The 123117-nt window shown below is 39.7% G+C and overlaps 11 protein-coding genes across 48 annotated transcripts in view; 3 read left to right on the top strand and 8 right to left on the bottom strand.

The window, feature by feature from the left end:
• Nucleotides 1–11327: 11327 nt before the first annotated feature.
• LOC4347155 (dormancy-associated protein homolog 3) lies at nt 11328–13248 on the bottom strand. Of its 2 annotated transcripts, none has more exons than XM_015756983.3 (4): nt 13119–13248; nt 12568–12907; nt 12335–12452; nt 11328–11984 (listed from the first exon to the last, which is right to left on the bottom strand). In XM_015756983.3, exons 2-4 carry the CDS (start codon nt 12860–12862, stop codon nt 11957–11959), a joined length of 441 nt encoding a protein of 146 aa, XP_015612469.1. In that variant the 5' UTR covers nt 12863–12907; nt 13119–13248; the 3' UTR covers nt 11328–11956. The 2 variants fall into 2 exon arrangements, with proteins under 2 accessions (XP_015612469.1, XP_066160104.1); XM_066304007.1 differs by having other exon boundaries at nt 12981–13173.
• An 8291-nt stretch (nt 13249–21539) lies between these two features.
• Nucleotides 21540–22648, top strand: LOC4347154 (uncharacterized). Its single transcript, XM_026020214.2, has 2 exons — nt 21540–21695; nt 21804–22648. The coding sequence occupies exon 2, from the start codon at nt 21832–21834 to the stop codon at nt 22402–22404; it is 573 nt and encodes a 190-aa protein (XP_025875999.1). The 5' UTR covers nt 21540–21695; nt 21804–21831; the 3' UTR covers nt 22405–22648.
• Nucleotides 22649–40403: 17755 nt separating this feature from the next.
• On the bottom strand, nt 40404–41471 carry LOC9266483 (cold shock protein 2). Its single transcript, XM_015755848.3, has one exon. The coding sequence runs from the start codon at nt 41381–41383 to the stop codon at nt 40886–40888; it is 498 nt and encodes a 165-aa protein (XP_015611334.1). The 5' UTR covers nt 41384–41471; the 3' UTR covers nt 40404–40885.
• Nucleotides 41472–64448: 22977 nt separating this feature from the next.
• On the bottom strand, nt 64449–69165 carry LOC4347153 (uncharacterized). Of its 2 annotated transcripts, XM_015795779.3 has the most exons (10): nt 68772–69165; nt 68488–68691; nt 68292–68349; nt 68111–68173; nt 66818–66893; nt 66613–66728; nt 66427–66516; nt 66210–66341; nt 65706–65884; nt 64449–64904 (listed from the first exon to the last, which is right to left on the bottom strand). In XM_015795779.3, the coding sequence occupies exons 1-9, from the start codon at nt 69107–69109 to the stop codon at nt 65756–65758; spliced, it is 1206 nt and encodes a 401-aa protein (XP_015651265.1). In that variant the 5' UTR covers nt 69110–69165; the 3' UTR covers nt 64449–64904; nt 65706–65755. The 2 variants fall into 2 exon arrangements, with proteins under 2 accessions (XP_015651265.1, XP_066160232.1); XM_066304135.1 differs by lacking the exon at nt 68111–68173.
• A 383-nt stretch (nt 69166–69548) lies between these two features.
• LOC4347152 (uncharacterized) lies at nt 69549–81542 on the bottom strand. 2 transcript variants are annotated; one of them, XM_066304134.1, is made up of 13 exons: nt 80655–81542; nt 78891–79167; nt 78420–78605; nt 78113–78265; nt 77277–77702; nt 74974–76057; nt 73796–74880; nt 73270–73433; nt 73038–73193; nt 71668–71902; nt 71256–71563; nt 70084–70700; nt 69549–70004 (listed from the first exon to the last, which is right to left on the bottom strand). In XM_066304134.1, exons 1-12 carry the CDS (start codon nt 81434–81436, stop codon nt 70406–70408), a joined length of 5151 nt encoding a protein of 1716 aa, XP_066160231.1. In that variant the 5' UTR covers nt 81437–81542; the 3' UTR covers nt 69549–70004; nt 70084–70405. The 2 variants fall into 2 exon arrangements, with proteins under 2 accessions (XP_066160231.1, XP_015612126.1); XM_015756640.3 differs by having other exon boundaries at nt 73796–76057.
• A 933-nt stretch (nt 81543–82475) lies between these two features.
• LOC4347151 (uncharacterized) lies at nt 82476–87825 on the top strand. Its single transcript, XM_015756648.3, has 12 exons — nt 82476–82583; nt 83077–83380; nt 83492–83527; nt 83645–83770; nt 83855–83979; nt 84070–84360; nt 84997–85127; nt 85750–85867; nt 86544–86630; nt 87085–87174; nt 87259–87344; nt 87450–87825. Exons 2-12 carry the CDS (start codon nt 83077–83079, stop codon nt 87523–87525), a joined length of 1470 nt encoding a protein of 489 aa, XP_015612134.1. The 5' UTR covers nt 82476–82583; the 3' UTR covers nt 87526–87825.
• A 367-nt stretch (nt 87826–88192) lies between these two features.
• Nucleotides 88193–91719, bottom strand: LOC4347150 (uncharacterized). 3 transcript variants are annotated; one of them, XM_015756651.3, is made up of 7 exons: nt 91561–91719; nt 90275–90410; nt 89948–90017; nt 89205–89635; nt 88869–89127; nt 88687–88787; nt 88193–88602 (listed from the first exon to the last, which is right to left on the bottom strand). In XM_015756651.3, the coding sequence occupies exons 3-6, from the start codon at nt 89963–89965 to the stop codon at nt 88722–88724; spliced, it is 774 nt and encodes a 257-aa protein (XP_015612137.1). In that variant the 5' UTR covers nt 89966–90017; nt 90275–90410; nt 91561–91719; the 3' UTR covers nt 88193–88602; nt 88687–88721. The 3 variants fall into 3 exon arrangements, with proteins under 3 accessions (XP_015612137.1, XP_015612135.1, XP_015612136.1); XM_015756649.3 differs by having other exon boundaries at nt 90279–90410; XM_015756650.3 differs by having other exon boundaries at nt 90286–90410.
• Nucleotides 91720–92642: 923 nt separating this feature from the next.
• LOC4347149 (phospholipase SGR2) lies at nt 92643–101671 on the bottom strand. 33 transcript variants are annotated; one of them, XR_010735250.1, is made up of 18 exons: nt 101521–101671; nt 101361–101425; nt 100793–100908; nt 97658–97729; nt 97512–97583; nt 97340–97418; nt 97181–97267; nt 97021–97092; nt 96400–96442; nt 95974–96075; nt 95754–95847; nt 95576–95646; nt 95382–95495; nt 95195–95295; nt 94227–94313; nt 93859–94004; nt 93607–93722; nt 92643–92980 (listed from the first exon to the last, which is right to left on the bottom strand). XR_010735250.1 is itself a non-coding variant. In XM_066304408.1 (12 exons), the coding sequence occupies exons 6-10, from the start codon at nt 97357–97359 to the stop codon at nt 95578–95580; spliced, it is 357 nt and encodes a 118-aa protein (XP_066160505.1). In that variant the 5' UTR covers nt 97360–97418; nt 97512–97583; nt 97658–97729; nt 100793–100908; nt 101361–101425; nt 101521–101671; the 3' UTR covers nt 95194–95295; nt 95382–95395; nt 95576–95577. The 33 variants fall into 33 exon arrangements, 2 of the variants coding, with proteins under 2 accessions (XP_066160505.1, XP_066160506.1); XR_010735245.1 differs by lacking the exons at nt 95382–95495; nt 96400–96442 and adding an exon at nt 94559–94605 and having other exon boundaries at nt 94227–94484; XR_010735251.1 differs by lacking the exon at nt 96400–96442 and having other exon boundaries at nt 95974–96071.
• A 1082-nt stretch (nt 101672–102753) lies between these two features.
• Nucleotides 102754–107304, bottom strand: LOC136351939 (uncharacterized). The gene is made up of 6 exons (XM_066304406.1): nt 106569–107304; nt 106336–106410; nt 105819–105895; nt 105465–105553; nt 104477–104615; nt 102754–102975 (listed from the first exon to the last, which is right to left on the bottom strand). Exons 1-5 carry the CDS (start codon nt 106824–106826, stop codon nt 104518–104520), a joined length of 597 nt encoding a protein of 198 aa, XP_066160503.1. The 5' UTR covers nt 106827–107304; the 3' UTR covers nt 102754–102975; nt 104477–104517.
• Nucleotides 107305–107401: 97 nt separating this feature from the next.
• LOC136351090 (putative protease Do-like 14) lies at nt 107402–117417 on the bottom strand. The gene is made up of 15 exons (XM_026020471.2): nt 117131–117417; nt 116673–116736; nt 115904–116000; nt 115794–115814; nt 115640–115705; nt 115406–115537; nt 115145–115272; nt 114776–115060; nt 114458–114588; nt 112162–112279; nt 109120–109212; nt 108289–108354; nt 108112–108194; nt 107925–108037; nt 107402–107673 (listed from the first exon to the last, which is right to left on the bottom strand). The coding sequence occupies exons 2-15, from the start codon at nt 116682–116684 to the stop codon at nt 107627–107629; spliced, it is 1392 nt and encodes a 463-aa protein (XP_025876256.1). The 5' UTR covers nt 116685–116736; nt 117131–117417; the 3' UTR covers nt 107402–107626.
• Nucleotides 117418–121162: 3745 nt separating this feature from the next.
• LOC4347147 (uncharacterized) overlaps nt 121163–123117 on the top strand; it is a 6634-nt gene continuing 4679 nt past the window's right edge. The window contains exons 1-5 of the mRNA XM_015757195.3: nt 121163–121297; nt 121481–121523; nt 121687–121896; nt 121994–122127; nt 122213–122494. Coding sequence (XP_015612681.1) covers nt 121493–121523; nt 121687–121896; nt 121994–122127; nt 122213–122494 — 657 coding nt within the window. The 5' untranslated portion in view covers nt 121163–121297; nt 121481–121492. The remainder of the gene's footprint in view (nt 121298–121480; nt 121524–121686; nt 121897–121993; nt 122128–122212; nt 122495–123117) is intronic.

Below are 123117 nucleotides of genomic sequence, written 5' to 3'. Positions count from 1 at the left end.
TAAAAAATATTTCAAGATGAGCAATATGTTCTTTGTAAGTCCTTGAGAAGACTAACAGGTCATCTATGTAGACTAATATGAATTCTTGGTTTTCGTTAAATATATTCTGCATTTTCCTTTGGAAAATTGCTGGTGCATTTTTTAATCCTAATGGCATAACAAGCCATTCATAATGTCCTTGAGGACATGTAAATGCAGTCCATTCTATAGATTCTTCTGCCATCTTTACTTGCCAAAATCCAGCTTTCAAGTTAAATTTTGAGAAATATTTACTACCTTGTATTCTATTAATCCATTCTTGCTTATTTGGGATATTATAGGCATCTTCTATAGTATTATCATTTAGTCTTTTATAATTTATGACCATCCTAGATTTACCTCGAACTTCTTCTGCATGATTTCTTACTATGAATGCTGCAGACCTGTGTGGACTTCTGCTCTCTCTTATGGCTCCTAGTTTCAACAGTTCTTCTATATGCATCTTAAATTCTTCTATGTCTTTCGGAGTTGCCTCTATTGGGCTAGTCTTAATGATATATTCTGGGTTGATTATATTAATTTTACACTCAATAGCATTTTTCTCCCAATATTTCATAGGAATTTCTCCTATAATTTGGATATCTTCTAATCTTTGAATAATTTTTTCTATATCCCTTTTAGACTTAATATCTCTATACCAATTTGGTGCAAATGCTTGTAGTCCTATGCACTCTATGTTGGAATTTGATATATAATAGTTGTCTATATTCTCACTAAGCTCATATTCATTAATTCTTTCTTCAGGCTCAAGATTGGGTACTTCTAAGTTGTCGAGTTTGGGGGAGACTCCACCATGCTTTCGTACCTCTGAGATATATGGAACATTATTTTGATATGGGATAAAAGTAATTCCTTGCTCATGTATTACTGTGGTTTGTACTGATTGTTGAAGGAACCTTAGGCCAATTATCATGTTATCATTAATCATTGACAAATCTCTTATTGTAATCTCATCTATTATATATTTAGTTGCATTAATGTAAACCTCCATATTATAAGCTAACTGATTATGAATTTTCTTTATTCCGGACATGTCTGTGGAAACTTCTGCCTTATTGTCGTCAATTGTGTGAACTATTTTAGGACATCTTGTGAAATATTTGTCATGAATAATATTCTTTGTACACCCAGTGTCAATATTTTATAAGATACTTTGGGTGTCAATTTTACTTTAACAGGGATTCTTATACCTAATATTTCTTTGAAAGGCAATCTTACTATATATTTATTTCCAAAATTAGTTATGGCATCTCTTAGTTGAATTATTTTAGCAGTATTACTGTCTTTTAATGTTATCAATTGCTCTTTAAATTCGGTGTTTTGTATGTCCTTATTCTCTGGTAATGCCTTAATATCGCAATTATTTTTTAGGTTCTCTAATTCTACTTCTAGTTTATTTAGTCTATTTTCTAACACTCGTACTCTACTAGATAATGTCTTTTCATCTGATTCTAATTCTATTTCTTTTCTCCATTTTTGTTTATTTGCTTTTATACATTCAGCACAAGCTTGTTTTAGACATATACTACAAGTCACTCTATTTTCTTGACTAGGGTAATATATGCAAAAAGCACATTTGATATTATAGTCACCCTTTCCTCTAATCCAATCATGTTCACAATTTAATTGATCCATCATTTCAACCTTTAAACCTGCTAATTCGTCAATTAAATCTAACTCTTCATCGGATGATTCATATTCTTCGTTGATGGTTTCAACTTCGTCTGTTTCTATGATAGAATATATTGACTCGTCATCTTTTATTTCATCATCACATACTAATATGTTTTCATTTACGCTATCTATAATTAGAACCCTCTCTTGTTCTTCATATTTACTAGAATATCTCTTTTGATCTTTATTTGGGCATGTTCTACTTAAATGATCTGGCGAGTTGCATATAAAACATCTGCATGTTTTGTCATAGGTTTTCTTTGGATTATATCTTCTTACATTTCTTTTATGTAAGAAGGGTGCTCTATTATCTGATCTTCTTAAGAAATACCTTTTCTTTGTTCTAATATTATTATGGTTTCTATTTTGATGTTTATAAATCCTTTTACTTCTAGGCTTGTCTTCTCCATATGACAAGGGTATTTGAACTATTTTATTGCAGAAATTGTAATCCGAGTGTTTCATAGATCTTTGGGCTTGGATACCCGTGCATATTTTTCTTAGTTGCTTAAACACAAAAGTTATAGCTTGAGAGATATTGATTTCAGCTCCTTCAGTTTCCTTTTTATATTCTTCAAATATCATACTTCCTAGTGGGTCAGGTAATTTATTGAAGTAACGTTCAACTATTCCCCTGTTATATCCTTGTTTTGCAGTTGTAGCATTATATAAATAATGTTGGGAGAATTCTTTTATGCCTTTCCAACTTGTTAACGTTAATTTTTCTATTTCTTCTAACCTTTCATTTTGCAAAGTTGTATAACCTAATTCCGGATCTTCAGCTATAATAATGTTAGATATAACATTTGCAAAATTATGCGGATTGCTACCAGCTCTTTTCAATTCTTCATAATTATTAGGATTCTTTTCAACCCATTGTTCCCATAGAACCTTAGCAGATTCACCTAAAAATGTTTCTAAGTAGGTTATCATATCTTCAACTTTACTTCCTATATTGTGCTGGTTTTGTATATATTTTTGAACTATTAAACCTTTCCAAATACTAATAATATTAGGCCAATCAATAGGGTCATGTGCGGCTAAATTTAATATAGCACCATCACTCCTCTGGTTTTGAAATTTAACAGGCTTCTCAAAGTCTCTTCTCTTTGTACCCATATGCCTATAGTTATATGAAAATTCTTCTCTATCAGGGGGCCATTTTCCTGCTGCCCTAGCTGGTCTTTCTCTTTCTCCTTCGTTTTTCACAGTACCTTCTCCATATCTTTTTCTCTTTCCTGTTCCTAAGTCCACTTCCATAGCTTCCATTGCATTATCAAGATTATGTAACCCTACTTCATCTAATGTGTTTATAAAATCATTATATTGTTCTGCATTGTCTATTTCATTTATTAGATTAATTTCTTCTTCATAACTTTCAAGAAATAATCTTTCATTCTCTGCCCATTGCTCTTCTTCACTTAAAATTTTACCAAGATTTTGCTCTTCTTTGTCATGCTTATCTTGCTCTTTCCTCTTTATCTGTTCTATCTTGGTTTCTTGGTTTTTAAAAATTTCTACTGCCATATCTTCGTTCTTCTTTACTTTCTTTACTCTAGCTAATTCTCTATAGAAATAAAGTTCTTTATCTCTTATTTTAGGCCAGTCACACTTCATAGAGTTATTATATTCTTCATTTATTTCCTTTAATTTATTTTCGTAATATTTTATCTCACTTTCTTGATCTAATTTTTCCATAAACTCTGAAACACTATGTCTTCTATTATCTATTATATTTCTATCAGATGCTTCTGTTTCTAAGTCATCTGTGGTTCTGGGTTTGTAATTTATAAATCTAATGCTGGTATTTCCTTTACTATTTTGATAACTTATATAATTTTCAGGCTGACTCAAAGTTTTGCTTTCAATTAAATCACTAATTTTCCATTCTTCTCATGCCCTTTCTTCAGAACTTATTTTTAAAGGGCTCATGAAAGTTATTCCCTTAGAGTGCATATTTTCAATCACGTCATTTACATTTATTTTGTATTTGGAGGCACTTCTATTAGTTAATCTTCCTATAAATTCTATGCTTACTAGCAAATTTGTTCCTTTAAATTCCTCGTATCCCTTTGTTTGAAAACCAAAACTCATTTTATCTATAAATTCTTTTATAGGCATCATTAGATCTGGGGCTATATATGTTATCAACATATTCTCATTCATGTCACCTTCTAAAAATCCTAATGCTGCTTTATCTATTGTGTCCCACCTTTTATCTAACAGAGTTATTAGAACTTTAGCTCCTAATTTCTTTCTTGTCATACCTTTGATTCCTATTATATACATACCTTGGTGAATATATTTATACCCTGAATACTTTAATCCATTTTCAAATTCCTTGGCTACAATTTTTAGCTCAACTGGCTTTGTTAAAACGCTTAACTCTACTTCTCTAGATATTCTGTATAACCCATTTTTATTCTCAAAAAATCCCATGCAATATATTTGTTGAGGTCTTATTGCCCTCAGAGTATCTCTTTGATATCTTTCGAGCTGTTTGTCTACTTCTGCAATATCTTCAAGCTCATCTATGTCTTCATTTTTACCTTTTTGTTTATCAATACAACTTAAAGATTTATCGTCTCTGCTTGCTATTCTTCTAAACAAACTCCTAGATAGGTCCATTTTTCTGAATTAATAGCTTGAGACGAGGTAATTATGCCTGTTGGAGCCAAAACTATCTCTTTTCCTTTACTAGAATTTATTATTTCTAATAATTCTTTGATATAGTCACTGTTTTGTAATATCTTATTCTGCCTTGTCTTATATTCCTCTAGCTCTTTTAGCACTGAATTTAATTTATTACTGACAAGCAAATATTGTTCTTCAGATTGCTTTCGTTCTTTAAACAAATCTTCAATCCTTCGCTCTAAATCTTCCTGCTTTTTATCCCAATTTATATAAAAATTATATATCAGATCAACAATTAAATTTAATTGACTATTGTTAGAGTGCCAACTATGGTCTTCAATGTGATTTAATCTACACCTTATATTCAGATTATCTTTGGTAGTAATTATCTTTCCAATATTAGCTTCTGAATTTGATTTCTCTATGATGACTGGCTCTGATACCACACTTGTGATACCACACTTGATATATATATATATATATATATATATATATATATATATATATATATATATATATATAGAGAGAGAGAGAGAGAGAGAGAGAGAGTTGGTTGGTGTGGTTCGTGCCCGTCGCCCATGGAGAAAAAGGAAGTGTATGCCATGCATATGGAGACATGAAGAAGTTATAGTACAGAGATGAAATAAGTACTCCATCTGATGATCTGATCAAACGTATTGTTGCACTAGTATTACTGTAGTAATAAATTATATTTAAGTTTTGTTTATAAATCAAACTCCTCTAACTACGACCGATCTTATAGGAAATAAACTAACATTTACAATAATGAATTTTACCATCAAGACATTTCACGGTGGATTTTATGAAACGAATTTGATGTTACCACTTGTGGAGAAACCGTTTATACTACCGGTTGGTAACCCCCTCTAGTTCCGGTTTTCCAACCGGGACTAAAGATGGCATCTTTAGTCCCGGTTGAAATAACACCAACCAGGACTAAAGAGAAGATATCTTTACTCCCGGTTAGTAACACCAACTAGGACTAAAGAGAGGGCAATGGCACTGTCAATAGGTCTCATTTTCTCTTTTTTTTTTATTGTTTCTTTAGCCAGAGTTTAATCCCTATATTTTCTCCCAAATCGAGTGAGATGCATATCCCCAAATCCCAAATCAAAGTAACATCCCAAAACATTCACATCACAGATCTTAATTTACTTATACACACAAATCAAATACATCACAAATCTTAAAAAAATACACACAAATAATATACATCACATATTATGTACCTCAGATCCATGCAACGAATCACAAAATTATACATCTAAGTGAATCATAAATTGAAAAAAAAAAGAGAAAGGATGTCGACAGTGGCTGCCGCCTGCCGCCGCTCGCCACTCGCCACGGGCACGGCCCCGCCGGCCGCCGCCGGGCACGACCCCGCCGGCCGCTGGTCGCCGGATGGGAAGGGAGGAGGGGGAGGAGAGGGCCGGGGATGGGAGGTGGAAGGGGAGGAGGGGGGAGGAGGAGAGGGGAGGGGAGGAGAGGAGGAAGGGATCGATCTGAGGAGAGGGTTGGTTGTGGAGGAGAGGGATTATATACTACACGTGAATTTTAGTCCTAATTGGTATTACCAACCGGGACTAAAGATCGTAGAATAGCTGTGGGGTTTTAAACCGATCTTTAGCCTCGGTTCTTTTTTGGAACCGGGACTATTGTGGTTTTAAATTAACCCATCAAAGATCAGTTTTCCAGTAGTGTATATAGTACTCTTTCATAAACTATGGCAAATTTGGAAAGCTTGACTCATAAAACTAAAATAACTTGCAATGTGAGAAATGAAGGGAGCATCTGTCAAGAAAAACAAGCTGTAAAACACGACTAAATTATAAAACTTATAAAATCCTACCTAATTAAGACGACGAACCAGGGCCATTTGATCATCAGCATGTGTGAGTTGGCCGCCATACAGTGTACGGGTTTACTAAAACTATTGGCGTTACTTTTTTTTACTTAAATCCGATCATTTTTTATCTATATGATTGCTCTCACTAGAACGGATACCCTCATCTCAATCGGGCGGTAAGCCCCATCTCAATCGGGCACAGCGTCCGTTACAGGCTAGAAGTCACTGATGTGAAGAGTTATCTCAATCGGGCAAACGGCCGTCATGAATGAATATATCTCAATCGGGCCCTAAGTAAAGCCCGTCACCGATAGCTTTGACCCAGACGACCAGTCAAACTATAGCCCGTCACAGATGATCTATCTCTATCGGGTCACAACTAGCGCCCGTCACATATGACTACTAACCTTTATCGGGCCTAAACTAGAGCCCGTCACAGATGATACTCATCTCAATCGGGCCTAAACTATAGCCCGTCATAGATGACTGATGACCTCAATCGGGCCTAAACTAGAGCCCGTCACAGATGATTGCTGACCTCAATCGGGCCTAAACTAGAGCCCGTCACAGATGACTGCTGACCTCAATCGGGCCTAAACTAGAGCCCGTCACAGATGACTAGTGACCTCAATCGGGCCTAAGCTAGAGCCCGTCACAGATGACCTCATCTCAATCGGGCATTTAGTTATGGCCCGTCACAGATGACTATAATCTACAAAAAAAATAATTTTTGTTTTTTGGCTAGCCTCAGGCCTTTGCTAGCCATGCCCGCTGCAAAAATGACAGAAACAAACACAGATATCCAATATCCCCAACTCCCCAGCATCACCCATTCATACATATGCATTCACATACACAGACATCAACATATTTCACACAACCACACATTCACAGCCATCTCATATTTCACATCCATTCACATATTTCACATGTCCTGTAGATCAAGGCGCGCGTTCAACCCGTCCTTTGTCTTCCCGGGAATATTCAACATCAGACCAACCAAACTCTCACACACATTCTTTTCTACATGCATGAGATCAATGCAATGATGGACATCAAGATCTTTCCAGTAAGGTAGCCGCCAAAATATGGATTTTTTTCTTCCACATACCCTTCTCCTTTGTCTTGCTACGTTTTCTTTTCTTCCCAAACTCATTGCTTATGTCCTTTACCATATTGTGGACCTCATCTCCGGACAAATCTTTGGGAGCAGGCTGAAGTTCTCTCTTACCATTAAAAATTTTCTTCTTTCTTCTAAATGTGTAACGTAGCGGGAGCCACCTCCGGTGACCCATGTATACCATCTTTCGTGATTTCTTCAGCCACCGGCTTCGTGTATGTTCCTTGCAATCGGAGCATGCCTTCTTTCCTTTTATAGTTTGTCCGGAAAGATTACCGAGTGCAGGGTAGTCATTAATGGTGCAGAACAATAGAACTCTTAGCTTGAAGTTCTCCTGACCATATGCATCCCAAGTTTCCACACCTTCTTTCCAAAGAATCTCCAGATCGTCGATAACAGGCTCCAGGAATACATCGATATCATTGCCGGGTTGCCTTAGACCTTGGATTAACAAGCACAACATAATATATTTCTGTTTAAAGCATAACTATGGCGGCAGGTTATAGTTCGCAATAAGAACTGGCAAAGTGCTGTGAGTACTACTCATGTCACCGAAAGGATTCATGCCATCCGTACAAAGACATATCCTCATGTTTCTAGGGTCGGCAGCAAAGTCTTTGTGTTTTTGATCTATATTCCTCCATTCAATCGAATCCGCTGGGTGTCTAAGCATACCATCATTCCTTCTTTCCATGGCGTGCCAACGTACTAACTTCGCTTTGTTCGGGTTGGCAAAGATTCTCTTGAAACGATCAATGATAGGTAGATACCACACAACCTTTGCTGGACCACCCCTCTTTGACTTATTTCCTTCGTCAGCACTTTTCTTTCGCTTGTATCGAGAAGCCTTGCAAACAGGACAAGCATCCAAGTCCGCATATTGCTTGTGGTACAATATGCAGTCGTTGGGACAAGCGTGAATTCTACGGACCTCTAACCCCAGTGGACACAGAACCTGCTTTGCTTCGTATGTCGTCTCGGGCAATGTGTTCTCAACAGGAAGCATAGCCTTCAAAATTCCTAAAAGATCTGTGAAACTCTTGTCTGTCCATCCACTACTTGCCTTCAGCTTCATTAGGTCCAAGGTAACTGACAATTTAGTGTGTTTTGCTTTGCATCCAGCGTACAAAGGCGTCTCGGAATCACTTACCAACCTGCTGAATTTCATTCCATCTCTCTCATTCTGGGCTGGGTCCTCAACGTCACGTAACATGTCTTGCAGCAGATCGTGATCCACATCAACCATTTCACCGCCCAATGGAGAAGGTATAAACATGTCATGCTCATTTTCATCTTCCTGATTATGCGCACCACTTCTGTCTGCTGCTGCTCCACTTCCTGATTCTTGCTCTCCATGCTTCACCCAACATGTATAGCCCTCCATGAATCCTCATTGTATCAGATGACCGTGTACGTCCTCTCCGCTATCAAACATATTCTCGTTCTTGCAATCTGCACATGGACAACATATGTAATCACTGTTTCTTCTTATCCGATCCTCCTCCGCGGCGTTCATAAAATTTATTATGCCCTTTCGGTACTCCATAGAATGACGTTTCAATTTTTTGGCATATATCCAACTTCGATCAATTGCTACAAAAAAAATAAATTAGAGGAACATATTATAAAATCAGTATTGCAAAAGTAAGACGTGATGAAATTGCTCAATTAATGATTTATATTACTCACTTGATTGATCCATTTTGATCACTTTTGGGAATTTAATTTCTGTTTTCCTTGGAAAAAGGACAAAAAATCGCCCCCTACAGCCTCCCACCAAAATAGTGAATAGTGGGATACAGTTACACTAGGTGGTGGGGGGTATTTATACTATGCAACAAATATCTGTAACGGCCCTAAAACAATCAACCGTGACGGGCATACAAGTAATCTCTATCGGGCCTTAATAAAAGGCCGTCAAAAAAGAGTGTCATCTGTGAAGGGCAATAAACTTATCTCAATGGGGCCTCTAGTTGTAGCCCGTCACAGATGACCCTCATCTGTGACGGGCTTCTTTTAGGGCCCGATTGAGATATGGAACCCTCATCTCAATCGGGCCTCAACTATAGCCTGTCACAGATAAGTGTCATCTGTGATAGGCTTTAGTTTTATGCCGATATATCATGGCTGTGCGACCATATCTCAATCGGGCGAAACTTCGGCCCGATTGAAATTACTTCCTTGTGACGGCCCGCAAATTCCAGTCTTGTTATGGGCCGTCACAAATGGAAGGATCTGTACTAGTGTCTCTCTCGTGTGTAAGTGCGCTTCATATCAACCTCACCTCTCTTCTCTTCTAAGTAGATAATAAATTGTTTTTAACATAATTCTCTTAATCCAAGAAATTACAATGTAAATATTAAAACTTGCAATATATAACTATAGTGTAACTATAATAATTTACCGTGTAAAACTAATTTAACTAAAAAATAGCGTAAAAAATATAGCTACTCCTAATTTTAATCCACTTACTTAAGCACTATACTAAAAGACGTGAATATTAGGGAATGACCTAATATCAAATAATTAGAAAAGGTACGATTCCGAACCCAAGTTGTCTAGTGCACCATTTTTTGGAGCTAGCTGAAAGACCCATGTACGTTTCTCACTTAAGCACTACACTAAATCATAAAGAAAATAGGCCCACATATCAACCCAATAATCTCCACCCAATACATGGACATGAAAATAGCACTTAAAATGATGTGATGAAGAAGATTAAGTATGAAGAATATGCGGTTGAAGATTTTTATTTCAAGAATTACTAAAACGATTATTACTTTAACAGAACATAAGGTCAGTTTATTGGTTGAGTATTACATTTATTTTACTCTTAGCTTCGATAGAAAATAACATACACTGAAGTTGTATAATTAAGTGAGAGTATGTTTTGATTATATGTGTTGTGACCTTAGGTCACGAACAAGATTGGGAATAGAACGGGAAGAAGTGTTTTCCCGCCTATCCTTAGAAATGAGCTCAAATTAACATCAAACACAACTTTTGATGATTACTTTTGTATTAAGAATGTCTTGTTCTGCTACAGGGATTTGGCCGGCTTTTTATAGCCCATGGTCTTACATGTTATATTACATTTCTACCCTTGTAAATGTACAGTGAAAATACTATAACACCCTTGCCATATCATGAGTGCTAGGGGCATTAAGGTACATTTTCTGGGCTAATAAGGTCTTTCGGCTCCAGCTGGCAGGAGTGGTTGAGAAGTGGTCCCCACAGAATCTTCCATTTGACTCTCCCTTTGTCCAAATGAATTTTCCCTTCCAAGACACCCGGTTGGATGCCTCCTGTGTTCTTTGGGACTTGCTTATTCTTCTCCACCGTCGACTCCCGAAGCGAATCTGCCTCAGTTCCTGAGCAAAACAAGTTACAAGTGACAAACCATCTTGGTCACGTTCTCTTTACTCGAAAACATTTTTCCAGCTCGAGAAGAACTTTCCTACTTGAGAAGAACTTCCCAACTCGAGAGGAACTTTAATTTCCGACTTGAGAGCATGTTTCCAGTTCGAGAGGAACTTTCTAGCACAGGAAGAACTTTCCATACTTAAGTATTACGATTGAATAGGAAGGATGGCGATGACCCCCTGTTACAACAACATGGATTTCTTATTTTAGAGCCTCGTTTTGTATTTCACACAGGACTCAAATTCCAAGTGGACGCTTAAGTTATTGACAAAAAAATATATATGAGTATATTTTAGGGCCTTGGGGGTGTAAAGCACGTAATTGTGAATTTAGTGAGATGGCATGGCAGCATGGTTCATACTTTCTGTCATTCATGATACATCAGCCTCATCCTCTTGACCTTTAACAGTCCAAAGAGCACGGTAACATTCAATTTTCTGATAAACTTCCCCATCGTCTTGACATCAGGAACACGACTGCTGTGAAAAAACAATCAAGTATTGTCAATTATCAACCACCATGATAATTGACAGATACCATCTACTTACTACTAATAAACAGTCTTAAGTATAGGTTCATAACATTATTTGGCCATGCATTATTGCCCACTTCTTTTCACACTTTTACACTGCTGCATGCACTGCAGCCATCTTTTACATATTCCACAAAAACAGGGGAAAAACTTCTCTCCTCTCCCTCTTTTCTGGAGACAAAGAAAGCAGAGGAGAAGCAAACAGATCAGTCGTAGTACTAGTACAACATTAGCACACTCTCCCTCCAGCTAGCGCATGTAATATAATACACCAGCTGCGCCATATACATATACTATCAGTTCATCATCGATCGCATCGTGTACGTACACTACAGGTTGTGTACGTACAAGGATCCCCTCTTCTGCTAAGACTTTTTGTCTGCATCGATCTACTACGTACACGTACGTATATTATACGGTGGTAGTACAAGCATGCATACGTTTATACATCCTTGGCTACAAAATCGGCAGTCTGTAGTAGTGCAGATAGCTGAACACTGAACATTTCATGCTCTGGATCGACGAGCTGAAACTTAACTGAAAAAGAGCAGAATTTAGTGTTTTTTTTCTTCTTTGCTCGCCTTCAGTTTCTAGCTGCTTCATATTGTGCAGGTGCAGTTTCTCGCCGGATGCAGAGCTTAGCTGCTCGATTAGATAGATCACGCCTTCACCTGTCGAGTGAGCTGATCACCACCCTGCAGGTTAAGGATTAATTAGAGCAAAAATAGGTTGCTTATTTAAGTTAGAGAGTTATTAAGATTTTAATATACATCTCACCGACTAGCGAGAATCTGGAGAAGCTACGAAACCCAACTATTAACTTCTAGTCCATTTTATAAATTCTATGACTACAATATCTTAGAATCTAAGTAAATCTGAACTATTTAATAGAGCTTCTGACGACTGCAGTTTCTAGAAAAATATTCAGTGATCATATGCTCCCCAAACAGATCATTAGTGATTAATTAGTCTTTTCCGTCTCTCCATGTTCTTCGTTTATTAGTTTGGAGCTAGCTTAGCTTAGTAGCTAGCTAGGCAATCTTACCAGTCGTATACGGTGGGGCTTCTCGGCTGGCCGCCGGCGCTGGCGTCCACGCCGTCGGCCATCCTCGCCGCCCCACGGCGCAGCTTCTTCCAGCCCTCCGATCCCTTCGGCGTCGGTGCTGCATGCCATGCACAAGTCGACGATGCATAGATATAATTAAGATCGAGATTACGATATATGCGTGTGCAAAAAGATCAAGATTCAAGAAGAGATTATGGTGGCCTGGTCACCACCTGAGCCGAAGGGGGAGTCCGGGACGCTGGCCGGCGACGACGGCGTGGAGGGGCCCGACTCGCTGCCGCGCGGCGACGTCACGGACAGCGCCGGCGGGCGGAGGATGGTGATGCTGCGCGTCACGGCCGGCGCGTCGGCCGCCGCCGCCGCCGCCGAGATGGGCGACGGCGACGCCGCCATCGTCGAGGAGGAGGAGGAAGGGGAGAAGGAGGCGTACTTGCGGAGCTTGCCGAGGCCGGAGTCCGGCCGCGGCCCGGCCACCGTGTCGTCCCAGAGCTGGTCGAGGAGCCCCATGCTGCACGCAGCTTAATTTAGCTAGCTAAGCTAACCCAAGATCACCTGCAACGTTTTTTATACGTAGCAAATTAATTAAATGTGTATTTAGCTTAGAGCTAGCAAGCTAGCTAGCTACCTTGAAGCTTAATTTGATTGATCATGCATGCATCCTCTCCTCTGCGTTTTTTTTGTTGTTGTTCTTGCTGTTCATTAATTCACTCTTGTTGTTCTTGATGAGAGAGAGAAGATCTAGAGAGAGAAGGGGATGGCTTACCCGGTCTCGGGGGAGAAGATGATGATGTGTGCAGTGTCTGGTTGCTTCTCTTTTTTCCTTCCTTGTTGGAAGGAGGTAGAGGGGAGTGGATTTATAGAGGAGTCTTGGGGGTGGAGAGAGCATTTCGGCGAGATATTTGGGAGGCATGTGTAATTTTGGCTTGTCACTTTCCTTTTTTTTTTTTTGTCTTTTTGGTTTTTCCATGCCTCGATCCGCGCCTTAACGGCTTAGCTCGGCTCATGAACAATTCGAGTCTGCGTCCATGTACATGATAAGAGCAGCTTCGAAATGCATTAATTGTTAAAAATACATTAATTGAAAAAAATACATAGTAATAAAATATTATGCTCATTGGGTTCTACAATTTTAAGACACATAAAAGTTACAAATTAAATATAATCATTTGATTGGCACGTATGAAAACACAAGAACTCAGAAGAAAATATGAGGTGAAACCTCGTACTTATTTGCCTCCAAAGTTTATCTAAAATAGCATATTTTATGGGAATTTTAAAGGACTTGTTTAAAATAGCTCTATTGGATTAATTTATATGTTGTTTTCTTTATATAGGACCCTTAAGCTGATAAATTGGTAGGATTATGAAAGGATAAATGCATAAAATTTCTGAAGTTTAGTAAAATTTGAAGATCCATATTTTCCTAGTCTATATACATACATGATGGGACACTAGCAAATACTCTCTCCGTCCTAAAAAAACCAACATGTGACCCCTCCTAGTACAACTAATAACTTTGTCCAGATTTGTTGTACTATGAGGGGATGTGATCCTTCATAGGTTGGTTTTTTTGGGGGGGACGGAGGGAGTACATGTCATCTAAAGTTTTGGAGCTCACAGTCAATCCATGGCGGCTGTCCAAGATCACGCTAAGCCTTTAGTCCGTCCGTGACAACATGCATACAACTGTCAACCATTTTATCTCAAAATCACTTCCGTCATTTCCTACAAATTAAATAAATTATTACGATAATATGGTTTTACTTTTACTTTAAATACAATCTACGATCATAGTACCGCACCACTCTATATTTCTCCCCTCGATCCCCTGCATCTGCATGCCACTCAATCTATAACTCTATGCACATGCCAGGTCACGAAAAGCACCTCACCTCCTACATTGTCAAAAAGAGAACTCTTGAAAGCGTGTGATCCCTATCACCTAGTACACAAATCAGCATTTTGTGTGAGAGTATTTCTCCGAGTGCACACACTGCAGGTCTGCAATTTCGCTAAGGTGAATCACAGTTGGCAGTTGGCACTGTATGGCCACCGAGCCGACACTCGAGCTTACGGCGTGGCTCGAGCCCAGCTAGCGAGCCACCCACAGCCACAGGTGAGCCGAGCCGCATCTTATTACGGTAAAAATTTTAAAAAAAATTAACACGAAGATTAGTTCTCCAGGTGGGTCCCACGTCGCCACCAGTTTCCACGAAGCCGATAAGATCCACCCGTGCTCGCCAAACTCTAGCACGCCACGTAGCGGGGCCCACGTGTCGCTATCCGGGCCGCAGCTAACATAAACTAAGGGCGCTTTTAATCCGTCGGATGTGGATCGATGGACGAGTTGAGGGTAGGATTAGGAATCTATTATTACTCTATATAGGCCCTGTTCACTTTAATGTCAAATTTTGGTATAATTACTAAAATTTTGGTAAACTTGCTAAAATTTTGGCAGGATTTTTTATATAGTTATCAAAATTTGGTAGCAAATTAAATGTAGCTTTTTTTTGACAACTTTATCAAAATTTGGTAAGGTTGAAAATGGCATCAAAGCGAACAGGCCCATAATGTTCGTGCTAATGCTCCCGAGATCTCCTATATAGTTTCATGCAGAAACGGCGGTTTTAGAGAATTCTGGAGCTTGGCACCATGCGTTGTACTGTGGTGGCTAACAGCGTATACACTTCATCCTAAATACGTGCACGTCCAGTCCTAAGATATTTAAGGTTTAATTAATTATTGGTTTCGGTCAATTATTAGAGTCTGTTCAACATACTATGATTGGTAGTACACCTCACTGTGAATGATATCATAGTAGCTTAGAAATCCCGGGTAGAAATTCAATTAATCCGGTCTCATGTCATTGCAATCATCAAAATCTTATTTGTAGTTACTTTTGAGGAAAACATATTGGTTTTGGGGTTGGACTTAACTACAAGATATAATAATGATATCAAGTTAGTAAATGATCCATGTCGTACACTTGAGTTGATGATTATGCACCTTTTTTTCAACTTTCGGATGGAGATTCTTGAATAGAATTCAGTAATTCAGGGTTCTTTTATCTTGTGTTGGTATGTTTTAGTTTGTGTTTTATTTATATCATATCAGTGTACTGAGTTTGTTTATGTGTGGATTTTATAATAATTGGTTGTACGTAACTCGTTGAGCAAAGTCTCGGATATTATCATATTATCTAAAAAATTGTGTGGACTTTGGGTTATCTTAATAATGAGCTTCACTGATATAATGACAGGCCCTGATACTTCACCATTCTTCAGATCCATCTCTGCTAGAGTGCTAGTAGTACGCCACTGAACTTGTTTGTGGATCAAAGAACCTACCTCATGTTAGCTAGTCTTCACCAAACTCAATTCGCATTGGACGAGGGACACCCATATTTCTCGATCAGGCCGTATAAAGCTTCGAGAAATGAAAACGAAGTATTCCTACTAGGATGAATAAGAAAAAGAGAGAAAAGAAAAAGTGCAAAGCAACAGTAAAAGACACTACTTGCATAAGAGAAGAAAAAGGGTTGGTCACTGTTCACCGGTCAGTATCAACGACTCTCATAGAGCAGTAAGACAACAGCTAGAAATAAAATCACCGTAATACTGCCTATCTTGCTACTTCCTCTATCCATAATAAACGCAGTTGTGGATTTCAGTGTCCAACTTTAACCATCCGTTTTATTTAAAATATTTTTATGATTAGTATTTTATTGTTATTAGATGATAAAATATAAATAATACTTTATGCGCAACTTAACTTTTAATTTTTTTATAAATTTTTTCAAATAAGATGAACGATCAAACGTTGGGCACGAAAATTTATATTTGTACATGTAATGGAACGAGGGAGTAGTTAGCAGCTTGTTCCCCTGACGATCGGGCATTTTTATCCAAGATCTGGATGATCAGCAGCTTGGTCGTGGTCGACGATGAGCGATGGAGATCGATCGATCGATCAAAGCACGGCACTTTTTTGTGCTGGCATATGCACTTTTTTTTCTCTTCCCCTTCTTTACTCCGAGATTGGAGTAGTAGATGATCATGGTGTCACCTCATGTACGGTTTAGTTCGTGCAGTGAGTCACTGACTGTGACTTGTGCGATGGAGAGATATTTCGGCACATATCCGTGCGCGTGTGCCCACAGTGGGTTGGATCCTCTTCAGACATTGCTTTCTTTCTCAAATTATGGGAGATGTAGTAATTATAGTACTTGGCTTCAAAGAAGAATTCGTCGGAGAAAAGTACTAGTGCTGGATAAGAAGTGTTCCATTTCTCATAGCCATGTTCTTTTTTACTTAATAAAATGATGAATAAATGGAACATTTCCTAAACTTATGATTTTTTTTTTGCAAAAACAAAGTATATATAAATTTCTTAAAATATTTTAAAAATATATCTTTTAAATTTATGATAGTTAATTCATTTATCCGTATCCTCAAATAATTGTCACCAACCATCCATTTATTCAGCCACTCAGCACAAAAGAACACTCCCAAGAAATATATACAAGAATTTTGCATGAACTTTACTAAATTTAGCTCAATTCCGCTATATATGAACCTTTTAAGATTTTTCTACTTGAAAGAAGATATTGCCTGTCTGATGTTCGATCAATTCGGTCTTTAAGAGCAAGTTTAATAGTATAGCCCACTACTAGTTCTAATTCATCTATAGCCAATCTAATAGCCAATTCATAAAATAATTGTTTACTATACTATTAATATATGGTCCCACCTGTCATACACACATTGCGTCTTGGAGTCCGTGCTGCAACTGGCTACAGATATGTAGCCCGCTGCTCTTCTCTTATCTTTTATCCCATTAAAATATGTTTGTAGCTGGCTAATAATCTGCTATTGTACCTGCTATCTGTAGCCAGCTGTTCTTCTCTTATCTTTTATCTCATATATTTGTAGCTAGCTAATAATCTGCTATTGTACCTGCTCTAACGACGCTCTTAAATTTTGCTATCGGATCTGTACGAGAGAGGAGTGAATCTTCTCCACTCTCGTCCCATGCTTCGACAACCCTTTTTACATGGTGATGGTCGAGAGCCCATGGGTGATCAACTGGTCATGGTTGGAGTCTGTGCTAGACAGGATGTTTGTGACCTACTTGTAGCACTAACGACGTACAGTCACGCATAGTGGAAGTGGGCTTGGTGCTAGTTCCTTTTTGCGGAGTGTGTGCGGAGCTGTTGGTACGTGCCGTGATTGTATTTTTTCCTACCTTATCCTAATTATTATTTCCCATGATAATAATCTTATATTTTTTTCTACCATATCAATAATATGAAACACCGTCTCGTCTGATGCTATTCGTTTGGAACGAAGGTTTTAATATCCTACAATAAATTAACGGAGTCGCTAGAAATATGGTGTCATATGCTACAGTCGATTTTTTTTCAGCCACTTACACTGTAGTTACACCTCATTTATACCCCACTTACATATGCAATTAGTATGTAATTTTTGAATTTACATATGTAATTTTAGTACTTACATATGTAATTTTGAGACTTACGTTATAAATACACTAAAATTACATATGTAATTTAGGGACTTACAAGGTAAATACATGCCGATTATTTTTTGATGAAAAATATGGCGCAATAAATATAGCTACACCCATAAATTAATACTTGTAACAGACTTAACAGTGCAAACTGGAAACCGGCAGTAGTGCCGCGCTGCTCAGTTTTGGTCCAGGCCTAAAAGGTTCATAGGCTAAGTTAACGACGGCCTGATGGGCTACGAATTCTACAGCTTGGGCCGGGTTAGCTGTAAAAGTTCTCTGATGCACTGATAAACTCTTTTAATTCAGCCAGCAAGACGTACATCATCACTGATTGTTAAAATAACACTAAAATTTATCATTTCTTCTGAGTAGCACCAAATTAAGTTTGTTAATAAAATCACATGTACAGCTGTATAGGTATGGACCTGTACTGTATGGCACTGTGGCTGCATGCAGGACTAAAGGCAACAAACATTATTCCCATCTACATTCTCCAACTGAGTCATTGAAATTAGCTGCATCTCGCAGCTACGATAGGAGCTGATATGCGCTAAGCTTTAGCTCGTCTCGTGGGTGGTCGTTTTTTCGACGCACTTGTTTGGGAGCTTCCAGCTGCTGCAATTTCTCGTAGAATCTAAAGTTTTTTCAAATAATTTAGCTTTTAGTTCATATTTTGAGAAATTATAATTGTATAATCCAGAAAATAAACTAGAAGTCAGAAACTGAAAATTAAATCTAGCTTTTCTAACTACCTACCAGCTGTTTCTTAGAATTTTAAGCTCCTCCAAATATACTCGTAGATTGAGTTCATATACCAAAACCAAAAGAAAAGAATCCATAGCCATAGCTGGAAAACCCTACCTAAAGCCGTGTACGTACACCAGCGATGGCACAAACACAGTAGGAAAGCATCAGGAAAAGGCTATAATAGCAACAAGTCTGGCCATTCACGTAGGAATATAATTTTAGTACTACCTGACACGTAAACACGTACCGATCATGCAGCTAGCGGGCACCGACGGCAAAGAGATCGAATAATCAAGAGGTGCAGTTAAAGCTAAGACAAGATTAATTGCAAAGTAATCTTATCTTATTATAGAGTTATCCACCACTAACTCCTTAAACTTAACATACAAAGATACCATGTCATCGTCCACTAACAATCATCACATTTAAATATCATGCAAACATGCTATATCTTTATAGTTTTTATAATTTAAGAGTTTTTCAAATACAAACATATTAAATTATCATCCAATATAATTCACATAATGTTTCAATATATATCTTTATTATGTTTTATGATATCCTATATACTTTTATAGTTCGTTCTCACTTAGTTAGTGCTTAAATGATTAATCTATGGTCCAAATTATCTTTCTCCTTTTTTCCTCTAATTAAGTCATATTACATCAACTGTTTTTAGCCTTTAGATGATTAATCTACGGTCCAAACTATCTCCCTGCTTTTCTTTTTCCATAAAGTCATACCACCTTATTTTTTTACGTTTGAATCACCATTCTACATACTATTTAAATTTAAATTATCATAAACCACATTAACTTACTTAATTTGATGTTATCTAGCTATCTTACATGTTAATTTTTTATTGTTATCATAATAAATTCCCGCAGCAATGCGCGGGGTTTTACCTAGTATAAACAAAACTTATAACTGGTTAAGTCTCTCTCACGGTAAAACATGTCTATTCGAAATCAAATCCTAAACTTGATAGCTAAACTTGATAGGAGAGCGTTTGTATTTATGGTTAATTAAATTTCCAGTAGAGTATATGTGTGCACGTTTATAGAATGATTGTCTATGCGTTATGTAAGCGTCTTATGCGCGGTTGTACGGTGGGTTGTACATATTGTTTTTTTTCTAAAAAAAACTAAGACAGGATTAGAGAGGTACTAATCGTGCCACCGACCTCCTTATTCCTTCTTAGTTAAGTAGGTATCTACTCTCTCCGTCTCATAAAAAAGAATTTAGAACCGGATATGACATATTATAGTATAATAAATATGGACATATGTATGTCTAGATTCATAGTATTAGGATGTGTCACATCCAATACTAGCTTGTTTTTTTATGGGATGGAGGGAGTATAATCTATCAAGATCGACATATTCACATGGCTCGCTAATTTCATCTCTTTTGGCGATTAATTCTGTTGGCCCCATTGGGTCACTCGTAGCATCTATATTTCTATATGCCTATATATATATATATATATATATATATATATATATATATATATATATATATATATATTGTGTGTGTTACATGTCGAGTTCTCAAGTGTACACATTTCCAGACTCCAGTACTGTAGTAGTTGCCATATACTATCTCCGTCCTAAAATATAGCTATTTCTAGCACAGTACTTAGTCCTAAAATGAAGCTATTTTTCTACCTACCTTCTCCTCTCAACCAATCACAACCATTCTTTTTCATCTACCTTCTCTTTTCAACCAATCACACACCTTTTTCAATTATTCTCACCTATTTTCTTAATACCCATGCCAACCTCAAAAATACTTACATTTTAGAACGGAGGAAGTACTACGTAGGAGCAGTAGCTATAGCTCGTCGGTCATGTGCTTGCACGTTGCAGCAGCCACCTTTCCAAGCGATGCCAATGTCCTTATCTGAAGATCTAGCATAACACGCCGGCCACGTATGTGTCCTCCGTTTCTAGTTTATGATGAATAAGAAACGGTTTAATTTTGTGTGATGATGCTTTGTTAACGGCTGTTTGGTTCATCAAGTAATGTAAAGTTTGGGACATGCTTTAGCTAAATAGTACTTATCATTCTCCCTTTTAATTTACATCTGGGTGCATGCATGCTCAGCTCCCCAGGTCATTAGTTATTTGAGGGTGGTTTATTAAGAATTGTTTCAGGGATCAGAGCATAACTCAGTGGTCATCAGTCCATGCTTTGGGGGTTTCTGTCCTTGTCACGTCGGGCCAAAAATAAAATAAACTCAAGACTCAAATCATACAGGAATTAAAATGAAGAATTTTTTAATCTACGACCTTTAGATGGATTCATGTACATAGTACACCTCTAGCATACGTACTTCTTCCGTTCCAAAATATAAAAATTTTGGGTGAATGAGAGAAAATTGTAAATGTCTTAGAAATTGAACATAAGACCTTAGAGATAATTAAAACCACACACTTCTTACCACTGCACTATCAAGTGCATTTTAGAAAATCACAAGTAAGTATATGGCAATTTTACGCAGATGCACCGGCTTAATTCTGACTTGGTGATCCATCATGTTCTAACCTGGCATCCGATCAAACACAATCATGCAAGCATGTTCCTGTGCAGGCCATACATAAATTAAAGTCCGTACTTACCTGAAAAATTAATTAATTTCCAGCGCACACAGCCTGCCTCAGGCCCTCAGTTAGCTATTCCACTGCAGAAAAAGGAGTGTGAATTAAGCACAACTCCAGAGTCCAGACTTGGCGATTGCGCCAAGCTCATCACTAAAATCCGGAATTGATATGATATATTCCTGCTTCGCTTGCAAGGCAACGTACGTACAAAATATATTTATACTTTTTTTTTCTGAATCTTCTTTAATTTGAAGTCTAGCTATCTAAGCTAAGCTAGCTAAAGCTTAGCCCGGATGGATCAAACACAATGCATTCTTGAGCGACACGCCGCGCTAGTCTCGTCCAATCAAAACATTATCAAATCCCATTTTAAAAACCGGGAGAAAATTAATGGAATCTCTCCGGCTGATGCATATGCAGCTAGCTTGCCATGTTACCCCTCCATGGCCGCGTTGCGAGTACGAACTGATTATATAATCGCATGCCCACTCTCGCATGCCGTCCTCTCGATCCATTCATCATTCGCTCGCTCTCGCTCTCGCTGATCTCTCCATCTTCTTCTCCAGCTCAGTTCAGTGACAAGATCGATCCTAAATGGGCGACGATGGCGGCGGCGTGAAGGTGGCGGCGGCGGCGGCGACGACGGCGACGGGGATGAAGCAGATCACGCGGCTGAGGGAGCTGCTGCAGAAATGGCAGGCGATGGCGCTGGGGGCGAATAAGGGTGATGTTGCCACCGCCGGAGACGAGGAAGACGAGGAGGTGGTGGAGGTGGCTCCGGCGGCGGCGGCGGCGGCGGCGATACCGCCGTTCGTGATGAGGCGGCTGCAGAGGACGGTGACGGTGGACTCCGACGACGAGAGCTGCCAGAGCCCGGAGCCGCCGGCGGACGTGCCGAGGGGGTACTGCCCGGTGTACGTGGGGCCGGAGCAGCGGCGGTTCGTGATCCCGACGAGGTACCTCGGCCACCCGGTGTTCCGGCTGCTGCTGGAGAAGGCGGAGGAGGAGTTCGGCTTCTGCCACCAGGGCGCGCTCGCCATCCCCTGCGAGACCGAGGCCTTCAAGTACATCCTCCAGTGCGTCGAGCGCCACGACAACGGCCTCGCCGCCGGCGACGTCGTCGACGGCGTCGTCGACGTCAACGACCGTGCGCCGCCGCGCGACTAGTAGCAGTTTCTTCGATTGCTTTATTAATTAATTACTTAATTAATTAATTAGCTCGCGATCGAGACGGAGCTAGCCGTCAGAAATGATTAATCGTAATCCATGGGGGTTGTAAACTTGTAATGGAACTGCATTTTGTTGTACGCTGTTGTAACACAGTATTCCTAGATGAAAAATTAAAATGACATGTAATATTTGATTGTTACGATCTAGCCAATGCAATATCTGTCGAGCTCTTCGCGTGTTACTCCATCGGTCTCAAAATATAAAATTGAGTACGTTGTACTAGATTAGATATATCCAATTACAAATTTGGATAAACCATGTCCAAATTCATAATAAGTATGTATGTTTAATTTGATACGTATTTTCTTTGTTTCAAAATATAAAGGATTTTGGATAGATGTCAGGATGGAGGGAGAACTAGATTGCTATATTTATTTTGAGACGGAGATATTACCAATGAATTACAATGGGCCGTGTTTTGTGAGTTAAGCTGAATCTGAAAATAAACTAATCTCTTCCGTACTTTTGAATCATTCATGTGACGCGCGCGATGATCTGTGCGTCAAGTTTGTCCAGTTGGACGTACGGCATGCATGGAGCGCTCCCCGCTGTTGCCAGCGTTTTCAATTTTATTTTTGTTTTCAATTTTAATACCTGTGTGATTTTATCCGAAAACTAATCAGAAAGACAGAACGATACAGGCAAAAATCGCTCGCATAATTGAGTGTTATTACTTTGTCTATTACTTAATTAACTAGTACGTACGTACCATCAATCATTTTATCACACAAAACATAAAGTTAATTTTAGCTTAGCTCTGCCGATCTCATGCTATGTCGAAGCCAGCAGCATCATCGAGCCAAGATGTCAAAGACTATTTATTTATCACTAGCCAATAATCCTAAAAAAATAGGCACGATATTAAAGACTATTTATTTATCATTAGGAAGGAAGCCCGCGCATATGCGCGGGCAATTCACTTATTGTTTATAAAAAAAATACTAAAAGATATCTCACCATATTCACTATAAGAATCATTACCTAGAATAAAAAAAAAATATTTATTCCGTAAAATAGACCATAAACTTTAATATACTATATGATAATGTCTATTATATTCAAACAAAAATCACTTTATTATCACCATCCTTCACAAACATACGAGTTAATATGTGTTTTGTTTTTTTCTTTTATTATGCATCTAATCACTTATGCATTTTCATGGGTAATATACGAAAGAATAATTTATATTATCAAAATTGTTTATGCTAGTTATTAACATTATTAAGATGATATTGGCATAATTATAAAGAGTTATAATGTGGTTCCACGTGCTATTTTCGATCGTACGCATGTATGTACGTACGTATGTACGCACGCACATATGTATGTTTTTCATGGTGAATATATAGTAGTCTCTCGGATCTATATAATTTTTCTTGGCTTTTTTTTACAAATATTTTCCTCTTGTAGGAGATAATGTTTGTATGTGTATTCACAGGATGGTTATGCATAGGTGTTTATATGAGCAGCCAACTGGTTTTTACATCGTCGTTAGTAAAAAAATACATTCATGAAAATTGACGGGGTGGTGTCAAGTGGTGCCAGGATGACATGGCTTCCTCGATAACATCGCTAGGAGCTAACGCTGAAAAAAAACTACCATACAGGGCAAATGGTAGATACGCTCTTTTTTTTACATTTCTTGTGTATGTACGTATATAGGGTGGGATTAATTGTTTTTAAGAGCAACGGATTACTTCGATAGATCTAATATAATGGTTGAATATAATTGGTCCACCGGTTTAAGTGTAAATTGATGACAAGGTGTTTTACTTTTATTCTTAGATTTTGTGTTATTTATTAAAGAATTACGTGTCATCTTAGGATTGTTGGAACGCTATTAGTCTTACTTGCAATCTATTTGTAGTCAACTATTATTTGCTGTAGCTTGGTGGTAACCTCTACTTACGTATCATTTATTGATGGTTGCTCATTTAGTATTATTTCTTTTCTTAGATGCTTAATGACACACGTGCTCATTAAATTATTAGTTTGGTTTTCCATGTAATTTAAGTGAGAAAGGGAAAAAAAGAAAGATGTGGGCCTTGGTGTGCGTAAGTACATATGTACGTAGTACAATTTTTAGTACGTATGTAACTACTTAACTGATAAATTTAATTGGTGATTTTTTAGATAAATATAATGGGTAAAAATAATGGAACCACCTAATTTTTTTCCGTTGATGTGATATATGGTTACTTAAAAAGCGCTCTACATGAAGTTTGATCAATTTTGATCATGTGGATTGATTTAAGATAAAATGAAGCATATTGTCAAATTCTTTTTATAATGTCTTATTCTTGTTTGGTTTCCTTATAATGTCCAAATAATGTATTTCAATTTTATATAGTATAATATAGATAATATGGAACTTGAATTATTTATTGAATTGTAAATAAAAGAACAACTGAAAGAACTTAAAAATTATAATTGTTAAGCTATCTATTTTTCTAAATATATAACGTTGCCAGTTTTAGGGGAGAAAAGGAGAGGATGTGAGGGGAGGGAAGGAGAGATACGTACGTATTTACACGTGGAGGTTGATACAGTATGTGACGTGAAGGGATGGAAAGTGAGCTTTTTATGTTTTTACATTGTTAGATAAATCTAATGGTAAAATATAATGTGTCCACCGTGATTAAGTGGAAATTGTTGTTTGGATTTTTTTCCTTATAATTTATTAGAGAGCCACGTGGCGACTTAGGAATGTTTATAGGAATCCCACGTGATAGCTTGAGAGCATTTGTATAAAGTTTAATGGACTTTTAGTATATAATAGATATATAATAGATTTTCTTGGATTCTCTCTAATTAGAATGTCACATGACATCTTAGGAGCGTTTGTAGAAGTGTAGGAACGCTATTACTCGTAGTCGCAATTTAGTTGTAGTCAACTATTGTTTGTAGTGGATTGGTTGCATCCTCTACTCACCTATTTTTTGATGATCATTGCGCACTTAGTATTGTCATTTATCTTTTGTGCTTGATAACAAACATTCTCATTGGATATCAGTTGATCATTATATGCACTATGCACGGATACCGCGTAAGAAATATGACTTGGCGTTTAGTGGATAGTGGCTTATATATAAAACTTACATACATGGCGATCAATGAGGATATACGATTGATATTTTAGGCTAGGATTGACCAAGTATATTATATACTACATTTAAAGCTTTAGTACCTAAGTAATAAGTTTAACGTTGAGTTCTAAAATGCTTATAGAATTAGCTACTTCCTTACTTATAGCGAAATTTAAGGTCGAGTTCTAAAGTGCTTATAAGATTAGCTACTTTCTTATTTATATTTATAGAGAGCACGTTTCTTAAACTGCTAAATAGTGCATTACACGTTGCATGATTTAGAAATACTTTCTATATAAAAGTTTTTTTAAAAAAAATAAATAAATTCATTTTCCTTTTTAATATCTAATACTCAATTCCTATGTTAATGACCAGTATCATTTTGTATGCCCTAGATAAGCTCATCTAATGAGCTGGATCGCACAACCTAAGTAGGATATAAAAGACATCGACGCGATTGTCAAAAGAATACATTTGATCTTTAATTTCTAATAATATATAAATAAAGATAACTAATAATATATGAAAAATACATTCATGGTAAATTTAGTTATATTATTTCGATATATCAATATATATCTTTTATTGTAGGGAGGGAATAATTACTGGAGTTGTTTTTATTTTTGAAAATGTAAGTCTAATTTTACTTTGCATATTAGTATGTGATATACAATTATATATTGTATATTATTGATTTGTTTAGATTTTTTTTATGGATGTTTCGATGATGTACATATAGTAGAATAGAACTTAAAATAACATATATTTTTTACAATTACGGGCTATGTTTTTATTTTTGAAAATGTAAGTCTAATTTAACTATGTATATTAGTAAGTGATATACAATTATATATTGTATATTATTTATCTGTCCATGATTTTTTATGGATGTTTCGATGATGTATATATAGTAGAATAGAACTTAAAATAATATATATTTTTTACAATTATGGGCTGGATTTATTAATTTAGTTTTTATCTGATGTGAGGGAGTGGAGAGACGTGGGGCTGGCTTATGAAGTACGTACGTATATATTTTAGACCTATGGGATAGAATTATTAATTTCGTTTCATATGTTATTAATGAGAAAGAAAAAAAATAAAAGGAGGCGTGGGGCCTACGTACGTACGCGTACAGACGTACATGAGCGTCCTAGATATGCGGTTTCTAAAGATAAATCTAAAAGGTATTTTTTTATATGATAGATCTACGGTTAAAAATAATGGGTCCACCAGATTAAATGAAAATCAACGGTTAGATGTTAGGAGCGTTTGTAGGGTGCCATGTGACGATGTAGGAGCATTTATAGGAAGTTTAGTGGACGTTTAGTATATAATAGACTTAGTTAATAGTCCTAAAAAATATATTCGATAGGGAGCTGGTTCTGGCGTCCTGCTTGACCACAACTAGCAAACGCGTCGTAATTAATCCTGCCGTCCTCCCGTTGTCGGTCAGCCTGGCCGGGTACGTCGAATTCTCGTAGTTGACTTGGGTTTTTAAGCATAGCTTCCGCTGTAACCAACGGCAAGTCAAAGTTAAACAGGACGAGCTATAGCCTTGATGGACCCAGGTTTCGCCGGCGCAACCACCCAAACACTAATGGGCCTTCCGGGATTGTGATGGGCTGTGAGGCCCAAGGGGTTCTGGTACCGTCAGGTCCGAGATGAGATGAGGGAAAGATCGGCCCACAGTTACAAAGACCCAAAAGAAAGGATAAAGTACACCAAAGGTCCCTCAACTTGTCATCGAGTTACAAAATCGTCCCCCAACCATAAAACCAGATACCGGACGTCCCTCAACTAACAAAACCATTCACTTTAAATCCTTCGATGGTTTTTTACCCCGGTTTTGTTCTATGTGGCGGCTGAGTCAGCGTGGAACCCACATGGACCCCACATATCAGTGTGACCACATCATCCTCCTCTCTCTTTTCCTCTCTTCTCTTCCCTCCTCATCTCTCTCTCCATTCTTTGTGACACCGGCCGTGCGAGGCGGGAGAGGCGTCAGGCGTCGGCGGCCGACGACGGGCGATGCGGCGGCGGTGATGGCGGCGACGGACGACGCGGAAGCGGTGGGGGGAGGAGCTGCAGGAGGTGGTGCGGTGAGAGTGGTAGGCGGCGTCGGCCTCGGGGGCGCCACGGGATGCCCCCGGTTTTGGCAGTAGCGGCGCAGTGGCGGCGCGGTGGGGGTGTGGCTGGAGCGGGTGGCGAGGGTAGTGCAGCAGGGCGGTGACGATGGCGCGGATGTCGGTCGGACATGCAGTGCGTGGCGTTGGAGATGGAGGCGAAGTGGACCAGCACGTCGAACACCAGGAGCGGCAGCGCGTTGACGGAGCCGGAGCCGGAGCCGGAGGCCGCCGCTCCCGCTCCCGTGCCTGAGCTCGCCCACAGCCGCGCTCTCCTGCCGCTGCTCGCCCGCTGCACTCCCGCGCCCCCGCGCCTCCCGCACCTCTGTTCCCCACGTCCCCCGCCTCTCTCTCCGCTCACGCTCAAAGCCGCTGACGGCAATGAGGCCAAGCGGCGCGGAGTCGTCGGCGCCGCTGCTCCCTTTCTAGTGTGGTGGCGGCTCCTTCCCCAGTGGCAGCGGTTCCGCCTCGCCCCGCCGCTCTCCTCCCCATCCGTCGGCCACTCGGCCAGCCGCCAACCTATGTAGAGAACTGAGAAGTGAGAGAGAGAAGAGAGAGAAGAGGGGAAAAAGAGAAGGTGTTGACGTGGCATCCTGACATGTGGTGCCCGTATGGGTCCAACGCTGACTCAACCGCTACATCAGATAAAATTGGGTCAAAACCACCGAAGGAACAAAGGTAAACGGTTCTGTAAGTTAAGGGATGTCATATATCTGGTTTTACGGTTGAGGATGATTTCGTAACTCGACGACAAGTTGAGGGACCTTGGGTGTACTTTTTCCCAAAAGAAACCACCATACGAGCGGATGTGGCCCAAATGTGGCCCATATATGTCCTCTTCCAGATTTATCCGACGCAAAATCGATAGAACAATCATCCATGCCCACGGAGTCATGTACAATTCTTCAATGAAGCATATACATATATACAGTATTACTACAACTACTACTACTAGTAGTATTCAATGGTGTGTACTCGAGACAGTACATAGCTCCCAGTTGTATTCATGTAGATAGTACGTACTACACCAGAGAGGTAGTATAGTAGTGAGTACTACTCACTACTCAGTACTCACTCATGATAGCAACTACTAGTAGTAAAAACTAGAGAAAAAACGAAGATGAAACCAACGTGCCGCGGCGTACTACTCTCCGTCCTCTTGCTGCTGCCGCCGCCGCTGCCGCTGCTGCTACATGTCGTCGTTGCTGCCGTTTCCGCTGCGCAATCGTGGTGGGGGAACGCAGAATTGAATTCCGAGGGCAAAGGGTAGTTGTTGCAGGCACGGAGTGAAGGCACATGCGCCCCAGAGATTCGACAGTGTCGATCGTGTCGCTGCAGCTGCTATAGCTGTTGTACTAGCTCAAAAGCCCTCCTCTCCATTGCGTCATCCCATATACGTGACTGAATGCCTGATTGGTTCATGCACCTGCGAGTGAATTGATGATGTACCGACGACCACGTACTGGCAATTGTCGGTAGAGCTAGCCGGGAGGGAAAAAAAATTAAAAAGAAGAAGAAGAAGAAGAGTTGGGGCTAGAAATAACGGCTGATGTTGAGAGAGGAGTTAATGACGATCGTGGAGCGGGCAACGAACGAACAATGAATGCAGGTGTTCTCTTCATCGACAAAAAAAATTTAAAAGTGATACCCCAACAGTGTGTGCAGTGTCGTACTGGTAGTCGTGGTACTACCATCCCGACAAGCACACGCCGCGGCGCACAGGCCCGGAAAGCCAAGCGCGACCTAACCTACGCAGCGCACGTACGTACGCACGCAGCTGGCTGCCGGCTGCATGATGGTTTACGTCACCGGTTGACCACTAAATTGGTAGTATGGTTTTCGACTAATTTCAACCACTTTTCGATAAATTTCGATTGGACTTTAACCAAATTTACTATAAATTTTGATTGGATTTTAACCAAATTTACTGTATAACATTTGATTTTATCCGAAAGCATTTGAAATTTGGTTTTCGTTGGCTTTGTGCAACCTAGCTGTGAGCCTGTTTGGGGAGCTTCTGCTGCAGCCTCTCCTAGAATCAGAAGCTCACATAAATAGTGCAGCTTTTGGTCTAGATTCTGAAAATCCGTAGTCGTAGAATCTAGACAATAAACTAAGGCCAGAAGCTGAAAAACCCAGTTTTTCCACATTCTCAGAAGCTGACTTCCAACCAGCTGCTTCTCAGAATCTCAAGCTCCCCAAACAGCCCTGCATCAGCTTGGCCACCGGAGTAAATGCTAGAAACATTAGCCACGCGCGTCGCGGTGGCCGCCGGCGGAGCGGCCGCGCGCGCTAGGGAGAGACTTTTTTTTTTTTGGGAGATCGTCGTTGCTGTTGCGGCGCCCGTGAATTCCGCGGCCGCGGCCGCGGCGCACATGGGAGCGTGGCGTGCGGCGCGCGGGCGCGTGAAGGAGAGTTAGCGCATATATCGATCGATCCTGTGCACAGCGACGGTTCAACCGTACAGACCGGCCGGGGCGTTGCGTTGCTCTAGTCTACGGATTAATTAAGGATTATTAGTATTCGTTATTGTTGTTATTATAGGCACGTTTCTGAAACTAATAAAAACGAATAAGCAGTAGTAGTGTGAGTCTCACGTAAGCTTTCTCTATCCATTTTTCTTTGAAAACTTTTTAAGTATTTAATTCCGTAATTTATGCCCTTGGATAATTATCATAAAATCAATTTCATCTGTCATCATTTGTATAAGGCTACGTTTGGACCTATAAAATTTCATCTTCTACATTTTCGTTTTTTCACACATATGCTTCTCGAACTACTAAACGATATGTTTTTTTTTAAATTTTTTTTATAAAAGTTAATTCAAAAATTATATTAACTTATTTTTTAAAAAACAATTTAGCTAATATTTGGTTAATCTTACGCTAATAAGCTACCTCGTCTACCCTAGGTTCGAACACAACCTATTACTTCCTCCATTCCAAAATATAAGGTACAACCACCTTGACTCAAAGACCAAGAAACAATTATTATCACCTCTTTATTTGAATCAATCCAATTAATACAATACATGCAACCAATAGAATTAAACATCTTGTAAGTGTATGATTTAAAAAATAATAATTTAGGAGAGAAGAGATGCTAATTAATTGTCATGCATGCATGCACGTCTTATATTATGAAACACCTTTAAAAAGTAGTTGTGCCCTATATTTTAGAATAGAGGGAATATTTTAGTAAGACAGACAGACAGACGATGAACAGCTGCTCGTCAACAATAAGCAAGTGACGACGAAGTTGCATCAGTGACGGCGTCTTCTCCTACGAGGTGACCGTAGCTTGTTTCGATTTGTTGAAACGGGTACATTTAGAAGACACACAACACACATATAACTACACACATATACACTTGTAGGTTTAACACATGTTTTTAAATTAGAGGTTAATTTGGAGGACCTAAACTCTATGATGCACCGGAAATGTGTAGCGCCAATACGCCATTGAACACGCATGTTTGTATGTACAGCTTGCCTCGATTTTGGATTGGTCCCGTGGGAGTATGTGTGGTCGGTTTTCTCCGGCCTTTGTGGACAAAGAAAGAGCAGGAAAATTCCAATTGCGCCAAGAGACAATATGATCTCCTAGTTTGTCATTGGTTCTTGCTCTATGTAGATGACAGTTTGACATATATGGCTGGTTTGTGCATGTGACCGATCGACTCATCGAACATATATATATATATATATATATATATATATATATATATATATATATATATATATATATGAGCATGTCTTATCCGAAACTACTATAGTAAGTTAATTACTCCTTTTAATCATAAATATTTAATAAATTCAATTAAACTTTTAAAATTTTGACCTCATCAATTTGTATTAGAATAATGACTTTATAAAATCCAACAAAAAATTTACGATATTATGATAGTACTCCATGGCTCCATGCGCCCCAAAATATGTACAGTTCCGGAGTTTTTTTAACGTGAATTAAGAAGAGAGATGAAACTGAACAGGGAATGGTTATAATTGGTTGGGATGAGGAGGTAGGTAAAATTGAATAAGATATGATTGTGGGGGTTGAAATAAAAAAAATAGGTTGAGAAGTTGATATATTCTAGGACAAATTTTCAAAGATCGAAGTTAATATATATTAGTGACGAAGGAGTATTTTTAATGCAAATTTACACATAGTTTTTTTCAAACTAAGAATTTAAGAATTACTGAAGGTTAAAATTTCAAATCTAAATATCAAAAATTGTTACAAATAGGGGTGAATTAAAACTCTGATGGAAATTCCCGACCATACTAAGACCAGTTCCATAAAAATGATACTTTTTTATTACCGTTTCCTATTCTAGCTATACGAATTTATTTTTTAAAAAATTTCCAGCAACATCGTATTGAAGTTATCACTTAAAGTTAAATTGATAAATACGGATAATTCCTGACCTTCCCGAGACTTTTTTTTAAAAAGAAATAATATCATTTCCGACCTTTTTTTTATCACTAGTTACTACATAATAGTCCACATAAATAAAGCACATGCATATTACTATGCTCTATTAGGACCTGCTTCAATCTGATCCATGCATTCTTGAATGCAGTACGATGACAGAGATGAAGCCGATGTAATGCTGCGTCAGACTGCTCATCTATTCTATCTCGTATATCTCTCTCCCATTCTGTTTCACATATGTATCGATCCTCTTAGCTGTTCGAGAGAGAGGTAGAGGTTCGTACTGTCATGGGTAGGAAACAGCTACTGGCAACGTCGCAATCCAAGAGATCCGCATCAGAAAACCAAGCCATTATTCAATGGCTTTGCTCGTAGTAATAATTAAGAAGTAAATTAAAATTAATAAGCACTGTCGCATGCAGATGCTTGAAGAATTGAGAGGCACCCTGTTCATTATTAGCCGCCGAGCCAACGTGCAACATTTTTCGTTGTTATTAGCCGTGACCCCCGTGTTAAGGATGAAGCTATCAGTGACTGATTAATCAGTGTGATGATGATGGCGCTCGTTTAAAAGCGTTGTTGGCAGAGGCCAAATTCAGAAACAAGATCGGTTTCAAAAATTCAGAAAGAATGAAGCGCAGCAAATGCGTTGTAGTGATTCTTAATTGTATGACACTGTAGTTGGCCAAAACAAAAAAAAATCAGTTAACCGCCAAAAAAGTACTTGAGACATGCAAATCTATACGCCATGTTTTTTTAATTATTCATTAAATTATTAATGAATTATTTGTTCCACGCTTTAAGAATAGGTATTTTTAAAAAAACTTTCTTCTATCAAATTATCTTCACCACTTATTTTAAGCAATTTATTAATTTATCAAATTTATCTTTACAAGTAGATAAATAATATCTAACAATAACCCGTGTAATAATCTAAATCAAACGGAGCCAAACCAATGTGAAGTAGGTAGGTTGTTGTACTTAGCAAGAAGACAAAATCAAGGAAATTAAAAGAAGCAAAGTAAGTGCAACTTAACTGATTAGGTTTTCTACGGTGGAACCTATCACCTGTAGACTTGACATGAGTACTCGTATTTACGGCTAATTATTAATTTAGTGATAGGTGTCGTAACGACGTACCCATTGAAAACAAGACGTCATAATAACTTCGTGAATCTCAAGATATGTCGGAACTGTCTTTAGAGTTACTCATAGGAGGAGGGACTTATAGGGATATGCGTGTTTATAGGGGCGAGTCCGCATACGTTTATACGAGCGTCTGCGTCGTATTATGTTTTGAAAAAAAAATAATCAAGAATTAACAACACATTTTCTTTAGTCTTAAACTACAAGCAGGAGTGTATGTTGCGACTGCAGACAATGCTACGGATTCGAGTCGGTTTAGGAGATGGACAGGCAACCTACCTGGAGCAGCCAGCTAAACTTGATTGAGCCGGCCGGCTATATAACCCTCTGCAGTACGAGAGGCTACTGATTCTTGCTACAGATAGGTAGGAGTAGCAACTTGCTCCAGACCTGTCTACTACCAAAGTCCACAGTTTGTTGTACATCCAAACACTACTAACCAAACTGTCAAAACTACTTTCAGCCTCACATGAACAATCCACCAGTTCAAACAGTACATTCCCAAATTCCATACCTATGATCTGTAGTTATGTACTACATCAGCTAGTACTTAGCCAGGACCATCTCTTCCAATTTAATCGGCCATGCCATTTTCTGATGAAGCTACAGTGTAGTATACTACTGGTAATTAAAATGGATCACTAATTATAATAACTGCTCCTAGCTGGAGCTTTCTCTTTTCATTTTTATACTATATCACCTTGCATGTTTTTTCATGCCGTGCAACTCTTTAAAAGACAGCCCAGTTGTCATGAATTGCATGCAGAATCAAAAAGCTTCAATTGAAGTTTAATTGAGGCCTGTTCATACATGGAGATTAGTTATTAATTAAACATCATTATGCAAACAGGAGTTTAATAATTAATAAACCATTAATTAAATCATCATTAAATCCTTAAAGGGGATTAAACTAACCAGGAGTATATATTTAATGGGCTAGATGGATGAGGAGAGGGTCAATTAAAGGTTTTGTTAATTGGGTCTACCTCTGCCACTTAAGAACACTTCTTTTAAGTAACAGAGTACTCCCTCCGTCCCATAATAAGTGATGTTTTTGACTTTTTATTTGCAACGTTTGACCATTTGTTTTATTCGAAAAAATAGTGTAAATATAAAAAAAGATAAGTCATATGTAAAGTAATTTTGATAATAAAGCAAATGACAAACAAAATAAATAATAATTTCAAAATTTTTTGAATAAGACGAATGATCAAACATTGACAAATAAAAACTTAAAAAGATAAGTAATATGGTAGTAACAGAAACACCAACTACTAAAGGATTGGCCTACCAACTTTTAATCCAACAGTGAAGGCGTTCAGTCTGTCCCCGACACAGCATTTAGTGCTTAACAGTCCTGCCACATCAATCATAGGCATCGCAATTAACTATAGTACTCCCTGTATTTGATACTAATTATATTTGTTCGAGCCAACACGCAGAAACGAAAGAAAAAGTAACCATGTGTATCCTTTGCTAAAATGATACTCCATTCATCCTACAATATAAAGAAATTTGAGTTTTTACTTATAACATTTGACCACTTGTCTTATTCAATTTTTTTTGCAAATGTAAAAAACAAAAAGTTGTGTTTAAAATACTGTAGATAATAAAGTAAGTCACAAATAAAATAAATAATAATTTCAAAATTTTTTAAATAAGACGAGAAAAAGTAATGGAAAAATATTAATAATGTGAAGTCATATGCGTATAACTGTACTCACCATGGTTTAAATATACTTCTTTGAATGTGTATTAGAGAGCTCACTTGTCACTTACTTGTGTGCGTTTAGGTTTTCTGTATAATAAAAAGAGGAAAAATATTTGTTCCTTTTATTTTTCCACTACAAACAAATACTGTGAAACTCCATACTTCAAGATAATAGACAAACATTATGAAAAGCAGAGAACACCTCTTAATGAGTAAATTGCAACTTGACGAGTGGACCTATTGCATCGTGCAAGATTCGTGTCATATTAGCTTTTATGTTTGTAAAAACAAAATCTAAGAACATACTCACGAGGGATCAAACGAGTACAACATTCTAAGAACATTTTAATAACTATTTGTATGTTATTTAATTGAAGAAACAAGGTGACAATCTCACGAGGGATCAAAAGAGTTTTTCGTGTGAGGGGTATATGTGAGATGTGTATGATAAAACGTGATGTACTCCCTCTATTTTATATTATAAAATAATTTATTTTTTCCTAGTTAAATTTCTTTGAGTTGGATTAAATTTATAGAAAATCCAACAAATTAGTTTTATTAAATTTAAATGTTGAATAGTTTTTTTCATAGTATTCAGTTAAAAAAGTAGATTTTTGATAGTATTCAGTCAAAAAGATATATTTTGATACTATGTTTGTTTGTGTTAAAAACACTACTATGTTTTCATAAAAACTTGATCAAACTTAAATAAATTCAATTAAAAAACTAAAGCACCTTATAATATAAAACCGAAAGAGTATATAGGTTTGTAATCCCAAATCATGGGCTATTGTAGCAGGCTCACTTGAAACTGCTGCACTACCAAGATCATAATAATTAAGTTCTTGCTCTGAATCACATATTATTTAGTTAGAGATTCTTGTTTTAAAGTTCTATCCACTTACAAATTGTTGTGCCTGTATAATAATTTATTCATTTTTAACGTACCATAGGCTCGTAGATATAAGGCCTTTCACAGCGCTCCACGGTGGATCGGTGCTACACCCTGCCACGCATGAGTTTCGCTGAGGTGGAGGGGGAGACCGCGCCCACGCTTTGTCCCTCGTCCCCACACATAGCGACGCGGTACCTGCCCTTCGACGCGAGCACGCGCGGCTAGGAAAAGTGGCGACGCGTGCACTGTGGGCGTCGGTTCTTCCGCTCACCGTGCCCTCACGGGGCGAAATCCCCGATTCGCCCACGAAAATCCAATCCCGCCAACGATTTCTCCTCCCGCCAGATGCGCCATTCCTCTCGCGCCGGATTCACTAGCTACAATCAGCGGTTACTAACATATCACACAACCTGACCATTCACTTTAATCAAATGAGCAGAGCCATCCATTGCAATAGGTCAAATGACAACAAAATCATGCCACAGCTCAAATCAATCCCAAAATTGAAATGGTATTCGACTGAGATCCAAACCTTCTTGGCTGCTGGAGTAGATGGAGAAGCCACTGGCGCGGGTGTAGCTGGAGCCGGCTCCGCTTTGACCTTCTCAAAACCTGGCGGCACCTCCGGAAACCCTAAACCCCCCTGCGCTCCATCTGCTACCATATCCACAGCGTTGACTGCGGGATAGACCGACGAGCCGACGCTCTCCGCCCTCACCGGCGTCGGCGTAGATCGCGGGCGCGAGGTACCTGCCCCTGCCGCCGTTCCCCTCTTCTTCTTCCCGCCACCCCTAGCCACTCTGGACGGGGTATAGCCCGGCGGGAGCAGCACAAGCCCACTACGGAGCTCGATCTGCGTGAACTTGGGGCGGTCGTCCATGGTTCGGTCGGATCAAAGGAGCAGCGGAATGGGACGACGCGACGACGAGCGAGGGAAAGATGTGCAGCGAGAGGCGGGCGGGCGGACAGACGATATGAGATGGAGTGGACGAATCGATCTGGTCGGCAACAAGGGGAGGGCGACGGTGTGTGTGCCGGAGTGGGAGGAGGTGACGGCGTGTGCGGCGGAGTGGGAGGAAGCGCGGCGAGAGGAGGACGAGGCGGAGAGACGAGAGGAATTGCTGGAATCGCCGAATGGATAGGGTCGACCCTCGCTCCAGGAGGGGTAGGTGAGGAAAATTTCTTTGCCCCTCCCGTGACCTCGCGCATTGTTGGGTAACGCCCACTGTGGGCTTGGTACTCTTCATCAGTGTCTCTATCCACACATATATGGGTGCTTGCACTGTGGGGGGAGTATCTTTGAGCTGTGACTTTAGGCTATGGGTATGGGCCCCATAGCTTGCATTGCTATTGCACTAAATGTTCAGTTTAGGGTGCAAGCCACAAATAGGGCTTCTTGTTTGCTTGTCGGGGTCAGGTTCTACTTGGACTGTTGCCATGCAGTTCTGTCTTACGAATTGTCTCTCGCTCTGCTATGCTCTGTTAGGCTGTGTTTGCTAGGGGAGGATGGGAACATACACAGTGCACACGGAAAACGAAGTAGTCCATTAGCACGTGATTAATTAAGTATTAGCTATTTTTTTTCAAAAATGGATAAATATGATTTTTTTAAACAACTTTCATATATAAACTTTTTATAAAAAACACACCGTTTAGTAGTTTGAAAAGCGTGCGTACGGAAAACGAGAGGGAAATGTTGGGAACACCCCTTGCGAACAGAGTAACAGAGTAAAGATCAATGTGTCATCTACCGTATCTGTAACTCACAACATAAAGAAAGTCCGAAATTGTGAACTATTCTTGGCCCAAAAAACACTGAATTAGCCGGTTTCCTGCTCGATTTTGTGCAGACCTAGATTTTTTTATAGTAAATATTAAAAGTAAATTGTGATATACAACTCTTGTTTTCAATTTCATAAATACATTTGTACACAACTTTTGCTTCTACTGATCCCTCAGTTTTATATTATAAGTCGCTTTAACTTTTTTTTGTCAAATTTTTTATGTTTGACTAAGTTTGTAAAAAAAAATAATTAGCAACATCTACAAAATCAAATTAGTCTCATTAAATGTAAAACATTGAATAGATTTTGATAATATATTTGTTTTGTTAAAAATTTTATTATATTTTGCTCCAAACTTGATCAAACTTTAGAACATTGACTTAAAAAAAGTCAAAACAACTTATAATGTAAAATGGTTGGAGTATTTTTTTCATAAATATTATATATAACTAAATCGATCAAACCTACCTTTTTCTTTGACAATCTGAACCACTAGAATCTAACAGTGTAATTATTTATCTTTTTCTCCAATTAATGCAGAAGTTGCTATCCACAACAAACAAACATGGTGTCTTGTTCTTGAGTCATCTTAATAATATAAATGATGGATTATTCCGATGAAATTTAGAAGTAAACTTTAGCTTAATTCATCCCAACCAATCTGTACTACCTTCCTTTTTACCTATCATTTTGGACATCAACACAGTGTCTAATATACACTAGTCTCATCGGTACTTCTTTTAACTATATATTTACAAAAAAAAAAATATTAAAAGCATAGATATATGAAAGTGTTTTTCACAAAAAATCGACAAATAAAATTTCTCATATCAAACACTTATTTTTTGCATCAATTAATCATTTAAGGTTTGGAGGTTTGACTATACGCATTCTAGGACAACATCTATCTGAGAAAGATAATACTAGTAACCATACCTTTTTTTTTTAAAAAAAAAGGTGCTTACTTAGTATAATTTTCAGAGCATACATGGGTTCTTGGTTCAACCTAATTTATTCTAAGGCATATCATGTATACTATTTACTATACTAACATGGGTGATTAAGTGGTCCAAAACGATTCAGGGGACCAAAATGCTTTCCTTTACCTACCAACTTAAATGGCCCTAGTTAGTAGCACGTACTGTGTCCAAAATTCATCATGCATGTCTAAAAGGTTGTCATTATCCAGTCAATTGAGGGGATGATTAATTAATTAAGCGTGCGTTCATACAACCCATGCAACTAAGGGTAAGGTCGAAGAAAAGAATGGCCATGACAGCGAGGACCTTACACTCATCTAACTGTGCACCACACTCTTACTTAAACCCCCCTATTAAAATATGATCAGTTTGGTGATCATTGATCAAGTTATCATATATGATGCCTTTTGCCATGCATGTAATAATTGGTTAACCAAATCATGGAGTTTGATCAAAGTTGCTTTATAGTATATACATATAGCATTGCTTAGGAATCAAGCTGTGTGTTGTCTTTGTAAGACAAATCAAATGGGTGGAATCTATTATATAATTAAAGGAATAGAAAAAGGAGCCTCCACGTTCGCTCTCATGGCCTAGAAATTCTCACGTTAATCGGAGAAAAAGAAAAAGCAGAGTCCATATAGAAATACATTTAGAAATAGCTGAAATTTGGAATTAAAAATTAAGGAACATTAGAAGAGGAGACTAGAGTCCATATAGAAATACAATTTAGAAATAGTTGAAATTCGGAATTAAAAAATAAGGAATATTAGAAGAGGAGACTAGAGTCCATATAGAAATACAATTAGGAAATAACTGAAAGTCGGAATTAAAAATAAGGAATATTAGAAGTAGAGTATAGAGTTCATATAGAAATACAATTAGAAAATAGCTGAAATTCGGAATTAAAAAATAAGGAATATTAAAAGAGGATACTAGAGTCCATATAGAAATACAATTAGGAAATAGCTGTAATTCGGAATTAAAAAATAAGGAATATTAAAAGAGAAGACTAGAGTCCATATAGAAATACAATTAGAAAATAACTGAAATTCGGAATTAAAAAATAAGGAATATTAGAAGTAAAGTATAGAGTCCATATAGAAATACAATGAAGAAAAAAAGGAAATTTGGAATTAAAAAATAAGGAATATTAGAAGTAGAGTATAGAGTCCATACATGAATTTGAAACTAACTAAAATTCGGAATAAATGTGATAAAATTAAAAGTAGAGTTTAGAGTCCGTATAAAAATACAATTTACAAATAACTAAAATTCGAAATTAAGAAAAACATGGGAAGAAGAGTTTAAAGTCAATATAGGAATACAATTTAGAAGTAACTGAAATTTGAAATTAAAAATTAAAGAATATTGAAAGATGAGTTTAGAGTCCACATAGAAATACAATTAGAAATAATAAAAATTTAGAATTAAAAAAAAATAAAAGACGAGTCTAGAGTCCATAAAGGAATATATATAATTTATAGATAACTAAAATTTGATAGTAAAAATAATTAATAACTAACACGTATATAAAATACAATATGAATATTACACATTAGTAGTTTCGTAAAGTTATTGCAAAATTTAAAATTATGTTGTCATTGTAATATATTTTAATAATATAATGAGAAAACATATATGCTATTATATGAGAGAAAATATAATGATGCTAGCCGCGCAATCTGCGCGGGCCTCCATGCTAGTTAATATAATTAAGTGACATGCATTTTTTTTAGCATGGATCAATTAAGTGAATAACACCTCCAAATACCAAACCAAGAATTTCAAGTGAATTTAAGAGGAATCTCAGAAGAGATGATCATGAAGTTTATACAATGGTGGAGAGTACATGGATACATTGATCCCTAAAATCTTATTAAGATTAAGCAGGAAAAGAAGAAGAAGAAGAACAAAAAAGAAGCAAGCTATTATTACATCCAGCATTAGAGAATTAATTAACTGCTCCAAAAGAGCATTTACCTTGGGTGGACGGTAATTACACTGCTAATCTCCAGCTTACCACAAACACCCCAAGGTTAACTAAATCTCCAAACATTTCGCTACTCGCCCTCGTAGCTCGGCGTATATTACAACTCTACCCCTAACCTCAAAGAAAGAACCAAAAAAAAAAAGAACAAACCGAATTACCAAATTACCCCCTTCTAGAAGCCTCCGACGACTCCGGCGAGCTCGGCGACGCCGGCCATCGCCGCCGCCGCCGTCTTCTCGATCGCAGGTAGCTAGGCGCGGTCAGCACGCGTAGTACTCGACGAGCTCGTCGAGCGACTCCGGCTGCGGGTCGGCGTTCTCCAGCATCCAGAGGAGGTGCTCGAACAGCACGACCTCGCAGCCGACGACGGTGCCGCCGCCGCCGCCGCCCCCCACGCCGCCGCCGCCGGAGCGGTCGACGAGGTTCTGGAACATCGGGTGGCCGACGAGGTCGGCGGCGATGAGGTAGCGGCGGCGCGACTTGCCGACGTACACCGGGTGGAGCCCCGGGGGCACGCCGTCCGCGCCGTGGAACGACACCGACCCGCCGCGCCCTCCTCCTCCTCCTCCCCCTCCGCCGCCGCTCGCCACGACGCTGCGCCCCCATTCCTCCCCGCCGACGCGTCCGCCGCCGTGCGAGCTGCGCGCCGACGTCGACCCCGCCGACGCCGAGCACCCCGACGGCGTGCGGGAGATCCTGCTCGACGAGTGCCACCTCTTGATCATGCACTTGAGCTTGCTCAGCCCGCCCTTCGCCATTGCAACCACCACCACCGTACCCTAGCTAGAGAGAGAAGCTTATACAGTTTTAGAGAGAGAGAGAGAGGGTGGGAGGTAGACGACGGTGATGAGGGATGCGCGCGAGTGGGGGTGGCATATATAGGAGGGGGGATGGGGGCCACGTGGCAGGACGGGGGTGGGGTGGGGCCCAGGTGTCGGGGAGTGGGGAGGACCGTCAAGTGGGGCCCCGGGGGGAGTGTGGCCGCTTTGTCTCGGCGTGGTGAGTTGGACGGATGGGGGAGGAGAGGATGCATGTGTGGATCGCCGTTTGTCTCCGGTTGGCCGCAGGATCGGACAGCGCGAGGAGAAAGCGAGCGAGCCAGCGACGAAAAATGGTGGCCTTGTTTGGTGCATGGTGACCAGGAACAGAGTTAGAACAAAATAAGGAGGTGTCATCCGTTTTATTTTGGATCAAATTTAGGCTAATATCGATGTCTAAATTTACATTGAAGGTGGTATACATACTACATATGATGAAAATATATAAAGAATTAATAGTTGAAAAAAATTCTTGACCGGGTTCCTGGTACTCCCTCTCTTATATGTAGCTCTGTTCCTAGAGTTAACAACTAACAATAGCTGCAAGTATAAGGGGGTACAATCTCATTAATTAAAGGCACCATCGATTAATCCCTTTTCCATAAGAATTTGAGAAACTTTTTTTTTGGGAGCAATCTTGAGAAACTTTTACAATACACATGGGGGAAGAGAATGAGCGAAAAAAAGGGCTAAGTGATTTTTAATTTATTATCTTTGTCTGTAATGTTGTAAGCAACGAAAGCTTGACGGACTAAGCGAAAACGCTTGTACCTACTATAGCAAGTGTGTCGTAATCTTTCTTTCTTTTGTTGCTGTAGTTGGTATGATGTGTTGTCAAGCTGGTATCAATCCTCAGCAGAGAACCTTCGTATCAAACTTGTTATGTTTTCAGTAAAGCAGGGTCTTGTGTTTTTTTGCATGTCAAAGAAAAAAACCTAAAGGAGCCTACAACGGCGTTGATTTGATCAACAAAGAGTCTTGTCGATTCCCGACTAACATTTTCTAGCAACCAGCCATGTAGTATAAAATAGGCGGGTGAGATAAAATGGATGCGGGACTCATCGTCCACATAAGCTATTTTACATAGTAAAGATTAGTTATTATCACTATGCAATAACCTAAATAAACCGATAATCCTTCCATCGGCAAAGGCCACCTCTGACGTTTATCAGGAGAACTATTTCTGTACATAGAAATAAGAGCGAGCGACAACCATCAAGCCAGTCAATGAAGAACAATAGAGAGGAGCTAGCGACATCGTTGAGGGCAGTCAACAAATAGTCCTACTAGGGATCAATAGCTTTTCCGATGGTTTATGATAATCTACCATGATGCATTATTTATGCTGTTGACGAACTGGTGCCCACCAATAGCACTATTGGTGGGTATAACAAGAGCATTCAGAAACAAATTACCTCGTTCATTTCTATTTATACAAGAGGCAGCGATTCTTGTTAATTAGGAACGAAATGCAGCCCTCATATTTTTTTCCATCGTATGTTTGTATGCTAACGTCTCTTTTATATACATATGCTCTTATCATATACTACCTTCGTTTTTAATAGATGATGTTATTGAATTTTTAATCACACGTTTAACCATTTATCTTATTAAAAAATTACGTGATTATAATTTATTTTGTAAGTTATTTTATCACTTAAAATATTTTAAACATGATTTAAATCTTATACATTTATATAAAAGTTTCAAATAAAACAAATGATCAAAATGTGTTCAGAAGTCATCGGTGTTATCTGTTAAAAAGGGTAGGGAAGGGAGTATGCCAATTCTCTTTGCTGATTCAGACGTTTGTGGCATGTACTACCCATTAGCCATAGATTGCGTTATTTGGCCTTTGCAACCCAGCTGTCCAAAAGGTCGCAGCCCTATACGTGTCACACTTCCAACGCCCATCCCAATTCTTCAATTCGCAAAGGTCGTTAGTTACGTTAGTTCTGGTGTCTGAAAATTGTTTCTCGGTTCCCTTTACACGATCCAACCACCTTTTGCTTCGTCAGATCGCAAGAGCCAAGACTTCCAATAAAACAATAGGAGTAGAATATTAATATACTCTTAGTAATCTCATGATTATCGTGGATTATTAGTCCAAATTAAACATATTAAGGGAGTCAATTAATATTGCAATCTAAGTTTTGAGATAGTCCGACAGTGGCTGTGTGATAATCCAGTTAATTACCAAACTTAGAGGTAAAGAGAGCTCAGCCCTTTTACGAGAAATGTGTGAAATACCCTCACCTCGAAAGCTAGCTTTTAACGGTGAGAAAATTCCAATACGATCCCACACTTAAATTAGTTTGCATGCATCAATATTTCTCTTTGCTTTTTGGCTGTATATTTGTGAAGTACTTTTGGTTATCTGCCCTATATGGAAAGCATGTCACAAACAATCGTTTACTTGTCTTGTATATTTCCGGATTCATGTGTCAAAAATTAAAGAGTGCAATGTGACAATGGGAAATACATTTACTGCCGATGAACTTGTACCTATTACTCCCTCCGTTCCTAAAATACTATTTTATCTAGTCAAAGATAGATTAAGCTAAAGATTAAAAGAATACTATACCCTTCATTAATGTGAAGAGAAAATGAGGATGAAGAGAAAACGAGAAGGAGAAGGGTGTACTGTTGGTTTCATGACTAAAACAAGAAGAAAAAGATGAGGTAGTATTAAAGATGTCCAATGGATCCCAGTTTAAAACTAAACCTTCGCGAACCAAATTTTTAATCTAAAACAACAGCCTTCTAAGGAGTAATTACTCCCTCCATCCATAAGTATTAAATATAGACTAAAAAATAACTAATTGTACATGTTACGATTAATTTGCGAGATAAATCTTTTAAGCTTAATTGCTCCATGATTTGATAATGTGGTGCTACAGTAAATATTTGCTAATGACGGATTAATTATGCTTAATAAATTCATCTCGCGGTTTACTGACGGATTCTATAATTATTTTTTTATTAGTGCCCGAACACCTCATGCGACATCATATATAATAACCGATGTGACACGCCAAAACTTTACACCCTTGAATCTAAACACCCCCCTAAATACTTAATCTTTCTGCCCTGAGCATTAGCTACCTATATGCAGCTTGACCTCAGGTCAACTCTCACATTTGTGGTACAATTAAATGTGCAGATCATATGAGAAAAATGACTGTGGCCAATAAAATAAACATGCAATTAATTTTCTCCAACGAATCCAAGGGAGCCATTGACAATAGTCAAATCAAAGCGACAATATGATCGGAGCTACTTCTACTACTCTGTTTGCCCTATTATGTGCCAATTTATCTTCCTGTAACAAGCTAGCTATAGGTGATTTGACAAAGGCATCTAGGTCCTTTTAGATTCCTCCTAACCTCAAATAACTATTTTTTCCCACAAATACTTCATACCGCCATCATTATGTTGAAAAAAAAAAACTTCATGATCCTATAAACCATTTTTTCCCAATGATATGTACTTAAAAAATTATCGTTGAGTTCTACAACTTTCAAGCTCAAAGGTAGAAATAAAGAACACACCTACACAATAAATTTCTCTAATAAAATGCACAATATGCGACTGTGTGTAATAGTTATTGATGACATCAGGATTTAAATTCGGGTGGATATATAGAGCCATTTATTCACGACTCCACCATCATACTCTGTTTATGATTCTCTCTAGAGTCCACAATTATAGCACCAGGAGAGAGCGGTTGAAGGTGTGGTCGTCAAATCAAAGATAGTCCTGTGCCCTTTGTCACTTGTAGGATTTGATTCCCAGAAGATGACATTCATGAACGCTGCAATCATAGGAGAGAATACTAATGTCCTCCCCTGCTACATATATCTTTCTTTAATAAATGGAACTGCAAAATGTCCTTGAAAAAAAAAGGAACTACTAAATGGAACAATTAATTTCTGGGGTTTTAGTATACAATAATAAATTCATATGAATTATTCACCAAAAAAAATATTCCTGCGCCCTGTGCTTATATATTACGTACTATGAGTCCTGAATCCCTAATTCAGGACCTACTACGTGGCAAGAGCAAGATGAGGAGATCCAATATGCGCAGATCAAGCTATTAAATACCAATTAACCAACTAATCGGTGATTATTAAAATTAGGACCCTCAGTTGATTAGAAGTCAGGAAACTGTTCTAGCATACGACAAATATACATGCTTTCATGTCGTTAGTGCCTCCGTTTAAAAACTGAGGCACGAATATAGTGGTTGGCTAATCACAGTTTGTAGTAGAAAGGTAATAGACAGCAGAGTTCCAGGTTTTATGAACAGAAAAAAAAACTAAATTTCTAATTAAATCCTGAAGCGTGTGAAAGTTTGTCTAGCGATGACAGCAAACATCTATCTGAAATAGAAGAGTATGAATTTCTTATTATATTTTTGTTATGACATCAACAGAGTTATTATGAGATTTTCTATATGTAAGTCTTAAAACAAAATATTAAATAGCACAGAGAGGAGTAAATTAAATTGTAAATAGGTTAACCATATATGTATAGATATATGCAACGAATATTCAGGACCAACATGCATCTGCATGCACACATCCATGCATGTATGCACAGTAGTGGTGTAGTACTTTACCACTAAAAAAAACTACCGTTATGCCTTCCAAATTAGCAACGTTGGAACTTAAAAACAACACATAGTACAATTATGCTCTCAATTTGGAACCAGTTGTCTACGGTACATCCAATTAGTAGGAAGAACAACTTGTATATACTCCCTCCGTTCAAGTTTGATCGTCATATTTTGGCTTGACACACAGACCAAGGACAGAAAACGCACTTATCATCTTTCTAATCTACTCATTATTGCACTTACATCTTTCTAATCATAATGGCCCATGCATGCACGACGGAACCAATGATATGTAGCCAGCTGTGATTGCCATTAATTTTGCATGCATGCAACAAGCTTTTTTAGACTGCTCCCGAGGCGTCCGCGCGCAACCTGATTAATTTCGCACGCGAATAGGAACGGCCAGCGCATCGGACGAGATGGAACGGCTGCTGACTGCAAATGTGACGATCAAAATTGAAAATATAATTTTTTGAAATATGACGATCAAACTTGGACAGAGGGAGTATAAGTTTAGATTATTTTTGTTGCGCCATATTATGACCAAATATTGTTTTTTTACGCAAAATAACCAAATATTGTTGCCTTCAATTAAATCGTCGAATGTAAAACATTGGTTACTTTAGATATCAAAGTTAAAGTGTTGGACATCTCATACTACAAATCGATGATTACCACTCTCCTAAAGCCAAGACATGTATCAACCACTCCCCACCAAATTAAATAAGCTGTTACCGAAAACCGACATTCCCTTCACACTGCTAAAAAACCATTTTTTTTCCCGATGATAGCTTTTTTTTCCAGGTGGGCAGGCCTCTGAAAGCTAAATGACCACTTGCGAAAATAACAACCGTGGGGTGAGATGGTTGTCTGCCTGCAAAAATCTATTTTCGCAGGCGGACAACTTAAGCGGTGCGCCTGCAAAAATACTCTTTATTTTTGCAGGCGGAGCTTTTATATGGTCCGCCTGCAAAAATTGATGTGGCATATAAATAGGCGCCACATCGCTAATTTTTTTCCTAAGTCTTATCTCCTCAATTCTCCCTCACCTCTCATTTCCCTCAGTAGCCCTCAGCTCTCCTCTCCCTCTCTCCCTCAGCGGCTGTGGGTGTTCGGCGGCAGGGGTGGCGGGATCCGGCGACGGCGAGGCGCGGGGACGGCCACGGTGACAGCGGGGCCGGCGGCGGCAGTTCCCCTCCCTCCTAGATCCGGCCGAAGAGGGGAGGGGGGAGGGTGGTGGCGGCAGTTCCCCTCCCTCCCAGATCTAGCCAGATAGAGGACGAGCGAGGGCGGCGGCGGTTCCCCTCCCTCTCAGATCCGGCTGGAGGGACTGAGGGACGGAGAGGGCGGGTGGCGGCGGTGGCCTTGCAGTGGCCGTGCTTCCTCTCACCTCCCCTTCCTCCCTCTCCCTCTTCCTCCCAAAACCCTAACCCTAGATCGGCCGGAGGTGGGTAGGAGCACGGGTGGGGGTGGCGGTGATTTTTTTTTTGTTTGTCGAGAATATTTTCACAGGCGGTTGACTGGGCTGCCTCGCAGGCGTTTGTACGTCCGCCTGGAAAAAAATGATTTTTGGCTACCTAAAAAAACGATTTTTCTAGTAGTGTCAGTTGTTGTCGGAGATATGGGCCCGGGGGTATGCGAAGTGAGGGGAATCTACCTTCCCATCCTGCCACGTGTCCCTATAGCCTGGTCCTGTCCCCGCATTCCGCAAACCGCAGGAGCGGCCGGGGGGTCGGGGCCTCGGGGTGCCACGTCATGCCTCTCGGGCCCTTGCACTGCTTTGCCCCGAGGCCCTCGCCCAGCCGCCGTTTGGTGGGGGGAGCAAGCGAGGAGGGGGCCCAGGCTAAACTTCCTTTAAAGCGCGCAGCGCCCCAACTGCCCCATGTCGCATTTAATGCAGTGGGACAGACGTGCGGTGTGCTAAACTGACGCGCGATGGTCAAGAATGACTGGTCTCTGACGCCGGTCACGTCTGACTGGACGGACAACCGTGCTCCCACGTCGCATTTGCTTCCGGCGGAGTGGAGGTAGGTATGACCCGTCCCATCGGGGGGTCATTCGGACGGCGGCCACCACAAGTCTTCACCTATTAATGAGGGAATGACAGGGCTGTCCCCCGTGTCAGGCGTGGGACGGCGCTAGGCCCCGCTCAAGGACAAGCTGTGGTTTAGCTTCCATGCGAAGGCACGGGTCGAGTTCCAGTCAAGATAGGGTGGGTCCCCACCCGAAAGAAGAGTAGGTAGAGGCGGTACATGTGGTATCCCCTTGAGGTATAAAAGGAGGACCTTGCCCACCAAAAATGGGGACTCGGAGAAAACCGGAGCTTGGGGAGAAGGGAAGTAAGAGTGTTCTCCCGAGTTTAGGAACCCTTGTAACTCTCAGTCTAAATCCCATACACAGGAGTAGGGTATTACGCTTTATAGCGGCCTGAACCTGTATAATTTGGTTGTGTGCGAGCTAGTTAGGAGCCTTGGGGACGGATACGCGATTTCTAGAGGCGAGCTTCTTCCCCCGGCCGAACTAACGAAAGAGGGGTCTCACGATCTCCTGCTAGAGAGGATCACTCCTCGATAGTTGTAATTATATATATATATATATATATATATATATATATATATATATATATATATATATATATATATATATATATATATATATATATATATATATATATATATATATATATATATATATATATATATATATATATATATAACCAGCCAGCCTGATGAAAAATAATTTGGTCGTCATTGATTAATTCAATCACATATCCGGTATTAATTGGCCCATTCGGATTCGGACAATGCAACTAAAATTAACCCCCCCCCCCCCCCCGACGGTTAAATAACCGTTTTACCAAGTACCAAACGGCTGGTAGCAAACACTGAAACACAGACACACACACAGTGGGCGCAATTAAGTGGCCGCCTAATTCGTGTACGTTAACGCAGAGCTCGATCGGCCGGCCGGCAGGCAGCCCGCATTTACTCCCGAGTACGGCGTCGGTAGCTAGAGCCCCTCATCCGTGCATCGGCGTCGATCCCCTCATCAATGCCGGCCGGCGGCCGCCGGTAAACTCTCGGGGAAAAAAAAAAAGCTCAATGCGCGCGCTATAGCTCACGACAAATTAAAGCGAAATTGAAATCATTTCGCTTTTGCTGGGCGCGAGCATGGGCGGCGAGAACGACGACGACGACGACGACATGCGGCGCCCGGCGGACCAGCCGCCGGCGCGCGGCGCGCGCGTCGTCCTCTAGCTCAGCTGCGCGCACCGGCGCACCGGCCGCGGGCGCCCATGGTGTACTGACATGCATGCTGATCGATCAGCTAGCTAGCTGACAATGTAGCGCTATATACTCACGTAACTACTCCCTCCGTCGTCCATAAATATAATTATTTTTTTAAGATAGTATCACATGTACTCCCTTGTTCTAAAATATAAATAATTTTAGATAGATAAATCATAGTTTAACATGCGAATTTGTACTATGATTTATCATATCCATCGTCCAAAAACATTTATATTTTACAATGGATAGAGTAGCTACTTAAAACGGTAATCCCTACTCCTCCATTTTATATTATAAGTCGTTTGATTTTTTTCTTTGTCAAAATATTTTAGATTTGATTAAGTATGTAGAAAAATATAGTAACATTTTAAATACGAAACAAATATATTATCAAAATATATCCAATGTTAAATTTAATGAAACTAATCTAGTGTTGTAAATATTGCTATTTTTCTATAAATTAGGTCAAACCTAAAGAATTTTGACTGATAAAAAGTTAAACGACTTATAATATAAAACGAAGGGAGTATAAGATATATATTTTTTGAAATAGAAGAGTTGTATATTTCGATAGTTTGGTCTTGTTTGAGATGCTTAATATTCTAAGAAGATGGTTGGTAGTTAATGGCCATAAAAAATAGCAATCTATATATCGTAGATCACAAAAAATAATTTTTCTATATTTTTAAAAACTGACTGGTTGAGAGAGTTGAAGATTCTAAGACAACCTGCGGCTGATAAAAGCTCCCTAAATAAGACCTTAGTTCACAATAAGTCTAGTAAAATCATTCTTACACTGTTAACTGTTATGGTTTTTCTTTTTGTTATTGAAAATTAAAGTTAAAAAATTGTCTTAGCACTGTTAAGTTTCAAAAGTGCTTATATTTTTAAAATATAGAGAGAGAGAGAGAGAGTGTGTGTGTATGATATAGCGTTGTCGGTAAAATTTTGGCGTAGGACACTCGCAACTGCTATATGACGTACGCTCATGTCCTTTGTGATCCAGGAAAGATTGCTATGTTTGATGGCCATTAATTAGCTCGCAAGTCAGGATCAGGTTTTGCATGGACCGGCCTGCCGGTGATGAACTTCTTTTCTTAATTGTCCCAACTTGCATTGCATTGTCATCCCAGCAGCTGGGTGGTTTCCATTCAAGTCATGACTGTGAGACTGAACCCATCTACAGTTAACTGATTAGCTGCTGACGAACACTTGCATATACTCCCTCCGCTTCAGGTAAGACGTTTTAACTTTAGTCAAAATTAAATTATTTTAAGTTTAACTAAGTTTATAAACAAATATAATAATATTTTTAATACTAAATTAATGTCATCAAATCAATAATTAATTAAATATATTTTTATAATAAAATTTTCTTGGTTTGGAAATGTTACTACTTTTTTCTATAAACTTGATCAAACTTAAAACAATTTGACTTTGATAAAGTTAAAACGTCTTATAACCTGAAACAGATGGAGTACATATTAGCTGCTAGCTAGACCATATATAGAGCTGATATCAGCATTTTTTTTCTTTAACGAACTATGTCAGACGACGCGAGGTTTTATATTACACGTAATATTTTTGCAATGTTACAGTCTATAAGCATGATTAGGGAAAAAGAGAAGAAAGAAGAACACACCATCACCTATCGACGACTCGTACACACCAATTGAGGGAAGAACTGGTTTCGAACCGACCGTCATCATGCATGTGTACACAAATATCCATATACACACAACATGACGTTGAACCGACCGTCACCATAAATATGTACACAAACTGGCACCTATAATCGTTTAAAGGTATTGGATTTTTTATTTTCAGCCTATAAAAATAGGAAAAATAAATTTTAGTTGTTCCGACACCTATAGTATCAACCTATATGTATGTGTCTTTTGGTAGCAGTGCGATGTGCTAACGAATTGTTCGTTCCTGATCATAGATCAGTTGGTCGTTGTCGATCGATCAATCTATATAGTTCTATATATATCTGAACTACTGAAGCATACATGCATCAACTGCTAGTAACTAATAATTAACAACTGACAGATGACACATGACAAGTCGAGGAGATAATTATGCATCATCAGCAGCTAGCAGTAGGACGTGTCTTTGGCGCGATTGATCTACACACATGCTGTACAGTGAAGACGTCACTGCAGCACGTGCGGATGGTGATTAATTAGCAACAATCCAGGGCACAGAATTGTTTGGAGCAATGCGTCGGTTCGGCGGACAAAATTGGATGAGAAATTACTTCCGTTATTTTCTGATTAAGATACTGATTTTACCTCGGTTTCGTTAATATGTATTTTATACTACCAAATAGTGTATTTTGTGCGAAAATATTTTATATAAAACTTACTTTTTATAATATCAGATAAATTCGTTTTTAAATTTTAAACAATTAGAACTCAATCAATTATGTGCTTATAATCAATTATGTGCTTATGACTTTCTCATTTTATGTGTCTGTACTTAATTAATCAGGTTGGAACGGGGGCTTAGTAGGATGATTAGTAGTAAATTAATGGTCAGCATCAAAGACTAATGGTATCTCTAATCAGCCGATCGATCGATTGATGGATCTCGGGAAACATATATATGTGGTCGCTATGGTCGGCCGGGATCGATATCAATCTGATCGACCATTGACCATCAACGTTTGTTTTCGGATTGGATGGATCAACTACAACTTTACAAGATTATAATTGGATACGGTACATGCATGTGACGTGCATATTGGCTAATGGCTACTCGCCGTCGTTAGATACATGCATGTATCTGCATAACGACTAAATTATTTTGTATTCTTGAGGGAACATGTAATATTATTAGTTGAGTTGGTTTTTGGTTATGATTGGTTTTGTCATGTATGGATTTTCTTTTTTTGGGGGATGCACAATGCTGTGACACATGTCCTTCTCTCTCTTTTAGTTTGAGACATCGATCACCTGTCCTACATATGGGGAGTGGGAAATTATATATAGCATTTCAATGGCAAAGGTAGATAAAGTATACAAACACCATTCTCATGATCCTGAATCTGGTATTTTTAGATATCCTCTAGATAATGTAAGGTTTAATTCATTAATAAATTGAAAGCATGTTGCCTCTACACCGATCAAGGATGCATATATAATGTGAAAAAAAGAAAGAGAGAAAACTACTACTAAGCAACAAGAACACATCATGTGCCTAGCCACAACGTGCTCTACAAAAAGACGGGAATATTACGGAATGACCTATAATATCAAATAATTAGAATGGGTGAGGCTTTGAACCCGACCAGGTCATCTAGCCCACCACCTTGTGGAGCTAGCCGAAAAATCCCTGGGCGTTTCTCTACGACAATAAAAAAAAACATTAATAGAAACGCAGCATTATCCAAAACAACACTTTTAAGAAGGAACAATATACCATTTGTTAGCCAATATTACCATGACTAACGCGGAGTATGAAAGATAAGTCCTAGATTTTCATCGTAAGATAACTTTAAGATGTAACCTAAATAAGTAGCCAACAAACCGATACTAATATCGTCGAATCTAGACTCCTTGGAGACATATATACATATTGCCAAGAACACCATACATTGTAGTTCTTTTTTTTTCCCTCTCTTTTCAGAGGAACACTGTAATATAGGTGTTTCAAACGACTTCTTTATGTGAAAATAAATATGAATAAGCCTGGCATAGAAGTATAATTTTAAGCCAAAGGCTATCTTCTACTAATACAAAGCTAATATAATCTAAATTAATTCTTGCAAAACTCACACAAATCATTTTTCCATACGAGGGGCCATTAGATTGCAGGCGAGCCATAAGTGGCTGCATGCGAAAATGATGATTTTCACATACCTTTTCGTACATGCGGGCCAGCCAACAACCACATGCGAAAAATCTGTTTTGGCCGTCTGCATAAATATTTTCTGTAGTAGTGACTGCTGCAGGTTTTTAATAATTTAAATCTGAACACCTCATCTCCATATTTCTCGTGGCGACCCATTAAAAGCTCCAAACATCTTCTCCGACATTGCAGAGTCTCAGTCTTAACCATTAAAAGAAAAAAAAACATTGCAGAGTTATTAACCATGCATGAGTGGACCCTGCAAGAACACTGAACACTGAGGCAGAAATTAAAGGGTAAATTTTCCAATAAAATAACGCTACAACGTACTAGCTCGCACGTGCTACAGTGCAGAAGTATATCAGCAAGAGGCATGTGGAGTGGAGTGGTACACTGGCGAGACTGCTAGCTTTGCATGCTGCTTGGCTGAAGCAGCTGGTGTAGCTGATGAGAAAATCAATCGAGGATCACGGTTGCAGCAATGCAATTACTTCAGTTCTATCTACTCCCTTCATCCTAAAATACAATAATTTATAGTACTAAACTAAATATAATACTATAAATTTGAATAGAGATCACTCTATCTACGTAGCACAACATTATATTTCTTTGTCTATAATCGTAGTATTATATTGTGTCTAATTTAGTAGTATGCTGTTATATTTTGGTACAGGAAGAATATCAGTTGGAGCCACGTGTGGATTTGTTTATGTCGTACTCCTCGGAAATTGTGAGTTTGTGACTGCCTAGGCAGCAGGAGTGAAGGCTTAGGTGATTAATTTGTTAAAGAAAATCACAACGGTCTGCGCTTGATTTAGAATTTCTACTACCTCAATCCTCAAAATACAGTAAACTTTCGGCTATAAATCTAGATTAAAAAATACTTATATTTTGAGACGGAGGGAGTAGCATTTAGCTCCTCGGCTTAGGGGAGAAAATGCTTATAATTCATGAACTATTACTAATTAAAAGGATAGATTTTTTTAAAAAGTTTTAGAAAACTTTTAAATAGAAAGCTTTTAAAAAAACTATATCAGTTCCCCGAAAAAAATATATTAGTTAATGGTTTAAAAAATATACGCGAAATAATATAATAGCCAGTAGCTAAAAATAAGGGAGTCTAAGGGTGTGTTTAGTTGGGGAAAAGGAAATTTTTGGGTGTCACATTGAACGTTTGACCGGATGTCGGAAGGGGTTTTCAGACACGAATGAAAAAACTAATTTCAGAACTCGCTTGGAAACTGCGAGACGAATCTTTTGAGACTAATTAAGCCGTCATTAGCACATGTGGGTTACTGTAGCACTTATGACTAATCACAGACTAATTAGGCTTAAAAGATTCGTCTCGCGATTTCCTCCATAACTGTGCAATTAGTTTTTATTTTTATATATATTTAATGTTTCATGTATGTGTCCAAAGATTCGATGTGATATTTTTGGGAAAAAATTTTGGGAACTAAACGGGCCCCAAGATGTGTCAATCTTGACATGCTACATGCATGCATCAATTAGAGAGATAGTCCGGAGGATTTAGCAAATTAGCATATGCACGTTCTGGTACGTATACGTGCATGCACATGGACAGTTTAACGGTTAGGAGAGGAGGACTTGGATCTGGATTTTGTACCTGTGTTCTCTAATTAATCTATAACGATAAGTACTGTAATAGTGGCCTACGTGTGTACCCTAGGCAATTATTTGGTCACTAGTGAACTGTTGAAAGAACATGCAGGAGATGCTATGGCAGTATACGTACTGTATATATATTCTTCCATCCTATGATGTTGCACCGGCAAACTCATCCAACAGCGCGATTGCATAACTTTGGAAGGATTATTGCACCTAGAAATACAATAATGATATATGGAACAGTGAAGTACTTTTCTTCAAAGAATATGTTATCTTTTATTAATTATACCATTAGATCTGTGGCGGAGCTGATGGACGCTGTTGAGCCCGGACAAACAATAAAGTTTCCCTCATGACCAACCACTTTTCAGAGATGTCGACGGGCAATCTCGGTAGTGGAAGTGCCAATGGGAGAGCCAGCTTCTAACTCCGCCGTTGCGTTGCATATGGGAAATATAAATGACTCATGATTGGATCGTTTATTTTCCGGCCTAGCCATATATATGACCTTGGACGGAAAAATCTCTCAAAGCACATTCTAATGTAACTATATATATAGTATAATTATAAAGTAATTACATTATAACTACACTGTATGCAATTTATACACATATCTTATATAAAAAATAATCAAAACAATGCATAGGCGCAATAGCTAGAGTGGTGTGCTTGCCAGAGCTAGGTCACCGAGTTCGATTCCCCTCATCCCTTGCTTGTGAAATTTTTTTCTTCCCCATTATCACAAATCACAAAGCACATCCAATGAATAAAGAACCGAATAGTGCCTCCTCCGGTTGTCTGTTGCAAGAAATATAACAAATCCGTATTTTTAAAAATAAAAAATATCAATCAGATTTTGTTGGGTTTAGTCTCACTTCGAATTTTTCTCTTCTTCTCTTCGTTCGTATATATGTTCGAAGAAAGATGCACGGAATTGCCATGTTTTCGAACTCCATTTGATCGTTAAAAACAGCACAGCGTGGGCGTAAAATGTACCAATGTCGGATGATCTTTGGCAAGCTCTGAGACCAGAGATAAAGTGATGATTATTAAGAGGGGGTGAGAGGCCGTCTTTGTTTGTTAATCTAAAGAAGTAAAGAATATCTGTATCAGAGAGCTAAAACTAAAGATATTTTGGAGGGTGATTCTAATACAAAGTATTTTCACTTGGTTGCAAATGGAAAACATAGGAAAACTAGAATTTTTCAATTACAGGATGGCGATCAAATAATAAATGGTGATGCGAATTTAAAAGCGCATATTACCACTTATTATAAAGGTTTATTTGGTCCTCCTGAAGACTCTTCTCTGCAATTTGATGAGAATAGAATAGTGGATGTCCCGCAAGTCTCTTAGTTGGAGAATGAAGCTTTAACGCAACCTTTCTCTGAAAAGGAGATTAAGGAGGCTATTTTTCAGATGGAGCATAATAAAGCACCGGGGCCGGATGGTTTTCCGGCAGAGTTTTACCAAGTTTTTTGGAATGTTATTAAAAATTACTTGTTGGAGCTTTTTAATGATTTCCATAGGGGTACTCTACCTTTGTTTTCTCTTAATTTTGGCACAATAATTCTGCTACCTAAGTGTGTTGACGCTATTAAGATTCAATAGTATAGACCTATATGTTTACTAAATGTGAGTTTTAAGATTTTTACCAAAGTTGCAACGAATAGAATAATGGAAGTTGCTAAAAAGTTATTAGTCCCACTCAAACGGCCTTTATTCCAGGTAGGAATATTATGGAAGGAGTGGTTATTTTACATGAGACTATGCATGAATTACATTGTAAAGACAAAAGCGGTGTAATCTTTAAGATTGATTTTGAAAAAGTTTATGATAAAGTAAAATGGTCCTTTGTACAACAAACGTTGAGGATGAAGGGTTTCTCTCCTAAATGGTGTGAGTGGATAGCTTCTTTTATTTAAGGTGGTCATGTTGGTATAAAAGTAAATGATCAAATTCCACTATTGCCACTGTTAGGGGATCTGTTCCGCTTAATGTTTCTTTTATAAAAGCTTTAGTTGGTCAGAATCTTGTATACTGGCATGAATTGTGTGCTTCTATTATACGTATTCAATTAAATCCTTCTTCTGACTATTTTAGATGGAATTATCATCAGAATGGTAGGTTCTCAGTAAGGTCAATGTATCTAGCTTTAATTAACAATGGTTATGTTGAGAGGAACAAATATATGTAGAAACTTAAGATGCCGCTTAAGATTAAGATCTTTATGTGGTACTTGTTTAAGGGGTTGTGTTGACCAAGGATAATTTGGCGAGACGGAATTAGAATGGTAGCTTAAGGTGTTGCTTTTGTATGAAAAATGAAACTATTCAACATCTCTTCATATATTGTCATTATGCAAAATTCATATGGAGAGCAGTTCAGTTTTCTTTTGGTTTTAATCTTCCAACTAGTATATCTCATATATTTGATAGGTGGCTTTTGGGGGTTGACAAGAAAAAGAGTAAACTGATACTGGTTGGAGCTTCTGCCATTTGTTGGGCTCTATGTTTGAGTAGAAATGATTTGGTTTTTAATAAATCACCATCTATTTCATATATGCAGATAATTTTCAGGGCAACGCACTGGCTCCGGTTTTAGCCACAGCTACAAAGGTGTGAGGATGATGGGGAGTTCCTAAAGGTTGCATGTCGCAAGTTGGAGTCGATGGTTATGCAATTATTTGTCAATTATGGATGGAGGTTCACAAATAGACTTCAATAAATATGTTCTCCTTATTTTGGCTTGGTTTCCTCTATTTTTGTTTAGTGTGTCCTGTTTAGCTGAACTACGCTCTTTTCTGGATTGCTACAATGTAATAATTAATAATTAGTTGTAGCTCTTTTTGAGCAAAGGCTGGGATGTTAAATTCCATTATCAAAAAAAAAAACTAGCTACCAATATGTGATATGATGTGTGTAGTGACACGGACGTACGACAAATTTAGTCGCTCTCGTTATAATGTTTCTTGCATATATTGCATCTGATCGACAGAGGAACATGCAAGGCTGCAAGAATATGTACTACGACGCTATAGGCTACTGGAAAGCTAAGACCAGTGTCTTGTATCAACTAATTTAATGTTAGAGCAGGTACGATATATATAGGTTCAGATTATTGGCTCCTGGCTATTAGCTGGGCCATGTCAGCACTATCAAACGTGGAAGAGAGAAACGGAAAGAAAGTGTAAAGCGAGCTTTTAATCTGTAACCGGTATAAGCGAGCTTTAAGTAAGAGACAACATGTGTACATGTAGCAACCTTGTAATAAAGCTGAGAAAAAACAAAAAAAAAAGGTCGTACATGGAATGAAATATTTTTTTTTCTAAACTAGATTGGTCAGCAATACAACATACTCCATCTGTCCCAAAATATATATATATATATATATATATATATATATATATATATATATATATATATATATATTGTCCAGATTCGTAGTATTATGATGTATTATATCCCTCTAAAATCCGTTATGGAATAGAGAGAGTATTATCTTATAAATGAACAATATACTAGAATTGCTCTATTTCGAACAATATATATATGCATGCATATGTGCTGTTGTGTCTGGGTACGTCATATTTCTTCCATTTCGATCGATAATATATCAGTTCGATCAGTTGTATGTATGTATTCTTGCGCCGAAAGAAGCTTATAGGTGGGCTATCAATTATCATATCGCATCGTCGTCGTTTGAGCTGCCTGCTAGCTAGTGTTTATATATTTTTATTTGGTAATTTGAGTATACCGTCTGCCAGCAGATCGATCGATCCTTGATTTTTGCCGGCAAACTTCTGTAGTATTTGCAGTGTCGTTTTTAGTGTGCATGGTGGCGATGCGACGCCGTGTATGGCGACCAGGTGGCATGGCCACCTGCACGCCTGGGTCCTTCAACCAAGTTGGCTTTTATTATATTACTCCCTCCGTTTAACAATGTAAGTTATTCTAGCATTTCCCACATTCATATTGATGTTAATGAATCTAAACATATACTCCCTCCGTTTTTTAATACATTACGCTGTTGACTTTTTCTCACATGTTTGACCATTCGTCTTATTCAAAAAATTTACGTAATTATAATTTATTTTTGTTATGAGTTGTTTTATCACTCATAGTACTTTAAGTGTGATTTATATCTTATACATTTGCATAAAATTTCTAAATAAGACGAATGGTCAAACATGTGAAAAAAAATCAACGGCGTCATCTATTAAAAAACGGAGGTAGTATATCTATCTTGATTCATTAATATCAATATGAATGTGGGAAATGCTAGAATGACTTACATTGTGAAACGAAGGAAGTATAACCTCTATTTTTGAAACCGGATAAACTACTTCCTTTAACTACCAATATCGTCTAAACTTTATACCCTTGTATGGACTTATCCGTGTTTGGAGGTGACACAATAGTCCAGTCACTTTTTTTAAAAAAAATATATATCACTCCTTAATTTCTTCTTCTCCAATCCGACCCCTTTCTCATCTCTCTAGCATGCAGCCGACAATCGCGGTTGTGTGATGATCACTTACTAACCGTCAATGGGTGTCAGCATACTAAATGTAGGATATCTCTCAAGTATGTAATAGATTTGTATACATAAATCCTATATATACCATACCCCGTATGATGGTACGAATATAGAAGGGATACTATCTCTGGAAGAGTCGTAATAGGGACATGATCATCTAACATGGCAAGGCATCGAAGACCTACTCAACCAAGATCAAGACATTCCAAAATCCTACAAGGATATGATGCGATTATCGTCATATATAAATACCAAAGCCCCTAAAGCCACAGGGGAACAACCCAATCCAAGCTAGTAATAGATCAACTCAAGCCAATCCAAACCAAGCAACTGATCCTGAGGGGTCAAATCGAACTAATGCCACAATTGATCTCCCTTATGCCGCAGCCACCATATAACTATCATCACAGGCCTCCTACTCCCTCCTCCTACCAATTCTGGTGGCCAAAAAACTCGGTTTACCGAATCCGGTAGCCCCTGAACCAGATATGGACGGAGAGGGTATAGATAGATAGATATATTGATTGAGAGAGAGGGGGGGGTGGGGTGGCGGTGGCACGCCCCTCTCATCCGGCCCAAGGTGACAATGTGGTGGTGCGTGTGCTCGGTCGGTGAGCTTGGTGGTTGTGGTTACCTAGGGAGAGCAAAAGACAAAGAGAGAGATCGAGAGACATGGAGGGATAGGATAGAGATGGGAGGACTTACAATAGATTTTCCCTACTCCACCGGTTTGGTTGGGTTTAACTTTTGTGCCGATTTATTTAAAAACCGTACCAATGTTTCACATATGTGCTTTTTTTTACACGAACCGTTACTGATATATATATACCAGTGCCTATCGTTTTTTTATGAAACAAGGCTGATATGGTCTCAGTTGTGCTAGCTTCTGTCCATCCGAAACACAAGCTGGTCCGAGAGGTGAGAAACCTCTGCCAATACTTTTCTTCCCTAACGGATATATATTGTCATACTCCCTCCGTTTCAAAATATTTGACACCGTTGACTTTTTAGTACGTGTTTGACCATTCGTCTTATTCAAACAATTTAAGTAATTATTTATTTTTTTCATATCATTTAATTCATTGTTAAATATACTTTCATGTACACATATAGTTTTACATATTTCACAAATTTTTTTAATAAGACGAACGGTCAAACATGTGCTAAAAAGTCAACGGTGTCAAACATTTTAAAACGGAGGGAGTATTTGATATGTCATGTGGTAGTGACCTCTTTTCTACATCGCGAATTTATACTTTATGGAAGTAGATCATATAGTGTAATCTAGTATGTAGGATAATTTTCCGTCTGTATACTAGCTAGAATTTACATAATATGTGGTCGCTTAAAGCTAGAGCTACCTTGTTGTCGTTACTACAAAACTATTGGCCCCAGATAATTAATACTCCCTCCGTATTTTAATGTATGACGCCGTTGACTGTTTAATCAACGTTTGACCATTCGTCTTATTTAAATTTTTTATGCAAATACAAAAGTACTTATGTTATGCTTAAAGAACATTTGATGATAAATCAAGTCACAATAAAATAAATGATAACTTCATAAATTTTTTGAATAAGACGAAAGGTCAAACGTTTGTTAAAAAGTCAACGGCGTTATACATTAAAATACGGAGTAATATATATATATATATATATATATATATATATATATATATATATATATATATATATATATATATATATATATATATATATATATATATATATATATATATATATATATATATATATATATATATATATATATATATATATATATATATATATATATATATATATATATATATATATATATATATATATATATATATATATATATATATATATATATATATATATATACATATACATATACATATACATATACATATACATATATATATACATATACATATAGATATATATATATACATATACATATAGATATATATATATACATATACATATAGATATATATATATACATATACATATAGATATATATATATATATATATATATATATATATATATATATATATACACACGATATCTGCAATAGTATCTTGCTTTTGGCGTAAATTAACCAGATGTTGTTATCTATCTATCTATCCATCTGTGAGATGTGATTCGATTCGCCGCGAGCCCGCGATGCTTGCGTGTCAGATCAGATGAGTTAGCTGTGCCGCCGCGCGTGCACATGGCGCAAGTTAATTACATAGGGCCCCGTATATACAGTTGTATATGTACAGTACGTGTACAGTATACAGTCGCTAGTACACAACCGGCCATCGGTTTTTGAACTGACGCTGAGTGTTTAATTTGGCAGTGATTGATACTCAAGTGTATCAATTTGAGCAAATTAAAGAAATGCATGGCTACAATTGAGAGTGATACTTCACTACGTTTATTGCAATACCGGCCACCAGCAAATTGTGACAACAGAAATCGCTTATGTTAAGTCCATTGGCGTATCCAAGATTGCAGGTATAATCCAACTTATATAATTTTTTTAAATACTACAAATATAACATACTAATAAACAACAACAATGTAGAATCTATATCTTTTATAGTTATAACTCAGTAGGAACCTAAAACTCATTACTACATCGTAAAGACTAAGCATGTCACATCAACCCATTAAACACCCAAGACTCAATACGCAAGAAGCTTTACCTAGGCATCAGGCTAAGGTATTTTTTGGGCCGTGGACCACCCAAAAACCTCATAGATCCGCCTATGGTTACATCAATTAAATTGTAGGTCTTACCGTAATAAATGTTACTCCCTCTGTTCAACGATATAGGCATTAAGCATTAAGTTTAAGAAGAAAATACTTTAATGCTCATCAAGTAATAAATGAATGAGGTTGGAAGAGTAGTTGAGAGTAAGACGAGAAAAATTGAATGACAGATGATTGATTGGATAAGTAGTAGTGTAGGAATGCTTATATTCTTGAAAAAAAATATCCGAATGCTTATATTCTTGAAAAAATTATTCAAATGCTTAAAATTCTTACACCATCCCCAAACCTCCATATCATCTAGTGTCCATAGCATTAAATATATTGCCACATAAGCAAAAATATGATGTGGCAAAAGAGTTAATAAGAAGAGAGATAAAAAGATGAATACAAGGAATGGTGTAACACCCTACTCTTGCGAGAGTGGATTTTCTCTTTTGCCTCGAAGGATTTTACAAGTTTATCGACTTAGAGTAGTTCCTCTTTCTTTCTCTTCTAGGTTTACTAAGAACTTAGCTAATATGTTAAAGTCTCTCCTTTGTCATTTAGCGCCCTAGTTTCATGTGCGACTTGCTTCCCGTCCGAACACATAAAAAGGCCGTCCATCCAGATCCCCGCTGTCGGGGGACCCTCACCGTGACAATACCATCTCTATTTTAAATTGATTATTGGATATATTATTTGACCATTTATCTTATTAAAAATAACTATATAAATATTATTTATTTTGTTGTGTTTGTTTTATTATTAAGAGATACTTCATACTTGTTTATATTTTTACATATTTAAATTAAATTTTAAATACGACGAATGATCATCATGTCTAACAGTGGATAGTGTTATATATTTAAAAGGGTTAATTTGATCCATGCCACTGTAAATTTGGCTATTCAGAAAAATGCCATTACAATTCATCTATTACTAACCGTGCCATTACAATTTTACAAAATTAAAACAATGCCACTCCCGTCACATTTTCCATTCATCTCAATGCTTTTTCCATCTTCTCCCTTCTTCTCGCGTCTTCTTCCTTAGGAAAACGCCGCAGGCATGGATTGCCAGCGAGCACCACCGCCAACGCGCACAGCTCCGCCGTGCCACCTCCGCCGCTAGAGGCCGTGGTTCCAGTGACGCAGCGGTGCTGGTGGAGGCGGCGGCGGCCACGAGACCACCACCACCACCACCACCCCCCCCCCCCCCCGGGCGGCGGTGGCGTCTGGAAAGGGGAAGAAAGGCGTACCTTGGCCATGGATAGCGTCGGCCCGCAGCGGCGGGGGCCAGGGTCTTCACGAGCGAGGCGGTGGAGACGGATCCCGGATCCCCAAAGGTGTCGTGGTGGCACCTCGAACGACAACGGCGACCGCATCGACGGCGCGGCTGATTAAGGCGGCCGCGCTGCTCGGCTCGAGGGCCCGGTCGATGAGGTGCCGCTCGGCCTCCAGGACCTCTTCGAGGCGGCAAGGAGGTGGTTGGAGAGGCAGGGGAACGTGTTGCCCGCCGTGCGCTATGGCCGCCGCCTACCTCCGCTCGTCCTCGCCATGGCAGCCGCCGCCCTTGCCTCGGCGTCGTTTGACTTTGGGGCGGCTTGCCTTCCGCCGAAGCGCTAAGACCGCCACGCACAAACACAGCGTCATCGTCGCTCCGCCGAATCGCAGCCGTTGCCTCTCGCTGCCGCCGGTGAAATCGGGGAAGGAGGGGGAGAAACGGGGTGATGGATGACAAATGTGACGGGAGTGGCATGATTTTAATTTGGTAAAATTGCAATGGCATGGTTACTAATAGACGAATTGTAATGGCATTTTTCTGAATAGCTAAATTTACAGTGGCATGGATCAAATTAACCCTATTTAAAAATGAAGTATCAAGTAACAAAGGTTATTTATGCTGTGAGTTTGCGATCCTTTTTGTGCGGTACATTATGCAGAGAGAGGAAGGCCTCTCCAAAAACTGGACGAGCATTTGATATCGACACATGGGGTAGCCTTTTAGGATTCATTCATGTCGATCTCACAGCAATATGGCTTCAGGTCATGACATGCAATGGCTAGGGCTATTGATTTGCATCTTGATTTGTTCCCAGGATATCTGATTTGACTGGAGCCAATCTTAGCAAATCCTGAGCTTGACCGGTTCTTTGAGGCTTGGTCGGCTTAGGACTAGACAACTGGTACCTTACACTGACCTTTATTGAACTGGGAGCTATTAATGAATAACTCACAACTGTTTTAAGCATCTGTTTTTTTGTGTGTGGAAAAGATTGCAATTTCTTGCCTTATTCTTGCCATGTTCTAGAGAACCAGAAAACCAAAACAATGGTTACAGTCTCCGGTGAGCAAAATCAATCTGCTCCAAATCAAGCCGGGAGTACGAGCTGCTTGGCTCAACACGTGTAGCTGTACACAGAACTATCCAATTCTCTGAGCTGTACCGTAAGAACGTGAAGAAAATACAAACATGATATTCAGCACGTGTTGTGTTACACATACAATGTATAGACAGGCTTGCATGTGTGTTGCAAGAAAAATATACGGCCAATCTCGGCCTTGGTGGTGCCATACCTGAGACAGGATATGTTTCCTTGGACCATGGGTTAAATGCATTGTATAGCAGGTGCTGTGACAAGAGTCCAAGGGGAAACACTCGGGCCCAAGCTCCCCAATCCTGATCAGATATCTTTGGTACGGCCTGTGGGTGAGCATGCATGACCAACTCAACTCAGCCCAAATGCATGACTCTTTAGTAAATTTTGGACTCCAATGTCTCCTTGCCAGTTGCCACAGCGATCCTGTATGATTGCATCAGCAAGCTGAAGTGACAACATTTCTGATGCATGTGCCAGAGTTAACTGACTAAATAAGTAATAACTGATGAAAGCCAAGGTGTGTGTAGAAAAAAAATAACTGATGAAAGGAATGGTCTAGATTTTATACTACCTCCATCCCACAATATAAATAGTTTTAGGGTTGGATACGGGTATTACGAAAGTATGTTGAATTAAATGAGGAAATACTGTGGTTGGTTGAGAAGAAAACTGAAGGTGAAGAATTTGAATGGTCAAAGGTTGTGATTGATTGAGAAGAGAATGTGGGTGGAAATTTTGCTATATTTTGGGATAAATTTTGGCCTTGTTTAGATTCAAAAAAAATTGGCCAAAAAGGTCACATCAAATGTTTGGACCCATGCATGGAGCATTAAATGTGGACGAAAAAAACTAATTGCACAGTTTGCATGTAAATTGCGAGACGAATCTTTTGAGCCTAATTATGCCATGATTTGACAATGTGATGCTACAGTAAACATTTGCTAATGACGGATTAATTAGGCTTAATAAATTCGTTTCGCAGTTTACAGGCGGAATCTGTAATTTATTTTATTATTAGTCTACGTTTAATACTTCAAATGTGTGTCCGTATACTTCAAAAACTTTACACCCAAAGAACTAAACACACCCTTTGAATGGTAGAAGTTATATTTTCGGATGGAGGGAATAGTTTTCTACACCACAGTAAGTTACATTGAGGTGTAGAAGTCTGAATGGTTGTGAATTGACTATGTGAATTATAGATACTGTAGTGTAAGTGCATACCTTTGTAAGCAGATGTACGACTTCAATGAATGCACAATGTGACTAAACATTTAAAGGGATCTAAACCAATCAGCAATAGTTCTTGAGAGGACCCTAGTTTCATTGAGAGCCAATGATTTCAAACCCTGGGCTAGAGCATCTGCTGGAGTGTATTCTGAACCAACCTGCCATTTCACATCCTGTAGTATTGTTTTGGTTAGTGCCTGAGACATGGACACAAATAATGCATAGAGAAATGATAATGACTATAAGAACAAATAAATAAGTTGTTTTTGCTACGATGAAGTTATTTTGAGAATGCCAAGTTGCCAGCTGGTCACGAATGACCGTAAAAATTTGCTTGCTATTGGTGGTGATTTTTTCTTGAATATGCATGAGAATTGGTGGTGAATTGCCCCTAACAATAACACATTTAGTGCTACAAAAATATAGATGAGTTTGTATAACTCTCTGCCTGCACCTGAAGCATCATACAATTTGAGAGGAAGATATAGCAAATTTTACCTGTATGCATGGAGTTAGATGTGTTCCTGACAGTATAACCTTCTTTATTTGTCCACCAATTGACTCAACCCGGGGCTTCAAGACATCTTCAACAATCTCTGTATCATCAATAGCATCAATGCTGAATTTCACCTACAGTGCATGCATCAAGTATTAATATACACTGATTAGAGTAGAGAGAGGTTTACCAAAGTGAAAAGAAGTTCATCAAACCTACCAATAGTGTATTAGGTACATTGTAGGAATTCTTGCAGAATTCACGGTTTTCAGGTGGTGTTGGTTTGAATTCAGATACACCTTCTGTAACCTGTCAATAACATAGGAAACAGATATGGGCAGAACTAAGCTAAACATTTTATGAAATCGTTGTTATAAAATGAAAGAACTTAGATTTATATAGTACCTGATTCATCACTGATGGTAACTGGTCGACAAATTTGCTCAGGGATAACATAGCTTCTTGATCATACACCTGTATCAAACCTCCAGCTAAATCAAATAGGGCCTTCCATGCATCTCCTACAAAACCATGACACCGCATCTTACTATAAAGGTCCATGAAGCATTTTGATAAATCTTAAGAAGGGACAACCAAAATGAACAGTAACCTGATGCATTTCTGGCCGCAGAGTAAACAGGTGATGCCTCCATCATAGGCATTACTTGACTAAAAAGGGGGCCTATCTGCACTAAAAGATCACTTCTAAGGTAGATAATAACCACAAAAATCCAGGAAGCAGGAATATGTAGTAACATTTTAGACTGAAATCAGCTCTAAGCGCAAAATGTGTGTTGGAGATGAAGTACATCAACAAAGCATTGCACATATTTTCTTGACACTTCGCTCTTTCTTTTTAAGGAATTGCTTATTATTCATTGTTAACAAATTTTAGACAGGTTATGCAAGAAGCTGCTAGGTTCACATTTGTACCTTTTGGACTTCGAAATGCACTAGCGTACTGTCACCACACAATGCAGTGCAGAACTAACTTTAGTAAAATTAAGAGTTTTGAGCTCCATCTGAACTCCTTTTCAAGAGAAAAGCTCTGTCCCAAGCAAAGGCATGGTAGAGTAATCATTGCAGCTTACCATCAAACCAGGTGCATTCTCCATACAATGACAATGGATTATGTGGGCTCGGTGAAGGTGGTGGTCTACATGTTCAGTACAAAGCAAGGCATTGGTATGCAAGGTACAAAGGAAGGCATGGGGTCAAAGACATGAGCATGTTCTACACATACACATTTTGTCTTACAAAATCAATCTGCAAGGCTTTGATCATAACCAGGACAATTAGCGCCACCATTAGATGATTCTATATTTCACCATCTAAACTTGTTAAATCTATCTTAGTCACGCACAAGCAATAAATGAGGGAGAAGCTATTAAATAACCTTTAGCCAAAACCCTTTTTTTTGCTATGTAGTTACAACTTACAACCAAGAAGGGCTTATTTTCTTCTCCATTCTCAAAATTATAACCTTGCAGCTGTGTCGTCACCAATCACACGCATTTAATGCTGAGAGATGATTGTACCTCCCAATTCATAAAGCTAATTTAAAAAAAAATAGTTTCCTGTCATCTACTGTTATCAGAAATATATATTCACTGATCAATTTCTTTTGTAAAATGCCAAAAATGTTTTAAAGATTCCAGAAACTTATGTAAGCCCAACAAAAGAATCTATCACAATGCTCAAGACGAAAGCGATACTGACAAATCAAGACTTGATTTTTGTTTAGCTCTTCAACTAAATCTTGTTTAGTACTTTAATTCACAAAATTAGCATGTCTCCTATTTCAATTAGTTTGAAACTGTAATGTATGGAACAGAATAGCTACTCCTGTTCATAATAAGGTGAGAGCAATGCAATGCAACACGTTACAGAGCACATTAAATACCTGCTCAAAGTATGGAACAGCCTCTGAAGCGGGCCTATTGTTGAACGAGACAATGGCATTAGCCTAAAATGATCAGAATCAGACAACTAAGCATCATATGGAAATTTTAATAATTCGAAGACAACTAAGCATCATATGGAAATTTTAATAATTCGAATTCGGTATCCTCATTTATGTGAACCTTTGGTATCTTCTCCGAGAAGTAGCTCCCCACCAACAGCTGAAGCAGCGCACCGTTGCTGCAAAACCATCACAAAATAATTAAAGACAACGTCACATACATCGATCAGATTTTATTTTTTTCAAAATTTCCTCCTTGGCAAAACATCGAACAGGTGGCGTCCAATCCAACACCCCCCGTGCTCAGCTCAGATCACCTGTGGCCGACCGAGTAGAGAGGGAGCTCCGCGATGTCCATCGCGCTCAGGCCGGCCGCCGGGAGGCCCGACGAGAGCAGCGCGCCGTAGCACCCGTGGAACCGCTCGTACACCTCCCGCGCAGCCGCCTCGTGGTCGAAGGTGACGTTGTACGGCACGGACACCACCAGGAAGCCCTCCTGCGCCAGGAGCTTCAGGAAATGGCTGCGCCAACGCGAAATCAGAACTCCCATTTCCCCTCCTCTCCCTCAATTCGAACGCGCGCGCGTTTGATTTTGTGTTACCTGTAGGTGACCTCGGGGACGGCGCCGATGAAGGCGCCGCCGAGGAACTTGACGACGGCGAGCGGGCGGCGGCCGCGCGGCGAAGGCGGGAAGATGAGGCAGGAGTGTTCCCGCAGGTACGGCCTCCCCCGAGGCTCCACCCTGGGGGCAGCAGCAGCGGCAGCGGCGAGCCCGGCGAGCGAGCCATCGGGGCCAAGCGATGCGCGGCAGGAGAGGGTTGCGACGCCTTTGGTCCGGTGGGCGCAGAGGATGCGGGCATGGGGAGGGGGGTGTACTGGAGAGGCGGAGGGCGGGGTGGATAGGAGGTGCGCCGCCGCGGTCGCCGCCGCCGCCGCCATGGGAAGGGAAGGAAGCGAGGAGGGAAGAGACGAACACAAGCTGACGGTTTCGCCACGAGGCCAAAGGCGCGGCCAGGTGATTCAGATGAGAGGAAGCACGGCCACGTGGCACGGCCTGCACCGTCCGATCCGTAAAAAGCTTCCCGCGAAGCCTTTTTTTTCCCGCTTATTAAGGGATTGGCTATACGTGGCGTCACAATTTTCATAAAAAAAGTTAAAACTTTTTTTACACGGTCAATTTTAGAACTTACACATTAAATTTCATACAGAGATCTATAGCAATCACATAGAATTTACTACATTTTTAGCAAAACTGATCATCAATGAAAGCCTAGAATAGGATTGACATGAATACTCTCTACAAGTATACAGTTCTGAGATAAATCATACTAGTAAGAACTATGAACGGTAAATACAGGACTTTTGTGCACAAGCCACATAGGACTATAATGCATAAATGCATGTATATTTTTCTTGTAATCACAGTAATTTTCGTCTATACATGGTCTTAACATTACATTTACAGTTAGTTCTGAACAGATAAAAAGGGGGAAAAGGATGCACAATTCTATGTAACATCAGCTAACTCTCTCCTGGAGCGAACTTAACTCCTTTTCTAGATACAGTATGTGTGTTGGCCAAAATTTGATACCTCAAAACTTGGGTATGATTCTCTGTTCCAATATTTAGAACAAAATTGGCAGAATATACTATATACGATGTACAGACACGACCTACAAGTCAGCTAGTCATATCTACTCATCAGTATTAGGTAATTGTACAACCAAGTCGGATGACAGTATCAGGTCTGCAGGCTACTTGGCAAAATGGAAAATGTACCAGCTTCTATATTCTCTACCAGGGCATATCCAACAACTTGGTTTGTTCTTTCAACCTGCATGCAAAGCAACAGTGAAGAGTTAGCAATTTAGCACAGTGAAAAATGAGGTCCCAAGTGAAGTTAAGGTACATACCTTGTAATCAATGGACGAGACTATCCCCGATTGGAAGGTTACAACTTGATTCATATATAGTATATTCCCGAAAAATCAAAACAGTACACGGTAGTGTACAAGTTTAAGAATATGAACATTGCAGATGCCCCAAGGACAAGCACAAAGTTGATGCATCAGCATAATCTCTGAGATTCTTTTTGAGGTAACTGGGTGCTTCCCTCTGAACATGGAGCCGCGGTGTAAAATGGTATACTAGAGCAGTCCTTTGCTCACACAAATTTTGTACAGAGATGATCGCATCTTTTTCTGAAGCTATACGTTGAGGGTACTTGTTTTCTTGTCACGATACAAAAGAATCCTTCTGAACAGGTTCTTGGGGGAAGAAAAGGATAGCAAGTAATGCACAAACACTTAAGCCAATTACACCATCAAAAGGATGAAGATGGTACGTGCTGATCATCCAAAATGGTGTACCAGGTTTGGATTGAATAATACCACTGGTTTGTATCAGATAACTAGCTGTCATAATTCCAGAACGAAGGCCAATAGGTGCAGCAAGCTTCCCTTGCGTCCTTTGTTTAAGTCCAAAAAGAACTAGTGAAAGTAGCAAGAAGCCTGGTACTGAAGGTAGGGACCTGCCATGTGTTTTCAAGTATGTTAGTACGTCACATTCTTTGTTGCTTGGTCGCACAATTGCTCATGCTTGTATAGAAAGCACATCCATCGACTGAAATAGTAGGGTGTACATTATAGTTGCATTATCTTTTAAGTTTGCTAAAGCTATCAAGTTTTGCTTGTTAATGGGGTGAAATCATACTTTGTTTTTCTTGCATTGAAAGGATTAAATCGTTCAATATCCCACCAGTCACCCATTCTCTTTCCTGACTCCTGTCAATCCCCTACCCTCATTGAGCTCCCCCACCCATCCACCCACCAGGTGACACCTGTAGGTATCAAACTACCAATCACTGCGCCTTGTGTTTCTAATCAGCTACTATTGTATTTTTTACATTCCAAACCTAGAGATGAATGTATTCAGAATTTACCAGCAGTAATACTAACCATGTTCCTCTCTCTAAAGAAACATGTTCTAACTGCTAAATAATATTCCTCTCTAAAAATACATGTTCTAACTGCTAAATAATAAAGCAGTGAAATAACATAAGGGAAAGTGGCCACAACAGACATACCGGTGAATAAGAGAAAATGCAACCCCAGATATCAGAATGGCACTGTAGTAGCCAAGGTCAACAGCAACTTCTTCTGGAAGCCATGATCTGAAAACTACTTCTTCCACCACAGCAATACTAGTTGCTGTGACAAATCCTCTGAGAGCTAGCAATAGTACATTACTAGAAGACTTGAGAAGATCAAGTGGCCTAGTCACGAATGAATATGACCCTGCACGAAGAGCTGCAAAGCCAAGTAAAATGCTTACTGAATGCACCAATCCAACAACAGTTATACCTCCAGCAAGACCTTGCAAAAATTCTTGTACCTGCAACCAAATGAAATATGCAAGTTATTATATATGTGACGGGAACATTACACAAATCTTTATTATACAAAGACCTAGTGTTACACAGGCAAGACAGTTCATACCCTTGATACAGATGCAAGATTCATCCCATATTGCTCAACTGGATTTTCGTAGCCACGTATTCTTTTACCCCACAATATGACAAGTATCATTATAGACACATACAGTCCAACAATGCAAGCATATCCAACAATTCCTGTTGAAGAACTTATTGTCCAACTTTGTACAAGTGTTGGCAGTAGAGGAATCACAACAGGAGACCATAGCACAAATACCATGAAGGAAAATCCCATGATCCTAAAAATTTGAACAGGCAGATGTTAATGATAACCTGATAACATAAAATCACCATAAAAAGGTATAATATATTTAAAAGAAATTTACTGATATGTAAAGGTTGTAAGGGACAAGAAAATTTTCACATACAACTACAGTATGAAAACTATTTCAATCAACCACTTCATTTATAAAGGAAATTATGATTTCAGGGAACAACTGTTTCCTTTAACAACCAGAGGATGGGGAAAGGGGAGCTCCATTCCGCGATAACATTCTTGCACTGTACTACTCACTCCACTGCAAGATTGAGATCCATGATTTGCTGTGTTAAAGGGATGACGGTCTTATATGTTTTATCACAGATAGTGATAGACTCATTCCATCTCCCTTCAAATATCCTATCAGCTGTACTCCGGCACCCGCAGCAGTCGCAGGCCGACTTTATTAAACCTACGACACTCACAGGCTGCGGGATTCCCTACCCATTGTTCAAACCACCTTTGGTTCTGTCATCAAGTAGTGAGTCCCTTGTCCACAAGGGGCACAGCTGCGCTCAGATCTCTATGTCTACATTCCACTCTAGAATATATCTATCTACATTCCTTTTCAGAAGGATTCACTCTCCATTCAGGGAAAGAAGGATGAGTGATTAAGAACTAGCTGTTTCTGCTCAATAAATTTACTGCATATTTGTTATGCAAATACAGAAATATTTTTATCTTTTCTCCAACTGTGGTACCACTGACAAGAACCAGAAGTATCACACCATTCTAGACCACAGAAAAGCTTGTAGAGCTTGAACTATCAAATGGTAAAAAATAATGAAAATCAATGGTTTGTCCCTTTACTCAATATGACATTATGACTACATTATAGCAGCTTCATACCTACTAACCACCTGGATCTGGGTTTGCATAAAGAACATATGAAAATTTATATGCCTCACTGTACATTTGGAAATTAAAGAAATGAAACACATGACACCAGATTTACCGATATAGCATGCTGCTTGCAAGCAAAAACAATGCCAATTCCAGTCTTCTTTAAATTCTCATACTCTACTTAACCTAATCCTTTGATGAAGACATCATCTGAATTATGTCCCTTTTTCTCTACTAAAATTATTTTGATGGTGCTAATTAGGACAACTCACCTCTGAAATAAGGGGCGTTCGCTAATACGTAAGAATGAGATGAGCCTATCAGTCAAGCTCATAGCACCACGAATACCTCCCCAGAGTAGAGCGATTTTTCCAACAAACCTCAATGCACCACCTTTTTGTCCTAGTTCAGCAAGAATTGCGACGAGCCTGCTTGCAAAAGTCAGATATGGTAAGAATATTCAAGTGAGAATGAGATCAAAAGCCATCCTAATATTTAACTAACCTTTCTTGATCAACCTCGCCATCACCCTTTGTGGGTACAACAGGAGATGCAACAGACATGGCTTTCTCAGCAAGACTGGTCACTAAATTGTTCTGGCTCTTCTCCTGTGCAGTTTCGTCAGGCCTGGTACTATCCATATTATCATGCTTTTCAACCTTCTTTTGCTGAAATATAAAAACGCTATGTAATTGCTTGAAAAGAAATAAAAATACTGTTCTAAAAGTACAAGTTAGGAACCACAAATTATTCAAAAATGTGTAGATGTGCTGACTAGGTTTACCCAAAATACCAGTACAACTCAAAGACCCATGCGACCTATGCGAGGGAAAAAAAACACTAGCCCAGGACTGGAAGACTGATTTGTGTCCAAAAGAATTCAGAGATATTATAAGAATGTCAAAATATGATCTATTTGTAAACATGACCAGAATGATGTAAACACCAAAACAAGCAACGCAGCTAAAGCATTAAGAGGATACGACTGAACTTAGAAATAAGAAGGAACTTCAGGGCATTAATTACTCACTTGATGATGTGCTACAAAAGCAGAAGCACCAAGCGCAGCTGTGACAGCCCCAACCATCATACCTTGACCCTCTGATCTTCTGATTTCCTGCCCTTTCGGTGCAACAGTTTTCTCGATAGGGTTATCTGCATTTTCTGCATTTTTTGAGGAATCATTTGCTTTTTCTTCTTTTTGTAAGGAAGCATTATTTGTGGTTTCTTCTGTTTTTGAGGAAGCATCATCCGTACTTTCTTCTTTTTTCAAGTAAGAATTCTTAAAATCAGGATCCTCACTTAAAACTCCTGACTTGACAATGGTTTTCGTATGTTTATCATGCTTAGAAATATCAACATGGAAATAATTTCTCAATGATGCTAAAATAACACCAACTATGACACCCACTGGAAGAATGTTTCTCAAATCATGAGATTGCTGAATTGCATTTGATACAGCTTCAATAACATTTTCTCCATGAGTTGTACCAAATTTGACAGTTGTTGGGTTTCTTTCCACACATGCTGCTGAGTACAACTCACAATCAAGCACAACAGCTCTAGAAACCTGAGCGGCAAGACGTTCCACATCATGTGCAAGATTTCTTTCAAGTTGCTCAGTGTTTGTTATCCCTACTTTGCGACCAACTTCAATTTTGAGGGCATTTTCTAATTCATCTCTGATGAAACTTGTGAGTGTCTCCCTCAAAGCAATATCAGGTAACTTGGTTGCTACTGTCTGCTTTAATTCATTTGACTTCTTGTCCCTGGAAACTGGATAGTGTGACAGAACCAAGTAGGGAGTATCAATAACATTCTCTGTTCTGAATTGGTCTCGCGAGGAACCAGAAATGCCAATATTTTTTGTATAGTTGCCATCTTTGTCAGACTTAGAATTGTAGTCATGCTCACTGTCCATTTGATCTGCTATTTTCCATTTACCCTCATGTGGATCAAGGAAAAGATCAGTTGCTGAATTCGAATCTGGTGGTTTGAGTTGCAATTGTGTAGAAAGAAATTCGTGAAGGTACATAGCATACTGTGCCTTCAAATAAGAGTTAACAGCTATATTCAATAAATAGTCAGGCAAGCCACTACCCTGCTTTGCAACATCTGCATCCACATAGTTCTCAATTATATTTCTTTCATAATTTCCTATTTTTTCTTTAGCAGACGATATGATACTTAAATTTGAATTTATCTCACCAATCATGCGATCCTCGGACATGATTGAATCGCCTTTTCCAGAAATGCTATTTTCTGGTTGATAAGATGATGGATTTATGGATTTCCCACTTGACTCATTGTTCATATCACCTGTCACTTGAGACTCTGTCTTATTTACAGAAGCTTCATCTGTACTTCCATCAGACTTGTCCCCGTTCTCAGACTCGTGTTGTTTCTCAAACTGGTCAATCATATTTTCGATAACTCCGAATACACTGTTGACAGCCATTTGAGTTGAGTCATCAAATCCAGTTAAGGCATCTAGTGCCTGAGTCACATTAACCGGGGGAGGTTTAGGTTCTTCTGTTTTAGATACTTGCATGCTTTGATCAGTAACATTATGTGTAGCCTTATCTTCACTGGCACGGACTGCATCACCATCTTTTTCTACCACATGAACCTGGGGACTCTCTGCTGTAGCATCAGCAGATTGCACTCGTTCTCTGGGAGCGCCATTCAAGTTGGCTGTTGATTGGTCGTCAGACACTTTTTTCTCGCCAGGCGATTGGTCATCAGAATTTTTTTTCTCACTTGGTGATAGGTCATCAGAAACTTGCTTTGGAGCTGTTTCAGTCCCCTGATCGGTCTTGTGCTGATGATCTTCACTGCTTTCATTTATTCCAGGGGTTGATTTTTCCGATCTATTGGGTTGAATTTGTTCAGTTCCCATTTCCGTTACAGCTCCAACAGGTCCAGAAGTTTGGGAAGGCTTTCCTTGTGATGACTCGATACCTTCTCCAGAACTATTATCATTAGAAGTCAAATTACCATCTTTTTGGTCAACGTCACCAATGGCTGAGGCACTTTTATTCTGATCATGCATTTTGGCATCCTTAAGGCCACTTTCGTGATCAGAATCTTTGATCTTTTCTTGGACAGCTGTCTTGGTGTTTGGTCTTCCATTCGTCCAGCCAAGTCGCTTCAATGCATCTAAACTGAAATTTCCTCGTTTTGATTGTAAAATTTCAGTCACAGAAGTTGTTAGCTTCCCGCGCACATCTTCGGGTACAGCTTCTTCTAGAGCTTTCACAAGAGTCTCACCTTGTTCAACCGCTACCAGAACCTTATGGCCAAAAAACAATATATTAGCATATTGACTTATGCCTCACAAGGCCATAGCGAGCAGATTATGCGACATGACTATTCCAAGGGGAAAAAAAGCATACCTTTAGCTTCAAAACAAAAAAATGTGTTGTCTTATTTAGGATGGGGTTTTTTTTTGGCACATATGCAAGTAATTTTGACATGTGACATAGAAAAGTTGCAGTAGTCAACCCAAATCTATCACAGGAGAGATCTCCAGATGTTAGAAGCATCTATACACTATGCAGATTCATTTTAAATGAAAAGAGACATATCTCAAGTTTATTATCAGATGTACAAATATTTAGTTTGGTCATAGTAAGCTCAAGTGCTTAAAAGTTACTCAATAATTAGGAGTGTGAATCATCAAGCAGCAGAATATGCTTCTAGGATACTTATATGAGTGTGCAACATTCCAGGATATGAGATGCCATAATCTAGGGGATATGGGTTTTTTAGCCAAATATAGATGTAGCTACAACAATGTTTTGGATTTTGCACTTGTGCAATTAAGAATGCTATTAAAAGGGACAGGTAAAGCAATAACCAGCACACACATATTTGAGGAAAATATGATTATGTGAGTACCAAACAAAATGGACAAGTTAGTCTTCTTCTGACAAAAGAAAAGTAATTTGCTTACACATATCATTATTATGTTACACATATTCTTTTTGCCAACATATTTTAACACGCTCTACATGTCTGGAGTTTTTTGTATTTTTTTAAAAAAAATGTTAAAATGAAAATTTCAAAGTGGTGCAACTTTTGATGTTTAGTTGGAACTTTGCTTAATGCGCCAAGGTTTTTTAACTTCTCCATTTGTATTTGCAAGAATACAATTTTGCAGCACATGCATTAATAGAAAATTTTCCTACTAAGTGTACATAATCAAGTGCCCTTCTTGTAGATATAGCAAATATTTATTCCATTTACATCACATAAATCACAAATAAGACAAAAGAGTGATCAGCCACATTTGATTAAGAGGAAAGGGAAAAGTAATTTGTGAAAAGAGTGAAAAAAGAAAAAGAAAAGAAAAGAAAAGGAAGAAGCAAATTTATCCAAACCGAACTCTTTAGGACCATTGGAAAAGTAAAGGTGGTTGTTTCAAAAAATGGATAAGTAAAGATTTGATCTGATCTTTTGGGAGAAAATATATTGTGCAGAAGAGAGAAATTTTGCTTAGACTACTATACCTTCTTCTTCTGATCATCATCCAGAGTACCAGGCATTGTAGCATCTAACATATTCATCACGAGACTTGCTGATTGTAGTGCATGACCTTTTTCATCATCTTCAGGAGTCTCTTCCGACTCTTCCTCATTTACATCTTTCCTTGCCCTATCCATGTCACCATTATCTTTTATCTGGCCATTTTCCTTCTCGTTAGAAACAGAATGTTGTTTTGCGGAATCAAGGAGCAGCCCATTTATTCCATGTGGCATGCTATTGTACAAAATAAACTGAGACTGCTGACGGAAATTATTGTTGTTTGGAGCCTTCCTATCATTTGCTTGAGGTTCAACAAATGCTAGACCTTTGGATGGATTAATAGTGATGTCCACATCTTTGATAAGTGGATGGCGACCCTTCAGAAGTGCAAACTCCACTGCTGACAACCACTGCATAAATACAAACAAACGATTTGATGTGAAAACAGAACATTTCTAACAAAGGAAAGGTGATTTAAAGAGTGATTCATAAGAATGTAGAGCTCTACGAAATACTACAAGCAACGATGTTTATTACAGTTTCTTATGATGTACCTTAAAATGCATCTGACAATAAGATATGCTCTAGTAGAGTAGAAAAAAATTATATCATTATTTAATAAGAGATCGCATGGAACTATAGATCAATCTTCTCTATGAAATACTGATATCATTATCCAACAGCTAATTTCAAATGTTTCCATTAATGTCTTTTCTGTACAAAGTTCTTGTCAACTTGTCAAGGATTTGAAAAGATGAATATTTGTGAATGCTTTCAATGGTGGAAGAATGCCTCCACTAAGAAAGATGGTAATGTTTACCTCTAAAGCAAGATTCTGGCACCATAATACAGCATATCTCTCAAATGTGAATACAGTTGAATGCACACAAGAACAAAGGAGAAGGCTTGTAAAAGGATTTTCTGATATTGAACTGCGTGGTACTGAAAGAAGTGGCACTGTCCCATCATCGCTCTGCAAAATATGGTTCAGGATTAGATAACCCGAAAGGTGTTCACAGTGCATGTGACTAAGATGGGAGATAACTGTTTGGACTTTAGATATCCTGGCGCTGAAATTAATATATATGCAAATGAAAAAATAATGTTATTATAGTTCAGAACTATACCTGTATAAATAGTACAGGTATTTTCACATAGGAAATTGACAGCCTTGTGCTACTTTCCGCATAGAAGTCATCAACAGTAGAAAACCCATGTGAAACCATTGATATTGCTCCATCAAAGTCTCGCAAACAATCAGATGACAGAGCTTTTTGAACATTGAAATCTTTATCTTTTCCTTGAAAGAGTTCCTGAAATAACAAGGCATTAGTCATGTTGTGCAAATGGGCTTTTTGGAACGGAAGTCCTCTTGCTAATATAGTGAATTGTTGAAACCACTTTAGAGGCAGTTGTTTGGTGTGGTTTTCAGCTCTTACATACTTGTCTTATACAGGAAGTGCTAAAAGGAGATACAGCACAATCTACTACAAAAGATTTCTTATTTGTTTTGTAAAATGATGTGAGTGCAAATGCACCAGATATGCAGGTAGTAAGAAAAGGGGGAAATTATTGAGACAGAGCAGTGAAGTCACAACCTTATTCGCACGCAGGATATCAACCAAGCCTGTCGTGAGCTTTCGATCAAGAGCGATGTGATGAGGAAATGATCTTGTTGCTTCTTGTAGGTCAAACGGATTGTCAACACAAACAGCAGCGGTAAGAGGAGTAGACTCTCCAACTTCCACTAGGTACTTTGTCAGCATATTGGCACCATATCCCCAACCAACACCCATTAGTGTTGTCCAAGGTCTTTTATTATTTATAAATCGTATCGCTGTACCGATATCGTCACTGTCAGCCGCTGTAAATAACCTACATAAGCAGGTAGTTTATAAGCCCTACAATTTTAGAACAAATATCCATCACTGCCACAACTTAGCTACAAAGCATCGTACACCAATGTGGAAAAGTTAACTGAAAGGGGCACATTAATCAACAGGAATAGAGTGAATGAATAATGAATGATCAGAATAGAGGTCCCCGATGTTACTGTTACAAGAATTTCTGTTATAACAAACCTAAACTATGGCACTCCATCCAGTTCCATATTTCCAGTCATTGAAGAATTCTGTAGATTGGATGAAAATTTCTGTTGCTGGAGAGATTTGTTAATATTTTAGACGAGTTACTCCTATAGTTGATGCTGCGGTGGTTTCCAACCTGAGAGAAGTACTGAGTTCAAAGGTGTTTAACGGCAGAATAGGAAACACCCTAATTAAGTTTTTTTTTTCTCAAACACGCAGGAGACACTGAGACACCCTAATTAATCACTCCTTGGTAAATGAGAATATAAGATCATGTCCAAAATGATAGGAAATATGGAACTGGAGGTAGTAGTAGAATAACAGGTTAATAGAGCAAGAGGATAACAGTTCTTCTCATCTTCTCGACTGCAGTTTCTAAACTTTTCTTACTTATTCCCATTGAAAACCTTGATTTTCCCAACACTTCCGACCATTTTCAGTAATATCAACTTTTGTCCAGACAACAATCCTACCCATATCAAACTTCTAAGTCAACTTTATGATTGATCTTGCAAAGATGTACTTTTTCCTTGAAATGATCACTAAAACTATCGTCCACTACACTAACTAAAATTATGTTAATTTCCAGTACAATCCACACTTACCAATCACTGCTTCTGCGATTCTTAAGTAAAGTTGTTTTGTTATCCAATAATAACGCTAGTTATTCTAAACATTTTTACTGATGTTACACATCAGTACTAGCTACCACCAAGGTCCTGTAATCTTCTAGCCTGAGTTCAGCATGGATAACAGAGTTGTGTATGAGACGGACTGGAATTCCCATTTACCAAATTCAGCAATAGTACATAGGTTTAGCAAACATGGAAAACACTATAAAATTTAAAGTGAATTATGCAGAGGCTACAAGAAGCTTCTAATTTTGCTCACAGAAACTGTTTCTTACAAATACTAATACTAGTAAAAGCTACTCCCTCCATCCCAAAATATTACAATTTTTAGGTCTCAGAATTTGTCCCAAAATATAACAACTTCTCCATTAATATTCTCTTCCCAACCAATCACAACCCTCCACCATTCACTTTTTCTACCTACCTCCACTACTTATCCAATCACAACACTTCACTATTCACTTCTACCTACTTTCTTAATAACGTGTCCAACCCTAAAACTTCTTATATTCTGGGACGGAGGGAGTATATTCAGGGACGGAGGGAGTAGTAGTCATCACTAGCTAAGCACTATTGCACGTTTGCAGCAAAGATGTTGTCCAAAGCTTTGGAATGGTAAATAAATAAGGGGCATAAATTTCACCTAGGTGTTGTGAGGGGTGACCCGCCGCAGCCTCTGGGGTTCATCACAATGGGGAAGTAGCCATTCTTCAATGCGTCCAACACAAACACCTTGATTCCCCTCTCCATGCTCCCCTCAGGCGTGCCGGGCACTATAAACACCGTGGAATCAAGCCCATGCTCCTTGCCCAAATCCAAATTGTCCGGCCAATCGAGCGCGATCACCCCGCCGTCCTCCGCGGGAATGCAAACCCTCTGGTAGAATATGTCGCCGGCGCCGCCATCCCCGCCGCGCGCCGCGGGGATGCTTCCGCGGCTCAGGTTGACGTAGTGCCGCTCCTCGGTGAGGAGGCGCTCGTTGACGCCGTCGAGCAGCACGCCCCCGTCCTCGAACGACACGGAGGGGCACCGCAGGAGCACGCACCGGTTGAAGGGCGTCGGGCTGGTGAAGAGGATCCAGTCCCCCGCGGCATCCCCGCACGCGGCGGCGTAGCCCGAGTCCGGCTCGGGGGGCGAGGAGGACGGGGGAGGGAGGCCGTTGCGGACGTAGGAGGAGGAGGAGGAGGAGGAGAAGGAGGAGGCGACCGCGGCGACGGCGGCGGCCGCGGCGGGGCCGACGAGAGCGAGCGAGGACGGGATGCTGGCGAGGAGGTCGGAGAGGGAGGCGCGGAGGGTCGGGCACGGGCGCGGGCGGTGGCGGTGGTGGCGCCGTCGCTGGCGGCGCCTGAGGATGAGGGGGAACGTGGCGGCGGCGGCGGCGGGGAGGAGCCGGGGAGGTGGGGCGCAGGCGGGGCGGGGAAGCATCAGGCGGAGGCGGGGGCGGCGGCGGCGGCGGCGAGGGAAGCGGTGGTGGAGAGAGGCGGACAGCCGGATTGGGAAAAAAGGAGAAAGGGAGACGTCGACGTGGGGTGGGGTTGGGGGAAGGGAGGCTTTTCCGTCGAAAAGCTCTCTCGCGAAGGTGGGGGCCCCTGGGGGGCTCTGTCGCTGGGCGGGTGGGGCCCACCTCCGGGGGAAGGGTTGCGTGGCGCGCGCGGGTGGCTGGGCGAGAGCAACGTGTACGGCGCGGGGTGGAGGTGAGGGGTGGTGGGGCCACGGGGACAGGGAGAGGAGCGGGGATTTTGTGGCGGGAGAGTGGGGGTCGGGTCTCGCGGGATGAGGCGGCGAAGAGGCCGCGGCATCGTCAGCGCGACGGGGAAGGGACGCGTGGCGGCGTCCGTTGGCGGGACCAGATGCTGGATTTGGGAATTTGGGATCACCTGATTACAAATTAAGCAGTTCCACTGAAACCATTGGATTAGAAATTAGCGTCCTAGATCTTTTCTAAATACTGCTCATAAAGGACCGTACGTTCCTGTGGTAGGTACTCTAGCAATTACTGTTTAAAACAACCGTAGCGTCTGTTTCAGCCGTTTGATTGTCTTGATTCTATAATGAAAAACGGTTCCAACTGCCAAACTTGTAGTTTCTACTATGACTGCACTGGATCCTTATCTGGGCTTGGAGTGGTGATCTGGAGTTTGTACGATTGCAGGTTTGACGATGTTTGACTCGTATATGCAGGTTTGAGAATGCCATTTTTTTCTAAAAAAAGAGTTCAAATAATATCCTAAATTTTGGATGAAAGTATAGCACTCTAAACTTTAAAACCGGATATTCAACCCTTAAATAACTCTTAAATTTTACAATACCGTTTATATAAAGATGGTTTTACGGTTGAGGGATGTGATTTATCGAGGGTGAGAGTTGAGGGAGCTATAGTAGACTTATTCCTAGTAAAAACAGCAAGGCCCACCATAGGCCCGAAGGCAGGTCTACTTCCTTTTCCCGTTCTTCTGGCGAAACTAAATAAAAACGAAATAATACAAAAGAGCAGAGAAGCGGCGTCTCGGCGTCTCGCCGCCGGCGGGAGGTCCGCCGCCCTTCCAGGCTGCAGCGGCCGCCGCGACCACAGGTTTGACCAGCCCCCTCCTACACTCCTCGCCGCTCCTCGCCGCCGCCGCGTCTCCCTGCAACTACGATCGTTCCGCTAGCCCTAGGCCCTAGCCCTAGTAGCGAAGGACTGACCCAAGCGCCATCGAACCCGAGAAGTTTTTTTTTTTTTTTGGGGTCCTTCGATATGCCCATCCGATGCAATTATCTGCTTGAATTTGATCTTCCTTTTTCACAATCACTGGCTAGTAATTTAGATTTTTTTTCCTTGACAAAAAAATATGATAATTTGAGGGAAAATGTTTGATTTTTCAAGATCAAGCTTTGATGCTTTATCCACCAATCTTCTGTTGATTATTTACATAATAATCTCCGTGGATTATGCATCTCCTTTTCTTACTACTTTTACTCTCTCCGTCAAAATGACACGAACCTATGTTCTTCTCAATATCCGCTGCATCACTATTACACATACGGGATCAGTGTAATTGCTTACCAATTACTGTATCTCACAGATGTCGACCAATGAGATCTCTGGCAGCAATGAGCTGTGTGCTCAAGATCCAGAGGTCATGACTTTCTATAATCTTCGCGGTTCTGATAAAACCACAATCCTGAGGAAGAAAGAACTGCAGAGGCTGAGAAAGGAACGCATCGAAAACAAGTGCTTTAGAAAGAAAGAGAAGATAAGGAAAGCTAAGGAAATTGTGGACAATGCCCTCAAGATAAGAGAAGAACTGCATCAAAAGTATCTCAGAGCCGAGCCATGGTTAAAAGAACAGGAAAGACAACGACTTGAAAGGAACAAACGTTTTACAAGTAAGAATTTTACTCTAACCCTTGCCTCCTCAAGTTACTCTTACTGTCATCTAAAAGGCTGCGCTTTCCTTCCTTTGTTACTAACTTAGTACCTCTGCCAACTTGTTGCAGCTGAGATCATTAACCAACCTCCAGATTATCGTGGAGGTTTGCTTCTCTTCCCATTTACACCTCTATGATATGAGTTAATGCGAATAAATATAATTCACCATGTGTATGTGTTCTGCATTATTTAAACATTATTGCCTTTTAACCTGTAATCAGAATGGGATCCATATGTATCGGATGATGAGTTCGGGACATCATTTGAGCTGAAGCGTACGGGTTGGGAAGTTGAGAAGTTTGCCTTAGACCTTGCTCGAAGCACAGTTGGACTCGAGTCTTTCACTGGTGCACATCTTTATAACATATGATTTTTCCTTGTGTTTGTATTGTCTTTAGTATACATAAATGGTTCAATTTCAATCTCTGCAGGAGAGAATCATCTATTCTCTTGCTCTGGTACTATTATTGAATTTCTGAATGGTATTTGTTCTGTGGTAACATCTGCAAGTTTAATTAGATGCATGGACAAAGACGAGCAAGCTGATGAACTTAAGGTGACTGCATTCTCCTTTTCTTTGCTTTTTGGAATCATTGTCTTTCTTCAATGGTGTCACTAAACTCTGCTATGTGATATTGGTCTCCAGATTAATGTATGGTTACCGAGTGGTGAAAAATGTGAGGGTTTTATTTCAAATGTGGATCTGTACTACAACATTTGTTTGGTTACAGTTCACTGTACTTCTAACCTGCCAAAGAAAAGCTTCAATGACGACACTGGATTTTTTGATTTATATGGCAACCATTCGAAAGATGTTGTAGCTTTAGGCCGTAGTTGTGAACCTTGGAGCTTGAAGGTGGCTTCGGGAAAGCTAATTCCAAGAAGACACCGATTTGATTGTGAAGAACTTCTTGTTTCTTCGTGCAAGATTACAAAGGTAAGTAATATGTATATACTTATTTTGCACATGTTTGATCCACTAATTTTGTTGTTTTCATTTAAAAACTGTTTAATGGTGATTTGCTGCTTTCAGCCCCTTGTGTGAACACTGTTTCTTAGAGCTGTAGTTGCTAAATTTGTCATCGAATACAATGATTTTCTATGTGTGAATGGCTCTTGCTAAATTTATCATAGAATACTTCCATATCATTTTATCTTAAATAGTTTCCACTAACATATGATTAGATACAATGCTCAAAGATATGTGTTACAGACAATATTGATGCTTAAAACTACAGGTGAAAAAGAACAAAGGTACTTATGACTAATATTACACCATTATGATTGATGAGATCTATAACTTAACTGTGCATGTTGATGTTTGTCAACTCTTGAAGAGATACAGTTGGATTACTCTGCTATGACTTAAACAAAACATGCAACCCAATTATGCATGTTAATTTTTTCTGCTGGTCAGGAGAGATACATTTGCAACACAGAAGTTCTGCTTAGATGGTGAAGCCATGGAACTAAACATTTTTTTTTCAGCATGTGCTACCCAAGATTTAAATATCTTCTCCAACAGCAACTTTGTTTCTCGCAAATGATCAATTAATTGCTGTATTTTTTGCAGATAGGTGTTGGTGGTCCTTTGATGGATTTTAATGGAAATATCGTTGGAATGAACTTCTATGACAAGAAAGAAACACCTTTCCTTCCAAGTTTCATTGTGTTGAAGTGTTTACAGCACTTCAAAGAATTTGGGTATGTATTTCGGTCATATAGGTTTGAGTCATATATCAAATAGCTCGATTTGTATTTCTTCTGTTTTGTAAAGGAAATAGCATGATAGATTTGCATGTTTTAATCTACTAAAGTCATAGTTGTACCATGTCAAAAAAAAAGTCATAGTAGTGACAATATGCCCAAAACACAGATACATTATTTAGGTCGGCTTCTATAATTATTTGTAATATTGAAGCAAGAGAGTGAAACTTGCATTTTTAGTTTAAGGTCCAAGTTTTTATAGACATGATTTACTAGTAAATATATTCTTCATCTTAAAAAAAGGTTCTGAGCTACATAACTAAGCAAGCAAAGCAATTAAGCTTGGTATGTCTAATTCTAGACTTTGGAAAGAAATTTCAGCATTTATGTTTAATTTTGTACTACTTTTTATTGGAACAAGCCAGTATGTCAATTAAATCTGTAGTGTATTTGATGTGCTTCTTGACTAATTATTTACATCATTTTTTTTAACATCCAGTCATTACTATACCAATCAAGTCACACTGTTAGTTCGTGGTAATATTGGGACAACTTAGTAAAACATGTGGTTTGCTTACCACTTTTAGAATAATGGATAAAATGCTGTCTGGTTATATAGGAAGGTTGTACGGCCATTGCATGGATTAAGGGTTGGAAATCTTCACAAAGAGTCTCTCGCTTCACTTGAGAAGATATGTCATGAGTTCCCTAAGGTTTGTGGTGTGATTGTGGAGAAGGTATGCATCCTTTTCTTATCATACAAATTTGTCACATTGATGTTAGTGAAATTGGAATTTTAATGGTTTATTCTTATCATACTAACTTGTCACATTGATGTTAGTGAATTTGGAAATTTCATAGTTTATTGTCATCTATTCAATCTTTTGTGGCCATAGAATTTTGGCTTAGGGATAAACCAAACGTCAAATACTGTTTCATACCAAAAATTTGTTATCTGTAGAAATTTCCACTAACACCACATCAAAATTTGGTTAGGCATGAAAACAGACATACTATGGACTGGTTTGGTATGCTAGCCTAATAAAATTTGGTAGCGCTAGAATTGCTCATTTTCGTAGCAAACCAAAAGCACACATGCCTTAAACAAAATTTAGTATTGTTCCTTGCGACCTTGTGTAAATCTGGTGCTCTATTATTAGTAGCAAACCAAACAATGGCAGACAACAGTAAAATCTGGTAACAAATCAAATTTGGCAATGCAAATTTTGGCCAAAAAAAAGTAAGGTTGATTTTGGCATCAAATCAAGCATGCCTTATATGTTGTCTTTTTAATATGAGACCGAATTGGTCTTTGTCTTTTGATCTTATTATGAGCTAATTGAATCACATTTATTTGTTTTTATGGTCAGCTGTGGTGAATCAGTTGCTTTCTTTTGTGCGTTTATACTATAGGTAGAACCTTCAGCAGAGCATTCTGAGATAAAAGTTGGGGACATCATCACCCATCTTGATGGTATGGCTTTTTCCAATGCTGCAGAGGTATATTTCTTTTTCTTAACCTTAATTTTTTGTGGGAACAAAGAATTAGTAAAGCATATTGTGCATGCTATTTGTCTTACTTTATTTTTTATTTGCCTCTTTGGTTTCCTTTTGCCTGCTGAGGGCATATGTAGCACTCTTTTGACGACCATAAATACAATGGATACAAAGTAGAGTCCTTTATGTCTGACTGTCGAGAAACATAATAATGTATGAAAGTCATGCCCATGATTCCAAAGATTTTTCCTGTCATATACTGAAAAACAACTAAGTGGTTTGAGAAGTCAAATAAAAAAATATAGGAAAAAGCTACCCAAGGTAATAATCATCTGTATAACCGTTTCCATCAAGTTACCACCAGGAGCTGGTAATCTAAACGGGATGAAATCCCAGGTGGTTTTCTAGATCTTATATGAACATAATGTTATACGATGATATTTTATTTGTTGTACAGTTCGGTGGCATACTGCTCGATAGGTGTGTCACACAGATGCTAGAAAAACAGAACTTGTCAGAGGACTGCAACCAGATGATAAGCCTCAAGGTTTTGTTGAGTTCATTAAGTTCTTCTGTAATGATTATCATTGACATTCTAATTGTAGTTTTGCATCTTGAATATTGGATCCAGTTTTCTGTGAAAACAAGAGGTGGCATATCTGAAGCCACAACAAGAACAATCAACACTGACAAGTTTACTCCAAGTGGACTCAACAGGTAATTTGGTAGAAACTACAAACAGCATTAACATAGTTTTGATTCTAGATAGATAAACAGCACAACTATTTATTTATGTGATGTAATGAATTTGTTATCCTGCAGGTGGCCACTTCCCAGGCCGATTATTGTTCGGCAATATGCTCGTGGAGTTCTATTCTCCGAAGATTGGTACAGTTAGCAGGACTAGGGTTTGTTTTATCCTTATACGTAGAAGTTTCTCATCATGAAAAGTATTTATGTGTAAGGTGGAATTACACGGATAGTGTGAAATGTTAATAAGGGTTTCACCAGAATTCAAGTTGAGTAGTGAAGCTGTATCGGTGGAATTTTTTTGTATGGTATTACCATGACATCCTCATGGTAGGCACAAAATATAGCACCTGACTTGGGAAAGGCGTTCAATTGTCGAGTTAAAAACATAGCTGTTGTAACCGTTAATCCGTGATGGCGATGGGATCGAATTCCTGTTTATGCCCAATGCTCGTTATGCTAATTGAGTTCATAATAATTCGCAACCACAAGATAAATTGTTCATGCACATTTTATTTTGGGAACTCAATTGTTTGGGAATTCATCTGAGTAACTCACAGCTCACACTCGCAGCACGCATTCGTGCGTGACTATTAATAAAGCTCACACTCAGCTTAGCTGCTGACTGCTGTTAAGAGACTTCAACAGTTCCAAGGAACTTTGAGGCTCAGAAGACACCAACACCCCAGGTGTGCACGCACAAAAGGATAGAAAAGCTACTCACAGCAAATGCAAATGTGTTGTTGCTCAAAATCCTCGTATGCTCCTCTTTCTCTCTCTCCACAAGCACAAGTAAATAATGATGATAAAACAAGTAAATAAGGGTCCATATGCTCCTTTTCTGATGTTGCGGGTCTCTGACCAAAGTTGGGCAGTGAATAATGAGAAAAGTTAGACAGTACAGGAAGCTCAAAATAGGCCGAGTTCAGTGTGAGGCCAGCCTGTCTAACAGCCACTTACATTTCATCAGTCTGACACCACCGTGCCCCAAAATGAGTCACAGGTCAGCTTACAAAAGAAAAACCACCCACATTGTATCATCAACACAGGTTGGGCTATCAAATTTTCATAGAGAATAATAATAACAAAAAAGAGACACTCAGATCGTGATGGCCTTCACCATTGCTCTTGAAGGTCTGAGCTCGTCATCAATGCAGATGCGCATAGCAGCTAAAAATGAGAAAAGCTGCAGAACAATGATCAAAGGCCCCTCATCATCTTCTGCCTGCATTATAGTAATGTACAATAGCTCTGATGTCAAAACAAGTACCAACCGATTTAAACAATTACCAATAAAAATTAAACCTACCTTCTAAATCAACACCAGCTGCTTCCGCTACATTCTTAGGCCCATTCCTTTTCTGAATTGAGCAAGACAGCATTCACGTGACGAACAATTTCACCAATAGTCTAGTAAAGAGAAGATGCAACCATTAAAAAATAAGAGCATGTTCGTAAATAATTTTGTTTGAAATAAATTAGGCATCATACCTCTCCTTCTTTTTTATATAGCAGGGAAAGCCCAAGTTGTATGGATTGTAAATTCAATGCAGATACGATGCCACCATAATCTGATGTTGATGTGGAGCTGCTAGAGATATAATGAGTGCCTCTAGATCTAGTATAAGAAACATTCATGCCAACAAGATTTTTATTTTCATTAAATACAGCTGATCCCAAATGACCAGAATTGCCAGTTGAGCAGCCGTGCACAAATACGATAGCGTCTTTGTTCCGTATCCCTACACCACTGTTTATCACTCAATATAAGTCGCACGTCTTAAATAAAAATTAGTAATACAAAGAATATAAAGTTTAGATTCTTACTTCACAAGATTTCCTGAGATGAAGGTTCTGTCCCTTTGATTTGTGTTGTAACCAACAGTGAATACCTTTTGAGAATGATCAATCTCTTGATCACTAAATGTGACGGTGGCTCCATGAATCATATCAATATTGTGGATATAAATTGTTGCACATTTAAACTCTGGCCGCACCTTTATTCTCTTCCAATCAATAATTTTTGAAGTTCCATCAAAAAATTTTACCACACATGATTCATCTTTCCTTTTACTAGCATCATCTATTGTTGTTAAAACGCAGCATGATCTCTTTCCCGAAGCAAAAATTATACCAGTAGCGAAATATGTTTCTTTCTTCTCTTCATCATTGTCCTTATAAAAACTCAATGAAACGACGCATCTCTCACAATTGGCATTAAAATCGAGGATATAATCTCCATAAAAAGAACTTCCAGCCTAGCATTTAAAAATGGGTTGTCAAAATAAACACATAATTTTTACTACAGGTTAACATTTCAATTGTTACACTATCATTCAAGTATTATGTACCATAACACTAAAAGACAACTTGCTTATGACTATTTTGGATTACAAGGAAAAAAATTAGAATTTTGTATAGACATAAACAGATATACAACATGATTGAAACCTACAAAATACCAGTGGTGTACTTGATGTTGTTAGGATTTGAAACATATTGCATGGAAGATTTATGCATAATAAGAACAATATACAAATACAACAGAAAAAAGGTGGAGTTATATTAACCTGGAATAAGCTTCCCATCGCAATATCCTACAAGATCCGATTGATGATGACTAGATCAAGCTTCTAACACCTAAAAATGTAACAAATTTTTGCTTAGAACAATACATGACAAGCTTTTCGTATCTACAATGTGAATTAAAAATTGTACAACGCTCAAGTTTGAAGCATAGCCAAGGGATGTATACACTGTTCGTTTCAACCACAGCTTGAGAAAAGAAGAGTCTAATAAATAAATTTCTATCTATCTATTCTGTTGATGTGCCCACTCAAAAGTTCTACAACACCATGAAAAAAAATACTAGACCAAAAGGGTGGAACAGGGTGTACCTACCACATACCTTTCCGACCATGATGTGCCAAAGTATTGGAGTCAAAAGGGACGAAGCAGTGGGGAATAGGAAACAGTAACTGGCAGCAATGGCAACAAGGATTGATGATGGAGTAACTGGGTCAACTGCAGTGGCTGGAAGCATAGAAAATATGATTTTCATGTCTAAGGCACAAAAAGAAATTACACAATAACAAAAGTTGAAGCATAATCAAGAGATTAGATATGTATACAGTGTTCATTTCAACTACAACTTTAAGAGATATATTTATCTGCCAAAAGAAGGGCAAAACATGCAGTTATAGCCTATTGAATAAGAACAGTAGTTCATATATTTTTACGAAGAACTTCTAAAAACAACAGCTTGCAAGTCTCTTGAAAAGTTGAAAGTAGATAAACCAAGGTTGTCTTTGTTCTTTAGAGCGAAAGGCACACATAATACTCTACACACTTGCATCCTATTAGAGAAAACAATCAATAGCACAAAAATTTAAATTTTCCCAAATTTATGGACGAATCCTCTAAGGTAATGGGTAGGGAATACATTAAGTATAACAACAGCCACGTGAAATGAACCTTTGTCCAGCCAACAACTGCGCAGACAACATAAGAGGCTTTGAGGGATGCGGGCGGCGGGCCATTGGAATTTCCCCTTGTGTCTAGTTCTACGCCATGATAACAAGAAAATTAAATGCCCCAGTCCTACCAGATCAATACACAACATTTGGTGCAAAATACGATAACTGAAAGGGAAATCAAGGATATGCCACTCTTTAACTCGCCATTCTAGGATTTGCCCTTCTTAAGGATCTAATTGATAATATGGCACACTTTGGGTCAATCAGTCACTTTGGACTTAAATGTTTCTTTTAAAACTTTCATTGTTCATTTATCTTTCAAATCAGACCATATTTGCTCTACAAAATGTGCCCCTACTAACCAGATTCCCCACCTCTACATGGTGCGGCCAGACCAGGCACGCCACTCAAATCCAGCTTTCACTCCTCTCTCTCTCTCTCTCTCTCTCTCTCCTACCGTTAAGCAAGCAGTCTAACAACAATAGCCGGGCTGGTGCTTCCATGTCCGCAACACTAGGCTCCTCCACTGCGTCGTCTAAGGTCACAAGCGACTCCATTCGCCTTGGGGATCATCTTCTCGGACTCTCGACCAGTGAATCTTTGGGACCAGTGAACTCCCGTCTACTAGGTCACAAGTGACTCATGCTCAGGTCTCCCTAATTAATCGAATACAGTAGAAGGGTGAAGAGAATGCGGGTGGTAAGTACCTTTGAGAAAGACGGAGCCGCGCGGGGATAGGAGCGAGTAGCCGGTGCGGTGGTGACGACGGAGGACGGGCTAGCCGGCCGGTTGACAGCGGCGGCGGGCGGCGGCGCTGGATCTATCCGAGTCGCTGGGGTCGGGTCGGGTCGGAGGGAGCTCTGCTCGGGGAAGTCGAGGAGGGGCTACACTACACAGTATCTGTACTCTGGGAAGGTTTCCTTTTTCTTTTCTTGAATGCACAATTACTATTTTTTTTCTCATATAAATTACTATTCCATCCGTACCATAATATAAGAGATTTTGACCATTTGCCTTTCAATAAAAAAAAATCCTTAAACTAAAAGGTTTCTCATCTTTTCTCTTTCTTTTTTTTTTCTTTTACCTTTAAATAGTGCTCTTATTAACCAGTTGGCATCATTGTATCGTATGTGATCTAGTGTCTCTGTCTATTCCTCTCTTTTTTTTTATTGAGACGACGGCCATATTGCTCAGTGCGTACAAACTATCGACAAAACCATCCACTTTTACATTAGACTAGAGCTTGGCGCGTCGCCTGCCCGTAATGATGTTGAAAAAACACATGATAATTAGGGTTACTGAAAAAAAAGAAGAAAGCAGATGGTTATAGATAACCAAACTACAGTACTAATTACAGGCCAACAAATCATGCACACTTCATAAAAGCGATTATTCAACCGATGCTACAGCCAAGAAAAATTTTCATATCTGTAAGATCTATGTTTACATATTTTGATCAACCATAGCGATTCAAATACTAATCAACTGGTAGACAATCCCTGTTACATGAACCGCAATTACCGCATACCTCACGGTGTTTCCTTGGATCAGCATTTGCACCTTGAGAAAAGCATGTCAAAATCAAATTCCCTGGCAAGCACCCAATGCGGAAACCTAACCAGGCGGGGGAACAAAAACCAAGGTCTCGATCAATTACTTGAGCAGTCATCTATGGTCACCATGATGGAACCAGTATGGTTATGTCCATGAACAACACCGGTGTTCTAAAAACTTACAGTTCCATACCATATCCATGACCTACCATTGAAAGAATATTATAAAGCTGATCTGACAGATATAATCACATCGATCTCAAATCAACAATTCCCACCTTAGGGTCAGCATTTCCCTGAACTTGTACATAATCACAGCGTAGGAAAGATGAGGAATAAAAAACCTCAAACCTAATCGCATATCTTTCGGAATACAAAAATATCTATTCCATTATACTCTTGCATATCTTTTTGCAGGGCAAGTAATGGCATAACAAAAAAAAAAAACACGGTGGTAGCACGAACATTGCCATGGCTAAGGAACCGCAATAGCCCTCTCTGCAACTGATATCTTCATTAATCTGAAAGTAGTAAAGCATAGTAGTGGACTATTGGCATCATGGTTCTTGATTATCTGGCAAAAGGAATGGAACAAGTATGAAAAGAGCACCAGTCGAAAACAATACTCCTTCCATTCCAAAATATAAGGCACAACCACCCTTAACCCAAAGACCAAGAAATAATTATTATCACCTCTAGATTGGATTACCTTAATAAATAGAATGTATGAACCCAATAAAATTAGAGATCTTGATGGTAGAGGATTTAAATAATAATATTTTAGTAGAAAAAATGTGCTAGTTAATGACATACATGCATGCACACCTTATATCATGAAACAACTTTAAAAAGTAGTTCTGCCTTACATCATGGAATGGAAGGAGTAGCAATTATTAGCTAACTATATAGCCTACAATTGAATAAGCAATATTAGCAGCATAAGTCATTTAACTTTTTCAACATTGTTTATCCTCCATAACTTATTTTTAAGTCCTGGATCCTGATCATTTGTATACTTCTGAACTACATGAATTTCTCAAGCGAGTCCTATTGCAACGCATTTTGTTCTCAAGATTAAATTACCCAAAGCCAAATTAAAATAAGACAAGTCACTTTTTATTACAGTATAGAAGAAAAAAAAATGAACTCCACTTTGGTTGAGAGCTAACCACATCAAATACAGGTACACAGAAAGCTCACCTAGCATTAAAGATGATCGGTGGAAGCAATAGGTTGAGAAGATGTCCTCAGTGAACACAAGTGTGTGAATTCTTCCCTCAACTGACAAGCAGAATCACACCTCCAGTGATCAGCCCCTGAAAGCACCATACCGCAAAACAAAATTCAAACCACTTCACATAAGCAAAACCACAAACACCTGGAGTGCAACGGCACAGAGTTTACACGCTGGTCTCTTTCTAGCAGATGCCCAATTGCAATGCAAGTGCATACCAGCGCTAGGAAGATGTTGACTGCAACAACAGACCCATGGTCTGACACTGATAGGTCACGGCAATTGAGAACAACAGCTCCCAAATCCAGCACCATTTCGATCAACATCTGAGTAGACCCTCCACAGCTTCCACTATTCCAGCAGCCTGGCAGCATGTAAACAAAATTTTCATTGATAATTAGTTTCTCACTCCAAACAAAAACGTACAGGAGGCGCGCAATAATTAGTTTCTCATGATCGCTAAAAACTTTAATCGAAGAATGAAGGAGGAGATGTGGGTGGCGGCGGCGGCGAGGGCGAGAGAGGGAGAATGGCCATATCAACACGCCTGAAAAGATATGAGAAGAATACAATTGGTTGTCCATACCATCAGGAAGATTCACAGCTTGAATCGTTCTCTGATTTCTTGAATAAGTCATCACTTTTCTTGAGAATTCCTTAACTAATGAATTATCTGAAAACATCAAGGGAGTCTCTCAGCAATTGGATCCCTCACATAAAACAGTCGAATAGGCATCCTTTCAGGATCATCAGTTGGAGGCTCTTTAGGTATATCACGGTACAGATGTCTGAGAATGAAGAGAGCAGTATCATGATCTCGCCAATAATTGCTACAAGAATAAACCTGCAGGCCAGTTAAATGGTGAAATAGACATGATAAAACAATTAGCAAACAACAGGATTGGTTATGGAACCTACGTATGAGATCCAAGGGCAGATAAGTATAGGTGTTGAAATGTTTTCTCCTGAAATCAGATGATTCAGACTGTAAGCTACAACATATTTGTACTGACATAAATAATATACAAGCCAGAAAATAAAGGGGTCAAGGGAATTGGTGATGTTGACAAAAGGGTTCGCAGTCCTGACACAGGAACCACTAAACCAACGGAGACTGGGGAACTAGCCAATTAAGCTTGCCAGTGGTTATATGATTTCCGCTGTCAGTTCTTTCAAGGCACAGTAGTTGGTTAAGATAGGTTAGCTAAAGGGTTACTGAACATATTAGGCATATTTTAAATCATGTTCTCACTCAATTATAAGTGCATTTAACAGTATTTAACCTCTTGGATTTATGTGCTCTTTTATGAGCCAAAATTTAACCAACTTTAGAGTTTATGGGTTTAACTCTCTTGTGAAGACTAACTCTGAAGCTAATTTAGGGTGTTAAACTAATCACTTATATTGTTTAGGGTGATTTAAGCTCTCACCATTCATGTCAAAAGCAATGTACAGTACTTTTCACATCCACAGCAGACCACACAATTTCAATGCTTACACATACACCAGCAGAGAGTGAAATTGAACTTGCTTTAATAGGAAAAGTTTGATAACCTGAAGTACATGGTCAATCCGACCATCTGGTGAACCTGTCAGCCTTTCCATCAGCATGTAACCATATGACTTCTCTTTCTCATTATTGCTGTCAACATCCTCTGAACAACCCAAAAACGTACTCAGAACATTGCTTTTTGTGACTTGCAATGTGTAGAAGACAGAAAAAAATCTACCATATGCATACCGTCTGTGTCATTTCTGCTCAGTGATAGCAAAGCAGCTACTGCTTTAACCTCACACAAAAGGGAGATTAAAAGTCCCAACTCATTAAGAAAGAGCTACGTGAACAGCTATGTTTCTAGATCATTCACAGGTAACAAAGTGTTTATGTACCAAGGCCCATGTCTCATATTACCATAGCCAAAGAGCAAACCTTACCTTCAGTGACTTGAACTGGCGAGCAACAGCTTGAGACCGTGCAGCAATATCTTCAGTGAAATAGTGAATTCCTGCATGACATGTCAACCCAAATAAGATAAATCAGATAAACAAGAGTAATTTACTATAACAGAGACACTCGCCTAAAAGGTGTCCAAGAATATACTGAATCACTCACCTGCACTCCTACATGTATCCTCTTTCCCCCTCTATGGTAGGGTACAATTACAGGGCACTTGCTTATGTAATCTTCACATACAAGTGGTTCGATCCTGTATAAAAGCCAACTTAGATTCATGAGACATGCTCCTCGATTTGCAACAGATAAGGACAGTCTTCTCCAGTACATAAAGAGAAGTGATGAAAACACCATTAATATATGTACGAAAGCTGCAAACCTGTATGCTACAGGATCAAAGGGATGAAAAATGTTGAACATCTGACGGCAGCATGGCATCACTTCAACTATGTCCTCATTTTGCCAATAATCTTGCCCCTGCCTTTAAAAGAGATTACAAACTTCAGAAATAACATAGCAAATAATCAACTGTCAATTGCCAGGAAAGATACAAGAGAAGCTGATGAGAAAGCAAGAAAGATTTCAGTTCTGAAGAAATATTTAGCAGATGGAAGGTTATTTTCTGTGTATTGCTAATATACTCCTGAAAAAAAACATCTAAATTGTATGTAGTAAAAATATACTATTGTTGTTTGTAGTACTGCTGACCAACACATCCAATCGTCTATTGACAACAAGTTCCAAATATTATTGGCTGCAGTAAGAAATATTCCAAGTTGTGTGAATTCCAAACAATCGGGAGTACCTTCATCGATTATATTCCCAATTACAAAATCCCTGAAAAGTAGCTGATAAAATTATACGTAAGGTTGGTGCTAAAGCTAATTCTTTGTTTGTTTTTAACATTTCTTCAGTTCTCTTCCAGTCTGAAGTTAAGAAGACGATAGTTGCAGACAAGAGATCAATCTAAAATTGATCATAATTGAAATGGTGGTGACTCATGAAAATTGTCTACTGCTGAAATCTACAATGCCTCCCAAATCCCAATTAGATGGATGAACTTTGGTCGGCATATATCTTTGTGGTTACAAAAATGTCCATGCAATTTCATATTCACATAATCCCTCCAGTCAATTTAGATGATAATTTTTTGCACTAAAGTTGGTGTTACAAACGGCATTGCTGTTAGGAACGACATATATGAATGGTTTGGGAGTTTTTTTTGTTCATATGAAATCTTAAGGCTTCTTTACGTCCACATTGATTTGGAATTATTTTTTACTATCGATTAGATGATCCACTGGGGCAATTAAAATGATTGACTATTCATTTCTTGCAAGTAAAAAATCACTAAAACAAAGGAAGAGGAATCTGCATTATTCCCAAAGGAACAGAGCAGAGAACGCGTAGGTGAGAAGGTACTTACATCTCCATGATACTCCTCAAGTTTCCAAACTCAGCAGAGATGTATCCAACCAAATTATTATTGCTAAAATTTCTATAGGAATAAGAGGATGTTGTCATGACATAATACAAGTATTTTATTTTATTTTTTTTATAGAAAAGTACTATACTATAGAACCTACAGTCACAGAAGATGCTCTAAGCTCCCAATTGCTGAGGGAATTGAACCACCAACCATGTTACAGGATAAGCCCCTTCAAATATATCAGCTAACACGCCATATCATGAGAATCGCTTGCTTAAAAGCAATTGCAGAATGCAAATTAACTTCTGGTACTTACGATGTGTCCAAGTTTTTCATTTTTGCTAGTTCAATGGGAATGGCTCCACTAAGATAGTTTGATGACAGATTCGTAGAAGCTACGGATGGAAACACAAATCATTAGGCACTATGAACAGAACTAAATTTATGGCAGGCTTGAAGGAAAATCACCTAAAACCAATAACACTTACAAATAAGTTATACTCTCAAGTTTGTGCAATGAACGTGGAACAGTCCCATTTAATTTATTGCCATAAGCATTGCTGTTACAAAGCTAAAGTTAAGAGCCCTGCCATCGGAGAGGATATAGAACTTCAGGAGAACAAATGAAACTTACAAGCTAATGAGATTTATGCATGAGCTTATATTATCAGGGATTTGTCCTTCAAGGTTGTTGTTTGCCAGGTTCCTGTGAAAAACAAATGACATGGTCCACTGACTGATTTAGCATTCCAGGTAAGTATCAATTAACAAAGGATGAGTAGAGTTATACAAATCAAATAAGCTCGTCAAATTTCCAAGCTCGGGCAGAATGAGCCGCCTGCCCGCTTCCTAGCCATCCTCCTCATCCAACCCCGGCAACAACAAAAGTAGCACCTGGCGGAACACCCCTTGTGGTTGCTTCTTGCTAGCCAGCCGCTGTGAAGAGTAGCTCGACAATGCCAAAATGGGGAACGTGACGTGGCGGCCGCCGAGGACCAGATGAATCGCTACAGGGCAGCTCCCCTATCGTGGAAATCGATGCCAACGTCAACCCCAGCCAACAACAACAATGAAAAGAGAGGAAACGTAGAACGCACACCTCTGCTGCTCCGGATTGCTATAGCGCCGCCACCGAGGAACTGCACTACTTCGGCTGCCGTTGTTGCTTTTGTGCCACCACGCGCGCTCGTTAGGACAACAGCTGCATGAGCACACTGCCACGCAGCTTAACAGTCGCGTCGCTGCGACACCCTGCTTCGCCTGCAGCTACCTCCGCTCCAGAGCCTTGTAGATCCGGGAGGAGCTTCGATTTACCAGGACAGCTAGAGGACGAGGAAGAAGTGGTAGTCGGTGATGGTGGCGAAGGCCGCAGCAGCACCGCTGAGCGATTGCGACAGCAGCGGACGACGGCGCTGCAGCGGTGGAGCGAGACGAAGGCGGAAGCGGCGGCGCTCGGCGACGGAGAAGGCGGAAGTGGCGGCGCTCGGCGATGGCGACGGCAGTAGCGGAGGCGGAGACGTTGCCCGGCGCACGGGGGCGGTCAGATCTGCGTCCCCCGACCACATGGAGGCCGGATCCGGACGCCGGCGGTCGGCGCGAGGCGGCGGTCGGCGCGAGGCGACCTTCGCCGCGACGGCGCGGAGGTGTATGGCGACGGCGGTGGTGGAGCCGGATACGGCTGCGCTCGGCGACGACGCACGGAGGAGGCGGAGGCGCCAGCGCCGGCAGCGGTGCGAGAGGGAGAGGGAAGACGAGAGAGAGATGGTGTGAGCGGAGGCAGCGGCTAGGGTTCGGGGCTTGGGGGTAGTGCGCGGCGTTTTTTCAAAAACACCCCTCTCCTTTCACGTATTTTTGAAGGGCCTTTATAGAATATAACAGCTCACAAGTACTGTTCTCGGGGGACTGCAAATTGTGTGTAGGTGTATGCCAATGTTTGCTGCAAAGTCCTTCCATCATTTCTTTAGGTTGCAACGACCATCTGTTGACATATATAGGAGCATGTTGGTTGAAACACCCTATAGTGTCTGGACCTGAATACTGTAGAGGAGTAATTCTCTCTAGCGGAGGGACGTGAGATCCCCTTTGTGAGTTCGACCGGGGGAGTAGGACGCGATGATCAAGAGCGTGTCTCCTCTATGGATCGCGCTAGCGTGGTGGATGATGATCAAGAGGGAGACTCAGGATTATCCAGGTTCAAGCCGTTTAGAAGCGTAATACCCTACTCCTGTGAGGATTTATGCTTATCAGGTTACAAGAGTTCTCAAACCCTAGGGAGAGGGTTGGCTAACTCTTTCCTAAGGGTCAAGCTTCCGAAAGTCGTCCCCTTGCTCGGGCGGCAAGGTTCTCCTTTTATAGTTCAAGGGGATACCACATGCACCACCTCTACCCGTCCCTTTTTCAAGGAGGGGCCCGCGCGAACCTGGTGGGGCCTCCACTCATGCCTTAGGCAAAAAGTAAGGCGGCCGCGCAACCTCATGTAGGGCCCAACACCATCCTTCGCCTAACACGGGGGACATCCCCCATCATTCCCTTATAAATTCTTGGAGACTTTGGAGGCTCATGCACGCGGGATGCACCGGTCGAATCGTCGATCCCCTACCATTGATGGGACAGGGCATACCTGCCCCCACGCCGCCTGAATAGGCAGGTCGTGGGTGCGCTGACGCCTGTCCTATCCGCTGGCAGCCAGTCACGACCTGGTCAAAGTGATTGACGCACGTCGATCACTGGGCAGCGCACGACCTGCCCCGTCGCATTAAAAGCGACGGGGGTTGGTTGGGACGCCGCCCATAAATGCGCCTGGCAGCGCCCTTACCTCCGCCCGCTCGGTCGCCACGTGGCGGCCGAGCGAGGGCCTCGGGGTAACGCACCCCCCGGGCCCAACGGGTGCAACTGGTTACCCCGAACCCCCTCGGCGGACACGGCCACCTCTTGGCTATCTACTGCCCACGCATCCGACCTCCCCCGCCAGGGGTTTCGGGCCGCGTGACCACGTGGCTGGGGGAAATGACTTTTTTCCCTTTAGTGTGGGTACCCCCGGGCCCATATCACTGACAAATACCGATGGCTTTCTTGTTTTGCATCAGCGGCTTTATATATCTACCTGTAAATTCCTTACCAAAGTACTATAAAAGACATTATATGTGAGTTGTTTTATATAGCTGTAAGGACATGGAAAAATAACCAATGCAGCTAGAAGAGAGTAATAGCTTGGAGTGGAACTGACAACTCTGTCTTGTTTCATGAATGTGGAGTTCATAGCGACAATGTAAAGCCTGGTTGAAGGATGTATAGTCTGGGCAATATCTGTGATATGTTTCATGTGAGATGATAGCTGAGCATTCTGTGCTAAGGAGCACACATCATCAAATGTATTCCTGGTGTTGCCTGCATTGTATATTTTTGGTAAGCTTCTTTTGTGGTTACTGAGAAAGGAGTTGATACTGTAGATAAATTATTATGGGAAATTTTGTGGTTATGGGATGTCTTCCCCCAAAACTTCACTTTCATGGTGCCCCTAAGCTAAAACCACACAATTGTGATGTCCTGTAGCAAAATTTGCCTAAAAAAAGCCAGATTGAATCTAATCAAGTCAAACGACACTAATATCATATAAATCCCTCACACGGTACTTTCCTAGTCGTATCCCCTCATTCAAATCATCACATACATACAGCATCAAATCCCAAGCCCAGAAGAGTGTGGACAGGGATCAATGATCGAAAGCAAAAGATATGGTGAGGGATCAAGGCAAGCAATAGGAACTTACCTGGGGTTTTATGGCAACGTTATTGGGCGAAGACCGGCTTATGGTGATCTTGGTGGAAATCGCATGGTGGCGACTTCGGTGGTCAACGCGTTCGCCCGTTGGTTTCACTGCCGTGGCTGGTTCATGTGTGGAGAGGAGGAGAAGAGATAAGGTTAGCGAGAAAGAAGGAAAAGATACATGATAATTTCAAACAGCCACAAAGATGTTCACAACAATAACCCATTCTCCTCCATTATCTATGAGAACAGCTCAAGGTTACTAATTAATAATATAGGAAATATTATGGATCAGCCTAGTCTTTCAAGTTGACAATAGATAGAAAAGTATCAGCGGTGAAAAGTAAACAGTTACAGGATAAGGTAAAGATAATTGCCTCTGTTAGAACTGGGAATTGGAAGTTCCTACTGAGTTTTAAACTGACAAAGATTATAGAAATCAGATAGGCTTTTTGTCTTATGTTCTAGAGATCATTTAGTTCTCCCAATGCCTTCGTACAGAAGGAAAAAAAATGCATGTAACTCTAGGTAATAATAAAAACAAAATAAAGGTACATGATGATTATACAGACCATATTCCTTGTTCTTCTGTAGATGTCCAGAGCTTTGATTAACCACAAGTTGTCATGTGAAAGAACTACAACAGTTCAAAAATAGAACTTGATCAGGATCAAATCAAATGGATCTATCTACAATTCAACAGAAGAAGAAACCGGTAAATGATAGAATTACCATTTCCGCAAGGGACCGGCCACCGGTAGCTTCGGCAGCGGGAGTGTAGGCTGCTGCTTGATGAGCGCAAAAACGATGGAGTCCTCCTGGAGCAAAGCATCACGCTCCACCGCCAAGCTCAGAGCTCCTGATCCATCACCAACTATCTCTCTTTTGAGTGTGGGCTTTGCTGCATCTACAAGGGATAAAAGGAGTGATTGTGTGACAGCAGATGGCATGTGGCATTGGAGATTCAATTTAATAAACAGGACCATGAAATTCAGCACAATTTAAACAAGCATTGGTAAAGGTAACAACATCAAGTGGCAACTAAAATCATGCAGCTAGAGCCTAAGTTAACCTATGCAGTGTTTGATATCAACAGCAACACGAGGTCACTGCCCGAAACAGTCTCCCAAATATCTCCCAAGGTTCCACTCTCTTCAGTAAAACCAGCAGCACATGCTTCATCAAATGACTAGCCTTTCCGGAGACCAATGTGAAAGGAAAGGGCATAATAGAATGTTGGACTAACAGAACAATGCAAAATTGCATAAGTGAGGAGCACAAAATATAATGGCTTATGAATTATGATGTCCAAATCGACAAATTGTATAACTCGAGTTATTTTTCAAAATAATAATGGATAATAGGTTGTAGCCATATATAAAGGAGAACGAATATTAGGAGTTCAATCGAGACTTCAAACCATGGTTCAGAGCTTTCAGTTAACAGGGCGACTTGCATACCAAAGTATTGCAAAAAAGTATCCTATGAATCAAAACTGAAAATACAGTACAAGATAAGAGTACCTTAACAACAATGTCGGACTTCACTTGAGCTATTGAATCCCTCAGGTCGGCTTGTGCGGGCCCCTGAAAAAGCAATGGTAACTCTGTTATGTTACAGGTGGTTTTCTTGTCCTGAACCCGAGTAGCATGAGAAATCCATGTAAAAAATCAATTGACAACCCATTCACCACATTGGTCACATCAATTTGTTCGTTATTGAAGCAATTTGTTGTGTAATTGATCAAATAGTGATTGGAAATGTCACATGTGCGTCACTGGCCATCTAAATGAAACGGGAAAATAAGTCTGAAAACAAGAAAGAAAGCGTTTATTTTTTTCGAACCTGAGAGCCCCATCCGATCACTCCGATTTGCTTATTGCCCTTGAACGCCTCGGGAAGCAGCGGGAACAGGTTCATGACAAAATTACATATATACACACAAAAAAAAGGAAGCCAAAAAAAGAAGAGGAACCAAATTACCCACGTTTCCTTTCTTTGCAGACCTGAGTAATTCACAACATACATACAGATGAAATGCTTCAGCTATACTGGCAATCCCAGCTCTTGGTCCTTTTTGCAACAACCAAACAGCGAGAAGAGCCAGGTCCAGAAGCTTCCCCGATCTGTTTTCTTCTGGTTTGTTCCTCTTACAGCATTCAAATCATTCATATACTGGACCACAGCCTGGCATGTAGAAGAAAACATTATTAATCATTTAAAGAAAGCGAAGGACTAAGTAAGCAAATATGGCAGAACGATGAGTGACAATGTTAGATTATTGTTCTAATAAGTGAGATGTTTGTTATAATGCTTGTACGTAGCTAATGCGAAGAGTGAGAAAAATTTAACATTATCACTTATTAGGAGTAATAATATATGAAATAATTTACCAGCATATTATCTAATATCTCACTTATTAGGAAATAATTATTTCAAATCTCACTTACTTTAACAATGATTGTTACTTCTTAAGCCACAAAATCTATGCGAAATCAGGTAACCTTTCCGAGATCCATGACAAGATTAACAAAAAAAAGTAGCAGATACAGTACAGTCACAAAGAGGCACCAACAGCAAAGCAAATCGAGCAAGAGAAGAGAAACAGACGAAGAGGATAGAATTCAAAATTTATACTCACCAAGCGAAGATCCTTGTGAACTCAATAGATCGACAGGGCAACCAATAACAGAACTTTAAAAAAATAATTTCATCATGTGTATTTATGAAATAAATGAATTTCTCAAGTGATTCCTACTACAGTGCATTTTGTTTTCAAGACTAAATTAGCCAAAACCAAATTAAACTAAGACATGTGACATTGTTGAAGTATAGAACAAAAAGCAAATTCCACTTTGGTTGGGAGCTAACTACATTAACATCCTGAAAATTCACATCCTGGAAATTCAATTACTGCAGGAACAAAAACCAAGGTTACTGCAGGAAAAAAATTCACATTGTTGAAGTATACGAACAAAAACCAAATTCCACTTTGGTTGGGAGCTAACTACATGAACATCCTGGAAATTTACATTAGGCAATTCAGTTACTGTAGGAGTAAGGATGTTGATTATCTAAATAATCTAAATGATCAAGCCTACTCACATCCAGTACTTGGCACTCAGCACCTAAGTCCTCTAAATGTAAAAGTGCTGCAGATAGTAGTGTGATACAATCCTTTTAAGTCTGTATTTTAGGGAAGAAAACATTTGTTTGGGACAGGGCAGTCATGATTGTTTGATCTATTTTTCAGTATAGTTTTATAAGAATGGGAGGGTAGTTGACTAATCCATCTATTTCAATAAGTGCACCTTCACATTCAGAAATTACATGGGTTTGAGAAAGTTCTAAAAATATGGCTTTGATAAATTCAGAGAGATAAAAAACATCTTATACAGAACTGTAAAAAATAATTTCATCATGTGTACTTACGAAATAAATGAATTTCTCAAGTGATCCCTACTACAGTGCATTTTGTTGTCAAGATTAAATTAGCCAAAACCAAATTAAACTAAGACATGCCACATTGTCAAGTACAGAACAAATTCCACTTTGGTTGGAAGCTAACTACACGAACTATCAGTACATAGAAAGCTTGCCCAAAATTGAAGACTGATCAGTGGAAGTAATAGATGAAGAAGAAGTCCTCACTAAACACAGGATGACAGGAATATGTGAATTTTCTTACCAGTACTGACAAGCATGAATCACACCTCTAGTGATCAACCCCTAGTAATCAACCACTGCAAGCCATGGAGCAGAACTGAAACTACTCTTCCGTAAGGCAAAACTACAAACACCTGGAGTGCAACACGAGAGAACTATCCCTGCAACACAAGCACCGTAATGGATTCATTGACCTACCAGTTCTTTTCCAGTAGATGCCCAATCACAACCACGATATTATTTATATAAAAATGTTAAGTAGTACACTGACCAAGTAGTGTTAGCAAAAGGAACACAGGTTTGGGGCTAGTTTTAATTTCTATTCTCCACTCTATCAACCATGGCTGGTTGGAAACATATATATAGGCTAGTGGCTTACACCATAAGGTATAGGCTAGTGGCTTACATCCTAAGAAACTAGGAGTGGCTTACATCCTAAGGAAAACTACTAGTGGCTTACATCCTAAGGCAGCTAACTATTATTCCAAAAATAGATGTTAAAAGCATATAGTAAAAAACAAGACTTAATCTGTCAAGTAGAAGTAGGAAAAGAAAAACTAAGCTAGTAATAGTGTACTTTTTCAGTGGCTGACTGGCTGTCAACTGTCTATGGGCCTGAAAAATCTGAGAATATACAACTTAATTAATCTGAAAGGTCAGTATGATTGTCTTGCATCTAATGGAGTGATCCAATTGACAGCCTTAGTTCATATCCAGCTCATCTAACCATTAGCTTAGCTTCAAAAAATATTTTTGTATTGCTCTTTAGTTCTACTCAAGTTAGCTTCAGATATTTCAAGTGATTCTTCCGATCAATGTTATTTACCTTTACCTAGATGGCTAGTTCAGCATAATTCTTTACAATGACAATATCATCATTAACCATTATACTAAAACTGCTCCAGAACTGTTGTCACGATTGGTTGTTAAGGCACTTCAATATTCAATAAACTATAGTCAGTAAAAAACCTATTTTCAGACATACTCCTATTGCAGAACTGGAGACATACCCAAAAAATGAGCAGCTTCATGCCTAGCAACTCTGTCTTGATAGTCAGGAAAAACAGTTAAAAATGCGCCAATTGCTGCTTGCAGAAGACTGTGATGATGGAATGGAAAATTACAATATATCCTTGATAAAGTTGCAACATATTTTCATTGAGCATTCATAAAACAGATAGTGTTATTTGTCATGCCATAAGTAGTCTATGTTGAGTGACATAACATTAAATTAATTAAGCTGATAAGTTTTGCTGCTTGAATATCCATTTAAAGAATCTTAGAATATGTCAGACATCTGGATTGTTTGATGCCGGCTCTTCCCAACTTTCACAGGCTTATTAGCAGAGACAACAAACACATACCCTGGTGAAATGCTTCCGATAGCTAATACTATCAATGAGATGCTTCCAATCAAGTAAGGAACCAAAAAGCCCCAATCCTGAGATAGAGAATTTTGAAAAGCTAAAATTATATATCACAGGATGTTTATTAATATCAACAGAAAAATTATTTTGCAGGAACCTGTGACCGAAGCCTAATGCACTTATCTTGTAAGGGAAAAAAGATTATTTTTATCAATCCAGAGTAGCACAAAGAGGAGGTAGCAAGGAAAAACCCTACTAAGCTGGCCTGCACGAATGGGTAGGAATCCGGTTGAACCGACAACAGTGAAAAAAAATGCTGCCTGCGTGATCACAAGAAGGAAAATGGGGGACTATGCTTCTGAACAAATTATGGCACTACTATTCTTCTGCATTTGCAATTTTGCAATGCTTGATTCCAGAATCCCCATCAAATCATCACGCTCTGTTGCACCATTGCAATTTCCAAATAACTAAACAAAGCTACAAATACATTTTTAAGCTTAGCAGGCCTTACATCATTTCTGACACTCGGAATCACCAGGTTCTCCACGTGCTTTATCCCAAGCCTGGTGAGCTCTTGCAGAGATGTCTGTCACAGTTCATAAATAAAACACCAATCAATTCAAGCTCCAATGCAATCGCATTGACCCAAAACTCTACCTGACGCCTGACAATAGAAGCAGGTCAGAATGCTCTCTGCAACTACAAATTCGAAGCGCTTGGTGCTTGAGAAGATATAGCACTTACCGTGCGGCACGACACGTATGGCTGCGAGCTCCACCGCTTGGCCCACCCGAGCTCCTTCAGCTGGTCCATCGATGGTTCGCGGCGCGTGAGGAGGATTCTATCGGACGCAGCGGCTGGCTGCGCGTGAAGAGGCGGAGCCCCTCGTCCAACACAGCGACAAGGTGTCGATGGCGGCGGAAAGGGTGAAGCCGGTTGGTGGGAGGACAATGGTTGCTCCACCAACCGCCTAACCATCGGCAGCCACGAGCTCACCGCCATCAGATCAGGCGGCCTTGAGTTCGTGCCATCAGATCTGGCCACTGCGATGGCGGCGAGCGGCTAGGCCGGCCAGTTGACGACGACGGCGGCAGGTTGACGACGATGACGATGGCGGCGAGGCACAGCTCCTCGTAGGCAAAGGAGAGACGAGAGTGGAAGAGGAGAGGAGCGTTCGCCTCGTCGCTTTCTCCGCGTCTGCCTCGAAGTCCGCGCTCGGCGACGACGGCGACGCGAGGGAGAAGGAGGTGGAGGCGCTCAGAGACGGCAACGGCGACGTCGACGGCGGCGGAGGTGGAGGCGGCGGCGCTAGGGGAAGACGGAGGCGGAGGCTGAGGCGCGAGGCGATGCGGACGACGATAGCGACGGCGCGAAGCGGAGGCGGCGGCGGCGGCGAGAGAGGGAGAGGGCGAGACGAGGGAGGAGGGGATGCGGCCATGCGGGCGGAGGCGGCTAGGGTTTTGCGTATGCGATAGGACTTGCGTCTCACAAGTCACAAGGCTTATAATTTATAAATCATGCTATACTACCCAAGCTTTCATAAACTTGTTAAAAACAGAAAAGCCAAACAAAACATCTTGCTGGAACAACTCCGCATTAACACAATTCATATTACTCAGCTGGCAAAGGATGCAATTTGCTAATATTAGTAGACATGCAATTTTTTTTCACTCCTGTAGCCCTATTCAGTTGCCAAATATGAATGTCAACAAAAACTTGCGGTGCATGTTCCATTAAGTATCTCAGCATATCTTCTCGATTAATGCAAGATTTCTTCTCGATTAATGCAAGATTTCTCCACCTCATTCTTCACCGTAATATAGTCTTAGTTCAGACTCATCAAGGGCGGCTGAAAGATATGGCAAAAAAATAGTGTTTAAACACATTGTAAAACATTAACGTCATGTAACAAGAAAAAATGTTAGAAACAGAGTGTGGTTTTCATGCAGTTTAGACTGATAGTATGGGACAGCTTTATAAGCTGCAGTACAGACTAAATTCATTCAAATTGACAGAGGCCATATCAATGTTATATATTTGACGCATTTTAGTTCATTAATCTATTATAATATAGTGAAAAGTAAGAAATAAGATCCTTACGTAAATAATAGCTATCTTCACAGGTTCGAATAACTATCGGATCAGGCGCGACAATTTCATCACATCTATCGTCCGTACATGGATATAGCCACTCCGCCTTAGGTACAGGCCATCTGTCAATTAAGAGACATAATACAAACATTAGAACATAAATTTGCAAGACTAGCTGTAGAGCGTTAGGATAAACCTGTTCTTCCTACTCATGTCAACCACTTCAGCATTGACAATTGCACGGAAGGTTAAACCGTTACTTGGCCTTAGAATAGACACCTATTCCATATATGCAATAGAATGTCATAAAAAATAATTAATGTACGCATGTTATAACAATTAACAAATCCTTAGAACATGCACTGCAGCTAACCTTGAAAAGCATCTCTTCATCACGTCGCAAAATATCTTCTGATTTCCCCAAAATAAGCTCATAGAACTGATAAGAAAAATTAGAGCTGAAATCCATCAAAAAGGGAAACTATGCAAACATGTATTATTCTGTTTTGCATACATACAGCAAGTAAAGACATCGTTACTACCTTATCTTACCAACACATTTTGACTTCTATTGCCTACATTACAAAATAAATGGTACCCAAAAAAAATGCAGACATGCAAATTAAGATTATTGCAATGGTACCAGATACTAATTGAGCTATTTCAAAAAGATGGAAAACACTAAGTCATCATGCTAGGTTTTACTCTGAACTTGTAAGTTGTAACTCACTTGTGAAAGTAAACATATTAAATTGAATTATGAAGAAAATATCCAACAAAAAGACCGCATGCACTGAAAAGAAAACTCTAGTCTGCAGTAAGTAAACATTATGCTACAACAGATTATACACATGCACTGGATTTTTTTCATTTTGTTACATCCTGGAATCCTGCAGCGATCTACTAACAGTGAAACTTCACATCATGAAAAGAACTTATATCTTTCACATGTTCACCAAAACAATATATTATCACAGTGAACTCTTAACAGTATAGTTTTCACATAGTGAAAATTATTGGATGTGAATAATAAAATGGAAGGAACAGGTAATAGCACTATAACAGTTTGGCTAGTAGATTTTGCTTGGGACAAAATGCAAATGGTTTAGTCAGAAGAACCACAATGAAAAATCAGTTTGATTTTCCAAAACAATTTTAAGATTAACTACTAGAATTTCCAGGCAAAGAACTTTTGAAACAGAACCTCTTGTGCATGGAATAGATCGACTCCATCAAGCTTGGTAATAACATCACCAACGTTGATTCCAGAATCTGCTGCTGGGGATCCATCAAAAACCTATCGAGTAAATTTTGAAGTAAGTACTACACAAAAAATTAATATAGAAGCCCTAATTATGTTCACAGTCAACCCGCTTATTTGGACAAGATAGATGCTAAGCCTTTTTTTTGTTCTAACTCAAGTAGGATTTAGCATAGCACTTGACAAGGCATCAAAGCTAACATGGATACCTCATTTTATCATTGTTCAAACAAAGTTATGAAAAGCTAATATTTAACCAAGAAAGTTATGAATGTTTAAATAGCCAACGAAATAGATTCTGCAAGTTAAATTAAATATACCATCTTGAGGAAAACAACAAAAATGATTTGGATAAATGATCGAAATTTGTATGAGAACCAATAGGAGCAGTTAAAAAATGGCCGTCCATCATCAGAAAACAGAAAAGTTTTCTGCCACATTGCAGCTATGATCTCAGATAAAAGCGAACCTAAAAAAAGAGATACACATAAGGGAACCCATTGAACAGTACCAACCAGAGTGTTATATATGAAACCAGACCGCCCACACAAAAGGCCAGGTAGTGGTTCGCTGGCTATTGACTGGTCACTACTAAAATAATCCATTGAATTCAAAACAAGTAATCTGCCAGTTTCCACACGATCCCCTCACCAGATCAGTACAATGACCCAACTTTCTATCATTGATTTTTTTATCAATCAATATCAAACTCATTCATAAACCATGCTGCTTCTCATCGCCTCATCTTATGCAAGTGTTCTATGGAATGCCACATTCATGTATTGGATGTGAGTGATATTAGTACAAGAAAATAACTACAGCGACCCCAGGAGTATCACTCCTAGTTCAGATAGTTGCACACCATAGCAAAATTCATCTTTTATGTCTCACTGTCTCAGCATAGACACCAATCGAGACAAACAGGGTAACAACTCCCATACTCCTAAATATATCAGAAACTATGTCAATCATATGTGTTACATCCCTTCCTCAGGCCTGGAATGCAAGCATGAAATTATTCACCATTAACAGATCTCCCCTTGAAGGTTCATCTCATCTCAAGTTAACCCTCTTTTAAGGATTAAAGTTTACAGCTAACCATGCCAATATCACAACTCCCTAAATCCACTAGTAAGCATGTTCCCACTTGTAGGTACCTTAGACTGAAATGTTGCTGGAACGAAACTACTGGGATACTTGTCCATTCTCTAAGCCAAAAATAGGAACCAATGAATAGTAGATAGTGATTTCAGAGACGCATAGGACTAAGAGACATGGGCCGCCATGGTACCTTGTAAGCAAGAAAGGAAGAAGTCTTTTAATGGCCCATGAATTGTCGTTGTCTGGATTATGGAATACAAGAAAGCTGAAGGTGGCAACATGACATCAAATGTGCACATTCAACTAAGATTTGACTATAACTTTTAGATTTCTCTTTGTTAGGGTATACACACAGCCAGGGAGGCACAACTTGAGGGCCGCAACTTGACTTGTTGGCAGCCAGTGGCGAAGCCAGGATGTGAAGGGGGGGGGGGATGTGTTGAGGAATAAGCCATAGGACCTAACAAGTGTCGATAGCAAATGAGGCCAAATATTCACTGTCGATAACAATCAACGCGTAAACTAGTCCTTTTAAAAAAAACTTAAATTTTAGCTCTTTAATAATATCACTGGCAGTTTGAAACTAGTCCTTAGTTATTGCTAAATCGTTTCAACGTAAACTACCAAGAATCTCACAAATAAGCATCTTCTATTTTATTTTGAAAAGATGAGAAATCACAAACTGAGTACTCAGTCTGACTACAATCTATGGATTAGGGATAGGAAATAAACTAAAGGTCATGTATTTAGGTATTGCTATATTGTAAGAGAGATCAGACCTCAGGCCACAGCCATCGGTGCGTGCTCAACGGCAAGACAGGATGGGAGGACGGAGACGTGCGTGCATCGCTGTCGCATACGGGTGCAAAACTGAAGTGATGAACATGAGGCATTCGCTGCTTCTCTAATCTCTCTCATTAATTAATTTTATAGATCATGTTTCTTGCTTGGCTGACGTTTTTTCTAGATTTGCTAATGGGCTAACTGACACTTTATACCTGGTCTTATACGTAGAGGAGGGGGGGTCGGATAGGGGGGTGCTGGCCCCCTCCGGCACCCCCGATGGCTCCGCCACTGTTGACAGCAGAAGACGCTATGGAGCAAAGGCAGAAACAATGAGCCACTAAGGAGCAAACTGGGCCTCACTTGGGAGAGGCCTGGTGGAAAGGTGAGGAGAGGACATCATATTAATAGAGGCAACTGGTACATATGTAGTATTTAGCCCAAGACAAGTCATTCAACAACTAGTCTTTGATAGTTAGGCAAGTCTGTAGAGGGCTGACTCAACTAGACTTTAGGACATGACAACCTTGGGTACAACAGTTCAATTGAAAGAGTTTTCAAGAATTCATTGTTTTTATAAAGAAATCAGCATATACTTACAAACCAACACTCACTAAAAGAAAGCGTTATATATAGTTCTAAAGTTCATATCAAACTTGCTTGAACTAACTTCTAAACAGGTTAAACTTTATACCCAGAACCAAAAAAGAAACAAATTTCTATAGCATGATACCTAGGAAAAAAAAATACCTACTTTCTGTGTACAGAGGCACCATGGTGCCCTAGTTATTTAATTAATGATTTTTTATCGATGCTTACTGATGGTTCTTGCTTGCGTTAATCATGCCTTATAAAAATGTATTTTGCTATTGCTATGGATTAGACTTGAGATATAATTTAAGTAAAAGCGAGTAATTGGAATACAGCCAATTCTTATCAACCGAGTCCTGGGCTGGATCACCTACACTAAAGGTTCCTTTCTGAGAAATTGAATTTTGGTCCCAATAAGCAGTGTAATGAAGAAAATAGGACAAAAAAAGAAATATTATAACAAAAATGCAGCAAACTGGTGTATGTCGAATATATTGAATGGATATTCACCTCTTTTACATAAATGCCACCTGTGTTGGAGAAGCTTCCATGTATTTGTTCACGGATATCCAGTTTTTCATGTTTCAGTGATCCAATCCTCAGGCCAAGCCATGGCTGAACAACTCTCCTGCATATATCTCAAAATTTAGCAGATGATTGAAATATTTAGACTGAGGCACTCGGACTACATTGAATAATTTTAAAATAAACTAGCAATACAGAAAACATAACTATACAAAATTGCATATAGGTTCAACACATCAAATAGATTTTGTGCAAATGACCCGCATAAGTAAAGAACCAGGCTAAGCAGTTTTGGGACTAGCGGACTGCTGGAGGAACAGTGATTTGCTCAGTATGGGGACTGCAACTACACTTGATGACTGCTAATGGCTTGGAGAAACAGCTGAGTCTGGCGGCTCAGATTAATAGAATGTAATTATGGAGATTATGAGTATTGTCGGTCCTCTTCTCAGTAGTTGGCAGTCCAACGAGCCTGCTATGCAGCGATTGTGGCACTGCTGAACATCCGAGAAGGTGGCAGAGCAGTGTGCTGCTGATGTTTATGGATGTAGATCCCATCACAAAGGGAAAACTGAGGTAGCAGCCATCACAAAGGGAAAACTGAGGTAGCAGGAAAATTATATCTATATGTCCTGCTTGTTGTGAATTGTGATGCGATGGATCACCTATCACTAACTGAGCCATTCTATTTTACACCCAACAAATGAACCACTGAACAGCATTGTCCAAGTCAAACCATGGGGTGGCATCTCACAGGGCTGTACAATTGCACCGCAACAATGCAAAAGTTGTACCATAAAAAAAATCTTGGTACATCCACCAGAGAAAGCATGTAATGCACAAGCAATATCACATTTTATACATTTGATAATCAATGAAACAAGATAAAAAAATCAGCTCCTGTCATGATAAATCGAATTTCTAGCCAAAGTTAAAAAGGAAATAATATGAGACATCTCACTTGCTTAAAGCTTACTGAAGGATTTAACACACTGGAGTACTCTCTGAGTCCTGAAACCCTGATTGGTTTCAACTAGTAGAAACTTTACAAAAAGAAAAATAGTGAACTGTGTACCATGACATCTAGGATAACATATGAACTTTGTTGCCAAATTCGACCATATCTGGCCAAATTTTACAGAAATTTGTATTTATTTATTCATGCTCTTCTGTAACACACTTGGGGTTTCTATTAGTCCTGAAGCCCTGATTGGTTTCATTTAGTAGGAATTTCACAGGAAAAATATACTGAACCATATTCCATGACATATAGGAAAACATGTAAACTTTGGTTGCCGAATTCGACCATATGTGGCCAAAACTTATAGAAGCTTGTCTTTGTTTATTCATGCTATTGTGTAAATTCATCTTAATGTTGTATATAACTTATTGGCACGTTAAAGGAAATCGAGACATGCAATAAGTCAAACTCAGGAATCCTCAAATCCCAACATATTGGCAGCAATGGCACGGCCATTTGGGTATTCTGCATACAGCCAATGCTTTATCAAAGGGATAATTAGCAGTACAAGGCGTGCAGGATCAACTGCTCAGATACCAAATGCCATGAATCAACTGCTCAGATACCAAATGTTATGAAAATCATTCATTGAGAAAAATAGGTTTGTACCATCACAAAGATGTAAATACCATTGCATGTGAGAATGACACTTTGGACCAGGGCCCACATGTCAATGACACATGCGATGGTATTTGTAAATATTTCATCTTTCAGACCAAGTACCAACCAAAATGGTCTAATTCATAATAGGCATAAACATTGCACTGAGTAGTGCCAGATGGCAATGACTCAAGGGTGGATGGATCTCAGGGGAAAGATGAAGCCATGAAACTAAGGTTGGTCAGCTTTTGAGTCATACTGCATAGTAATTCATAATTCTTGCTTAGTAAAAATGGTTCTGACAGTTGAAAGGAAACTGAGGAGCTCACAGCATTTATCCAATACAATTTTTTTGCATTCACTACAACTCGCTTAAAAGAAAATGGCAATGCAAATTTGATTGATCAGGATATGATGACTCATCTTAGAATGTTGGTTTTGAGTTTTGACCTATCCAAATTATTTAAGCAATAAACTACCAGTCTAAGTATCAACTAAACAAGCCAACAAGTATTTCCATCACGAGTCCTGACATAATCTCTCCACAATCAAGCTAGTGTTCAAAGAGTGGACGGTCAAGGAGAACAAATTTGTCCATTAGCACACATGATTGCAAGTGAAGATTATTGGAAGTACATTAATAAGAACTAGAAAACATACCCAAACATATCAAAGTGCTTTAAACATTTCCGAATTATATTGATTGGTAAGAAAGGAGTTTCCTTCTTATCACAAAAGTTCATGCCAACAAAGTTTCCATCAAACCCAACAAGGGGACCACCAATCCCAGCCTGTAACAAAATAAAATGATGGTGAACAACTGCTGCATAACAGATTCCATTTTAAACTGCACTATTAATGTCTTTCCATATGATCTTTTTTTAAAAGGCGGTTCAACGTGAATAATATGCATATTAACAATATAAACCAACCGCAATCATAATCTATCCATAGTACTAAATAAATGAGAGGTAATACCTTTGTGATCTTACAAGTGGAGGTCATGAGTTCCTTGCAGTCAAGTTTGCTAGGTTTGTACAGCAGTGTCCCACCTGTAGCCATTAGTTCTCCAGATTCATAGCCACGTCCAACAGCGACCAGTTTACTTTGAGATAATTTAACATTAGATTGCCCTTGATTATGTATCTGTGCTGTACTAAGTTCTGGGAAATACTTGATTTTGACAACAGCAATATTATAATATAAATCATAGTTCCACAGTTTTCCTTCGGTAAGCTTGCCATTGGGTAGGCGCACCTTAATCTACAACCAAGTGACAACAATATCATCTCATGAAGCTAAGACCATAAAGAAGTAACAGAAGAGAAAATATGGCTGAATGCTGACCTTTAATTTTTCATCTGTCTTGTTTTCATCTTTAGTGCATCTAACCAAACTAGCGGAAGTCAGAATGCTCATTTTAGATGGTCCATACTCCATAATTGTACCCGTGCATGCAAACAGTCTCGTTCGCCCTGTACAGGACTAACATTTAAATTACCAATTTGTGATGGAACTACACAGATGGGAACTCCTTATCCCCTACCCTCTGTGTAGGTTACCCTGTTTGTCTTGATTGGTGTCTATGCTGAGACAGTGAATTATTACCCTTAAACGAAGCAAGTGAGACAACGGACTGAGATATTCTTAGAGCAACTAAATTAACTTTGCTGTATTCTTCATTGCAGTCATCCAAGTCTCCAAAAGATTCTTCAAAGTTATTCACCATGTGCATACCATCTAGTCAAAGAAACACGGGATAACATGTGTTATGTAACTAATTCCAAGAAACATATATCAAAATAAAGAAAGGAAGTGAAGGATCAAAACACAAGTACTTGCCAGTGAACTCAGATGGCATAGGATAACCACGGGGGAGAAGATTTCTGCGCAATATGCGTGTGAGGCCTGGTGCAACAGGGTGAAAAGGTGACACAATTAATAATAAAAAGCCATATACAAGAAGATAGATGAAATGTGCCAAAATAAAACTAACCATCCACAACTGGTGACGAATCTGCAAATAATGAACAACAAAGAGTATTAACACTAATTGGAATTAGTGTAGAAAAGAATAAGAGCCCGAAGTGATTGCACTTTGTTCACCTTCTCTGTTGGAGTTAGAGTATGAGGTCTTCCGCTTCTTAGTTGCGCTTGCTCCTTCTACTTGTGTGTTTTGGTTGTTTCTCATCATCTTCCGAACCTTTCATGGATAAGAGCCAAAACAATTCGAGATGTTGTTATAATTTATAAAAGGCCATCTAAACAGTGTACTTCCTCTGTTTCACCTTAAAAAACATTTTGGGTTTTGAATAGATTCATGCATGATTCAATGTATGTGCTTCATATATGTGTCCAAATTCATGTGGATATTGGTGAATCTAGACAAGGGATGGAGAGGCCAAAACCTCTTTTAATGTGGAACGGAGGGAGTAGTACCTGATAGTACTTAACATGGTAATGAGTAATGACCTGTTTAATAATTTGGTGCATTTTTGAGTTTATTAGATCATATACTATAGCTTATGAAGATATCATAACATCTTATACTATCCAATGATCAGATGCAATAGAAGCTATGGTATATCGTTGTATGTTTGGAGTTTAAAATCCACAGCCAATCTCTTTTCTGTAAATTGAGGAGTAATGCAGCAACTCCTCTCAATCCCATCTCTCATATTCTCCTATACCCATAGTACATGATGGCATAGCTTTCCTTTCTTTTAATAAAGCACAGTTCTTATGTGCCGACTGAATGAACTTGAAAATAACAAAATACTTGCTACTGATTGCATATATTATGCTCATATTACTACATTATAAGTACCAACTGTCTACAGAATTCCCATGAGAATGCTGTAATTGTACCGCTTACTTGAGATGACATAAAAATATATAAGAGCCGATGACTATCATATGCACGCAGGCAGGCATTCCAACTGCAATTTGAAGTAAAAATATATATTAAAATAACTGTGATTATCAACACGCATTTTCTACGCCATGGTTTTTTTTCTCAACTGATTGCACTACAAAGTGGGGCATAGGAAATCGTGTGCATAGATGCTGCAGCATCATGCATTAAACCTAACCCACAAATTGAAGTCAGCAAGAAAACAAGGTTCTGCAACAGGTGCGGACCTAACGTTGGTCATGGGGGTTACAGTTGAAACCCCCCAGATTATTTTGGCGGGGGAAAACTGCTATACTAATAATTAAGGTTCAAGACAAAGAGGAAAACCTGTCCTAACCTAGTTTCCAGATCTAGAACAGAAGTTAACAGGCAAATTCGAAAGGGAGGAGGTGCGTGTGCGTTTCGGCACGGGTGCTCACCGGAGGCGGAGGCAGCAGGACGACGGCACCCGACGGATGCTCCCGTCCGTCGCGGGATGGATGGAAACCGGCGCAGGCGGCGAGGCGAGGGCGAGGCGCGGCGGGGCGGGGCGAACTAGCGAGTCGGAGAAGGGAGTCTGAGGCCGAGAAGACGGTGCGAGGGGAGATTGACTTTGGCGCAAGGAGTCGAGTACGCGCCGGAAGCAGTAGGCGCCCGGCACGGTGCTCGCAAGTCGCCGCCGGTGATGTGGAGATCGGCGCGACGCGACGGCGGCGCTGCTCGCGGCGTTTCCCGGTAGGAGAGGATGGTGGTATCGATATCGATCGATCCCGCGAGCGCGAGGCCCAGTCGGTTGGTCCACAGGGGAAAGTTCATCCGAGGTCCTTTAACTTGTCAACAAATCTGATTTTCGTCTTTCAACCGAAACACCACATTCAACGGGTCTCTCAACTATTAAAACCGGTGCAATATAGGTCCCATGGCAATTTGGATGGCTTGGAAACCATAGCATAGGGGTGAAAACGGGGTGGGTATTTACCGCCCGCCAGCTCGGCCACATTATTTCGGGACAAATTTAGGTACCCGGGACTTTTCACGCATATCGGGTCCGAATACGGGTCTTATTTGAGCATACGAGATCGGGTTCAGGAACTTAGTATGCGATAGATACGGATTATCCGGTAAAAAATCCGGATATTACCCGGATAATTATACGGATATTACTCGTATTATTTTCTGTGAGCCACTATCTGGTACTATGTATTGATTCTACTATTTTGTATTGTACCATATTTTTTTCATAAGGTCCTAATAGCCTAATATATCGTATTATGGATATATGAAATTGTTAAATGGTTATTGTCTATATGATATATAAGATTGTTGCTTCAACTTGATATCCAAATAAATATTCGTAACCGATAGTGTACGTATGCATTTTGGTACATATTTGTTTCGTATTTTTGCCCGACATTATCCGAGTTTGTATCCATATTCGGCACTATATGTGTCCGACCCGATTCCGATTATAAAATATGGGTTAGAATATGGGAAGGGTGAGATCAAACCGAACCCGACCCGTTTTCACCCCTAGCGTAACAGGAGCTCGCCCGCCGCCACTATCTCTAGTTCCCCCATCGTGAAATGATTTGAAGCTGACGAATGCGGCCACCATAGTGGCGGGCGTGAGCAAGGAGGAGATGAGGAGTAAGGGGAGGAAGAGGAGGAAGTGCGTTTCTCGAGCCATAGCCATTGGCCGGTGAGTGGAGAGGAGCGAGCGCCACTTGCAGCCCCGCCGACTCCACGCGACAGCAACCCCAGTGCCTCCTGCACAGGGGAGTTGCTGTAGGATCGAGATGTCGACTAGAGGGGGGTGAATAGGCGATTTAAAACTAAATGACACCTAATCAAAACTAACCTAAGTTGCTAGGCTTGGTGAGGGTCAACTCTAACTAAGCAACTAAGTTATGTTTTGCAAACCTAGGGTGATAGTGGTTCAATTATATCTCTAGGAAAGTAAATCACACTCCTATGTCAATGTTTAGCAATCCTAGGGTGATATAATCTCAAGTATGTCTCTAGAAATGTAAATTGCACAAATGTAAATGCAACAATCAAATGAGACAAGGAGACAAGAGATTTTTTCACCGAGGTTCGGAAACTCGCCGGTTTCCTACTTCCCGTTGAGGCGAGCCCAACTCCACAGCTCAACCACGAAGCCACCACACGTCCCCTTCGTCAAGGGGTGGGCAAGGCGGGAGCCGGCCCACGGAGAGGACTACCCAAGCCTCGATCACTAGGGTAGTTCTTCCTTCACTCCGAAGGTGGTGAACTCCAAACCACTCACAAACCGGCGCCGGGCCTCCTCCACAATCTTCTCGGAGAGGTCACCGGGCAACTCCTCCACAAGCCGTCTAGGAGGCGGCAACCTCCAAGAGTAACAAGCAATGACCCGGCGTGGAGATGATCAATCAAGTGCCACACTAGCTCTATAATGGAAGCAATGCACTTGACTCTTGGCTAATCAACCCTCTAACACACTAGATGGATGAACACAAAGCTTAAGTGGGTGTGAGAGAGGTGCAAGGGGTGTATGCAATTGAATTGGGTGCCAAGAGAACCCCCGTGCTGCTGGTGGGGGAGTATTTATACTCCCACCCATGAAAACTAGCCGTTGGGGGCGAAATCCCCCAACTCTGTGCTCTGTCGGTCTGACCGGAGGTATGTGGCCGGTCGGACCGTGCTACTCTGCAACGGCTAGAAAACTAGCCGTTGTAGTGCTGTCAGAGGGCCCCATCGGCATGGCCGATCAGACTGGCGTTGAGCGGGCGGTCAGACCGGCCTTGGCTCGGTCAGACCGCCATCGGCTCAGTCTGACCGAATACGGCTTCGTCGGCTCTGTATCGGCCACCCCGAGCAGCACCATCCCGGCCTCCAGGGGGCCGGTCTGACCGCGCATGCGCCGCCGGTCAGATCGGCCTTATGCGCCGGTCAGACCGCCCTCTTGGGGCCGGTCAGACTGGCCAGGGCACGCCGGTCAGACCGCTACTATGTGGCCGGTCTGACCGCCCCTGGTCAGGCCGAACCCAGTGAAAGGCAAAGGTGTGTGTGTGAGAAATGAGAGCTCAAGTCTAAATGCATAATGACCTAATGTGGCAATTAAAATCATCTCTTTGCTAGGTCATTACCCCTCTTAATAGTACGGCGAAACTAAAAATAAACTAGCAAATTTGATCGCCCTACACCTCGATCAATTCTAAATTAAATCGCTAGTTTTACCGTCTTCTTTCCCTTTGCTTTGCGCCGTCAATTTTAATCCATCGATAATCATCGATGCGCACATATGACGTGGTCCTAACTTAAAATATATAGCTCAAAGACAACAGTTAGTCCACAATTAGCGCTTGTCATTAATTACCAAAATTAACACCGGGAGCCTAGATGCTTCAGTTGCAGCGACAAGGACGGTGAGGCAAGCGACAGTGAGGTCATGGTGGCAGCGGGCCGCTCCGCCCCTCCCCTCGCCCGATTCGGCCACCGCCTACCCCCATTCCCCTAGCCAGGTCATTGCGGTGGTGGCGGTGATGTTGTCGACCCGGGAGCGGTGGTCGAGGGCCGCTCTGCCCTTCCCGTCGCCTGATCCAGCCGCCGTCTACCCCGCTCCCTTGGCCAGAGAGAGAGGGGGGGATAGAGAGAAGAGGGGAGAGAGAGGATATAGAGAGAGGGGGATGGAGAGGAGAGAGTAGTGAGTATGACATGTAGGGCTGTCAAGCCCGAGCCTCTTCCTAAGCTCGCGAGCCTTGTCGAGCCGAGCTCGAGCTTCCAACGAGCCTAGCAGTATATAATTTTTGTTGTTATTTAATAAATTAGGAGATCAAATATGTTATTTGTATGCCTTATATTGACATCATATATTTATTTTATTATTTTTTCCTCTTATATTAGTATGATGAATTAGAAATTAATTATTATTTTAAAGATTATCTTTGAAATATATATTGTTTTACTTAAAAATCAAGCTCGGTAGTCGAGCTCGAGCCAAGCCTGTTGAAAAGCTTGAACATTTTATAGGCTCGGCTCGAGCTTGTATTGAGCTCGAGCCTAGGCAGACGAGCTCGCTCGAGCTCAACTCGTCGACAGCCCTAATGACACGTGAGGTCACATGGGTCCACCATTTTTTATTATTTCGTGTGTAAAACTGACATGTGAACCTCACAGGTTTTATTATTTTTTCGGATCGAATTACTACGTAAGCGCCACGTGGGACGAAGACCTAGTCAAAGGAGCCACGTAGGCGCCACATCAGCCAAAAACTGGGTTAAATACTGCCAAGGGATTTTGTTTGCATGGTTTTGCAAGTTAGGGGATGTGTTGTATCTGGTTTTTGCGGTGAAGGGATGAATTTCGAACTCGGTGACAAATGAGGGACCTAAAGTGAACTTTCTCCGTCCTCAGGCTCCAGAGGCCGAGTCGGCCCACATAGGCCCATTAAGCCCCCAACAAGTTTAGCCCAAGCAAGTAACTCCCCCTTCGTCGCGAGGCAGACTGGACGCGGTCCCGGGCGCTGCTGCCGGCTGCCGCCGCCTCCCCTCGGCGTCTCCTTCCCCCGCGGTTGGCTACCTCAAGGGGCTTCCTCAGCGCGGTCACCTCCCTCCTCGGCGGTGAAGGTATTTCTCTCTCACACACATCCTTCCTTGGGGCCTGATTTGGCACGCAACCGCATCTGCTCTGAATTCCAGATAGTCCTGAGTCGGGAGTCATTGTAGTATCTGTGTTTATTAGGGCTAAGTTACCTAGTCAATTCTGTTTTGCTTGAAACTCACTGTCAACCTGGTTTTATTTCATTGCAGATTGCAGATATTATGCCGAACAAGAAGAAGAGAAGTGCAGAAGGTATCGCAAACCTTTTTTTTTTTTTTTTTTGCTTCTATATGCATATTCCTAATCTCTTCCCTTTTTAGATGATTCTAGCTGTGAAGGCTTTATTATTCAACAATATACTATCTTTTTGTTTATGTTTAGCATGAATCCTTTACTTGTTTGTTTAATTCCTCAGATGCTGCTTTGTATGTGGAGAGTTTATTGTTCGGTGATGATCCTAGTGATTCTGAAGCGGATGTCGACAAATATGATGCTAGCGATTTGAAGGGGGCAATAAACAAGGATGGCTCTAGTGATGAAGAGGATTTCACAGAGGAAGGCCTGAGTGCAAAAGAGGTGGCCTTAAGCATATCCAAATCCATCGTGTCCCTTATCTCTTCTGTTGGTAATCTTACTGATCGTCTGTAGCCTTGATGCTTTTTTTTTTTTTTTACAAAATTCGCATACCAGCAGCTATTGATCCTACTAGTTGCTTTCCGCAGATGGAAAGGTTCTATTTACTTGCTCAGGGACAATGGTTGATCATGTGGGTTCTGCAACTTGGATACTCACCTCTGCTACTCTGGTTAGGAAATGTGACAATGACTATGATGCTTATCAAGAGGGTGATGTTAAGGTCAATATAACAACAGTTTCATGTTTGTTTTGATACATTCTCTTTCAATTTGATGTGTAACTAGGTTTTAGTTTATTGACTGCAGATTGAAGTACTTCTGCACAACAAAACAATCACTGAGGGGTTCTTAGCAATGTGCAGTCTGCAGTACAATATAGCTGTTGTCACCATTGAGCCACAATTTGATCTTCCTTTGGTGAAACTTCATGACGTTCCTGTCTGTTATTCCATGCTGTGTCGGCCTGTGATAGCTGTAGCTCGTAACTTTAAGTCAAAGACTTTACTAGTGAGATGTGGGGAGATGACCCGTGAACGTAGCGAATTGGACTGCGATGAGCTTTTGGTCTGCACTTGTCCTGTTAGTAAGGTAAACAGATTATCAATATCTAGAAAATCAATAGTGAAGACCGGACTGTTTAAATATACTGTTAATTCGGTTAGTTGTTATAGATGGTAAGCTGTCATGTGTATTTCACTGAATATTAAGAAACTGTCATGTATATTTCGCTGAATATTAAGAAACTATCTATTTGCTTCTGATGCATTAATGGGGGTATTTTAGATTGTTGGTCCAACTAATCTACTAATTATTAATTCAGAGAATTAGTAATAAGCATTGTTAGCTTTTTTTTTGTCATGGTGATACCTTTAAATTGTTTTCTCACACTTAATTGTGAATGTTTGTGCCTATTATTATGATAATTCAGTGAATTAGTAATAAGCACTGTTTTTTTTTTGTCATGGTGATACCTTTAAATTATTTACTCGCACTTAATTGTGAATGTTTGTGCGCCTATTATTATGATCCATTGATTGTTTGTCCAGTTCCGATTAATTTCCAGATAATGATTACTCATTTTGGCATGCACGTATATATTTTTTCAACAGCTCTCTGTAAGTGGCTGTATTGCAGGTTAATCAACTGAGTTAGATCATTACGATATGCTGCTGTGTGGACATTGTCATCGTTAAAAGGGACATTCATTTCAC

This window comes from Oryza sativa, chromosome 9, assembly GCF_034140825.1.
Source record: "Oryza sativa Japonica Group chromosome 9, ASM3414082v1".
Classification (NCBI taxonomy): domain Eukaryota; kingdom Viridiplantae; phylum Streptophyta; class Magnoliopsida; order Poales; family Poaceae; genus Oryza; species Oryza sativa.
The sequence above is the reverse complement of the archived record's forward strand: the minus strand, read 5'-3'. Positions and strand labels throughout refer to the sequence as shown.

What these genes read in the sequence shown, in the direction of transcription:
- LOC4347155 (XM_015756983.3), bottom strand. Translation starts at nt 12,862, where the DNA reads ATGGGGCTCCTCGACCAGCTCTGGGACGACACGGTGGCCGGGCCGCGG. An exon ending in GGACTCCCCCTTCGGCTCAG is followed by an intron (nt 12,453 to 12,567) that starts GTGGTGACCAGG and finishes CATGGCATGCAG; the next exon opens with CACCGACGCCGAAGGGATCG. An exon ending in AGCCCCACCGTATACGACTG is followed by an intron (nt 11,985 to 12,334) that starts GTAAGATTGCCT and finishes CTTAACCTGCAG; the next exon opens with GGTGGTGATCAGCTCACTCG.
- LOC4347154 (XM_026020214.2), top strand. Translation starts at nt 21,832, where the DNA reads ATGGGCGACGATGGCGGCGGCGTGAAGGTGGCGGCGGCGGCGGCGACG.
- LOC9266483 (XM_015755848.3), bottom strand. Translation starts at nt 41,383, where the DNA reads ATGGCGAAGGGCGGGCTGAGCAAGCTCAAGTGCATGATCAAGAGGTGG.
- LOC4347153 (XM_015795779.3), bottom strand. Translation starts at nt 69,109, where the DNA reads ATGGCGGCGGCGGCGGCGACCGCGGCGGCGCACCTCCTATCCACCCCG. An exon ending in CTCTACTCGGTCGGCCACAG is followed by an intron (nt 68,350 to 68,487) that starts GTGATCTGAGCT and finishes ATGGTTTTGCAG; the next exon opens with CAACGGTGCGCTGCTTCAGC. An exon ending in TGCGGCCAGAAATGCATCAG is followed by an intron (nt 66,729 to 66,817) that starts GTTACTGTTCAT and finishes ATGGTTTTGTAG; the next exon opens with GAGATGCATGGAAGGCCCTA.
- LOC4347152 (XM_015756640.3), bottom strand. Translation starts at nt 81,436, where the DNA reads ATGCTTCCCCGCCCCGCCTGCGCCCCACCTCCCCGGCTCCTCCCCGCC. An exon ending in GGCGAGGTTGATCAAGAAAG is followed by an intron (nt 73,194 to 73,269) that starts GTTAGTTAAATA and finishes TTTTGCAAGCAG; the next exon opens with GCTCGTCGCAATTCTTGCTG. An exon ending in GAACGCCCCTTATTTCAGAG is followed by an intron (nt 71,903 to 73,037) that starts GTGAGTTGTCCT and finishes TCAAATTTTTAG; the next exon opens with GATCATGGGATTTTCCTTCA.
- LOC4347151 (XM_015756648.3), top strand. Translation starts at nt 83,077, where the DNA reads ATGTCGACCAATGAGATCTCTGGCAGCAATGAGCTGTGTGCTCAAGAT. An exon ending in ACCTCCAGATTATCGTGGAG is followed by an intron (nt 83,528 to 83,644) that starts GTTTGCTTCTCT and finishes ACCTGTAATCAG; the next exon opens with AATGGGATCCATATGTATCG. An exon ending in ACCAGATGATAAGCCTCAAG is followed by an intron (nt 87,175 to 87,258) that starts GTTTTGTTGAGT and finishes TATTGGATCCAG; the next exon opens with TTTTCTGTGAAAACAAGAGG.
- LOC4347150 (XM_015756651.3), bottom strand. An exon ending in ATCTCAGGAAATCTTGTGAA is followed by an intron (nt 89,128 to 89,204) that starts GTAAGAATCTAA and finishes AGTGATAAACAG; the next exon opens with TGGTGTAGGGATACGGAACA. An exon ending in TATATAAAAAAGAAGGAGAG is followed by an intron (nt 88,788 to 88,868) that starts GTATGATGCCTA and finishes TCTCTTTACTAG; the next exon opens with ACTATTGGTGAAATTGTTCG.
- LOC4347149 (XM_066304408.1), bottom strand. Translation starts at nt 97,359, where the DNA reads ATGAAAAACTTGGACACATC. An exon ending in TTGAGGAGTATCATGGAGAT is followed by an intron (nt 96,076 to 97,020) that starts GTAAGTACCTTC and finishes TCTCTTTTAAAG; the next exon opens with GCAGGGGCAAGATTATTGGC. An exon ending in TTTGATCCTGTAGCATACAG is followed by an intron (nt 95,848 to 95,973) that starts GTTTGCAGCTTT and finishes GCTTTTATACAG; the next exon opens with GATCGAACCACTTGTATGTG.
- LOC136351939 (XM_066304406.1), bottom strand. Translation starts at nt 106,826, where the DNA reads ATGGCGGTGAGCTCGTGGCTGCCGATGGTTAGGCGGTTGGTGGAGCAA. An exon ending in ATCGGAAGCATTTCACCAGG is followed by an intron (nt 105,554 to 105,818) that starts GTATGTGTTTGT and finishes CCATCATCACAG; the next exon opens with TCTTCTGCAAGCAGCAATTG. An exon ending in TGAAGCTGCTCATTTTTTGG is followed by an intron (nt 104,616 to 105,464) that starts GTATGTCTCCAG and finishes CTTGTGTTGCAG; the next exon opens with GGATAGTTCTCTCGTGTTGC.
- LOC136351090 (XM_026020471.2), bottom strand. An exon ending in CTCACTTGCTTCGTTTAAGG is followed by an intron (nt 115,273 to 115,405) that starts GTAATAATTCAC and finishes AGTCCTGTACAG; the next exon opens with GGCGAACGAGACTGTTTGCA. An exon ending in GACATGAGTAGGAAGAACAG is followed by an intron (nt 108,038 to 108,111) that starts GTTTATCCTAAC and finishes CTTAATTGACAG; the next exon opens with ATGGCCTGTACCTAAGGCGG.